This window comes from Perognathus longimembris, chromosome 14 (genome assembly GCF_023159225.1).
Source record: "Perognathus longimembris pacificus isolate PPM17 chromosome 14, ASM2315922v1, whole genome shotgun sequence".
Lineage (NCBI taxonomy): Eukaryota > Metazoa > Chordata > Mammalia > Rodentia > Heteromyidae > Perognathus > Perognathus longimembris.
In genome coordinates, this window is record NC_063174.1 from 25,450,686 (window position 1) to 25,594,864 (window position 144,179).

General features: G+C 39.2%; 1 protein-coding gene across 6 annotated transcripts; it reads left to right on the forward strand.

Annotated features, from left to right (window-relative positions):
- The first annotated feature begins 4,000 nt into the window (after positions 1-4,000).
- On the forward strand, positions 4,001-98,026 carry Ktn1 (kinectin 1). 6 transcript variants are annotated; one of them, XM_048362921.1, is made up of 45 exons: positions 4,011-4,135; positions 4,810-4,967; positions 19,642-20,194; positions 24,481-24,618; positions 26,933-27,100; positions 28,363-28,493; positions 33,258-33,374; positions 36,405-36,545; positions 40,262-40,368; positions 41,754-41,886; positions 42,924-43,011; positions 46,780-46,946; positions 47,551-47,619; positions 49,173-49,210; positions 50,692-50,782; positions 51,130-51,198; positions 51,607-51,644; positions 51,801-51,882; positions 52,322-52,390; positions 56,920-56,954; positions 57,359-57,422; positions 58,102-58,170; positions 58,966-59,003; positions 59,951-60,041; positions 60,225-60,293; positions 61,638-61,675; positions 62,686-62,776; positions 62,851-62,919; positions 63,578-63,615; positions 65,585-65,675; positions 70,820-70,888; positions 71,797-71,834; positions 74,021-74,111; positions 76,786-76,872; positions 80,242-80,331; positions 84,962-85,042; positions 85,525-85,614; positions 85,731-85,823; positions 87,509-87,580; positions 87,926-88,009; positions 88,173-88,256; positions 91,097-91,180; positions 93,193-93,285; positions 94,019-94,143; positions 97,527-98,026. In XM_048362921.1, exons 3-44 carry the CDS (start codon positions 19,672-19,674, stop codon positions 94,121-94,123), a joined length of 4,023 nt encoding a protein of 1,340 aa, XP_048218878.1. In that variant the 5' UTR covers positions 4,011-4,135; positions 4,810-4,967; positions 19,642-19,671; the 3' UTR covers positions 94,124-94,143; positions 97,527-98,026. The 6 variants fall into 6 exon arrangements, with proteins under 6 accessions (XP_048218877.1, XP_048218878.1, XP_048218875.1 ...); XM_048362918.1 differs by having other exon boundaries at positions 4,012-4,135; positions 57,359-57,449; XM_048362920.1 differs by lacking the exon at positions 4,810-4,967 and having other exon boundaries at positions 4,001-4,135; positions 57,359-57,449.
- The last annotated feature ends 46,153 nt before the right edge of the window (positions 98,027-144,179 follow it).

Here is a 144,179-nt window from a genome sequence, read left to right on the forward strand (position 1 = left end):
GAATTAAACGAAAATGATTTAATCTACCAAATAACACTTGCCAAGTAAAGACTAAAGAATTACAAAGTAACTTTCTATTATCTTAAGCAAGTTACTAATAATGTCTACTATCAATTATTAAATAAATATTCATAAGAGGATCCCAAAGTAGGAAAATGGAAAATAAGAACGGTGTGTAAATAAATTAGAGAAAGGAGAAGACCGAAAGGTTGATGTTAAAAAATGCTTTAAGGGCTGGGGATATAGCCTAGTGGCAAGAGTGCCTGCCTCGGATACACGAGGCCCTAGGTTCGATTCCCCAGCACCACATATACAGAAAACGGCCAGAAGCGGTGCTGTGGCTCAAGTGGCAGAGTGCTAGCCTTGAGCGGGAAGAAGCCAGGGACAGTGCTCAGGCCCTGAGTTCAAGGCCCAGGACTGGCCAAAAAAAAAAAAAAAAGCTTTAAATATTTACAAAAAATGTGATTAATCCAAATGATGCAAGAAAAGGCAGAAACTACACTAATTTCTCTCTCTCTCTCTCTGTGTATGAGTGTGTATTTCTGTTTCTGCAACTTAGTGTTTTGGCTTTCCCTCTCAATATTTAGTGATTAAAAACATGGATCATACAGAAACATTGAAAAACAGTGCAACGTACACTTGTATACTTATCACTTAGACTCAACAAGTGCTGATATTTTTCCATATTCTGTATCTATCTACAGCGTCATTTGCAAATTTGAAATTAAGTTACAGTCATTGCAGTTTACTCCTAAATACTTGAATGCACATTTCTTTTTCTCAAAAGCATTTTTCATACACTCAGGAATGTATGAACAGTATAGAAACTCTTTTCTGCTTAAAGATTATTTCTCAAACTTTAGAAAAGCAGAAGAAAATTGTTTTATTAATCTATTACTGGATCTCTGTATTACCATTCTAACGTTACAAAAGTTATTTTATTTTCTGTGGGCTCACCATTCTGTGGGATTAGAAATTCAAGCAAGTTCGAGTGATTCTTATACTCCATGTGGAAGTAACTGGAGCCACTTGGTATTTAATTTATGGTGTGGGTGGCCTGGGGTCCAAGAAGACTTCCTCCATCTACCTGGCATCTTAGTGGAGCCCATTAGTTAGAAGGATGGGCTTAGTTGGCCCCTCCCTCTCCTCTCCCCTTTTCTCTCAGGATCTCTGGCCAGGATTTCTTACATGCTCAGGGCTTTAAGATCAGTAAATGGATTTGCCTGGACCCAGAATTAGGCACAGTATTATTCTGCCACATTCTATGGGTCACCACTACCACAGAAACTTCCCAAATTCAACAAGAGGGGGCATAGATCCCATCTCTTTATCCTAAGATTGGCAAATAATTTGTGGTCATCTTTAATCTGCCATGAAAGCACTTGAATACCATAGGTTTGAAAAGGCTAAACTTCAAAGAGACATACACAGTAAATACCTTTATGTGTCAGGTGCTTCACTACTTTCAGCCCTGAAGCTGAAGTTTCTAAGAACCTTCTGAATTGATTATCTGGGCAAAGGTGGACTTGGAATATTCCCTTCTTGTTCTGTGAGTTGTTTCCAATAGATGCTCATCTCTGTTATCCTTGATACAGTCAAGCAGGAGCTAGAACCTGTTAGTCAGTTGCTACTTACATTTCTACCTGACTTTGGCTCCTAGGGAATCTATCCTAGACAAGACAGGATAAGTTTCTCTCTGTAGCAGAGATGTTTCCCTCTTGTCTTTAAATCGGTTCCAAAACTTACCAAAGAGAATTGCTTCATATTGATACATGCTAAATCAGAAGACAGTGTCCTATGAATTGCAGTTTGGTTAAATGTGTGTGGTATACACACAAATACACACACACACAGAAAGAGAGGGGGGCAGGCTGAAGAGAAGCAGAAGGTAGAAGCTAAGGAGTTGTCTTTAGGCAACAGTTTTGTGTCTTACAGTTTCCAATAAAGTTCAATAAAGTTTAATTTTTTTTGTTGTTACAAGATGTAAGTCAGATGCTGGGGCTATCATTCTTTTTAGCAAGTTGGTGTGGGTTTCAGTGACATTGGAGGGTAGTAACTAGCAGCCCAAGTTAATTATATCTTAGATTAACAATATGCTAATTATGACTAATTATACTACATTATACATCTCAAAATTTAGAGGGTTGGCCTTAATTCTTAATAGGACATGCCATGTGTGTAACATTTCTAGTAAATCTTTGTTTTGATAGGAATAATTAGAAGGCTTATAAAGAAGGAAGCATGTAACCACTTCCTTTTCAAAAGCCAAAGAGAGTTCAATCACTGGGAAAAGCTGAAGTAGTTGAAACATTTACAACTTTGTTTCAAACTAAGCAACACAGAAGTGCTCCCTGACTAGAAGCAGTAGTATACTAGGGGAAGATGTATCCCCAAACTCCACTTTATTGCCTCATTTACAAGTATCTAAATATTATTGTTCTTCAAATGACATTTTGTTTTTTTTTTGGTGCCAGGAAAATGATAGGAATTTTCACTCTAATCTGATAAACCTGTTTCAGTACTAACCGAGGAAATTGCACGGTTATTTGTAGGACACTCAAGAGCTCTTACACTCCCCTACAGAAGGGATCCATTTCCGTTTCCCATTAGGACGGTAATCGGCTTCACTTTGCTACAAGGCTGCATCTCCTGGCAGCCAGACCGAAGACAGACAGGAGCCGCTGAGAGACAGCTGCCCTGCCGACCTCGAGGCCGCCCAGGGCCGAGCACCCGACGGGAATGGCGAGGGGGCAGGGGTGGGACGACTTCTTGGGCTCAAATACAACAGAAAGAATGCAGGTGTGTGTGTGTGTGTGTGTGTGTGTGTGTGTGTGTGTGTGTGTGTGTGTGTTTAGAATATGGTGTCTGGAGACTGGCAGAGTCCTGGGCGGCTGCCACCTGCTCACTTTTCACTCGGGAGGTGCCCCGGGAAGTGGAGACAAAAGTGATCGGAGTGTGTGGGATTCGCACTTTCAAGCAGCCGGCCGCAGAGGAGGGTCTGTCCGGGGAGAAGCCGTCCTGCCCTCCGCGCTCAGGGCGCAGCCGGCAGCGGTGAACCCGCATCTCCTGCACCGTCGTCCACACTCCGCGCGCTCCGGGATCCCTTCGGGCTCCGCGAACATCCGAGGACAGCCCCGAGTGTTTTCTCAACGCCAGGCGTTCCGGGAGAGGGGCGAGGACTAAGTCCGGACACCCAGCACACAGCACTTGCCAGCGGATCCGGAGCACCGCGGCCAGCCCTGGCGAGGGTCAACCGCCGGCGGCGAGCCCGGCCCGGCCCTCCGGCCCTCGTTCACTCCAGCTCAATGAATGATAGCGGCCTAACATCTGCACACCATTTACCTGGGCGGCCACTACATTCCGCCCGCCGTTGGTAGCTAGGATTGCCCGAAGACGTGGGTGGGGGGGGAAGGGGGAGAGGGAGGGAGGGAGGGAGGAGAAGGAGGGAGGGAGGGGGAGAGAGAGAGAGAGACAGGAGAAAGAGAAGAGGAAGGGAGGGAAGAAGGGGGAAAAAGGAGAAAGAGGAGGGAGAGAAAGCAGGCCAGAGGAGAGGAAGGGGAGAGGGAGAGAGAGCGAGCCAGAGAGAGCGGAAGAGAGCGAGCTAGAGAGCGCCGAGCAGGAGCACTCCCGCAGCAGAGGCCGGGAGGACCTGGTTTTGCAGTGATTTCCGTGGAGAACCGCGAATCGGGCAGGGGTGTGGAGGCCTTCGGTAAGGTGAGGAGACCTCACCCACGTGTGGCAGGCCAGGTGGTGGGCAGGGACGCTGGAGATGAACACCAGCTTTTGGGGGGGCGGATGGAGGGAGAGCTAGGCTTCAGGGTGACCAGCGTTCCGCTGAGCCTCCAGGCCCTCAGCTCCCGCCTCCCACAACTCAGGGGCTTCTTCGCCGGCGGAGGGGTCCGTTGCGCGCGGGCGGCGGGACGCGCGCCTGTTCCTTTAAGGGGCGTGCCCCTGGATCCGGCCCGCCCCGACGCCGCGACGTGTGGGAGGCCGCCCCGCCCCGGAGCCTCCCGTTTCCTGCGGGGCGGCGCGGCGGCACCTGAGCGACTGCGGCGGCGGCGCCTCAGAGTGGGCAGCCCGGGCTGTGGTGTGGGCGCCGCCGCGTCTTCCCGGTGTCCTCTCCTGGCTGCGTAGGGTGAGGACCCACAGGCCGCGCTGGGGCCGGCGCCGGCGGCGGGGTCGCGGGGCGGGCGGGAAGGGCCGCTCGGGCGGGGGGCGCGGCTGAGGGGCTCATCACGGTAGGCCTCGGGCGCCCGGCCGGCGCCTGCGGGGTCCCGTCCGGGTCATGGCCTCTCGTAGCGGACAGGCGGGCGGGCGGGGCACCGGTGGGGCCGCGGCCTCGCCGGGCCGCCTAGGCCCGACCCCTGCTCCGCGGTGCCCGGGAGCGTGGCCGGGGGCTGCTCGGGGACGTCTCCCGAGGACGAGGGCGGCCCGGGAGGCCTCGGGGTGACCGAGGGGACTATTTTTAGCCGGGCCCGAGGGCCCCCGGGAGGGAAGGAGGATTACCGCTGCCCGGCGCGGGGACGGAGAGGGTGCGTCCCGGCGGCGCCCGCCCCGGGCCGGAGCTGGGCCACGCTTACGCCATGCTGGAATTTCAGCCTTGCCCCCTCCCCCTCCGCCCCGGGATCCTTCGGGCCACCGGCCCGAGGGGCGCACGCCCTCCTGCGCCCCCTCCCCTGCGCCCTGTGCACGCCTCGGTCGGGGTGGGTGGGGCGGTTGGAGACGGGAACACAGCTTGTAGGGAGAGTTTGGTGGGGGGTGGGAATCCGTGGATGGGGGGAATCAAGCGAAGTTGTCCCTGACTCCCAGGGGTGTGTCCTTCTCGGTGGGTTCTCCGCCCCATCACTTTCCAACAATGCCATTTGGGGCGTCGAGGACCTCGCGGAAATCCCAAGTGGTTTGTGGAGAGCCGACGTGAGGCGAGGTCGAGCCCGCACCCGGCATGGGAAGTGCAGCCCCGCACGTTGGTGAGGGAGCGTGAGTGTGCGGGCGGGGCGGGGCGGGGCGGGGCGGAGCGGAGGCGGCGGGCGGCGTCCTGTATCCTAGTTCGGCGGCTCCGGGTTTAGGTCTGAAGTGAGCTTGAATGTTAGCCGATCCTTCTGGGAAGAGAGAGGAAACTGGATTCATAACTGTGCTGGGTCTTTACCTGAAACGTGTTTTCCCCCTAGCAGGCCTTTTGAATAAACGGTGCTTAAGAAGCTAACTGTTGAAGTTAACTGTTACAAGTTGGGCTATTGGAGATGCGATGTCGAAAGCCTTGAGAAATTATTACTAGACACCTATAGTCGGCTAAAGATAATTCTTCCTGGAACGAGCTAAATACATTGAATTGTGTAGCACTTGACTTGATTTCAGTTTTGCTTAATCTCCTTGCTCCTGTTCTCTGTACCTCACCGATTAGGCAAATGGTAATTGCCAGTTTCCCCAGTTTGGCTAAAAGCCCTTGCCAATGAGAGTTAACCTAAAAAAAAAATCTCAGGAACAGCAACTTGGTCCGATCTGTATTTTGTTCTTGCAATAGACTTTAATATTTGAAGTATTGCTTAATAGAGTTTAAAATATTTTAATTCCCTTCTTTCAGGGATTTAAAATAGTTGGGCCTATTGTTTGTAGGTTCCAACCCCTATCCTGAGTTAGAAATGTCTCTTCTAATTTTGTAACTCTCAGCAGACTGTCTCAATTATCAGGTGCGTTTAGAGAATAAAGTGTTCTAGTTAATTTACTGAGGCACACTGAGACAAATGTAGCATGACCTATTGAAAAATCTGGCTAAATGTTCTGCCCGAATATCTCAAAATTATAAAGGCAATCCAGTATTGAGCCTTTTCAGGGTCAGCATTATGAAAAGCCATTCATTTTTATTTTATTTGCATTGAGATACTTCTGTGTTCTTTAGTATCAGTCTCTTCTCTTTAATGTAGTGTTTTTCTCTAAAAAATGTTTACCCCCAAACCAGTTTATAAACTTGTGAGCTTATAGGTTTTAATTTGCTTCTGTTAGGGAGAGGTGTTTTAAGAATTAGGTGCTAAAAATCAGTTGCATGGTCTTTCTAAAAAGGGCATAAAAGGTGCAGGTTTATTCCAAGGCTTAACTTTTGAAGGGCCCATAGAAAAGATTATGGCTATTTGAAAGTTCTTTTACTTGGTACAATCACACACACTTTTTTTTTTCTTTTGAAGTACTGGGGATTGAACCCAGGGTCTCTTGAATGTTAGGCAAGTTGGTACAGCTCTAACCCTGGAATATTTCATTTGTATGCTTTCTGGAGTTTTCTATTGCAAAGAAAGCTTTAATTAAAAATATTTCCCATAGTTCATGACATAAAAATGTTAATAAGTTTAGTGGGGAATTTGGCTTCTGACCTAACGGTTAATAAGGAAATACAGAGAAAGTGTGCTTTACAAGAATGTGTTTGATATAGGGTGAATAAAGTCTTACAAAACATGTTTGAAATATTTGAGGATAACATCTGACCTGCTTGTTCTGTATACTGGTTGTAATTTTAGTTCCTTGGGAAGTAAAACACAAAGTGTATGAAGAAGCAAGAAGTGACACTGAACAGTTGTGAACAAATGGCCTTGCATTTTTTCTCTTTTGTTTTTATAAACTGAATGTTCTGATATGAAAAATGAAATTCCTATGTAAATCACTGGGAAAGCATTGGTTTAAAGAAGAAAATAAGTTATTTTATTTTCTATAAATAGAAAATTGAACACTAAGAGAAAAATCTTTTAAGTGATAAACTTCTGTATCTAAGGTCCAGAAGAAGAAAAGTAATAAACAATTTTGTGTGTCAGGTATCTGAATGTTGCTTGCATAAATTTTTGTTCTTTGAGATGACAGTATAAACTATTTCTTTTTCCTTTTCAAAAATGCATGTAGACCATGACTTGTTTTCATGTGGAAAGAAAATAAGTACTTTTTTTTTTTTTTGCCAGTCCTGGGGCTTGAACTCAGGGCCTGAGAACTGTCCCTAGCTTCTTTTTGCTCAAGGGTAGCACTCTACCACTTGAGCCACAGTGCTACTTCTGGCTTTTTTCCTATATACGTGGTGCTAAAGAATTGAACCAAGGTTTTCATGTGTGGGAGGCAAGCACTCTACCACTAGGCCATATTCCCAGCCCAAGTACTTATTTTTGTGGTGGCCCTGGGGCTTGAACTTGGCCTGGACACTGTCACTGAGCTTTTTTATTTTTCTTAATAATAATTACTTATTTATTGTCAAAGTGATGTACAGAGGGGTTACAGTTTCATATGTTAGCCCATGGGTACATTTCTTGTACTATTTGTTACATCTTCCCTCATTTCCCCCTCCTTCTTTTCTTCTCCCCGCCCATGAGTTGTTCATTTGGTTTACACCAAATGGTTTTGCAAGTATTGCTTTCAGAGTTGTTTGTCTTTTTATCCTTTGTCTCTCCATTTTGATATTCCCTTTTACTTCCTTAGTTCTAATACCAGTATATACAGTATCCAGGGTTCTCAGATGAGATACAGTGATGATAGCACAGGGACAACCATAGGAAGGGGATACAAGAGGATCATCAGCAAAAGAAGCTACAGTTTCACATGTGAGCTTTTTTGTTGAAGGCTAGCACTCTACCACTTGAGCTACAGCTTCACTTTTGGCTTTCTGGTGGTTAACTGGAGATAAAAAATATTACAGACTTTCTTCCTCAGTCTGGCTTTCAATCATGGTCCTTAGATCTCAGCTTCATGAGTAGTTAGGATTATAGCCCATCAGTGCCTGGCTGGTGCACTTTTATTATGTTTGGGGATTGTCTCCTTTCATGTGTAATATACTTAACTCAAACTATCGTTTCTCCTTAACCTACTACCTCAAGTTCAGTTTAACTTTTTTTATCTGATAGCAACTCTAATATTCTGGCAGAAAAATGTTGGGCATTATCTCTAACTTAATCTTGTTCACATTTGGCCTGCTGAGCTCTTAATATATTTGGAATCAAATCACCTCATACCACCTCTCTTGCTCACCAGCCTGGTCCAAGCCATTGTTATCTCTTACCCAGATTGCTATAGTTTCTCTTATATCTTCTATACTGCCCTCTACAGCCTGATGACCATTTTTTAAAACCCTGCAGTAACTTTGCAATACACACACACACACACACACAAAAGTAGTCCATATATAAATCTGTAAGGCCTTACTGGATTTGGGTGCTCTGTCTCTCATACCTAAATTTAGCTACTTTCTCCACCACCCTTTTCTTTTTGTTCTTCCAGTCTCCCTAGGTTTTTTTCCCTACTTGGATTTTAAGATACTTGCATTGCCACCTCCTTGTGTCCTTTGCTTGTCAAATGCCACTTTTACAAAAGGGCTGTCAATTTTTACTGAAACTGACTTCTAATGCCTGTATCCTGTGCTGTTTGCTTCATAGCACGGGTCACCTGTTTTTCAGACTATATAATTTCTTTGTTAATTGTTATTGTCTCTTTCCCTGCCCCCTAAACATACTATAATATAACCTTTATGAGAACAGGACTTTTTGTCTTTTAAAAAAAATCTTGTTTTGTGCCTGGCCTTGGACTTGAACTTAGGGCTGGGGTGCTGTCACTGACCTTTTCTTCTTTTTTTTTTTTTTGGCCAGTCCTGGGCCTTGGACTCAGGGCCTGAGCACTGTCCCTGGCTTCTTCCCGCTCAAGGCTAGCACTCTGCCACTTGAGCCACAGCGTCGCTTCTGGCCGTTTTCTGTATATGTGGTGCTGGGGAATCGAACCTAGGGCCTCGTGTATCCGAGGCAGGCACTCTTGCCACTAGGCTATATCCCCAGCCCTTCTTTTTTCTCAAGGCTTGAGCTCTACCACTTGAACCATAGCTCCACCTTTAGTGGTTAATTTGAGATGAGAGTCTCATAGACTTTCCCTGGCTAGCCTGGAACCAAGATCCTCAGATCTCAGTCTTCTGAGTAGCTAGGATTACAGAATTGAGCCACCAGTACCCACCTGAAAAAAATGGTTTATTGATATGATCTAAAAGTTTAGGGCCTTGTGTAGCTCAATACAGGTGCTTGGCAAGGACTTATAAATAAATGGATTAAATCATTATCCTCAATTTCCTTTGGTGGCTACCACGTTCTTTGACACATACAGTTTCCATGCTTCTTTCCTAGGAACCATCAGAGAGCAGAAACAAGTGGTAGGAACCTTTTGGGAACCCTTTGTTGGAGGGAATTAACACTAGGGTGTGTTGTAGAACCTCTTGCCCAAGCTGTATAATTAAGATGATAGTTAATTAACTCAAAAAGTTAGGTTAAAACAATGACGTACAATCTATGTACACCTTATATATACTTAAAGCTTTTGTTTTATTTGGGTATCTTATTTGGACCAGTTAGTCTTTTTATAGTCAAGGTGTTTTGATGTTTCCTTTTATGAATCATATCCTAAAGACCTTTGTCTGTGACTTCTGGTATTGGTTTCTTTAAAGTGGAATAAAAATATAAGACACGGGGAAACTCCCAAGTACAAAGTTCTATATATTTTCAATCTTTTGTTAGACCTCCCAAAGGATTTAACTTGGTCTTTTCATGAAATCTTCTGACTTTATTCTCATATTTAGTCATTTTAAGAAGGTAGGGAAGTTTGAGTTTATACAAGAATCATTTAGCTTTCAGTAAACACCAATTCATGTATTTTTATGAAGGGGGAAAATGTCAGTTAATTCATTGAGCAGTCAGGATGTCTCTCTCTCTCTCTCTCTCTCTCTCTCTATATATATATATATATATATTTTTTTTTTTTTTGCCAGGCCTGGAACTTGAACTCAGGGCCTGGACACTATCCCTGAACTTCTTTTTGCTCAAGGCTAGTGCTCTAGCACTTGAACCACAGCGCCACATCTGGCTCTTTCTGTTTATGTGGTGCTGAGGAATTGAACCCAGGGCTTCATGCATGCTAGGCAAGCATTCTACCACTAAGCCACGTTCCCAGCCCAGGACATCTATTTTGAATAAGCTTCATGGATACCTAGGATTTTAGCAGCCTACTATTACTAGGGAAAATGTCATATATTCACATTTCTTTATTTCAGTCTCTGAATAAATTTTAGTTGCCTGAACTTAAATCGGTTTCAGTAAGTACATTGTTACCAAGAGACATGATACTACATTACACTCACTGGAAAATGTGGGACAATTACAAGTCCTTACACATGAATCATTTAAATTGTCAAGGAAATAGTCTGGTCTGGTGTAATTAGCTGGAAGTCAGTAGTTAGGAGACCTATAGATCTTAGATATTAAGGTTTTATGTAAATTCTTTATCTTCCAGATCTTTAATGACATAACTTTACGTGGTACTTTGGAGAGATATGTGAGGGAGTCTGAGGAGCTTGGGTTTGAATGTGGCTTTCCTAGTTAGTTCCATTTGTGTGAGCTTATCTATCTTAATCTGCCTGAGGCTCATTAGGTAAGGACTTACCATATTAGTAGTTACTACCTAAGTGATAGCTAACTTTAGAGTGCTTACTTGCTGTCAGCCTCTGTAAACATTTTATGTACAGTATCATATTTAGTCCTCTCAACAATCTAATGAGGTAGGTTCTGTTGTTAGAAAATAGGAAGACAGGTTGAACAGTCTTACTAAAGATACAAGGAAAGGAAGAGCCTGAGCTGTAATACAAGCATTTTGATTTTAGAGCTCATTTTTATCCATTGAGCTGTTTTGTAAAAAAATACTGTGAGAGTGGGAGGTGAACCTTGGCCTTGTGCAGTAGTCTAATGTGTGTGTAAGAAAGCTAAATTAAGGTTGTAAAGATTTTTTTTCTTCTCAGAGTGAGAGGATTAACTTTTAGTGACTTAAATTTGAAGAGTAAAAGCTTTCCAAGTGGAAGAAGCCTTAAAGCTACTTAAAATCTGCTATAGAATGTTTTAGTTATATAAAAGCAATGTGGTTCTTTTAGTTTCCAAGTATCTTTTTTATTGTCAGTTTGTGTTTATGTGCATTGCCACAACCCTCTGCCACATGGGACAAGGCAATAACAGAGACTGGACTGTGGAATTGATGGGTACCAGAGGACCTGTAGCCTTCTGCGGGCTCCAGGTGCCCAAGAACCTTTTCACAAGGTATTTACTGAGTAGGGTATGGGGCGCATGTGCAGAAAGTGAGGCAACAATATTCTTGAGGGCAAAAGCATCAATCGTGATACAACCTTAATCAAGTGATAAATGACTTTCTTTGGAAGTAGAGGTATGCAGTAAATGACTTAAAATTTGCATAGACTTTGTCTATCCCCAAGCTCCTAGAAAGTTTGAGGTTGAATTAGCCTACACCCAGGATAGAAATCTGAATTTCTATCAGGCCAGGACTGATTGACTTTGTTGGGAAACTCTCATTGTTCTTAGGATATGTTGGGAGAAAGCCTTTCAAACTCCCAATCCTTTTGGGTCAGGTTTTTGGGGCCCTCACAGTGCATTAGGAATTACTTGTGGTTTTGTAGATATTTCTCAGCTATTATCTTAGAGAAGGCAACTTAATCACACTACCTAAAAAGAAACCTTTTCTATTTTTTGTTCTAGCCTTACATTTTTAATTGCATTACTAATCACTATCTGGCATCATAATACATGTTAGCTTATATACTTACTGCCTGTCTCATCTACATGAATATAATACTATGAGTTGAGAACTTGTGTCTTATCACTGAACTGTGACAAACACCCTACTTGATTTGAATGTGTGGCCTGAAGTTTGAGTCTTTCACTTGTTCTTCCTGCTGTCCTTCTTTCCATTAGCTTGGGTAATTAAGTAGAATTTGGGATACAATGAAAAGGTAAACTCTTTGGTGAAATGACTGGAATAGATGGTTTAAAATATTAATTTTATATCTATATCTTATTGATTATCAGTGTATGTATTGTGTGGAATCTGTACATAGTGATAGCATGTGTTTTGATTTAGTTACCTTTGAAATAAACATGAACAAACTGAACTATAAACTAAAAGTTCTCTAGGGTTCCAGATACTGTTGTTGAGCACTAAGATGTTTCCTTAAATTTTTAATATCCAAACACAGGTTAAATTCATTTATGCTCTATTGACCTGTATTTCTCTAGGTTACTGGGAAATCATGTTTGAAATGTGTTTTATAATACTTTACATGTTTTTCATACCCTAATTGTCTGAGTTTGGCTGAAAGTTCAAATTTCTATATTGTAAATTTCTCATTTGTAATTTTTTAGTGTTTATAAATAGTGTATCATATTTGTAGTTCATGCTCCATTTATTGATGAATGGGGAATTATTTCATAATTTCCAGTTTTACTTAGATTTTTTTTGGGCCAGTCCTGGCTGGGGCTTGAACTCAAGGCCTGGGCACTGTCCCTGAACTTCATTTGCTCAAGGCTAGCACTGTACCACTTGAGTCACAGTGCCAGTTCCAGCCTTTTCTGGTTATGTGGTACTGAGGAGTCAAACCCAGGGCTTCCTGTATGCTAGGCAAGCACTCTATCACTTAGCCACATTCCTAGCCCATGACTTAGATGTTTATAATAAGTTTAAGTGGAATCTTTGTAAAGAGGAGTTAGTGCCTTTGCTTTTTTGTTTTTTTCTTCTTGTCCCTTAGATTGAATTTTTATTTACTTAGCCACTTTTAGGGCTTAAACAGTGCCATGTAGTCTCACTGGGCTTGCTTACTCATGATTGATATTTGAGCCACACCTCCATACAGGCAGGCTCTTTTTGCTAATTAATTGGAAATGGAGGCTGACTTAAATCTGTGATCTTCCAGATCTCAGCCTCCTGAGTAGCAGTTACAGACATAAACCATTGGCATTCTGTGCATTTTTATTTATTCTTCTTTTTTTTTTTGCCAGTCCTGGGCCTTGGACTCAGGGCCTGAGCACTGACTTCTTTTGGCTCAAGGCTAGCACTCTGCCACTTGAGTCATAGCGCCACTTCTGGCTGTTTTCTATATATGTGGTGCTGGGGAATCGAACCCAGGGCTTCATGTATACGAGGCAAGCACTCTTGCCACTAGGCCATATTCCCAGCCCTTTTTATTTATTCTTAATTTAATATTTTATTATCATTGTACAAAATAATGAAATTTTTTTTTGGTAGAATTGGTGCTTGAATTCAGGATCTTGTGCCTTTTACTATCTGGGCCATGCCTTTTTTTGGTTTTGTTTTCTGTGCTGTGCCTCAGACTCTCACTTGGCTTTTTTGCTCAGGTTGGTGCTATACCACTTGAGACACACCTCCGCTTCTGTTTCTTTGCTGGTTAATTGGAGATAAGAATCTATTAGATTTGTCTTCCCGACCTGGCTTTGAACTGAGATTCTCAGATTTCAGCCGCCTGAGTAGCCAGGGTTACAGGCATGCGCTATTAGCACCTACCTCCTTTTATTTTTTAATTACTAAATTAAAAAAAATTATTATAAAGGTGAAGTACAAAGGTGTTAGCTTTGATTTCATAAGTCAGGTAATGAGTATAGTTCTTTTTGGACAATATCACCCCTTCTTTTTCTCTCTTCTGTTTTTTTTTCTTCCGGTCCCTGCCCTCAAGTTATACGGTTCATTTTCAGTATAGTGTTTACTGAGCACTGCTACCTTTGTTCAGTCTTTGTCCCTCCATTTCTGTGCTCCCTTACCTCTCCAAAGACAGGTAAGTGAACAAACAAGACAAAAAGAAAAAAACTTGTTTGTGTCCATTTCTTGGAGTTCATTTTGATAAATATTTATATGATCAGAAGCACATTACACCTTTGTGTTCCTCCCTTAAGAATATCCTTTGGTCTCACTGTGTGTGAATTTCTAGAGTCCTGTATAATTTATCATGTCCTAGTATATTTTCGATCTTGCTTCTGCATATGAGAGAAAACATGCAACTTGACTCTCTTGAGCTTGGCTTACCTTACTTAACACGATTTGTTTTAGGTCCTTCTGTTTTCTGGCAGATATTATTCTTTTTAATCATTGCATGAAATTACATTGTGTATAAGTACCACATTTTTTTGATCCACTCATCTGTTGTAGGGCATCTGGGCTGTTTCTATAACCACTTCTTTTTTTTTTTAGCTTTATGACTGGACACAGTTCCACTTCTGGCATTTTGGTAGTTAAGTGGACATAAGAGTCTCATGGACTTTTCTGCACAAGCTGGCTTGGAACTGTGAACCTCAGAACTCTGGCCTCCTGAGTAGTTTGCTTTACAGGTGTGGGCCATTGATACCTCAGCTCCATCCCCCTCCCTTTTTAAAAAGAGAGTATCTTGATCTTGGTTGTGTTTAGGCAATCACTAATGTATTAAAAAAAAAGTCAGCTAGTTGCCTGTAGCTCATACCCATAATCCTAGCTAAGTAGGAGATTGAGAGATGAGGATTGCAGTTCGAGACAAATTTGCAAGACTCTTATCTCTAATTAGCAAAACATTGGAATTTGCAATGTGGTTCAAATAATAGAGCATCATTTATGAGCATAAAATCTAGGCAAGAATGAGAGCCCGAGTTCAAGCCCTATTATTGGTGCACATACACACTCACACTCGAGCCATTGTTTGTAAAGTAATTTTTGAGAGCAGTTTTGTTCAAAAGCAATTAGATGAGGAATTCTGTAGAACTTAATCAAGTATGTATCTGGATAAGCTATTGGAATCTGCTGTGTCACCTAGATGAGGATAGAGTTGCTTAGGATAAGAAAGAAAAAAATGGTCTCAGTTGTATGAAACATTAATTGACTTAAAAAAACATTAATTGACTTGCCTTTTGTTCTTATCCTGTGTTCAACACATTTACAAACTGGCAAGCTCATATTTAAGTAACTGATTAAATATTGGTAAGATCAGGCTAAGAACAGAGACTTTTGATACATGATTAAGATACTTTCTACATGGTTAATTGGCAACTCTGGGATATGGCATCTATGCCCTGAATTCAAGCTCCTGGCCAGCATGAAAAACTCCAACAAGACAAACAGAAAACAAAGCAAACCCTTCTAATAAAGAAACATTGAAATGACTTTTTGATAGTAACTGATTATAGTGGAGAGTTTTTGATTCACCTTCATGTTTTAGTTAGTGGAATTCACCAATATTGTTTGGCTCCTTTTAGCTACTCTAGGAACTTGCCAACTTCCCCCCCCCCCTTTTTTTTTTTTTTTTTTTTTTTTACAATTTAAGCATTTTCTAATAGTGAAGAAAGCAGAAGCCTTTAAAGAAACTTGATGTATAGGATCATGACAGTTGTGTACAGTCTGTTCAAGGCAATATTGAACAGGCCGTTGTATAAAGATTATTTCTAAGGACAATCGTGAGTAGCAATGCCAGAGGAGCCTCTACTTGTGTGGCCATATTTTAGGTCTTTATACTGACCAGCTTTCAGGTTCTTGAGCCATATTTCTGTTGTCTGTAAGGTAGATCTTTGCAGTCACAACTTTGAAACTGCTGTATAGGATGTTCCAGATAAGTTAAGCCAGTTTTAAGGTTGTAGAAATTCAGGTAATGAAATTTCAAAGAATTTTTTTTTTATTAGTCTTAACTCTGTGAAGTATAATCTTAATAAGATAATTTCTCTCCTAATTTGAGTGCTGGTGGCCGATACTTGTCATCATAGCTCCCAGGAGGCTGACACCTAGAGGATCATGGGTCAAAGCCAGCCTAGGCAGAAAAGTCTATAAGACTCTATCTCTAGTTAACCAGCAAAATGCTGGACTGGTGGGTAGGGCACCAGCTGTGAATAAGAAAGCCCAGCCTGGAGCAAGAGGCTTGAGCTCAAATTTGAGTACTGGATTTATAATGTATTATTTTAGTTTCCTTTTATTTTTGCTGGTACTAAGGCTTAAACTCAGAACATTGTACTTTCATTTGGCTTTCTTTTCATGGCTGGCACTCTACCATTTCAGCCCTACCTGTAGTCAAACAGTTTTGCTGGTTAATTGGATATATTGTATTGGACTGTTATGCTCAACTTCAATGCTCTAGCTAAAATTCATAAGGGATGATAACTTTTTTCAGATTTTGAAGCAAGTTTTCTGTTTGCTGGTAATTTGAGAACAAGTATCAGTTATTAGGATTACCTTGTGTTAGTATGATTAGGACATATTTGGTAATAATTAGGATGGAGAGAATCACAGGGCAAGGTTACAGGGAAATAACATATATATATATATATATATATTTTTATCAGAACTAGGAAGAACTTGTCTAGCATCTTTCCAAAGAAATAAAAAGGACTTGTGGGAGGTGTTCATCCTTGGTTTTGAGGAATAGGCTGGCTGACCATTCAGAGCTGGATCCAATCTCTGAGGGTATGGTTAGATTAGATGGCCCTTTCTAACTCAGAAAGTAATGATAGGTTACAATGTATTTTAGGGGAAGAAAAGCTTTTTGTTGTGTAGCTGATTTACACTTTTGGTAGGAATTTTATGTTAATGTAATTTTATGTTAATTTTAGTATTAATGTTGCAAGTTTTGAAGACTTACATTGTTTAGTCTTTAGGAACATTTTATGTATTGAAGTATATTCGCTATTTATTTACAAGGAGTTATTAAAAACTTGTGGGTGTTAGCTCAGTGGTGTAGTGCTTGTCAAGCATGTTTTGAAGGCCCTATGTTCTACTCCCAGCACTACAAATGGAAAATAAAAAGTAATATCTTGAATTAAAGCATCAAACTTTTAATAGCCTAATTATGTAATCATAAATTAGGTTCCTTTACAGATTAAAATTTTAACCAGATTATCTCCTTTGGAAATAATCTGTAAATCAGTAATGACTTTTTTTGAGAAGATGAGCTAGTTTGGGTTTAGTGGGGAAACAAAAGTATGAAAGATACTAATGTAATTTTCAGCTACTATAAACTGTGCAGTTTGGTTTTAGTTTCTTAGAGGAGCTATTTAAAGTGATTTTTCTAGTCTCTTGTTAAAGGAAAAAAGTAAATTTGGTTAAATAAATAGAAACTTTACTGGTTTATGCCTGGAATCTTAGCTACTCAGAAGGTTGGGATGTGAAATTGGTTCAAAGCCAGCCTGGACAGAATAGCCTTGAGAGATTCTATCTACAATTAACCATCAAAAAGACTGGACTGGAAGGGTAGGGTGGCTCAAGTGATAGAGCACCAGCTATAAGGTATAAACTTGCATGTGCGTGTGTGCACACACATTTCAAGTGATTCTATGCTAATAGAGAAATTTAATTTTAGTTTCAGATTCTGATAGTTTAGAGTGAATATTGATGAAGTAATTTAAGAAGTGTTTAATAAGATATGAGTCGTAGAGGTAACTAAGAAGTTGATTTGCTAGATTATTTTGTCTTTTGGTTACTTTTAATCTTTTTCTTTTTATGTTAAAGATATTTTTATTATGCACGCTGGGTCAGTATACTTTGGAATTGTGACTGGAGCAGGAATTTAGATGAAATTTGTATTTTTGATGGCTATTTCTCAAAATGATTAATGCTTTATCTGTTATTACAGATATTATTTTCTTTTTTTTTTTGTTTTGTTTTTTTTTGGCCAGTCCTGGGGTTTGGACTCAGGGCCTGAGCACTGTCCCTGGCTTCTTTTTGCTCAAGGCTAGCACTATGCCACTTGAGCCACAGCACCACTTCTGGCCATTTTCTATATATGTGGTGCCGGGGAATCGAACCCAGGGCTTCATGTATACGAGTCAAGCACTCTTGCCAGTAGGCCATATCCCCAGCTCCACAGATATTATTTTCTTACTCATTTGTACAATTAGACTTTTTATTTACTTACTTTTCTCATATTGTCTTAAATGCAAAATCATGAGCTCTCCCATGTCTTTTCTTATTTTTTTGTTTATTTGTTCATGGCTGGTACTCTGCCACTTGAGTAATGTCTCAAATCCTGTTATTTAAAATTTGTACTATAGCTATAATGCACTGTTTTAAAACATTTATAAAAATAATTTTTTTTGTCTTGGTACTGGGGCTTGAACTCAGGGCATAGGCACTGTACCTTAACTTTTGTCACTCAAGGTTGGCACTGTACCACTTGAGTCACAGTTCTTCTGGATTTTTGGTGGTAACCTGAAGATAAGAGCCTATGGACTTGCCTGCTTGGGCTTAGCTTCTGAACCTCAGTCCTCAGATGTTAGGCTCCTTAGTTAAGATTGTAAGGTGTGAACCATTGGTGCCCAGCTCTATATTTATAAACTTTAAAACATCCCATTAGTAAGGGATCTGCCTGTTTTGTCAAATACTTTGTGCTTTTTTCTTATGTATATAACTTTAATATAAATCTGGATGTTCTTATTTGGTATGAGTGGTCCAGCCTTTTTCCTACTGATTTGAAATAAATTATAAATTATAAATTTTTGTATCTAATTGTATTTGGGCTTTTGAGTTCTATTGTCTGTTCTTTTATCTTTTGTTTATTTTCATACCCCATGTTCAATTATCTTAGCCTACTTGATTTTAGAAAGTGATTTCATCATTTATAGTATCCTCCAAACTAGAAATGTGGATGTGGTCTTAAGACTCCTCACTCAGTTTCACATAATTACCTTACCTTAGTTGTTCCATTCAAGTATTTCTGCTTGTATTGACTTGATATACTCTTCTTAGATCTAGTGTACTATTGAAGTAATTTTTTTTTTTTTTTTGCCAGTCCCCTTGGACTCAGGGCCTGGGCACTGTCCCTGGCTTCTTTTTGCTCAAGGCTAGCACTCTGCCACTTGAGCCACAGCACCACTTCTGGTCATTTTCTATATATGTGGTGCTGGGGAATCGAACCCAGGGCTTTATGTATGTGAGGCAAGCACTCTTGCCACTAGGCCATATTCCCAGCCCCTATTGAAGTAATTTTAATTGGTATTCTTGAACTTATTTTTTTTGGAGTCAGGATCGCACACTGTAGCTCAGGCTGACTTTAATTTTATGCTATCCTAGTTGTCAACATTTGCTTTTAATTTCCTAAGCTATTTGTGTTTTAGTAAGCTATTTCCTATGTCTTGATGTGTTTTCCTTCAGTAGTTTCAGAAGTTCATGTGAAACTAGAAACTATTCTCAGGTTTTCTTGTATATTAAAAATACAAAAATCAACTGGCTTTATCCTAAGCATGTCCTAAGGTTTAAGTGTATCTGTTTTATGCATCCTTTGCTACAGCGTATCTGAGGTCCATTTTTCTGTAGCTTATACATGTTGATAATACTATATGTAGAATTTAACACCAGAATCATTTTTTTTTGTTGCTTTGAGTTAATTTTATCAGAAACTAGCCCTGAGGTGAGGAATATATCTATATTCAAGGCAGATCTAGCTAGGTGTTCTGATCATACCTTTTTTTTTCTTTTTCTTATAACAATTGAGTTAATCTGAAAATGGGGCTGATGTGCTATTGGAAGGAAAAGCTGCTTTCTTTTCAACATTTAAATAGGGCTGTGATGGCCACTTTTCCATATACATTGTTTTGTTTTATGCAGTAAGTGGTACCTTGAACAATCCACTTCAATTTTTCCCCCTAAACTAAAAGTTTAGGACTTTTAGTGACTGTCCAGTGTGCTGGTGGTAATATTTAATACCTATTTATTTTCACATATTGTAAGTAGTGTATAACAGTACCATACAATAAAAGGAAAAAGGTACTTGATAGAATGGGGGTTTTATAAGGTTTAACTTTTATAAGATTTGACTGAATTTTTTTTTTCTCTCTCCTGCTTCCCATTTAGGTTTTATAGGTTCCTATTAACAAAATCACCATGGAGTTTTATGAATCAACATATTTTATTGCCCTTATTCCTTCAGTAGTTATTACAGTAATTTTCCTCTTCTTCTGGCTTTTCATGAAAGAAACATTATATGATGAAGTTCTTGCAAAACAGAAAAGAGAACAAAAGCTTATTCCTACAAAAACTGATAAAAAGAAGGCAGAGAAGAAAAAAAATAAAAAGAAAGAAATTCAGAATGGGACCCTCCATGAATCTGATTCTGAGAATGTACCTCGAGACTTTAAATTATCTGATGCTTTGACTGTAGATGATGAACAAGTTGTACCTGTTCCATTGAATGTGGTTGAAACTTCAAGTGGTGTTAGGGAAAGAAAGAAGAAGGAAAAGAAACAAAAACCTTTGCTTGAAGAGCAGGTCATCAAAGATATTGATGCATCAAAGATTCCTGGCAAAAAAATAGAAACTGTCCCAGTTATAAAACAGCCTAACCTGCCCTCTGAAGCATCTGCCTCAAAGAAGAAACCAGGGCAGAAGAAGTCTAAAAATGGAATTGGTAATCTATTTAACTTATTGCATGATTGTATTAAGTCTGAAAACTCAAGTTACTATGTGTTTACTTTTATCAATATTAATTGTTGATGAAATTGGTAATGGTCAAAAAACAGTATTTTGAACATCTTAGAAATACAGAAAAAGCTGTGCGCTCATGATTGTAATGCTAGTTACTCAAGAGGCTGAGATCTGAGGATTGCACTTCAAAGCCAGCCGGGGCAGGAAAGTCCATGAAACACTCCCAATTAACCAGCAAAAAGTCAGAAGTGGAGGTATGGCTCAAGTGATAGAATGCCAAAGCCATGCCAGAGTAGAGCACAATGCCCTGAGTTCCAGCCTCCAGTAATGGCACCAAAATAAATAAAACACACACACATATATGTACATATACACATATATATGTATACATATACATGCTGTGATAAGAATTAAAGATGAAAAGATAAGGCATATTCCTTGATTTGTTTTGCAAACATGTATTGGGACATTTGTATTATGTGAGGCTTATACTAGCTACTAGGGCTACAGAGATGAATCGTGCATTTCAAGGTAGTTACATGTTAGCTGGAGACACAGACACAACTAGATCATTAAAATATAAAAACTTTGTTGGGTGTTAGTAGCTTACACCTGTAATTCTAGCTCCTCAAGTGGCTGAGATCTAAGGGTCACCATTTGAAGCTAGGCCAGGCAGGAAAGTCTGTGAGACCTATCTCCAGTAAACTGCCAAAAAACCTAGAAAGAGCTGTGGCTCAAGTGGTAGAGGGCTAGCTTTGAACAAAAGAGGCTCAGGGACAGTGCCCAGGCCCTGAGTTTGAGCCCCAGGATTGGCACACAACACACAAAAACACATAGAAATTTTTATTGTGATATTTCAGGTATGTCTAAACGAGTGTAAGAATTCTAAAGTAGGCCACTTAGAGTATAAAGTTTTGGGAATTCTCAAATTTGAGTAAGTGCAAGCTAGTCTTTTTTGGCTGTCAGGAAGGGCTGTGATAGGTACCCAAGGGAGGTATAGGTTTAGTCAGGTCTATATCCACAAATTCTGTATTGTCAGATTTAATCATCAGTTTAAAATATTCGAATAAGAATTGTGTCTTTTATTGAGCATGTACGGGATTTTTTTGTTCTTTGAATAATATAGGAACCATTTTTGTAGTATGTACATTGTATTAGGTATTTTATAATACCTAAAATGTATGGGAAGAAGTGCACTGGTTATATGTAAATCTTATACTCTTGTGTAAGGGACCTTAGCATCTGTAGATTTTGGTATTGCAGGAAAGTTCTAGAACCAGTTTGCAAATGGATATCAAAAGGATAACTGTATAGCAGAAGGGACCTTAAAATTGGCAAGTGATGTGTGGAACTGAGAACAGTTCACTTTGTATGAAAGAGCTTAAAAGTTATTTGTTTATCTTAAAGGTGTTGTTATTATAACTATGACCAAGAATGATTATAGAGGAATAAGAAAAAAGTGAGGAAGGAAGATACTTAACTAAGCCACCCACAAAATGTAATGTATGTAGACGTATAGAAGAAATTTAGAAGTCAAAGTGGCTATTACTTGTAGGAATTGCCTAGGGTAAGGGTTAGGGGGAAGAATAAAAGGCTTTACATTCAAAGAGGAGGCAGTGCCTGAGCAGGAGGTCTTTAACATTAAATCACTTCAAGCATATGGTGACTTCATTCCACACTGACTGAAGTGTAAGGTTTATGTAGAATGTGTTTTTATTGCCAGCCTAAAAGATCCCAGTAGCTAGATCTTGGTGTTTTTATGTACCATTTCAGGAGATGGGAGTTCTTAGGTTAACTGTTAGTGAAGATTTTCAGGCCAGGTTAGTGACATGGTCAGATTAATAGTTTAGAGATCTTTGGCAGAACTTTTGACAACAGATTTTATGTGGCAGTATTTGATGTAGTATTTAGGAGGAGATGGTATAGTTTACAAAATCAAGAATGACATGACCACGCTCATTATAATAGGAATAGGCAGTTAAAGGTGAAAACAGGATCAAAGCTATCTTCTAACTTGTCAGCATTGGCAAACTGCAATCTGTTTATTTGTTGCCTATTTCTGTTTTATGGCCTGTGAGCCAAGAATAGATTTTACATTTTAAATAGTTGGAAGGAAATGTATAAAAAGACAGATCATGCTTAGAGAAACATAGAAATTATGAATCAAGTCCGACTGTCCATAAAGGTTTTATTTTTGGCACAGCCACTTTTTTATTTATATATATCTTAGCTTTCCCTGTGCAGTGGCAGATTTGAGTAGTTGTGATAAAAATCTGTAGTGGCTTACAAAGCCTGAAGAATTTTCTATCTGGGTCTTGACAGTTTTCAAATGTCTGGTTGAAATGTGGTTGTTAGTAGAGAATGGGCAGATTAGAGTGATTAGAGAGGAAAATGCTTTGTGTTTATGTTCCAGGTGCTTGTATGGCACACTTAGGTAGACAGCAGCTGAGGATGTGGTCTGTGAGTGTGGAGGAGTAAAGTTTTAATGTGGGTACACAATAATTCAGAAGCTTTAAATATGAAGGTAATAATTGAAGTTCATAGGTATAGGTAAGGCCATCTGAAAGATCTATTTAAATTGAAGATATAACTGAGGAATAGCATTGAAGCAGTTTACAAGGAGAACTGTAAGAAATACTGTGAGTGTAACAAAATTCTGGGAGTTGATAGGAAACAATTTTTTTTTTCTTTTTCTTGTGGCACTGGGGTTTTAACTCAGAGTAGTATTGTGCTTTCTGTGTAAGGGCTGTACTACTTGATCCAGCCTCCAGCTCTGTGGCCCCCTGCCCCCTTTGTTTGTAGTATTTATTTTATTTTATTTTTTACCAGTCCTGGGGCTTGGACTCAGGGCCTGAGCACTGTCCTGGCTTTTGTTTGCTCATGGCTAGCACTCTACTACTTGAGGCACAGTGCCACTTCCGGCTTTTTCTGTTTTTATGGTGCTGAGGAATCGAACCCAGGGCTTCATGCATGCAAGGCAAGCTATTCTACTGCTAAGCTACATTCCCAGCCCCTGAAGTAATTTTTGTCAGAGTTTTCCATTTTTGCCTGAGTCCTGCCTTGGACTATAATCCTCCTTCTTGAGTAGCTGGGATGACAAGCAAAGCCCCACCTCATCCAGCCTTATTCAGCTGGTGGGCCCTTTTAACCTTTTGTTCTGTTTTTATCTCCTGAGCAGGTAAGGGAGTGTGTGTGTGTGTGTGTGTATGTGTGTGTTGTAAAATGCATATAGCATGAAACTTAACATTTTCACAATTTAAGCTCTGTGGTATTTATAAGTACATTTACAATTTGTACCCTCTGCAAATTCTGGTCTTCTCCAGCTGAATCCCTAGAACTGTTAAACACTAATTTCCTTGTCCCCTAGCTCCAGGAAACCACCATTCTGCTTTTAGTCTTTATGAATCCAAGTACCTTTGGAACTTCATATAAGTAGAATTATATAATATTTGGTCTTTTGTACAAGCTTATTTCACTAAGGACAATGGAGAGGAATTTTAAGAAAGAGATAAAGACTAACACAATGAAATGCCGAATAATAGTGAAATAAGGATTGGATATTATTTATAGTATTGGAGCATTTGGGACACTGGAGACCGATTTAATTCTTTTATGGAGTAGGAGATATAAAAATTAGGTTTCAAGGGGCTGGGAATATGGCCTAGAGGAAAGAGTGCTTGCCTTGTATACATGAAGCCCTGGGTTTGATTCCTCAGCACCACATATATAGAAAATGGCCAGAAGTGGCACCGTGGCTCAAGTGGCAGAGTGCTAGCCTTGAGCAAAAAAAAAAAAAAAAAAGCCAGGGACAGTGCTCAGGCCCAGACTTCAAGGCCCAGGACTGGCCAAAAAAACCAAAACAAAACAAAAAACATACAAAAAATTTAAGTTTCAAAATTAGGTGAAAAGTGATTAATAGAAAAGGGTATATAGAAACTTTTGTCTATAAAAAGAAATGGATATAAGAGGCTGGGAATTAAAGTGGTAGGGAGGGTTTTATATTTTTTTAAAATGGTAGAGACCTGACTATATTATAGGCTGAGTAGTATCAGTAATGGCTCTGGAATGGGATACAAAAGAAGAGCCAAGTACATTGAAGAGCGTGTATAGCAGACTAAGAAAGCTGTAATGAAAAGCTTGTTAGCATTAAATATCAAACATTAAGGTGGTAAAGCATTCGTAAGAAGTATTGATTAATAATCACAACCCCTTCTGATGTATTTATTTTTTGCTATGATGACTTTTTTGTGTTGTTTATGTTTAATAAAGATGACCCGGAGAAAAAGGTAGACACGCTCGTGGCACCTTCAAAAAAACAAGAAGTACTACCCTTCCATCAAGAGATTAAGCAAGAAGGTGGATCAGGAAAGAAGAAAGTTTCATCAAAGAAGCAGAAGACAGAAAATGGTGAAATATGTATATCTATATATAATAAAGGCTAATTGTAGAGAATTAGGAGAGGATCCTTGGAGACCTCGTGTGATTATGAATTCCCAGTTTTAGTGTGTGTTATAATTGAAATTCTAATATGAGTCAAATTCTCCTTAGCATTATGGCTTTGTCTTGTTTTAACAGATAAGGCTGAATGAGAATAAATTATGGTAAGAAATTTATTTGAAATTTATATATTATAAATATTCTCCTTAATTTTTTAGGAAAAACAGCATATAAACTTGAGGGAAGAAAAATGGTTCTGAAATACTTAAATTTTTTTTCTCCATTTAACTTTTTATCATACTTATTAATAGATTAAGTGTACATGTTAACAAGCTTCACTATATTTCCGTACATGCAAATTATCCTGCATTCATTATATTTGTAATCCTTTTGTCCCCTAGGTATCCTTTTGTGCCTTTTCTTCTCTGCTCCCTTAGTTGCTTTCCTTTTCTCTTAAAGTCCCTCTTCTACTTTGTATTTTTTTTTTCCTTTTGGTTTATCATATATGAGAAAACACATGTAATACTTATTCTTTATAATGTCACTTAAGATTATACTTGGAGACATTACGTAGGTCTAGCATTATCCTTCATCCTTTATTATTTCCTATATAAAATGTGCATGTTGGTATGGCAAACAGCCTGTTAAAAGGGACAAAGCATTGTTACAATTTCAGAATTTTTACAGAGAAAGCTTGATTATAAACTTCCTGGTGGTTAAACAATGATTTCCAAATAGTATTGGGTGGTGATATCAACTAGTGCTTGGAAATAGTCAACATGGAAAGGGAAAAGGTGAAGTTTTATTTGCATTAATAAAATTATTACAGATCAGATAGGAAAGAAATATAGCCGAATGTATTTGATAATACTAAGTTTAAAGAAAGAGGGGATTACAGTGGGTACAAATGCTTATATCTATCTGTCTCTTTATTTTTTAATTTTTTTTTTTTTGCCAGTCCTGGGCCTTGGACTCAGGGCCTGAGCACTGTCCCTGGCTTCTTCCCGCTCAAGGCTAGCACTCTGCCACTTGAGCCACAGCGCCACTTCTGGCCGTTTTCTGTATATGTGGTGCTGGGGAATCGAACCTAGGGCCTCGTGTATCCGAGGCAGGCACTCTTGCCACTAGGCTATATCCCCAGCCCTATCTGTCTCTTTATTTATCTAATAGATAGATAGGACTATAGAGAAATTTCCATCTGTGTGTGGAAAATTGTGTATGTAAACAACAGATGTCAGGCTTTGTGTTCAAGTTTGTATTAGAGTTCTTTGCAGTAAAATGAGGATCAAAATTAGGCTTCTCCATTAATTTTACTCTGGAAGTTTTGATAAGTATAGAAAAATATGTGATGGAAATGAGCGGTCAGGAGGCTGAGGCAGGAGAATCATGAGTTTGAAGACAGCCTAGGCTCATGGCTGTGTCTCAAAAACAAGCAAATGGGACCAAGTGTGATGATAATACATTTATAATCCCAGATATTTAGCAAGCAGAGATTAGGAGGATGCAGTTGTACGTCAGCCTGGTGAAAAAGTTAATCTACACTGAAGGCATATGTAGGTAGACTATAGTAGAAGGCTGGCCTTAGGCAAAAAGCATGAGACCCTATTAAAAAAAAAATCTCTAAAGCCAAAAGGGAATGAATGGTTCAAGTGCTTTTCTAAGTAAGCAAGAGGCCTAGTGCTACTAACAAACAAAACCAAAACCAAAACAAAGAAAAACCCAAACCCAAAGACAACCCCAGAAACATTAAGAACTACCTAAAGGAAATGTAAAGTTTGCAGATACTATTAAATGATGTACACTACTCATTTTTTAAGTGGATCAAATGGTTTATTAGAAAATAAGGATATTGTATTGATACTTTTGAATTAGGTGAGTGTTTTGACTTTTTTTTTTATTGGTTGCAGTACCATAACTTGAACTCAGGCTCTTAAATTCTCAGCTTGCTTGCTCATGATTGGCATTCTACCACTTGAACCACATTGCAGCCTGGCCTTTTGCTAGTGAATTGGAGATGAAATCTCACAGACATTTGTCTCCTGGCTGGCCTCAATCCTTGATCCTTTAAGTCTCAGCTTCCTGAATAGTTAGATTACAGGTGTGAACCACCTGCACTTGGCTTTTTTGACCTTTGACATAAGAATTTGAAGCTAAATTGAACAAATAACTAGAGAGTTAAAAATAACTGCACTTACCATTAAATTTTAAGCATGCTTGCATGTTTAATTACTTTGGTTTTTATAAAACCTCTAGTAATTGTGATTCTGTTGAACCTAAATTGCAGTCTTGGTAGATGAACCCCTTATTCATGCAACTACTTACATTCCTTTGATGGATAATGCTAACTCAAATCTTGTGGATAAAAGAGAAGTTACTGATCTGATTAAACCTGACCAAGTGGAAGGGGTCCAGAAATCTGGGGCTAAAAAACTGAAGATTGAAACTGACAAAGGTAATATATACAATGTCATAATCTGTTAAATTATAAAATAACATTTTTGAGTCTTCGTGGTGTTCAGAATGTTTTCTAATTTTATCAGTGAAGTGGAAAAGACCTAATAGAATGCTTATAGAATCTTGCCAAAAGACTTACTGGTAGTATTATAGTCTACCCTTCTCAATTTGTAGGCCTGGATGGACCTTGGAATTTGATTTGCTTTAGAATTTGTAGACTTGGACATTGGAATTTGATTTGCTACAACTGTTTTTGTCTTCTGGTGATCTTTTACCTCCTGCCATTATCTCCTGTGTGATATATTCCACTCCTCCCCTTTTATTTTGGGCCAGTCATGGGGCTTGAACAACTCAGGGTCTGGGCACTGTCCCTGAGCTTTTTTTTTTTGCTCAAGACTAGTGCTCTACCACTTTGAGCCACAGTACCACTTCCAGTTTTCTGGTGGTTAATTGGAAATAAAAAGTCTCACAGATTTTCCTGCCTGGGCTGGCTTTGAACCATGATCTTCAGATATTAGCCTCCTGAGTAGCTAGGATTACAGGAGTGAGCTACCATTGCCCAGCTTTTACCCTTCCACTTTCAAAATAGACAATTTTAAAGAGCAGTGTTAGGTTTATAGAAAAATTGAGTGGAAAGTAAAAAGAGTTGCCATGTCTCTCCTTAGTGTCATGCATACACACAACTGCCTTTTAAAATTTATGTAGCTGAAATGTTAAAAGCAGTAGGCTCCTTTGGGTTGGATAGGTTGTAGTTCTGTCAAGAAAGTGAAGTTAGTTCCTAATATAGAGAGCCCTGGGAGAATAGAAGTGGATGAATTCTGAGTATATTTCATGAATACACTTTTAATGTCAGAATTGCTTGTAAATATTTGATCTTCGTAGACTTGTTTCATTCTTTAAATTACCTTAGAGCTTATTTATTCAGCTGTGGGATTTAGTTTATGTCTGTGGGATTTAGATTATCTCTTGGGATTATTAAACTTAAATGAGGATATTGTAAATACATTTGATACATATAGCAGCACATACTGGCATTTTAGCATTCTGCAATTTGTGCAAACTTTTACTTGGTATAATTATTCCATAGTACAGATGATATACACATTTTTTTCTTCCTCTTTACTAGAGCATTCATTGTTATTTGACCTGAAGTATAAGTCTATTTTTTCTTGGTTAACTTTCTGGGCCAGGAATTCTTGATTTTTATTTGTGCGGGTTATTTCTTATGCCTCTAAATACTGCTTTTTTTTTTTAATTAAGAAAATGCTGAAGTAAAATTTAAAGATTTTCTTCTGTCCTTGAAGACAATGATGTTTTCCGAAGATGAGGCTCTTTGTGTTGTAGACTTGCTGAAAGAGAAGTCAGGTGTGATACAAGATGCTTTAAAGAAGGTAAGCTTATTTGTTGATTTTGGTGAACAATTTAGAAGTCCATCAAATAAGACTTCAGCCAGAGGAACCTTGTTATTGTCTATTCCTGTCTTTAAAATCCTGTACCATAGTTGTGCCTAAAAGTTCTGGAGTGCTTTCAGAAATTGTATAGTTATACTAATCTTTGTGCTTTAACTTAGCTAAACATCTTTTGAGTCATGTAATTTGTTTTGTTTGTTTTGCCAGTCCTGGGGCTTGAACTCAGGGCTTGAGCACTGTCGATGGGTTCTTTTTGCTCAAGGCTAGCACTCTATCACTTGAACCACAGCGCCACTTCTGACTTTTTCTATATATGTGGTTCTGAGGCCTCAAATCCAGGGCTTCAAGTATGGGAGGCAAGCACTTTACCACTAGGCCATATTTTCAGCCCCTCATGTAATGTTTTGACAAGAACCAATTGCTTAAAAATGAATATGATTTTTATGGCCTTGAAGTAATTTGGCACTTGGCTAAACTGTATTGTGCTTTGACTAGACTTATTAAAGTCAAGGTTAAGTAATTTCTGTATAGCAGTAGAATACTTTTATGATTAAAGATAGCACATTCAGAAATACTGAGATCTTTGTTTAGTGTGTGTATTTGTTTAAAATGTCTATATTTTTCCCTTCAAAAGTAAGTGATTTACACCGCAGAGTCATTGCTGTGGTAGATTAAAAAATACTTAAGCTCTTAAACAAGAATACCTCATGGATTTTACATTGTTCTTATGGGTTGGGTTCACTGTACTATCATGTGTACTTTGCCATGGTGGAAAGGGTACTTATGTAAGTTAATATAACATGGTGCTGGTATTTAATATTAGATGGTTAATGAAACTCTAACTTATTCTAAAGCTTGGTGTGTGTACACACATATGCACACCCAACCTGCATCCTTATCTGCTTTAAGTAGAGTAAAGCACCAATGTAGGGCTTGCTTGTAATTTCAGCTGTTAAGGAGGCTGAGATCCAGAGGATTGGGGTTTGAAGTCAGTCTGGGCAGAATTGTCTGATAAACTTATCTCCAAAATAACCAGCAGAATTCCAGGCTAGAGCTGTGAGTCAGGGGTAGTTTATTAGCCAAGTAAGTGCAAGGCCTGAATTTCAAACTCTGGCACTAGACCCCAAAACTTTTAGAGTGGTTTAATATTTTTTTAATGAAAACCATTCTACTGTGAGTTATCACCTTTTCACTTATTAAACTTCTCTCAACAGTAAGAATATTTCTTTGGTTGGTTAATCAACAAGTGTTTATTATTTATTGGATTTTCCTACTGTATAAATATGAAGGGATTCCATTTCTTTGAAGTTGAGCTATAATTTTCCTGTAATACTGACCCAGTTACTCTATCAGTTTTCTCTTGGATGTAACATGTCTTTTTGGTCATTAGTTTCAAGCTAGTATGTACTACTAAAAGCTTTTCTATGTCTTTGAACTAACTGAAATAATTCTTATTAAGCACTTGTCTCTTCTCTCCCTTTCTTAGATTTCCTGTCTTAGTCCTTTAAATAATATGAACAACACAATAACAAAAAAAGATTTTAGGGGCTGGGAATATGGCCTAGTGGTAAAGTGCTCGTCTCGTATACATGAAGCCCTGGGTTCGATTCCTTAGCACCACATATATAGAAAAAGCCAGAAGTGGCGCTATGGCTCAAATCGTCGAGTGCTAGACTTGAGCAAAAAGAAGCCAGGGACAGTGCTCTGGCCCTGAGTTCAAGCCCCAGGAATGGCAACAAAAACAAAACAAAAAAGTTTTTACTTTTATCTATTATCTGCCCTTGAGAAGGACCCTAGCTAGCCCTTCTTTTTTAAAGCAGTGTATGCTTTTTTGTTTGCTGCCTGTAAGTAGATAATTTCTAGGCTGCTGTTACTTTTACTTTGAGATTTACTAGCTTACGTTTAACCTCATTATGAGGTCTTACTCTCTGAAGTTTTTCTTGTGATTTCTCTTCTTTGCTCTTGTTTTCAAGAAGTAACTATATTCAATCATCTTTTTTTCTGGTAATTTTTTTTTATTTACCAATTGTGTTTTTCCTACAACTTTCCTTTTAAAAATAGAGTATGTAGATACAGTGTTATATTATGCTTTTTTATGATCCGTCCGTCCATCTGGCCTGTCTGCCTTCCTATTCTGCCTATTCTGCCTATCCTGCCTATCCTGTCTATCCATCCTGGTCCTGGGGCTTGAATTCAGAGCCTGGGTTCTATCTCTGAGATTTTTTGCTCAAGGCTAGTGTTCTGCCACTTGTGTTAAACCTTTACTTCTAGCTTTTTAGTGGTTAATTGGAAATAATTTTATGGACTTTTCCTGTCAGGCTGGCTTTGAGCTGTGGTCCTCAAATTTCCACCTCCTGCATACTAGGATTATAGGCATCATGAGCAACTAAGTGCCTTGCTGACTTCACTTTTTCATTTTATTTTACTTGAAATTTATTTCACAAATACTTTTCTCCTAGGAAGGGTATTCCCCTAGATCACCTCTATACTTCAAGGTGATAATGGTGAAGGACCAAGACAGGCTGATGTTCTTCTAAAATAGTCCTTTGGCTCCTGTATCATTGGGTTCTTAGTAGAGAAAGTCTCTTTTCATTCATTCTGCTTCACTGTTAGTTAGTGCTCTCTTTGAGCAAAAGTTGTGTGGTTTTCCTTTCTTCTTCCTTCATTTCTCCTCTTTGAGACTTCCAAGAAACTTACTCCTTGAGATATTTGCATTTGTTCCTTGTGTCAAATGAGGAATTATTGGTTTTATCTTCTGTGAAATGTTTGTTAACTTTAGAGAACTACCTACCCTTGGCACCTCTGCAGCAATAGGTATGCTCTGACAGGATTGTTAAGCACCTGGGAAGTTTGGTCTTCACTTCTTTGGCAGTCTTTTTAGTATTGTGTTGTGATTATAAGTAAATGATTGTTTCATTGGAGGTAGGTTATGTTTTGGTTTCATATTCTTTCTTTTAGTCTTTCAGAAGAAAAAGAAGGGAAATTATAATTTTGATGTTATGCTTAAAACTAGAAGTCCTATAATTCTTTGTTAAAATGTGTTTCTTGATATGTAATTCTTTTTTTTTTTTTTTTTTTTTGGCCAGTCCTGGGCCTTGGACTCAGGGCCTGAGCACTGTCCCTGGCTTCTTCCCACTCAAGGCTAGCACTCTGCCACTTGAGCCACAGCGCCGCTTCTGGCCGTTTTCTGCATATGTGGTGCTGGGGAATCGAACCTAGGGCCTCGTGTATCCGAGGCAGGCACTCTTGCCACTAGGCTATATCCCCAGCCTGATATGTAATTCTTGATTGATTGGTAATTTTACATGAATGGTGTGATGATTTTCCTAAATTTTGCAGTTCAGGCAGTCTTTACTTTGTATGCTATACATAGACCTCTACATAGACCCAAGAATACTTGGTATTAGATTATTTCTTTTTTTTAAATTTTTTATTAAATTTTATTGACAAGGTGATGTACAGAGGAGAGTACCGCTACATAATAAGGTAGTGAGTACATTTCTTTTAATATTTGTTACACCCTCCCTCATTTTTCTTTCCCTTCCCTAGTTCAGGTAAGCATATATACAATATCCAGTGTATCACAATCATATACAGTAACCACATGGTGTACACCACAGGAAACTCACCTAGTATGTAAAACCTAACGACAACGATAAATCCTCCTGTTTCTCTCTCTTGGAGTTTGTTTTGCTTAGCCTCATCTTATATAACCATATGTACATAGCTGTTGAGCTCTTAAGCTCTTGTGAACCTCTGATAGGTCTGTCCTAGACCTTTTTATGCTTATTCAGTAACTGTTTGGTTTTAGAGACATAATGTAAAGTTACTAGCTAAAAACATGTGGAAATACTATTTGAAAAGAAGTTTGTTGTTTTACAGACATGATCTCTACTGTTCTCTCCCCCTGCATCCCAACTACATATCAGGGAGACCATGTGCCTTTGTTCTCTGTGCTCTAAGCTTATCTCACTCAACATTATTTGTTCAAGATCTGACCATTTCCCTGCGAATGCCATTATTTTATCATTTCTAATCACTATGTAGTATTCCATTGTGTACATGTACCACATTTTTTCGATCCATTCATCTGTAGTGGGGCTTCTGGGTTGTTTCTGTATTTTGGCTTTTGTGAATTGGGCATCGATAAACATGGATGTACAGGTGTCTTTATGGTATCCTGGATCCTGTTGTTCAGGATAGACATACCCAGCTGGGTCTTAGGGTATGTCTATGCTGAGTTTTTTGAGGAACCTCCATACTGTTCTCCAGAGTGGTTGTACTAGTTTACACTCCCACTAACAGTGGAGAAGGGTTCTTCTTTCTCTGCATCCCCTCCAGCATTTGTTGTTGCCTGAGTTCAGAGTATAGGCCATTCTAACTGGAGTGAGGGGGTATCTCAGAGTTGTTTCTATTTGCATTTCTTTTACTGCCAGGGATGTTGAACATTTCCTCATGTGTTTCTTTGCCATTTTTATTTCTTCTCCTGTGAAGTCTCTCTTTAGTTCCTTTGCCCATTTAATAGTTGGTTTACTGGGTTTGGAGGGGGTTAGTTTCTTGAGTTCTCTGTAGGTGATGGATATTAGGCCTTTGTCTGTTGCTGTGATGGTGAAGATCTTTTCCCATATGGTTGGCTGTCTTTCTAGTTTAGTGGCTATCTCTTTGGCTCTGCAGTGGATTATTTCATTTATAATTTTCATTAACTGTGTCAACTAATACTGACTCTGTATTGATGTCTCACTATAGTCAAATAAAGGAGAATTGACTGCACTTCTGCATCAGCTTCAGGAAAAGGAGAAATTGCTTGCTGCTCTGAAGGAAGATGCTACTGTGACAAAGGATCGCTGTAAGCAGTTAACCCAGGTGAAGACATTTTTAGGGTCGAGGGATATGCTTTCTAAATCAAAACAATGAAAGGATAAACATTGCCCCTATTTTCTGATTTCATTGTTTGTGTAATAGATTCATACCAAAAAGGTAATTGTTTTTCAGAGTTTTTGTAGTAAAGCTTCTCATTCATGATGCCATAACCTATATTATAGTTGAATTGTTAATTTAAAATAACAGTACTTATTAAATATCTTAATTTCATGCTATCAGAAGCATTGTAATGACAGGCATGGGAGTTTATTTTAAAATAGATCTGACCTATATCTATTCTCTGTAGAAGAAGTAGTCTGAGGTAGTCTTGTTTAAATTCAATTTATGAGGTAAATGAAAAGCATTCATAGAGGTTACTTACTTATGAACAGTATATTTATAATTTTTTTTTGGTGAGTTTTTTGGTGTTTTGGTTTTTTTTTTTTTTTGCCAGTCCTGGACCTTGGACTCAGGGCTGAGCACTGTCCCTGGCTTCTTTTTGCTCAAGGCTAGCACTCTACCACTTGAGCCACAGCGCCACTTCTAGCTTTTTCTATATATGTGGTGCTGAGGAATCAAACCCAGGGTTTCATGTATATGAGGCGGGCACTCTACCACTAGGCCATATTCCCAGCCCCTATATTTATAATTTTTAATCAGCTTCTTCAAAGCCATTAATTTTTGTTCAGAAGGGGAGGAAACAAACAAACAAAAAACAACCAAAAATTATGTAGAGGGACTGGGAATATGGCATAGTGGTAGAGTGCTTGCTTCATCTACATGAAGCCCTGGGTTTGATTCCTCAGTACCACATACATAGAAAAAAACCAGAAGTGGCGCTGTGGCTCAAGTGGTAGAGTGCTAACCTTGAGCAAAAAGAAGCCAGGGATAGTGTTCAGGCCCTGTGTTCCAGCCCCAGGTCTGACGCCCCCCCCCCAAAAAAAATCATTATGTTGAATAAGAGAAAATAATTCAAACTGTATAAAAAAATAACATGGTTTTCTTTTTCTTTCTCAAGTGCTTGTTTCTCCGTTTAAGAATTAAGTACAGGGGTAAATGAGTTTATGATTCATCCACCTTGTTGATATCTAGAGAATGAATAGGTCTTACTTAAATATAAATCCTGTATGTAATTTTCAAGTAAATGAGAAATCAGTGGAAGTACCCTGTTAGATATTATAAACCTGCTTCCTTACTGTTATTTAGTTTTATGTGATTGTTTGTTGACTGTGTTTAAAAATAAGTTAACTACTTTTTTATAAGTTGTACTTAAGATGTCTGTATTTCTTACATGGTGTATCAGTGTAACAACTTGCAAATACAAATAAAAATTTAAGTATATAAACTAACTTAGAATCAATGATAAATGACAGAGTTGTTTTGTCAAATTGTTTCTAAGAGCAGGGACATGGACTAATCATATCTACAGATGACTAAAATTGGTTGGCTTTGATATACTGTGATAATATTTAGGAGTAACTTGAAAAAGAAAGTGAAATTACCCTTTTAGTATTTGAATTGGGAAGATGAAAGATTTGACTTCTGAATTTTATTTTATTCCAAACCTTTGTTTAGTACAGATATAATCTCTAATCTTCCTTGTTTTTTTTTCCCCAGTCCTGGGGCTTGAACTCAGGGTCTGGGCCCTGTCCTTGAACTCTTTTTGCTCAAGGCTAGCACCCTACCACTTGAGCCACAGGGCCACTTCTGGCTTTTTCTGTGCATGTGGTACGGAGAAACTGAATCCAGGGCTTCCTGCATGTTAGGCAAGCACTCTACCACTAGGCCAAACTCCTGGCCCCTCTAATCTCTTTTAAGGGAAGAGATTATACTTTTTCCCTCTGTTTTAAAGACCTTTCCCCCCTCTACCAGGCCTTTTTTTTTTTTTTTTTTTTTGCCAGTCCTGGGCCTTGGACTCAGGGCCTGAGCACAACTGTCCCTGGCTTCTTTTTGCTCAAGGGTAGCACTCTGCCACTTGAGCCACAGCGCCACTTCTGGCCATTTTCTATATACGTGGTGCTGGGGAATCGAACCCAGGGCTTCATGTATACGAGGCAAGTGCTCTTGCCACTAGGCCATATTCCCAGCCCCCAGGCCATTTTTTTAACTGTATTTTTTTTGTCTTTTCTCTCTTGGTACTGGGGATCGAACCCAGGATGTTGCTAGGCCATTTTTAGTATCCTAAAAAGAACAGGTCCTTAGGAATAACTTTTAAATTAAAATAGGTTTTTAATAATAAAGTTAGAGTATAGGATTAATTCTAGGTTCACGGTGTTTTAATTTTTTTTAATTAAATTTTATTGAGAAGTTGATTGCAGAGGGGGTACAGTTACATAATAAGGTAGTGAGTACATTTCTTGTCATACTTGTTACACCCTTCCTCATTTTTCTTTCCCTTCCCTAGTTCAGATAAGCATATATACAATATCCAGTGTACCAAAATCATATATAGTAATCACATGGAATACACCAAAGGAAATTTACCTGGAACATTAAATGTAACGACAACAATAGAATCCTCCTCTTTTGGAGTTCTTTTTGCTTATCCTCATCTTATATAATCATGTGTACAAAGCTGTTGAGCTATTGTGATCCTCTGGTAGGTCTATCGTAGACCTTTTTATGTTTGTTTAGTAGTTGTTTGGTTTTAGATACATAATGTAAAGTCGCTGACTAAAAACATGTAGAAATACCATTTGAAAAGAAGTTTATTTTGTAGACCTGGTCTCTACTGTTCCCCCCTCCCCAACAGTGTTTTAATTTTTAAATCATTTTCCTAAAGCACTTTGTGAAAAAATGCTTATAAAAGAAGTTGGTCTGAAATTAGGTAAGAGGCAAACTTAGATTTTTTTGCCTTTTTTTCTTCTGAAAACTTTGATTTGTTTTTTGAACATCTTTTCAGCATTCATGATAATTTTACTCATGTGAAAAGTGTGTTTTAAATATTATTACTGGCTAATAGTACAAGTAAGTTCTTCACAGTTTTTTTTTATGCTCTCTCTCCCCCTACTTCTCATTGGTTTACTCTTTTAGGAGCTGATGACAGAGAAAGAAAGAAGCAATGTGGTTATGGCAAGGATGAAAGATCGGATTGGAACATTAGAAAAGGAACATAATGTATTTCAAAACAAAATGCACGTCAGTTATCAAGAGACTCAACAGATGCAAATAAAGGTATATTTTCGTTCTTTGGAAATGTGATAAAATGAATGCATCTAGTTAATTAACAGACTTTAAAGTGTCTTGTTATATGCAAGGCATTGTGCTGGACCATTGACGTAGGTTAGTCAAATTCACTCATTTTTAGGTAAATTTTCTGGTTGGGGATGAGGTAGGGAGACTGGAAGTAGACAAGGAAATACCCTATGGAAATAGATCCAGTATTATGTACTATGGAGCAGTGGAGATAGGAGGAAGGAACAAAGTGAGGTGTGTTGTATAGACTGTTGAAATTTTTGAATCAGGCATTGTAAAGTGTGAATGAGAAAAGGGTATGAGTATAAGTGCTACTTGGTACGATTCTTTAGTTCCATACCTAGAGATAATGGCTAATATGTCTCTTCTAGAACCCAGGATTATGTTTCTACTCTGTGCAAAATAGCATAATGAGAGTTCTGGGAATTGGGAGCCAGGATAGGAATGAAGAACAGAAAAAGATCTACAGAAGCAAGTGGAGTCCTATCTAAGAGGACCTTGCCTGAGACTTGGCAGATAATAAATGAGTTTAAGCAAGCCAGAAGTATTTATTATTATATTTAATTTTCACTCTGGCAACAATGTGTAGAATCAAACAAGGGGTAGTTGGAAGGTTTTTGGAGGAATTCAAGTCAGAGAAAACAAGGAGGCCAGGTGCCAGTGGCTCACACGTATAATCCTAGCCCTGAGTTCAAGTTCCCTGACTGAACAAAAAAGAAAAAGAAAACAAGGAACTGAAATCAATGTTGATAATGAAAGGATGAGTTTGAGTAATAATAATAAGAGTTGAGTAGATGGGGCTTGGTGTTAAGAATGGAGGGGATAAATTGGAGGAGAGAGGTGATGATAATGTATAGTGATTCTGAATGTTGAGTCAAGTTATCTTTTGTGTCTTTTTTTAGTTTGTACTCTTTAACCTGTCTTCTGTTAACATTTCTGGAGAGTCAGTTCTTGCTGTCTTTTCCATGTGTCATGAGTTTTCATAATTCTAATTAGATCTAGACTAATGAATTCTGCCTTTCTTTCTTTCTCCTCCTGCTCTGCCTGGTTCCATGTTTTGAAGAACATGGATTCAGTCTCCTTGCCAAATGAGCTTATAATACTACCTGCCCTTAGTTGAACTCTCTGGGGCCCAGTGACTCTTTCAAATTGTTACTCTCATTTGCTGGCTAATTACTTCAATTTGGAAGGTCTGTCATTACCTTAGACTTAATATGTCTAAAGTTAAATTCTTGCCTATTGATCAACATTATTTTCCTTATGCTTGAATTTAAAAAAATTTTTTTCTCAGTCTGAAAATTGGTCTGAGTCTTGAAGATACTTTTGCAATTAGTTAAGTATCTTTATTTCATAGTAGGATAATTATAGCCCTGTATTAATAGTTTGCTCTTTTCCATTATAACCAGTTGATACTAGATAATTTCTTATTTTTTATTGCTTTGATTATATTGTCAGTTTACCAGAATTTCCTTACTGCTATCAGAGTTTAAAATACTTTTCATGGAAATATTACTGATAACAAAAAAGTAGTGAGTGAAACTGTTGTCAGGTTGTTACTCTGTCCATGGCTTCTAGCTTTCATTTGGCCCACTCTTTAGTCCTGCCATTCCCCAGCCATTGAATATATTCTTTCTTGTCAATCAAGTTATTAGGTAACTGATTTTCATAGCTCTAAAGTGATCTTTTAATTCCTGTTTATGTTTATTTGAAATTTAACCAAGTACTTGTAGCAACATTCTTTTTTTTTTTTTAAGGTGAAGATACTGAAATGATTCATCATTCTTTTACTTGATTACTTATGAAGGTCAGGACATAGATTCCATATACATTCTCTGAAAAAGAGAAATAAGGACTAGGAATGTATCTAGTGGTGGAGTGCTTACCTAGCATGCATAAACCCCTGGGTTTTATTCTTCAGTACCACATAAATAGAAAAGCCAGAAGTGGTGCTGTGGCTCAAGTTGTAGAGTGCTAGCGTTGAGCAAAAGAAGCTTAGGGATAGTGCCTAGTGCTTGAGTTCAAGCCCCAAGACTGGCCAAAAAAAAAGGAAAAATAAGTATCTCAGTTTCAGCTAATTGAAGTACTAATAAAGTTATTAACACTTCATTTCTCTAAAATATTTGCCTACTAAAGTAAGATGTCTTTGTCAATATAAGATAATGCTGTAATTCTGAAATTTAAAATGAGAGGTTAGAAGAAAGAGTGACAGTTACAGGGGCTAGAGAGAGGGTTGAATGACGATTATTGGTTAATGGACATAAATTACAGTTTTAAAAAAATTAGACAAATGGTAGTAGATTGTACAATAGTAAGGATATGTTTAAAGCCACTGAACTCTTTATGTTTGTTATGATGTCAGGGATGTAGCTCAGTAGTAAAATCCTTATCTAGGATGTTCAAGGGTCTGAGTTGGATGTTCAGCAGTACTTCATAAAAAAGAGTAATATGCAGGGCCCCAGTGGCTCATCCTCATCAATCTGAGGATTGAGGTTCGAAACCAGCCTGGGCAGAAATGTCTGTGAGACTTTTATCTCCAGTTCAATCACAGAAAAAGCCAGAAGTGATGCTGTGCCTCAAATGGTAGAGTGCTAGTCTTGGGCAAAAAAATGAGCACAGACAGGGACAGCATCCAGATCTCAGAGCTTGCCTTAAGACCAGTCCCCCCCTAAAAAAAAAAAAAAGATTAATACGTTACTACATTTTACTACATTTTATATTACCATGTAGCATGTGTATAATTACTAACAGGGCATTTCTCTGGTAGATTTTTGTATCATGTAATTATTCAATTTGTTACTTAATATAAGTGAATTTGAGTATATTACGAGTTCTTAAATTTTATATAACTGAACACTTTCATTGAAAAATACTTCTCATATCAAATGTACAGGCAGGCTTAATCCTCTGCTGAGTAGGAAAGACCTAAATTTTTAGTTCTGAGAAGAAATTTTCTTTTTTTTTTTTTTTGGCCAGTCTTGGGGCCTGAACTCTAGCACTGGGTAATTACTGTTCCTGACCTTTTTTTGCTCACAGCTAGCACCTGACCACTTGAGCCACAGTGCCACTTCAAGGCTTTTCTGTTTATGTGGTACTGAGGAGTCAAATCCAGAGCTTTATGCTAGGCAAGCACTTTACCACTAAACCACATTCCTAGCCCTGAAATTAGGGCTAACTTGCTTTTTATTCTGATGCAGGTTCTATTTACATTTCAGTAAAAAGTAAAGTTCTTTAAATGTGTTTATATGTACTCGAAAAAATGGTTCGGATTTTATTCTACATTTTTTTTTAACATTCTCATGATAATAAAATTTCTTCTAAATAGGCAGCTTTTGGGCTAGGTAAAATGGCACATACTCCTTTTCCCAGCTCCTCATCCAACTGGTATAGATCTCTGTTGGAGGGTGTGGGAGTGGTGGGGAAGGTAAGAGGCTGGATGTAGGAGAGGATTAATGAGACCATATGGGGGGAGGCATGCACAACTGTATTTGTAGCTACTCAGGAGGTGGAAATCATTGCCTGAGGCCATCCTTGCAAAAAAAAAAAAAAAGTGCAACCTTACCTGAAAAATGGACTAAAAGCAGAAAGACTAGGGGCATGATAAAAGAGGCACTGAGTTCAGTACTCAGTACTGGGTGTTGGGGGGGGAAAGTAGCTTTGTCAGTTTTTCTTTTCTAAATCTTCTTTGTGTAAAACAGTTTCAACAAGTTCGAGAGCAGATGGAAGCAGAGATAGCTCACTTGAAGCAGGAAAATGGTATATTGAGAGATGCAGTCAGCAACACTACAAACCAGCTGGAAAGCAAGTATGTTTCTAAATGTTGTGTTTTAAGTTAAATGTACTTTTTTATTATAAAGGTGATATACAGAAGGGTTACGGTTACATAAGTCAGGAAATGAGTACATTTCTTTTTAGAGTACTGTCATCAAAATAATGTTTGATAGTAATTGGTTAGACTTCTGTTTTTTACATTCGCTTCTAAAATTGTCACTTTGTGAACAATTCTCTTTCACGTTGTGACAGACTTTAGCTTCATATAAACTACATATCTCTCTGTATTATGAATCTGTATCTTTTTATGAATGTTGTATACAAAATTACTTCTACTAGTGGAGCACTCTGAGAATTGATCAGATTGAATTTAAAGTTTTAAACCACATATCCCTACTACAATATTCTCTAACTTCATTATTCTGAATAGCACTTGGCATTGCTAATTAAAAAAGCTATTATTTTAAAAGATTTTGATCCAGTGGCTCTCAGGTGATGCTCATACCTGTAATATAGATGTTTCTAGACACATACCTGTGATATAGATGTTTCTAGAACCACTTGAGAAAAATTATATTTAAAGCTGAGTGCCAGTGGCCCATGCCAATAATCCTAGCTTACTCAGGATGCTAAGGATGAAGATCTTGGTTTGAACCTAGTCCAGGTGGGAAAGTCCATGAAATTCTTACCTCCACTTAGTCACCCAAAAAGCTGGAAGTAAGTTGTGGTTCAAGAGGTAAAGTGATAGCTTTCAGGTCCTGAGTTCAAGCCCTAGAACTGGCACACACACACACACACACACACACACACACACACACACACACACACACACACCTGTGTAAGTAGTTGTATAAGGGATTTCGAGTCAACATTTCAGTTTATGAGTATTATTATACTCATTAGTGTCATTTCTTTCATCTTCCTCACTGCTTCCTTTGTTCTCCCTAATCTCTCCCAGCTCCACCAAGAAATAATATTCTATAGAAGCTCATAGTATAGTTGCATGGAGAAATAAGCACTCTAACTTACTTAGTATTTTTTTTAACAACACAGGAGTTTATTTTATTAGAATTAAAAACATTCTCTGGCAACCAGATTAGTCCAGTTGCAATGAATTGGTTGAATTTAATAAGTTTCTAGGAGAGAAGTTTAAAGATGACACTGTCTAATCATGCTTATGAGTTTGTGTTCATCTATTTCTCTTGATACTTTATATTGATTTCTAGAAATTATGTAATTATCACTAATATTATTTAAGAATTTCACCCACCCAAACTTGACTATTAGTAGTCAATTGCATTCCTTTTCATTTTGCCATCAGAATTACCAGTTCAACAAAACCAATGTAAAATATGCTGTATTTATTCATTATGTATATGTGTAATGATGAAAGGTTCCTAACCCAGTTACTATTTTCAGGCAGTCTGCAGAACTAAATAAGCTACGCCAGGATTATGCTAGATTGGTAAATGAGCTGACTGAGAAAACAGGAAAGCTACAGCAAGAGGAAGTTCTAAAGAAGAATGCTGAACAAGCAGTCACCCAGTTGAAGGTAATACATTTCCATTTTTATTACTTTGAAAGTAACAGAGATATTTTTCTAAGTGACCTAAATGTATGTTTAAATTTGAGAAACACAATTTGAGGTTGAATGAGACACATAGTTTAAGTGCTCTGGCTATACAGAAGTGTCTTGATGAAAGGATTGAATACAAACCTGAGTTTGAAACTAAAGACTGAAGATAGTTGAATGGCTAGCATAAGTGAGTAGTGGAATTTAATTTCACATTTGAGGGTATGTAAGGCCTACATGTATAAAGAAAATATGTGGCTAAAATTACCTTTTAACATCCCTTTATTATTTGTAACTTGAATATCTCAAATATTTTTCTTTTCACATTGGGTTAGTTTTCCCTTTAATTGAAAGCAAGAACAAGTACTGCTGCAGTGGCTTGTGTTTGAGCTACAATAAACAAAAATATCACATACTTATTTTCAGACACTAGAATGGTACTTGATAGAATAAGATGTTCATACTTTGAAGAGATGCATGGAATTTCTCAAGCTTACTGAAGGAGGAGCAGATTTGTTTTTCCTGTATTTACTCTAGAGTTTTTTTTTTGTTGTTGTTGTTGTTTTGTTTTTTGGCCAGTCCTGGGGCTTGGACTCAGGGCCTGAGCACTGTCCCTGGCTTCTTTTTGCTCAAGGCTAGCTCTCTGCCACTTGAGCCACAGCGCCACTTCTGGCCGTTTTCTGTTTATGTGGTGCTGGGGAATCGAACTCAGGGCCTCATGTATACGAGACAAGCACTCTTGCCACTAGGCCATATCCCCAGCCCCTACTCTAGAGTTTTATGCAGTGCCGGTTCTAGGGCTTGAACTCAGGGCTTGAGGCATACTGTGTGATCTTTATTGCTCAAGGCAACTTGAGCCACAGCTCCACTTCTGGCTGGCAGATTACAAACATGTTTTATTAAAACGTAGAAGATAAATTGTTGTAAATGATACAAGTAGAAGATGCTTTTGTTTGTTTTGAAAAGTTGAAATCTTGTGTTGGTGCTGATTTATTCTTTCTCATTTTAAATATCAGGTTCAATTACAAGAAGCTGAGAGGAGATGGGATGAAGTTCAAAGCTACATTAGGAAGCGAACAGCAGAACATGAGGCATCACAGCAAGGTAAGGGACAAGGCATTAATATAAGATATGCATGCAATTTTTTATCCATCTCTGAGGAAGAGTATATTTGGCATTTCAGTTTCTTTTAGCTCAATAAAAATAGCTTTTGCCCTTTCAAATTGTCTTTATTTCCTTGACTCTTTTTTTGTGCTTTTAAAGTATAAATAATCTGCTAGTTTTGCCTAAAACATCAACTTGTTGGCAAAATTTCAGAACATAGTATGGTAATAGAAGCCTACATGTAGATATTTTTTTCCTGTAGTTTTCTCCTTTGGTTTCTTTGATGGCAACTTTTTCCAAGAAAAGATTCATAAGTTGGGCACTGCAATCCTAGCTATTCAGAAGGCTTAGATCTTGATCACAGTTCAGAGCCAGCCTGGGCAGGAAAGTCCACAAGACCCTTATCTTCAATTAACCAGTAGAAAACTGGAAGAAGTGCTATGGCTCAATGTGGTAGAGTGCTGGTCTTGAGCAAAAAAGCTCAGGGGCAGTGCCCAGGTCTTGAATTAGGAGAATGGCAGTGAGAAAATTAACACAAGGAGCTTTATTGAACTATCTATTTAGTAAAGATTAACTTCTATTTACTATTCATAGTTTGAAGGATCCATCTTGGAAATAATGGAACTTTTGTTCTATGTGTTATGTCTGCACTATTCTCTTTCTCCCATAAAAGAGGGAATTAATTAGTATATAGTTCCAAATAATCAAATAGATGGAATTTTTGGCTCACTTGACTTTTGGTTTTGTCTTCTGAATTATCTCTCTAGAATAACTGTCTTGTTTGACAGTTAAGTGTACAGAAGCTATGTAAAAGCCCATTACGTTTTTCTTTTTTCTGTAGTCCTGGGGCTTGAACTCAGGGCCTAGGCACTGTTCTTAAGCTTTTTTTGCTTAAGGCTAGTGCCTTGCCACTTGAGCCATACCTTCACTTGCAGCTTTTGTTGGTTAATTGGAGATAAGGGTCTCATCTCACAGGCTTCCTGCTCAGGCTGGCTTTGAACAGTGATCTTAAGGTCTCAGCCTTCTGAGTAGCTAGGTTACAGATGTGAGCCACCTGTACCCTGCTTTATTTCTTTTTTTTAGGCTAATAGTTAATATTTTATGTGTCATCATTGAAGCATAGAAATGATGTAACTGTAGACATTAAAATCTCTTGCTATATGTAATCACTTTGAATTTTTCTCCTTTGGTTTTAGTGTTTTACGTCCTTATTTCTAAGCAAGCACAATATCAGTACTTACACTGGTCTCTAAATTGATGTCTGATTTTTCTATCAGAGAAAATGAAGATTTATCTCCCATGTAATTTCTCCTACCTGCCTGTTTGTCATTGTCCTGAATAGTTATTGCATATTTTCCCCCTTTATTGTCAAAGTGAAGTACAGAAGGGTTACAGTTTCATATGTAAGGCAGTGAGTACCTTTCTTGTTCAGCTTCCTCCTCCCTCATTTCCCCCCTTCCCACTCATTTCCCTTCCCCACCATGAGTTATACAGTTGGTTTACACCAAATGGTTTTGTAAGTATATGCATATTTTTATTATATCAATATTGATTATACATTATGTATAATAGGATGATAAGCCATACTATTTCTAGAACTGATTCTTTCCTTAACAGCTGTTTATTTTCTAGAGCTACTTATTACTTTATTGTCTACTTAATCTTTTGTTTAAACCTCTACCTATGATTAAACTTTACTTAACCCTCATGCTCAACCTAACTCACCCATCTCTCATCCCATCTCTCATCCTTACGTTCTTCAGTACATTAACTCTTAGAGATTCTTAGAACTATTTTTCTGGCGATATCCCTTGTTCAGTCTTCAGTTTGCTTGTTCTCACATTTGGTACTTTAGGTTGGCTCCATAGCTGTCTTATTGAGATGGCTTTGTTTTTGTACTCTTTTTCTGGATCTTTTGTTACTATTGTCTTTGTTGCTTTTCCCACTCATTTAGTAAAGTACCTTTTTTTTTTGCCCGAGAGTATGCTGAGAAATATATTTGTAGAGGTCTTACATAAGTGAAAACATCTTTATTCTCCCTTCAAGATGTAACTGGTATATTTACTGGAGGCATTATTTCAATTTTTACCCAACGCAATATGAAATTACGTTGTTCTGAGTTCTGTGTTCTGAGTTCTATCCCAAATATGGCCACTATATATTTAAGTTTTAAGTTCAGTTGTGTTGCTTTTGTCTTTCTTCAAACATAGACATAGAGTTGCACACATGTAAGCATTTCTCCTTGTATTATCTTTTTATCCGTGGTCGTGGTGGTGGTCTCTTCTACTCTGCTTTTTAACTTGTTGATGGTATGGGCCAGGGAGACAGCTCTCCTAATACCTGGTATCTCCTGTCATTAGCCTTTCTTAGTTTTACAGCTTTTTTGTTTGTTTGTTATTTTACTCTTCAAAGTTAGTGATTGTTTTAACGGTTACTTTGTCTTCTTTTATTGTGAAATGAAGTTAAGATAGTGTATATATTTCTCATTTTCCTAGTTCTTTTATAGTTTTCTATTTGCGAAACAGAAAAGTTATCCATCATTTTAAATGAGGACTTTTGCCAGCCTTTGGACAATAGATTTCTTCAGGATTTTTCTTGTAGCAAAATACAGGGTATTTTAAGGTATCAGAGTTTAGAGAATTTAGAGGCACTCACTAAAATAGTTTTATTAAAGTAACATTGGGAGAAAAAGTATGACCAAGAAATGATACAATAGGTTAAAAAAATCTGTGTACCATTCAGTTTTAATATATAATGTATGCCCACCTTTGAGTATAGTTCTGGATATACATAAAAGTGATCTCTGTTCTTCACACTAAAGCCACCAGCACAACAATGTTCATCGCAGCACAATTTGTCATAGCTAGAATTTGGAACCAACCCGGATGCCCCTCAGTAGACGAATGGATCAGGAAAATGTGGTACATATACACAATGGAATTTTATGCCTCTATCAGAAAGAATGACATTGCCCCATTTGTAAGGAAATGGAAGGACTTGGAAAAAATTATACTAAGTAAAGTGAGCCAAACCCAAAGAAACACGGACTCCCTCACAGGGAATAATTAGCACAGGTTTAGGCTAGTCACAGCAGAGGATCACAAGAGCCCAATAGCTCTACCCTTACGAACACAAAAGATGATGCTAAGTGAAACGAACTCCATGTTATGGAAACGACTGTTATATCACTGTTGTAATTACTTTCAAATGCGATATGAAACTGTAGCTTCTGTTATTGATGATCCTCTTGTATGCCCTTCCTGTGGTTGTACCTTCACTATCTGTGTATCTTATCTGATTACATTGGAAACCGTGTATACAGGTATTAGAACTAGGAAACTGTAAGGGAATACCAAAATCGAGAGACACAGACAAACGATTACAAAAGCAATACTTGCAAAACTGTTTAGTGTAAATCGACTGAACAACTCATGGGGGGAAAGGGAAAAGGGGAGGGGGGAGGGGGGAATGAGGGAGGAGGTAACAAACAGTACAAGAAATGTATCCAGTGCCTAAAGTATGAAACTGTAACCGCTCTGTATATCAGTTTGACAATTTAAAAAAAAGGAAAAAAAGTGATCTCTGGTCTTGAGAAGCTTATTCTAGAAAAATACATGAATACAATATGACAGGTACTCAGAAGCAAAATTAATCTGTTGAGGGAGCTTTCAAGAACGGAAGTGAATGGATGTAATGAAGTTTTCTAGAGGAGACAATACCTAGAAAAGGAATGAAGGGACCTTTGTAAGATGTAATATTTTGTTACAGATTTGCAGAGTAAATTTGTGGCCAAAGAAAATGAAGTGCAGAGTCTGCATAGTAAACTTACAGATACATTGGTATCAAAACAACAGTTGGAGCAAAGACTAATGCAACTAATGGAATCAGAGCAAAAAAGAGTGAACAAAGAAGAGTCTTTACAAATCCAAGTTCAGGTATCATTTTTAGTTTTGTGAAAGTAAAGATTAAATGTTACGTATCTAGAAGCAAGACTAAGACATACTTTATCCTAAATCTGGATTGGTAGTAAATAATTACAGCTTAATCTTACCCAGTATGTTGTTTTTAAAGATGTAGTTATCTACAATTTCAAACTCTTGTAACAATAATGTACCTTATAAAGTAACTAAGAATAGAATGCTTAACCATTGTCTTTTTTTGGCTTGAACTCAGGGCCTAATACTTGCTCTGCTGTTGGGCCACACCTTCATACCTTTTATTGCCCCAGTTATTTTTGAGATAGGGTCTTGCTTTCTGCCTGGATACATGCTGAGACAACAGCCTGCCTACTTATGCTTCTGGAAAAAGGCCCTGGGAACTTTTTTGTCCTGACTGGCTTTAAACCATGATTCTCCTGATCTGAGCTTTCAAAGTAACTAGGTTTACAAGTGTAAACCATGGATACCCAACTTAATCATTGTTTTAAATTAAAAAAAAATCTAGAGATGCCTTAATAAGCTGGTAAGTCATTTTGTTTGTAGTCATTGGGGTATTTATTAATAGTATACTCTTTTCCTTCTCTTTGACTATTTATGAAAGGATATTTTGGAGCAGAATGAAGCCTTGAAAGCTCAAATTCAGCAATTCCATTCCCAGATAGCAGCTCAGGTAATGACTTTTTAAAATTGCTTGTTGTTAGTGATGGATTCCCAACCATTTAATCAATCTTAATTAATGGGCACTGGACTAATCATTGGGAGACTATAGTTATTGAGTCAACAGAAGATGATACTGAGTTATAATCCTTGAGTGTTAAGTATAGTGCAATGGGAAAATTCAAAGAAACTCCACTTTAATTAACTGGAAAGGAGAGGGGTATTGTAGAGTTCTTACCAAATGAGAAAATTGGGTCCCGAAAGCCTTTTCTGAAACAAGCAGAATTGGTCAAGTATTATGTAGAACAATGGCTTATGTATGAAAGGTGTTCATAAAATACTAATATTGGAAAAAACAACCTCAAATACTACAGTGGTAGTAAATGAGTTAACCATAGTTTTCAGAATATATTTGCAAAAGAATCTGTTGCAAATTAGTGGTAAGGGCTCCAGAGTTTTAAAGATGGTATTAAGACTTGTTCTACAACATTCATTGTTCTATGATATTATTTATTGATAGAGTTTAGAATATAAATGATGTAACATTACGGAAAAAAGAATAAGAACTTCCAAGTACTTGATTCCATAGTATACAAACCGTAAATTTTAAATTCCAGTCTTTTTTTCTTTTTTTCTTTTTTTTGGCCAGTCCTGGGGTTTGGACTCAGGGCCTGAGCACTGTCCCTGGCTTCTTCTTGCTCAAGGCTAGCACTCTGCCACTTGAGCCACAGCGCCACTTCTGGCCATTTTCTGTATATGTGGTGCTGGGGAATCGAACCTAGGGCCTCATGTATACGAGGCAAGCACTCTTGCCACTAGGCCATATCCCCAGCCCCACAAACTGTAAATTTTAGTTAGACTTTAAAATTATAAAAGTTGTTTATAGCAAAAATATTAGATTGAAAGGTTTTTTTCTGTGTCAAAGTGTTTTTAATATTAAAATATTAACTTACTTTTAGGATTCAGACAAGTTCAAACTCAAAAACTTAGAACATGTAAACATATTTTTCGAATTGCTTTCTTTATAGAGATGGTTGCCTAAAATGAGTTGGAAAACTATTTTGGACAGGGGCAAGTTGTATATGCATGTAAATTATGAACTCAAGTTGGATTAAAATATTCAGTTATCTGAGAGGTAGCTGTAGAAAAATATTAGAGAATGCTATATATAGCTTTTAAAAAAGAAATGGAAAGATGAGTCTGAGTATCATCAAACTACTTAATTATCTTAATTATGAAGTGGATCTTAAGGGAAAGAAGCACAGGGATGCAAGATGGCTATTGTGGCTACTTTTTTCTATGTATGTGTTGCTTATTAGCTATTCCAGGCCTGGCAGTTTGTTCTAAATGTCTTGTGATATGTAATTCCCTAATACTGGTTGTTGGAGATTGAACTTGCTTTCAGAATGATAACTATTCTGTATTAAACATTCATCACTGGCTAGGCACTTTCTTAACAACTTTATATGCATTAATTTCTCTTAGTTTTTAAAGCTCTATTGTGATGATTATTATACAGCATTAAACCTTTTCTCATTCTTTTATGTTAATGTTTTTATTTCTCAGACCTCCGCTTCAGTTCTAGCAGAAGAATTACATAAAGTGTAAGCCTGCCTTTTCACACTTCTCTTACAATTGTTTAGTCACCACTAACAGATACTTGTTATACAACACTCATGATTAACTTTGTACTTTAACCTGTTTGGGAAATACTCTGAATTAGATTTGGAGAAACTTGGTTTTGTTCTGTTGGGTTTTTTTTTTTGGCCAGTCCTGGGCCTTGAACTCCGGGCCTGAGCACTGTCCCTGGCTTCTCAAGGCTAGCACTCTGCCACTTGAGCCACAGCGCCACTTCTGGTCATTTTCTCTATATGTGGTGCTGAGGAATCGAACCCAGGGCTTCATGTATACGAGGCAAACACTCTTACCAGTAGGCCATATTCCCAGCCCAAAACTTACTTTGTAAAATTCCTCTCCTGTAGTATGTTGGGTCTGTAAATATTATGTTTTCTGTTTTGATATTTTTCTCATAAAGATTGGGGAAAATTTGCTTTTTTGGAGTGTTGGCAATTATGTGGAAGAGTAATTGTGTATTGAGAGTAGTAGAAACCAATTAGTTTCTGTATCTGGCAGGAGGTATATCTATTCTTGCTTATAACTATGTGGTAGTAATGTACTTAAAATTGTGTGTTCTTTGTGCTAATATAATTTTACATATATTTGAATCATTTGAGGTGAGGAGATCAAAATCTTGTTTGATATTGCTAGACTTGTTTTTTTTTTTGGGGGGGGGGAGGGCCAGTCCTGGGGCTTGGACTCTGGGCCTGAGCACTGTCCCTGGCTTCTTTTTGCTCAAGGCTAGCACTCTGCCACTTGAGCCACAGCGCCACTTCTGGCCATTTTCTGTATATGTGGTGCTGGGGAATCGAACCCAGGGCCTCAGGGCCTCATATATATGAGGCAGGCACTCTTGCCACTAGGCCATATCCCCCAGCCCCCAGCCCTGATATTGCTAGACTTGTGAGCTTATGCTAATTCATTTCTTTGACCTTGAGTTTTTGTTTTTTTTCTGTTCATTGTTTTGTGCTTCATTTGGATATTTTCTCCTGACTTATCTTCCATATCACAATTACCTCCTCAGTTACCTCTAATGTCTTATTTTTTTTTTTTTTAAATTTTTATTTTTTGGCCAGTCCTGGGGCTTGGACTCAGGGCCTGAGAACTGTCCCTGGCTTCTTTTTGCTCAAGGCTAGCACTTTGCCACTTGAGCTACAGTGCCACTTCTGGCCATTTTCTGTATATGTGGTGCTGGGGAATCGAACCCAGGGCTTTATGTATACGAGGCGAGCACTCTTGCCACTAGGCCATATTCCCAGCCTCCTGACCTTGAGTTTTAAAATGGGGTATATACTTAAGGGGTTAGGTAATGCTTGTGATAGTTATTAATAACGTGAAATGGAACTATAGAAATAGTGTAATTATATTAGAACTACGTAAGTAAGGATGACTTTTAAGGCTTTTAATCTTTTGATTTATGATATGACATTAATGTTTAATGAAAGCATCAATGTGTTTCCTCTTAAAGGATTGCAGAAAAGGACAAGCAGATAAAACAGACTGAAGATTCCTTAGCAAATGAACACGATCACTTAACAAGTAAAGAGGAGGAACTTAAGGTACAGTAATTCTTGTAAATAGCTACTATAGAACTCAAAATTGAATTACTCTGATCTCTAACCATTATGAGTTTATATGAAGAATAAAAAATACTCTGGACTCATTTGAAAAGTATATCTCTTCTGAATTATAAAGTCTCCTTTAGTGCTAAGGAAAAAAATTCAAAGGTCTTTAATCACGTGTTATTATTTACAGTAATTTAGGAAATTGATGTTTCTCTTTCTGACTTGGGAAGTTTGTAATTTGAGATGTTTGCTTAATTCTTAGGTAGAACAAGATGTTTTGTAAATTTTCAAGTCAATTATATTAAAATGTTCCAATTCAGTATTCTTTTTTCTTACTCTAGGATATACAAAATATGAATTTTTTATTAAAAGCTGAAGTGCAGAAATTACAGGTCCTGACAAATGAACAGGTAGATTTTTACTACTTTAGAGCATTTGCCTCAGACTTTTAATTTGTTTGTTCTTATTTTGATTGATGTTGTGAGGCCCAATTTTATTTGTATAATTGATAACTACAATGGTTATTTGTGTTTTTCTGTGGGATATGTTTTTGAAAGCATTTTCTTTATAACTTATATAGATGTTTGATTCAATGAGTTAATTGTGAGGTACATTGAATCTTCTTGAAAGGGTTGTAAGTTTCTGTCTTTTTTGAATTTTTAAAATTTTACTATCATTAAGTAGTTGTACAAAGGAGTTGCCATTTTACAAAGCAGTTTATGAATACAATGCATCTTGATCAGTGTTACCCCTTTCAATATCCTCACCATCCCTTTCAACCTTACTGAAATAAAGTTCTTATTTTATTCTAAACACAGGCTGCAGCTGCACATGAGTTGGAGAAGATTCAAAAAAGGTGACTAATCTATGGTATATAGAGGCACTCATATATTGATGTTCAGGTGTAATTGTTGTAGAAAGTACTGTCTTTTAACTGATAGTTGTATACATAGTATCCATGTAAATTTCTGAGTGTCTAAAGTAGTTTTAATTGGTAATTTTTTTCTCATAGTATTCATGTTAAGGATGATAAAATAAGATTGCTTGAAGAACAGCTACAATGTGAAATTTCAAACAAAATGGAAGAATTTAAGGTGTGTGATTGAACTTGTCTACTCAGCGTTTTTAGACAACAATATATTAATTTTCAGTTGTACTAAATCTAGAAATACTGTTGTCAGATGTTTCCATGGCATAGGGGGTCTTTGATAAATAGTAAATTTTATCATAGATTTCTTGCCTAGATGCTACCTTATCTGTTCTTTATTAGGCTTTCGCAATTTATTTTGCTCCAGCCATTTTTGACAGATTTTTCATTGGCAACTTTTTTTTTTGGTCTTCATTATTGAATACCTTTTGCCAGGACAGGGCCACATTCCAGTGTCCAGTACAATCTAAATGTTTGTGTCAATGTGTTATTGACTTGTCACTCTATAAGTATTTATCTATAATATGGGTTTGGTTGTTCATATAACCAAGTGATTGCATTACTCTCTCTTTTTCCTTAATAAAAACTGATTTTTTCCTCCTTAGATTCTAAATGACCAAAACAAAACACTAAAATTAGAAGTACAGAAGCTACAGACTCTTCTTTCTGAGCAGGTAAAGCTTTTCATGAATTACAAAGTAGAAATATCTAATATGTACTAATACCTGGTATGCTCTGTCTCTTGGTCTCTGTCTCTTTTTTTGAGGTATGAACTCAGTGACTTATTAAGTAGGTTCTACTGCTGTGCCTTGCCTTCAGCCATTTTTTGCACTGGTTATTTTGAGATAAGGGCTTATTGTTCAATTTTTGCCTGGACCATGACCTTCCTGTTTTGTGCTTATAGTGAAGCTAGGGTAACAGGTGCATGCCACTATGCCCAGCTTATTCTGTTGAGAAAGGATACTTGTGAAGTTTTTTTTTCCTTTTTTTTACATTTTAAAAAATTTTTATTGTCAAACTGATATACAGAGCGGTTACAGTTTAATACATTAGGCACTGGATACATTTCTTGTACTGTTTGTTACCTCCTCCCTCATTCCCCCCTACCTACATGCCGCCGCCCCCCCCCCTCCCCGTGATGAAGTATTTTTTTTCTAGGCTGATTAATCACAGTTCTTCAGTCTCAGACTCCCATGTAGCCAGGATGATAGGAATGTTACCATCATGCCCAGGTGTTGTTTGCTAAGTTGCCTCATGAACTTTTGTTTTGTTTTGTTTTTGTTGCCAGTCCTGGGCTGGGACTTAGGGCCTGAGCACTGTCCCTGGCTTCTTTTTGCTCAAGGCTAGCACTCTGCCACTTGAGCCACAGCACCACTTCTGGCTTTTTTCCTATATATGTGGTGCTGAGGAATCGACCCCAGGGCTTCATGTATATGAGGCGAGCACTTTGAACTTTTTGGCAAGGCAGTCTTGAAGCTCTATTCTACTTCAGCCTCCCAAGTAGCTAGAATTGAAGGTATATGTCTCTATCACTGGCCTGCTCCTCTTAATTGGCGACCACTTTAATAATTGAAAAGTATTCCTTAAGCTTAAATATGTCTTCCTTTTTCTTTTCTCTCTCTCTCCCTCCCCCCTCCCCCTTCCTGTTGCCCCTTTTCCTCCTCTCCCCTCTCCCCCTCCCCCTGCCCTTTCCCATTCCCCTTTGCCAATCCTGGGCCTTGGATTCAGGGCTTTGGTGCTTCCCTGAATTTTTTGCTCAAATCTTGTGCTTTACCAACTTGAGCCACAGCTCCCACTTCCAGGTTTTTTTTTTTTTTTTGTTGTTGTTTGTTTGTTTCAATTTAATTGGAGAGAAGACTCTCATGAACTTTTCTGCCTGGGCTTGGTTCAAACCACAAACCACCTTTTGAGTAGCTAGGATTATAGACATGAGCCATCAACACCCAGCATAAATGTATTTTAATTGCTTTTTTTTGTTTTTTTGCCAGGTATGGGGTTTCAACTCAGGGCCTGGGCACTGTCCCTGAGCTTTTGCTCAAGGCTAGCACTCTACCACTTGAGCCACAGTGCCACCTCTGGCTTTTTCTGTGTATGTGGTACTGAGGAATTGAACTCAGGGCTTCATGCTTGTTAGGCAAGCACTCTACCACTAAACCAAATTCGTCTTGTGCTTATCAGGCTTCTAAATGAAGAAAACTGCATAAGCAGTCTTAAATTTTTGGAGCCTCAACATTTTCATTCAGGCATCCAGTATACTTTTTGGTTTTTGGGGGGAGGGGTTTGGTCAATTGTGGAGCTTGAATTTAGGGCCTGGATACTGTCCCTGAACTCTTTTGCTCAAGGATAGGGATCTGCCAGTTTGAGCCACAGTGCACAGTTTGGAGATGAGAGTTGTGTTGGTAGCTTTGGTGTGGCCTTGTTTGTGGTCATTTGAAGAAATGCCTAGGAGTGGGATTGCTGAGTCATGGGGGAGCTCTTGTGTTTAGCCTTTTGAGGAACCTCTACACTGCTTTCCAGAGTGGTTGAACAAGTTTACATTTCCACAAGCAGTGTAGTAGCATTTCCTTTTGGCCATATCCCTGCCAGATCTGTTATTATGTTTTCTTAATGACCACTCTAACTGGAGTGAGGAAGAATCTCAATGTTGTTTCCATTTGCTTTTTTTTTTTTTTTTTAAATGAACAGAGACCCTGAGACTTTTATCTCCAATAAACTATTCAGAAGAATCCAGAAGTCACACTGTGGCTCAATTGGTAGTTAGCCTTGAGCAAAAAGAAGCTCGGGGATAGCTCCTGGAAGGGGTGGGGTGGGGTGGGGTGAACAAAACAAAAGAACACCAAAAACTAAGAAAATTCCCAAAGCATTACGTTCTAGTTTTAAAAAACTATTCTAGATACTCTTAAAGTAAGATGACACATTGGAAAGGGTGTATGTTTCTACAAATAGTAACTTTTTGAAATGTACTTTAAGTATAGAACTGATACAAGTAGCTTTGCTGCTTGAAGTAGTTTGTTAACATCTGTTTACTTTTTAAGAAGTAATTTACTTATTCCCCTTCTCCTTTTTTTTTTTTTTTTTTGGCCACTCCTGGGCCTTGGACTCAGGGCCTGAGCACTGTCCCTGGCTTCCTTTTGCTCAAGGCTAGCACTCTGCCACTTGAGCCACAGCGCCACTTCTGGCCGTTTTCTGTATATGTGGTGCTGGGGAATTGAACCCAGGGCCTCATGTATACGAGGCAAGCTCTCTTGCCACTAGGCCATATCCCCAGCCCCAGCCCCCCCTTCTCCTTTTGTAAGCAAAAAGTAACAGGAGAAAATGTTGAAGGGCCACTTAGTTTAAGTGAAATGTGAGTTTTATTCTTAAATCTTAATTTTTGTAGAGTATGGCATATGAATAGATAGCAGCAACAACTAAGCCTGATTTTGAACAATGGCCATGAATATCCCAAACAGCTAAGTGCAGTCCAGGCTGAGGGAACACGATATTAAAAATCATGACAGTTTTTGGCAAAAGCGGATATATTTAGTACATATTGAGATAGTGCAAAAGTACATAGTACCATAGTACTTTGGGGGAATAGAGAAGGACTCAGCCAGGGTCTAATTCTGAAGCACTTTGTAAGGATCATGAGCCTACTCTAACAATGAAGGCAACTGAAAGAATGAGTATAGTGTTAATGTTTTAGAAAGATCACTCTGGTAACATAGTGAGGTGTTTGAATTTAGGAGGGGGAGAATCCGGTAGACTTAATGTGTCAGATTAATAATGAAAGTGTAGATAATTTAGGCTTAGTAATATTGTTTTTATGAGATAGCATTTATCTTCATGAACGGTTTGTAAGCATACTACATAAATTGTCTTTCCAGTATAAACTTGGTTCAGTGAACCTTAGACATCTATCTCCTGTCTCCTTTTGGATGGCCAGACATGGAACGAGATATTCTTCCTGTACCCTTCATAATGCAGTCTTTTTGAACTACAGGCATTGTTATATTTGAGATGTTGATAACCAAGGAGCTTTAGGCCCTAATGATGAAGGGCTAACATTAGAAATATGTAAAAAATTCATGATTTGAATTTAGCAATGGAAAAAATAGTTTTACTTGTGAAAATTGGTGGTACTGAAAGAGGTAAAAATTAGGAAAACAGCAAGATTAGGGAGAACTATGGGAGAAGTAGTGTGTGTAAGAGAATGTTCTAGGAGAAACATCCCAAACTCATTTGGTAAGTCTGCTTAGCTGCTGAGAGTTCTGTGCCTGCTAGAGAAGAAGCCCTGTTTACAGACGTTCCAATGGGGACATGTGTGTATGAGGGAATGCTAGGAAAAAGGTCAAAGGAGAAAGGTCAACTTACATATCATGTTTTAATTCTTTATAAGCAGATGGGGTTGTGTTGCTAAAAGCAGTTTGTAAACATTTTTTTTTGTTTCCCTGACTGGGAAACGAATATAAACATTTTCTAAAACAATATATTTTGGTCTTGATGGATTACAAATTATGTACATATTAAAAGAGCTAGTGGCTCAGGCCTGCTGTAATACTAGCTACTCAGGTGGTGGAGATTGCAATTGGGAGGATGGAGGGGAGGTTTCAGGACAGCCCAGGCATAAATGGGAGGTGCTACCTTAATGAGTATCTAGACTCTGACTCACAACTGTCATCCTAGCTAAGGGGAAGCATAAATAGGCAGGTAGATCATGGTTCAAGTTTGTTCAGTCATACCAGGAAGACCTTATTTTAAGAATTCATAGGCAAAAGGGCTCTGGAGGAAGAAGTGGTGGGGAGTCGAGCATCTGCCTACCAAGTTCAGTGCCCTAAATTCAACCCCTTGGTTCCACCAAAAAAAAAGTATTGAGCTATAAACAGAATTTGTGTATTGTATATTTGCCTATATACATTCTTAGTATGAGAAAAAAATAAGTTTTGAAAAGAAAAAAAAATCCTTTTCAGACTTTAAAGATATAAGAGGCATATAGGGGGATTGAAGAAAATTGTCTCTCAAAGTTAACCTTTGATAATGGTAAGAAATTATTCGTAAGTTACTAATTCATTGTGCCAGTTAGTCTTCAAATAAGAGTAATTGCCTGAATTCTGGAAATATTTAGAATCTTAAACACTATGCAGACTTTATTTCTAAACTAGTTTTAATTCATGTGGATTTAGTAGAATTAAAATTTTTTTGGTGTTTTAATTTTTACTTTTAGCCTAAAAAAGATGTTGTGGAACAAATGGAGAAATGGTAAGTTTTAACTTTTTCTTTTTATATTTTGATGACTTATGTCTGCTGGTTTGAAATGATAACATTACTAAAACTATATTAATGTACGTTCTTAAATTCTTTCTACTTTGTGGTTAGAATAGAGTATGCTGTACTGTTAGATAGATGAGATTAATTATTGTTGATGGGTGTCCTGTGTAGCAGTTGATTGGCTTGTTAAGGCTAGTATGTAGTACCTCAGCACATTTTAGTAAGAAGGAAGTATCTTGAGATCATGACTAAAGAAACATTTCTTGAATTAAAAATTGTGTAAGAAATGATAGAGGGTGTTGATCTATGTAAAATATTTTGGAATATTATTTACTTTGATGTTCCAAATTTGGTGTTCTTGTTATTTACCGACTGTTCTAAATTCGTAATTTCAGCATTCAAGAGAAAGATGAGAAGTTAAAGACTGTAGAAGAATTACTTGAAACTGGACTTATTCAGGTGGCCACTAAAGAGGAGGAACTGAATGTAAAACATTTTGTAGATTTGTTTTCTTTGTTCTTATTTCATGAATATCGAGGGGTTTGGTTCTAATTATATGAGATTTCCTCCCATCTCTTACTAGTTATATGGGTTTATAAAATGTACTTTTTCATTAAATTTAAGATTTCCTTAGAAATACAAATAGATAAAGTTGATTTAGCACTGACTGCCTTAAGGAGGTAGATAACTGTTGTTGTAGTTGATAATAAATGTTTCCTTGCACCCATGTCCAAATTATAATTAAATGATTACTAGCAGACAAGTCCATGGAACAGTATTGGAGGTTAGAGAAAGAAAAGTGCAATTCTGTTTTATGATTCTCTTTAGATTTAACTAACTGGGTAGGAATGAAGTTTCTGGGAAAAGTTTAAAATTATATTTGAATTTAGAAAGAGTCGTGGCTCAATTGTTGTACTATGTATTTGGAAATATAAGTAGAAATACATAGGTGGTCATTAACTTAGAATACTAGTTGGCTAGCTGTAGAAGTTATAAAACTGTAGACGTATGAAATGCAAATGACTTGAGGCCTTCCAAAGAGTAGAGGAATCAGTTAAAAAAAGGAGAAGCTAGTGTGTTTTGAAACCAAATTTTTTAGAAAGTAAAATTATGTTGTGTTTACATGTTTTTGAAAAAGGCTCTAAGAACAGAAAATTCAACCCTGACAGAAGAAGTTCAAGCCTTAAAGGCTAAGCAAAATGATCAGGTAATGTAGACTATAGATTCTCCAACCGTTTTCTTTCAAACAATGGGCAAAGTTGCTATATAAGGGAAAATTTACCCTCCTCCAAGGGAAAATTTATCAATTACAGCTTTTTGCTTTTTGTTATTTGTTTTTTGCCAGTCCTGGGCCTTGGTCTCAGGGCCTGAGCACTGGTCCCTGGCTTCCTTTTGCTCACAGTGCCACTTCTGGCCATTTTCTGTATATGGGATGCTGAGGAATCAAACCCAGGGCTTTATGCATGCTAGGCAAGCACTTTACTGCTAAGCCACATTCCCAGCCCTCAATTACAATTTTTATCATAGTCTGTTGTTTATCTCTTTTTCCTCCAAGAGAAAAATCTATCAATTATAGTTTTTATCAATTAATTAGTGACTTGGTTAGTAATCAAGCTGCAGTTTATTAACCCCTGACTATATGCCAGGCATTGTATAGACCACAATAAATAGAATTTTTCTTTTGCTATGTCTATAAAAGTTTTTGAGCATACAAATGGTAATTAAGACTTTAAGGCAGTTGCCTAGTTGTATTTTCTCATTATCTCAATAAATTTACTAATTAAGTAATTTAAATATTTAATGCTTCTCCAGGCTATGTTTTTAAATAACATTAAAAGTGTATACTTTTAATTGTTACTAGTTTTATCATAATGATATTTTAAACATCTAAAGAATTTTTGGGTTTTCTCATTTGGATTTTGTTGTAGAGGCAAATTTAGATATTTGTATACTTTTTCTGACCGAGTTTGAACAAAATTACTAAAATACTTTTGTATTTCAGGTTTCTTTTGCATCTGTAGTTGAAGAACTTAAGAAAGTGTAAGTGATAACATAATAAGCTAGTCTTTTTCTTTTAGTGTCTTTCTTAAAATACTCATGAATCTAGTTTTTATGTTTAATATACATTTAAGTTTAACTTTCATTGTAGAATTGTTCATTAATGGCTTAAGGAAATTAGTCATGTTGTCCCAAATATGATGTAACTTAAAAAAAAAATCAGTTTCCGGGGCTGGGAATATGGCCTAGTGGCAAGAGTGCTTGCCTCATATACATGAAGCCCTGGGTACGATTCCCCAGCCCCACATATATAGAAAACGGCCAGAAGTGACGCTGTGGCTCAAGTGGCAGAGTGCTAGCCTTGAGCAAAAAGAAGCCAGGGACAGTGCACAGGCCCTGAGTCCAAGGCCCAGGACTGGCCAAAAAAAAAAAAAAAAAAAAAAAAAAAATCAGTTTCCATAATTGATTCCATTTACTTTACATGATATCAGATTGTTACTTTTTTTGTATGTTGTAGGAATAACTGTTAAAGAACTCATGATTTTGTATATAGAAATCAATCTTGGCATGTATTTTTTTGTTGAGGTAATGCTAAAATTTGATGACATAGTTAATGTATAAGTTATGCCATAGCTTTCAAAGGCCAGGAATCTTATTATTAATGAAATGTTATTTTCTCTTATGTTCTTCATGGTTCACATCTTCCATTTCTCATGTGCTTATAAAGCATATCACCAGCCTTATGTATGCCTCCTAAATTTTTAACCATCTGGCAGTTAACTGAAGAATTAGGAGGAGCTTTTTAAAATGTTTACCCTCTTTTGCCTGCAAATATCAGTTGATATTTTATATTTTATTTAAGATGAGTTGATTTAGAGAACTTGTTCATGTTTTTTTTTTTTTTTAACCACCAAAAAAACCTCCCAAAAACTTATTTGGTAGATCTTGGTAATTTCTGTGCAAACTAATATATCACTTGTTTATTTAAGGATCCATGAGAAGGATGGAAAGATCAAGACAGTGGAAGAGCTTCTAGAAGTTGAACTTCTCAAAGTTGCTAATAAAGAGAAAACTATTCAGGTATGTATATGTCCATATATACATAGAAAGAAAGAGAACGGGAGAGAACAGTATGTTTGACTTTTTTGTTTATCAAGTTTAGTTAATATCATTTAATTTTATGTGTTTGTCTGTGCATTGCATTTTTTTTGGTCAACTTCTGTGTTTCCATTGTCCAATCTCGTCTATTTTGTCATTGTCAAGGATTTGAAACAGGAAATAGAGGCTCTAAAAGAAGAAGTAGGAAATGTCCAGCTTGAAAAGGCTCAACAGGTAAAAATCCCAGAGCCGTAGCATGACAGATTTATTAGTGGATGTATTATTTATGAGCTATTTGTTTTTCTTTTTACTAAAAATTTTTTTTAATAGTGTGCTTTAAGTATATTGGGTTTAGATGCTTTATTTTTTTGCCCAAGTTGACCAAGAGTCCTTAATATTTTAATCTATTACCTTTGAAAACTTTAAACAAAGGCTCCATTCTAGAAAGTTTTCTGTATTAATGCTGTGGTTTGCCATCTTAAACATACTGGTAAACTCTTGTTTTTAAGCCCCTCATTATAAAAACAGATAAAGAAACTGCATGGGCCAGAATGTTTTGTCCTATAATATGTGTTGTTAAGCCTTTGCCTGTAGAACAAAACACCAAGTTTCTATAGAGGATTCCAGAGGTAGACATAATTACTAGAAATAGATGCATTTTATTACAATTAATTTGATAAATCTTCATTGAGAAAAATAATGAGATTGCATGGAAAAGAGAATTCATTCACTCAGCAGATACTATCATCCAGAAATATTTATGGAATTTCTTCTACTTGTCATAGCCTTGTGCTAATGATTGAAGATAATGTGTTGAGTGGTTGAGAGTTCAGGAGAGGCTCTTGCTGAAGCACTGACACTGTATCCAAGCTCTAAATGGACTATGGGAAGAGAATGGGACCTAAAAGATACTTTTAGATTGTATGACCTTTTAAAACATCACAATTGACAGTACCACTGAGTAGTGGGTATTTCTTATTCTTTTCTTTTTTTTTTTTTTTTTTTTTTGGCCAGTCCTGGGCCTTGGACTCAGGGCCTGAGCACTGTCCCTGGCTTCTCTTTGGTCAAGGCTAGCACTCTGCCACTTGAGCCACAGTGCCACTTCTGGCCATTTTCTGTATATGTGATGCTGGGGAATTGAACCCAGGGCTTCATGTATACGAGGCAAGCTCTTTTGCCACTAGGCCATATCCCCAGTCCCACTAGTGGGTATTTCTTAAAAGATGATATTGTAGGGACGGGGGAGGTATGAGGACAGTTAGATAATATGCTTAATCGTTACAACTATAGAAATAACACATTATGAAGACTTATTAATTATAATCATCTTTCTTGTTGTTCCCCTTCACTGTTAAAGTTTTAGTTTGATGCTAAAACACAAAGCACAAACACAAGTAAAACACAGTATGTGTTTGAAAACAGAACATATGTCATTTTGGCATGAAAATGACATCTTTGTAATTTGACATCTTTGGCATCTTTGTAATTTGAAGTGTGCATATTGTAAGTATTTATAGTATAAAACTTAATAAGGTAAATTAAAGGATTATAACATTTTTCCTGCTCTTTTAATTTCAGTTATCTATCGCTTCTCAAGTTCAGGAGCTTCAGAACTTGTAAGTCCCATTTTTTCTAATTACCCTATTTTCCACAAATAAAACCTAATGAAAAGCATAGCTTCTTTTTGCTTCATCTCAGTGTTTTAGAAAATGCCAAATAAGTTTAAAAGGACAAAATTCTTTAAATTTTTTCATTATACTTCAACCTTTTAGTTTTCTGGTGGAATTGAAGTTTCCTTTTTCTTTGACTATAATTTGAATATGGCCTTAAGCTGAGTTGTTGCCTTTGTTTTAATGACCATGTAGAACTGGCTATTTCATACTCAAACCAGTTTTATTTTATTTATTTATTTATTTATTTATTTTTGGCCAGTCCTGGGGCTTGGACTCTGGGCCTGAGCACTGTCCCTGGCTTCTTTTTGCTCAAGGCTAACACTCTGCCACTTGAGCCACAGCGCCACTTCTGGCCGTTTTCTGTATATGTGGTGCTGGGGAATCAAACCCAGGGCCTCATGTATATGAGGCAGGCACTCTTGCCACTAGGCCATATCCCCAGCCCTCAAACCAGTTTTAATGGGATGTCCAACTTTGCTGATAATTGTTTAACATAGCTGAATCATTCAATATCTGGATAATCCATGTTAGAATTTTTTTGTTTTGTTTTTTATTTACTGGTTCCAGGGCTTAAACACAGTGCCTCACATTCTCAGGCTCTACCACCTGAGTCATGCTCCAGCCTAGCCTTCTGTTAGTTAATTGGGGTGGAGTCTCAAGGTGTTTTTAACTGGGGCTGACTGGGGCTGGGGTCATCCAGATCTCTGTATCCTGAGTCTATAGGATTATAGCATGCCTGTAATGCCACTGGCTCCTGGCAAAGCAGTTTTAAAATCATCATAAATTCCCTAATTTGATTATTTCTCCAAAAATCTCTTTCACTTTAATTTTTAGTTTATTTTAATCAGTTTGGACTCAGAACTACCTGAAACATACTTTTTCAGGCTTGAGTGTTTTTGTTTTTTATGGTCACCCAACATTTTCATTTATAGTATTTACCAATTTATTTTCAGATTAAAAGGAAAGGAGGAACAGATGAATACCATGAAGACTATTCTAGAAGAGAAGGAGAAAGACCTGGCTAGTAGAGGGAAATGGCTACAGGTGAGAAGTTAAAAACAAAAGTATAAAACATCTTTTAAACTAATTGAATACCAATTTATACTTCTATTTTTAAGGATCTTCAAGAAGAAAATGAATCTTTAAAGGCTCATATTCAGGAAGCAGCACAAAATAACTTGCAAGAGGTATAGTATAAAAATATCTCCAACATGCTACATAAGGAATGTCAAGCGTTTATATAATGTCCTGGAAAGTATAGAAGTTAATATATTCTCCATTTGTTTGCCAGAAAAACCATATTGTATCGTAATTTTGTTATTGTTGTTAAAATAAGTTTTTATTTCTGTCAAGATTTGTCTGATTCGTAAAATGTAAGCTTACAAGCATTTCCTTTTTCTTCTTTCAAATGCACCCCAAGCACTTTGTTTAGTTGGTGTACTAATCTGTAAGCCTTTATGAAATAAATATTAAAATTAAAATTTTTGTTTTTGTGTGTTAAAAGTGTCTTAATGTGGGGCTGGGAATATGGCCTAGTGGCAAGAGAGCTTGCCTCGTATACATGAAGCCCTGGGTTCGATTCCCCAGCACCACATATATAGAAAACGGCCAGAAGTGGTGCTGTGGCTCAAGTGGTAGAGTGCTAGCCTTGAGCAAAAGGAAGCCAGGGACAGTGCTCAGGCCCTGAGTCCAAGGCCCAGGACTGGCAAAAAAGAAAAAAAGTGTCCTAATGTAAACTTTACCACATAATTACATTTTTACCTTATTGGTGAGTGATTCTGCATTTATATTATATTACCTGATTTATTTTGATGTTAGTATTATAAATGTGAATCTGTTTTTTAGGCATGTTCTGCATCACGATTTGAAGAACTTGAAGTTGTGTAAGTATATTTTTAGTCAGTATTTTGAAGAACTTCTCATTATTTTCCAGATTGTGCTGAAAGCCTGTGATTCCTCCTATAAATCATGTTAAATGTTTAATGTCAAGTGTTACAGTTCAGAAGCAAATAAGACAAGTCTCTGTAGCAATAATTCAGAGGCTTTTTAAATGGTTTGGGATATCTGAAGCTTTCTCAAATATACTTTCTGTAAACATAGATTTTTTAAGTTCTGTTTTCTAAAATGGTATGTAACTATTATAAAAAGTGATTGATTTCAAATTAACCAGAAGGTCTTAGCCATAATACTGATAATGGATCTCTAATCCCTTATTAAAGGGGAAAATAGGACTTGCTATGTTAGTTATTATGTGCTGAATAATAAACTGACTCAGCATAAGAGATGTCATTCTTTCAAGTATTCATTTAATCCTAAAAAGCATCTGTGTTCTGTAAACAAAGTCAGTCATTACTGGTGAAGAAGGGAATCTAGACCTTAACTTTCTGAGTAAGATATTAAAGTATTTATTAGATCACTTATTGTACTGAAAGCAAGGCAGATGACTCCTGGGTCCAAGATTGTACATTTATAAAACTAAGTGTTGGGTCGGGAATGTGGCTTAGCTGTAGAGTACATGCCTAGCATGCATGAAGGGCCTGGGTTCGATTCATCAGCATCACAAAAACAGAAAAAGCCAGAAGTTGGGCTGTGGCTCAAGAGGTAGAGTGCTACCCTTGAGCAAAAAGAAGCCAGGTACAGGGGCTGGGAATATGGCCTAGTGGCAAGAGTGCTCGCCTCGTATATGTGAAGCCCTGGGTTCGATTCCCCAGCACCACATGTACAGAAAACGACCAGAAGTGGTGCTGTGGCTCAAGTGGCAGAGTGCTATAGCACCTTGAGCAAAAAGAAGCCAGCAACAGTGCTCAGGCGGCCCTGAGTCCAAGGCCCAGGACTGGCCAAAAAAACAAAACAAAGCCAGGTACAGTGCTCAGGCCCTGAGTCCCAAGCCCCCCAAAAAACAAAACCCTCACGAAAATCTGTGTTTTTCCTTTGGGTATCATATAACTCTCAAAGTTCTTTTATCTGCTAATAGCCTATAAACAAAATTGTGGTCCCAATATAATAGATACATACATTAGTAAATTATATATAATAGTGGGCTTATTTCCACTTTACGTTTTTCATGACCTTTTTATAAATTACAGCAGTTTAGGTTTACAGAAACAGTAGAGATACAGAGAGTTCCTGTTACTTTCTGCATTTCCTCTATTAGTAAAGTATTAGTAACTAAATTAGAGTTTACTTTGTAGGATTTAGCCAGTATTAATGACAGTATTTCCATCATTATATTACTCAGAATAGTTTCATTGTCCTAAAAATCTCTCTTATCTACATTTTTATACTATTGTCCCTTAAGTTATTCTCCTGGGCCTCTTCAATTCCTAGCAACTCAACTACTGGTCACATTTGTTTATACTGGTTAACTGTTGAGATAATTTTGCCTTTTCTAAAATGTCATATTGAAAGTATACAGTATATAACCTTTTCAGATAAGTTTCTTTTATTTAACACTATACTGAGTCGTCCCCTTCCCTCCCCTCTCCTCTCCCCTCCCCTCCCCTCCCCTCCCCTCCCCTCCCCCCTCTCCTCCCCTCCCCCCTCTCCTCCCTTCCCCCTCTCCTCCCTTCCCCCCTCCCCTCCCCTCCCCTCCTTTCTCTCTTCCCCTTCCTCCCTCCCTCCCTCCCTCCCTCCCTCCCTCCCTCCCTCCCTCCCTCCCTCCCTCCTTCCCTCCCTCCCTCCCTCCCTCCCTCCCTTCCTTCCTTGTTACTGATCTCAGGACCTTGTGGTAGGCAATACTCTTGTTGCTAAATTATAGAAATGGCTGATAGGCATTGTGCTAGCTTTTTCTTAGGGGTGATATTACAGTCTTGTTTTTGTATACTAGTAAAACAAGGTCTTTAAAAAAATTAGGTTGAAAGAAAAGGAAAATGAAATGAAGAGAGCAGAAGCTATGTTAAATGAGAAGGAGAGTGATCTTTCTACTAAAACAAAGCTGTTGCAGGTAAGTATGATTACTTAAACTTAATTTTTGGGTGAATTTATTGTCTGTGTACTTTGGTATTTTTATTAAGATTTTTTTATTAGTATTCATAAGTTATGTGAGTGGGCTTTGTTTTTTAAAAAAGATTTTACTATCTTTAAGTAGTTGTTCAAAGGAGTTGGCTATTCACCAAAAGAGTTCATAAATATTGTACAGTGCATCTTGGTCAGTAGCACACCTTTCAACATTCTCACCTCTCCCAACCCACCTCTTCCCTTACTTATCTTAATTTTAACTTATGTATTGAATTTATTTTGCTATTTAACAAAGCAGTTTATATGTACAATTCATCTTGATCTGTGTCATCACTTCAATATCTTCATCTTGCTTCAGCTTGCCTTTTTCCTTCTGTGGTATATACAATGAGTTCTTGCCTGCATTTTGTCCGCTTTCCCCCTTCATTCCTCTGCCCCTCTTCCATTGGCTCCAGCAACTGGGCTTCCAAGGAACTTCACCTCCTTAAAACAATTTGAACGAACAGGTTTCTTTGTTTTCTTTCAAGTGTGCTGCTGTTGCTGTTATTATTATTATTGCAGTACTGGGGTTTGAATTCAGGGCCTTGAATTTACTAGGCAACCACTTTTAAAATTTTAGTAAAGCAAGATTAGAGTAGGGAGAAATTGAGAAAAAACATTTCTTGCCCCCCATGTAGGAGATGGAATTTAAAGACTCAAGCATTTTGCCATTTGAGCCATGCTTTCAGCCTGTTTTATTTTTGTTTGTTTTGTGTGTGTGTTCTTTTTTCTTTTTTTTTGGCCAGTCCTGGGGCTTGAACTCTGTGACTGAGCTTCTTTTGCTTAAGGCTAGCTCTGTACCACCTGAGCCATAGCACTACTTTCTGGCCGTTTCTGTGTTTTTGGTGCTGAGGAATGGAAGCCATGGCTTCATGCATCCTGGGCAAGCACTCTACCGCTAAGCCACATTCCCAGTCCCCAGCCTGCTTTTATATATAATTTGTGTGTGTTTGTATGTATGCATGGGTGTGTGTGCTTCCTGGTCTTGGGCTTGAACTCAGGGCCTGGGTACTGTCCCTGAGCTTTTTGCTCAAGTCTAAGGCACTACCACTTGTGCCACAGATCTATTTCTGGCTTTTTGGTGCTCTATCTATCTATCTATCTATCTATCTATCTATCTATCTATCTATCTATCTATTGCACTGCCACTTGTGCCACAGATCTATTTCTGGCTTTTTGGTGCTTAGAGAAGTCTCACAGACTTTCGTGCTTGGACTGGCTTTGAATCATATGTGATCCTCAGATCTGAGTCTCCTGAATATCTAAGATAATAGTTATAAGTCTGGCCTGTTTTTATTTTTTTTTATTTTATCTATCTATCTATCTATCTATCTATCTATCTATCTATCTATCTATCTATCTATCTATCTATCTATCTATCTATCTAATCTATCTGTCTGTCTATCTATCTATCTATCTATCTATCTATCTATCTATCTATCTATCTATCTATCTATCTATCTATCTATTGCCAGTCCTGGGGCTTGGACTCAGGGCCTGAGCACTGTCCCTGGCTTCTTTTTGCTCAAGGCTAGCACTCTGCCACTTGAGCCACAGCGCCACTTCTGGCCGTATTCTGTATATGTGGTGCTGGGGAATTGAACCCAGGGCCTCATGTATACGAGGCAAGCAGTCTTGCCACTAGGCCATATCCCCAGCCCCATATATGTTGTTTTTATTATTATTATTATTATTATTAATCCATTCATTTAATTTGGTTGTGGGGTTTGAACTCTGGGCTTGGGCACTATCCCTGAGTTCTTCAGTTAAAGGCTAGGATTCTACCACTTGAACCACAGCACCACTTCCAGTTTTTTGGTGGTTAATTAGAGGTAAGGATTTCATGAACTTTCCTGTCCAGGTTGGCTCTGAACTGCGTGCGATCTTCAGATCTCAGCCTCCTGAGTAGCTAGGTTTACAAGTGTGAGTCACCACCACCCATCTTTATATGTAGTTTTTGTTGGTCATGGTGCTTGAACTCTGGGCATGGGTGCTTTACCTGAGATCTTCAGCTCAAGCCTAGGACTCTACCACTTGAGCCACAGTGCCACTTCCAGTTTTCTGGTGATAAATTGGAGATAAGAGAGTCTCCCAGACTTTCCTGCTAGGGTGGCTTTGAACCATGATCCTCAGATCTCAGTCTCCTGAGTAGCTAGTTTTACAGGTATGAGTCACTAGTACCCAGATTTATATGTAGTTTTAAAAGTAGATTTAATTGCTTTAAGAGAAATAAGAGTACAGATTGATTGTTTCATCAAGTTATCAAAGATAACTATTGTCTATGTTGGTTATATCTTCTGAAAAAGCACCTATTATTCATATTTTTAGAACTATATAAGTATACCTCTACCTTTAACCTTCTTTGTTGTTTTTATTTCTAATTTTAATTTTTGCTATGCTAGTGATTGAACTCAGGGTCTTGCACGGTAAGTGGTATGTCCTTAACCACTGAATTAAAATGTTATTTATTTATTTGTTTGTTTGTTTATTTATTTATTTTTGCCAATCCTTGGGCTTGAACTCAGCCTGAGCGCTGACTGTCCCTGAGCTTTTTTTTTTTTTTCTCTCTCTCAAGAGTGGTGCTCTACCACTTGAGCCATAGTGCCATTTTGGGTTTTTTCTGTGTATGTGGTAATGACGAATTGAAGTCAGGGCTTCATGCATGCAAGGCAAGCACTCTACCACTAAGCCAGATTCACAGCCCTGAATTTCTTTTTCTTGCTTGATGGTACTAGTGTTTGGAATCATGGACTCATGCTTCTTGGTCAGGCATTCCACTTAAGCTATGTATGTAATTATCTTTTCAGTAAACCAAACAAATGTTTCTGTTATTGATCTGTGTCCTTTGAAACTTTTATTTTGTTTTTCTTAAAATAATGTCTTGGTATGTAGCCCACAGTTGTCTTTAACTTGGTATATAGCCTAGGCTCTCTCTCCTGGAACTCCATATCTTCCTGTCTCTGCCTTGCCCATGTTGAGATTATAAGTATAACCAGCTGCCTTTAACTCCTGATACCTTCAAAATGTTCTATGGTTTTATTATTGTTTATATAATTGATCCCAGTTGATAGGTACCTGCAGTATTTAACTTCTGTTTTTTAAGTTATAAATAATGCTACACTGATCATCCATACATACACTGTTTTGTTGGTAAATCTGAGTTACAAATTCCTGGAAGTAAAATTCTGGGTCAAAAATTTATTCAGGCTTTGTTTGGCTTTTAGAAATAATTCAACTAGAAAGCCATTGTCTCCTCACCTACATTTAGTTGGAGATTTAAAGTGGGAGCAGATTTGCAGATGCTTTCAGTGTCTTAAACTTGTCTTGGTCCCGCTTGGTACTCCAAGGGTTATCATATTTCCTCTGTCTGCCAATTACACTCAGTTTTAGTTTTGTTAAATAATGCTAAATTGTTATCCAAAAATGTGTTTTAATAATTTACAATATTGCTAGTGAAGAATTGTGTTTGCCTTTTCCAATGCTGAAAAATGATGAAAACATTCAGTATTGTACTTGAAAAGTATACTGTAAATTATATTTATTGTGAGAAAAGTTAACCATTCTTCAAAAGTTGAAGCCATTCATGTATGAAATGGTTTTTAATTTTACCTATATTTTCTTCTTCCAGGATGTGTTTTTTTTCTTAGCAGTTTATAAGATTTTTTTTTATATATAATAAGTAAAGTTTTTGTTATATGAGGGAATTTGTTTTTCCCACTTATTTTGAGTTTTTTTTTTTTTTTTTTTTTTTTTTGTGATAGTCTGACTATGTAGCTCAGGCTTTGAATGACACTCCTGCTTCAGCCTCGTGAGTTCTAAGGTTACCTGTCTCTTTTGGAGGTTAGAAACTTTATCCCCCCTCTCTACTGGGGCTTGAACTCAGAGCCTGATGGGCTTGGTTGTTTTTTCTTTACTCACAGCTATTGCTCTATCCATTCCAGATATTTTGATTAACTGCAGATAAAAATAAGTCTCCCGGATTTGTCTGCCTGTACTGGCTTTGAACCAAGATCCTCAGAACTCAGGGTTTTGAGTAGCTAAAATTATAATAAGTATGGGCCACCAGGAAGATTAGTTTAAATCTCTCTCTCTCTTTTTTTTTTGTATTGGTTCTTGTACTTGATACTGTTTTTGAGATTTATTTCCCCAAAGTTAGCGTTCTACAACTTGAGTCAGAGCTCTACTTGCAAGTTATTGCTGGTTAATTAGAGGTAAGAGGTAAGTTTTCCTGCCTGGACTAGCTCTTAACGCCATCCTCAGATCTCAGCCTCCTGAGTAACTGAGATTGTAGGCATGAGCCATTGGCACCCAGCTGGTTTAAAACTTTTTTATACTCAAATATGTTACTTTTAAGTCTTAGGGAAGAATGGAATCTCTCACTTGTAATTAAGTATTCTATTTCCTTTTCTAAATTTTCTTTTATGAATTTACAACTTCTATTTTATTTAGATTTTGAAATATATATCCATAATTTATTTCAGATTGTTGTATAGAATAGCTTTCTACTAATTCTTTAAAAGGTTAGCTACATCTCTAAATGATCTATTATTAGATTGGGATTAGGCCTCAAGCCATGAGGCTCTGAGTTTGAAGCCCTCCCCCCCCCCAAAAAAAAATTCTACCTATTATTAGTAAAGCAGTTTTTCCCAGGAGAAATTTAGCAATTTCTGGAGACTTCTTTGGAAGGGAAAGAAATGCTGGTTCAATTACTAGATGGAGGCCATGGAAATTGCTAACTATCCCACAATGCCTAGGATAGCACCCTTTAAAACAAAAACATATCCAATCTTACAATATCACTAGGGTTGAGTTAGAGAGATTGTGCCCTGCTCAGTTCATATATACTCCTAGAATAAATTTCTATCAGTACTTGGTTCTATTTCTTAAAACTATTTTGTTCTACTGAGACATACAACTCCTAAGCTGCTATTAAATATACATGGTAATTACATAAAATATTTTAATACATTGCTTATTACATTCTTTTAAAATAGTTATGGTTTTGCAAATTTTATAGATTGTATATATTTCAAGAACTTATAAAGGAAATAAAAATTTCTAGGTATTCATGTTTAATTTTTGTTTAAATAGGAGATACAAGATGAAAATCAACTGCTTAAATCTCAAATTGAACAGATCAAGCAGCAGAACTACCAGCAGGTTGGTACTATTAGTTATCCTGACTTTGATTTGTATAGCAAAATAATGTCTATAAATATCCTTGCCATTTTTAAATTTTCATTGAGAATGAAATGTTCTCTTACTGCTTTCCTATAAAAGAAAGCAATTTGCTGTGCAATATCTAAGATAAAATACAAATTAAGAAAATATACTGTGTGTATTTTAGCTCTAAATCTTCTAGAATGCTTCTTCTAGCAGGTCAATTTAAAATATGTGGATCTTCTCCTTAAATAAACATCAGTAACTGGAGGGAAACTAAGAAATATATAAATTAGAAGCAATAGCATGTTACTACTTAAAAGTGTTTCAAGATGCAATTCCACTTGGTAAAAACAAAATTAAAATAATTTTTAGAAAAATTATTACTCACAGTTTTTGTTAATGGTAAATCAGATAGGCCAGAGTGTATTTTGAAAGTCAAAAAATTAGAGTGCTTGTTGATACGTAGTTTCTGTAGTTAAGGAGTATTGTAGTCCAGGAATAAATACCATATGTGACAGCAGTGTACTTTGTGCATGTTATGTAAAACTAACTTTCCTGTTATGTGTGAGGAAGCTAACTTTTGGATTTCATTTAAATATTTTTGACTTTCCAAAGCTTAAGTTCTTAAAAACAGTGAAATATAAATTAAAGTGCTATTATGTACATAAGAAATAAATTCTTACTGAATGAAGACTTTTTGTAGTCACGGGGAAAATCGGAATTAGCACTTAATTTATTTTATAAATTTGTATAATTTTTTATTAAAACAACATGATTAAAGTCAAGGTTCTAGTATGCAGGGAAACAATATTTTTATCTTTAGTGTTGTCTTAATTTATGTGTGAGAATTTAATTTCATTGTTGTAAGGAATGCTTTGTTTTGAAATGACATTTAATTTTTTTAGGCACCCTCTTTCTCTCCTCCCGAAGAATTACTAAAAGTGTAAGTAATAAGTTTGATTGACAGTTTGGGAAGTGGTAACTTTATATACTAAATCAGTAGTTCTCAGAGAAGCAATTTAATGTAACTGTAAACATCACTAATGTCAATGGCTGTGCTTTGATCTACTATCAGTGAACACAGCTTGGCCTTTGATGTGCCTATTGCATCTTAAATTTCTTTGAATATTCTGTTGTGAGAGATGTTTGGTTTTTTTTGTTTTGTTTTCTTTTTAGGTACTCAGAAAATGCTGAATCAAATTAAGCTGTACTTTAAAGGCTTTATCTTCAAATTGCCTCAGTTATCCTACTATGTCTCCTTTATTCTGGATCTTGTGTAATTGAATGGTTTGGCTTTTGGCTTACTTCTTCTATTTTTAAGAAAATTTAGAAAAAAAATACTGGCTGACAAGAAAAATGTTTCAGGAAAAAAAATTACCTTCAAAGAGAGCGACAATAAAGCTCTAAGTGGCTACCATTTTAGGTCATTTCTAATAAATCATGTTTTAACATGCTAAATGCCGACCACATGAAGTATTTTAATATGTAATGCAGGTAATCTAAATGTTTTCCCATCTTGGCTTGTTTAAAGTAGCTCTTTACTAGAACTATTACTATTTTAAACTGAGTCCTGTGGTTAACTGTGTAAAGTATAATATGCTATCTGCTTCTGAGATAAGTCCAGCTTTGAAACATTTTTGGTAAAGGGCCTCGTAATGAGTATTTTAGGCTTCATGGGCCAAAGGAGCCTTTTTGTTTCCTTCTGTTTTTCTTTTTTATAAAGGTTTCTTTTAAGAACATCAAAACAGATTTGGTATGGCGTTTCACAAATGTAGTACCAGCTACTTGGAATGCTGGGTGATATAAGAGACCTTGTCTCAAAAAAAGTTATCAGTAGCTGTTGGTTCAGATCAGACGATGAGCTAGCCAATCCTATAGCTGTTTGTGGATATGAGGGTGATCTAGCTGTTACCTTACTGTCTTATTGGTCACCAGAGTTGATGAGGTTGATGAGGTTGATGAGGCAGTTGTCACTTTCCCCTCCTTCACTAGTTTATGTGTGTTCCTCTTGAAGCTGCACATTCTGCTGAAGAGAATAATCTTCCCCAACAGAGAAGGACCATTCAGTGGTATATGAACAACTGTGCTCTCCCACTAGGATCTCCAAATAGCTCTCAAGAAATAGCCATCTGATTAATCTCTAGTTGTTAGTTCATTGTATATAATCTTATTCTTAACTTTGTATACAAGCTACTCTCAACATAACAAAATGAATTCAGACTACCAGGATTTCTTAGTTCCTGAGAAATAACTATGTTATTGGTAAAAACATGAATCCTAAGATTGGGTAAAAATGGCAAGAAAACACCAAAGTCACTTTAATATATTTTATTATGTGTGAGGCACTTAAAATCATAACTAATTTTCTTTCCTTTAAGAAAAAGAAAATAGGGGCTGGGACTGTGTCTTAGTGGTAAAGTGCTTTCCTAGCATGCATGAAGCCTGGCTTTGATTCCTCAGTACCACATAAACAGAAAAACCAGAAGTGTTGATGTGGCTCAGGTAGTAGAGTGCTAGCCTTCTGCAAAAGAAGTTCAGGGACAGTACCCAGGCCCTGAGTTCAAGCCCCAGGACTGGCAAAAAAAAAAAGAAAGAAAGAAAGAAGAAAATATCTGTCTGTCTGTCTGTCTGTCTGTCTGTCTGTCTACCTTCCTACCTACCTATCTACCTACTTGCCTGCCATTGCCTCCTATCAATTTCACTTGGAAAATAGCTACTGTAGGAATCCCAGTTTAAAAAAAAATAATAAAGCAGCAGCTATAAACCATAGGAGCTATAGTGCTAGCTGTTATAGCTGTAATTATTCATTTTTAACAACCACTTCATGAATTTGTTCATATGGATTGAGATTATTCTTTAGCACAAACTCAAATAATTTATTTTCTCAAATTAAGAATTCATAGGCTAAGGTTCCCATGATATCCTATAGCTAAGCTCCCAAGTTAATACATTTTTCAAAACCTCATTTACTTCCTGTTTTTATTGTCATCTTACTGTTTTTATTTTGTAATAACAAATACTTATATGTAGGTATTTAAATTGTATTGCTGTTTACCCAATGTCTAAGTTGTGTAGTGGTTTATCTAAAAATGTTGATTACCTAAAATACATGTCTGCATTCTGGTTTAGGATCTCAGAAAGAGAAAAAGAAATAATTGGTCTCCAGAATGAGTTAGATGCTTTGAAGAATGCTGTTGAACACCAGAGAAAGAAAAACAATGTAAGTAAATCTTTATCAGAATGAAGCTTTGCTCAAGTGTTGAAAGATGAGATGATTCGTGAATCTATTTGTAATTCAGGTGTTTTAAATCTTTGTAAGAAACTACTATTGATTTATTATGTGTAACCTTAGGGGGAGTATTGTTAACTTTTCTGGGAAAGCAGATTTTTTTTTTTTTTTTTTTTTTTTTTTTTTTGGCCAGTCCTGGGCCTTGGACTCAGGGCCTGAGCACTGTCCCTGGCTTCTTCCCGCTCAAGGCTAGCACTCTGCCACTTGAGCCACAGCGCCGCTTCTGGCCGTTTTCTGTATATGTGGTGCTGGGGAATCGAACCTAGGGCCTCGTGTATCCGAGGCAGGCACTCTTGCCACTAGGCTATATCCCCAGCCCCGGAAAGCAGATTTTTTAATTGATGAGAATACCAAATTTTATGCTTTGGAATATCATCTTAATGGTATTCATTATAATTTGAAATATCATTTTAATATGGAATGTCATTATATACTTTGGAATATCATACTATAGTTGTAATTATTGTGTCTTTAATATTTTTCTTTTAGATTAAAATGTAATTGACTTTGTTGAACTCATTTGGAATAATAATTCTTCAAACTTAGCCTTTTAAAATTAGAGGGCTTTCTTATTTAATAAGATTAGCCTTTTTGTAGATTAAAAATAATGCCAGTGTTCCAAGTTAACATGCTCACTAGTCAAATTATCAAGCCTTCTGAAATTTCCTTATTAAAACTGAGAAGTGCAGATTTTAATAATTAAGTCTACTAGAGACCTTAGAATGTTTACACTAACATTTATACTTAAATAGGAACATTCTTTAGTACTTTTGTTGAACAGATAAATAGTGAATATAGGTAAATGCTATTAATTCACTTTACCAGAAGATGATAACCTATAGGTAGAAACTAACCATTCTTGCTAGAGAGGAAATATTTGGACACAAAGTGGTTACTAAGTCTTAAGCAAGACTAAAAATGTTATTGAAATTTAAAGGAATATTGATATTAAATAGATTTGTGGTTTATAATATAAGCTAAATTTTTCTATGTACTAAATTGTTAACAATTTGGAATTTTCCTGAGTTTGTCAAAATTAAGTATGTGAATTGACCTTTATGTGTTGTGTAACATCATTAACAGTACTGCTTAATCAAAAACTTGAGGTGAAACTTGCCAGTATACTATTAACACCTGTATTTTGTTGCTGGGATTTTTTTTTTTTTTTATTTTGGCCAGTCCTAGGCGGTGAACTCAGGGCCTGAGCACTGTCCCTGCCTTCTTTTTTGCTCAAGGCTAGCACTCTACCACTTGAGCCACAGCGCCACTTCCAGCTTTTTCTATAAGTGTGTTGTTGAGGAATTGAACCCAGGGATTCATATAAATGAGGCGAGCACTTTACCACTAGGCCATATTCCCAGCTCTATTGTTGGGATTCTAGAGAAGAAATAAATGATATGCTAGCAGCAATAGCAACAGCAGCAGCAGTAGTAGCACTACTGATGGCCTTGAAGCATGTGGAAAGAGCCAGGACACTGGAGGCCAGCAGGGTGCAGTGTCAGTCCATTCTAGTTCTGCCTCTTATTTGCTGTTTGCATTTGGCCAAATTACTTAATCTTCATCTGTGGTTTCCTCATCTATAAAATGAGTAAATAACTCATAAATTATAGGGATTAATGAGGATTTATGAATGCCACGTTACACTATTTGGCACCTAAGTTTTTTTTGGCCAGTCCTGGGACTTGAACTCAGGGCCTGAGCACTGTCCCTGGCTTCTTTTTTGCTCAAGACTAGCACTCTACCACTTGAGCCACAGCGCCACTTCCAGCTTTTTCTGTATGTGTTTTGCTGAGGAATTGAACCCAGGATTCGAACCCAGGCTTCATGTATACGAGGCGAGCACTTTACCACTAGGCTATATTCCCAGCCATCACCTAAGTATTTAATAAAGTTGATTTTTGGCTTTGTTTAGATTCCTACTTATGACATAAGACAAATATAGTAAACTGTTTTCGTGTGCATTTGCTAATGAAGTGCTGTTAAAATCTAGGTCTTTCAGAGCTGTTTTCACTGATCTTTGCTTTTTGTAAAGATAATTTGTTTCATGGTTTCCCAACTTTCTGGTTTGCTTCAGCTAGCTTATATAGTTTGTGTTAGGTTGTTTTGTAGTATACACACCATGCTGAGAAAGAACATAATGTTACTATATGATTCCTAGATAGATTGGAAATATGTTAATTTTGTTAAAACAGAGTTAGAGGAAAAGAATATTGTAGTGTACTATCTCCTGAAAGATGTTGGGCCTTGTTTTAAAATTACATGGAAGTTTTTTGTAGTACTTGTATGTTGTTCTGTCCTTAATTCTCTAATGTGTGGTGTACCTGTAGTCTTGATTTGTGTTGTTACTTTGTATGCTTTCTTTTTTGTCACATGTGCATAGTAATATTTCAAGCAGGCGTATTAGGTGTGTATACTAAAACATGAAAAGTAGGCCTCTTTTTTTCATTCAAACTTCTAAACATTTTTTTCTAATATACATATTTTCCCATTGAAGTAATTTTGCAGTAACAAGCATTTAAATGCAGTGCAAAAATACTGATGAAATAAAAAGCAAAAATCTTTCAATAATAGATAAACTGAAACCATTCTTTCTAAAAATGATTAGGACCTTCGGGAGAAAAACTGGGAAGCAATGGAAGCATTGGCATCAACTGAAAAATTGCTGCAGGACAAAGTGAACAAGACTTCCAAGGTTGTAATGCTAACTCCTAGAAGCAATCCACTGAACAGAGAAAATCTGCAGCTTCTCTTAAAATCAGACTAAAGCATTGAATTTTACTCCAATTTAAATATAAAACTCCTTATCACCCACATTTATCATCTCTGTCTTCTATACTTTCTTCATCTATTCTGTGAGGCTTTAATTTTGAGCATGCTGGGGTTTTTTTTGTTGTTGTTATTGGGAATGACCTCATCTTTGGTAAATGGGAGAGTCTCAGAAGACCTATGCTATAAATACAGGCCTTCACCAGAAAGTGTGTGTATTAGAGTAGTTAGAGACTAAGATGAAAACCCCAAAACAAATTTAACTGAATTATCAAACACATTTACAAACCTAGCATGATCTGTGATGCGTAGTGAACTAGGTTTTTTGGGGGACACACCAAGAAGACTTAGGCAAAGTAGAAAATGATAAAAGTTTTAAGCAACACAATAAAATGATTTGTTCTTAGTGTGTTACAGTAGTTCCTTAGAAGAAGGGGAGTTAACTTAGATTTTTAAGCATCTGGGAGGTATGCATGTATCATATTTGGTATAGAATATTAGTAAGAAGGGATATTCTTTAGAAAGAGCATTTCAGTCTTCCTAGAGTATTCCTTTGTCTTCAAAACAATGAAGGACATTCTCGTTGAGCTTCAGTTAAATCTGTCGTATATGAAGAATTATAATGGGAAAATCAACTGTGAGAATTAAGTTAACAATACAAATACTAATGTAGATGACTAAATGAAGGAACCTGTATGATTTACTTCAGCATTATGAAAGTGTTTTGTGTGTCATAGTAATCTGTTGCAATTTTGAATGTAAGTCTTAAGTATATTTGAAAGACTGCTTGGCAGAATAAAGTTTTATAAATTGTGTTACATTTATATTTGTGGTTTTATTTCCTTTAGCGTAGTGGACTTATATTAACTTTAAAACTTACTCATCTGTTTAATTTCCACTAAAACTTAAATGAGTTATCTGGTATATACTAAAGAAGTGTAGGGCAGAGAATAGAAGATTCTAGGTCAGGTAAGGTGTTACTGCTTCATTATGTGGGATTGTGATAGTAATAGTCATTTCTATCAGAAAAGAGGGCTCTAGTATGATTTCTGCTTACTCCTATCTTTGTTTTCTGTTAACAGCTGCCAATTATATCATTAATATGGAAGTGATAATGCCGTCCACCAAAGGCATTCTTGCAAATTATAATTCCTAAAGAAAGCTACAGTTTAGGTGCTTGATGATGTCTTGCATAGCTAATTATCTACAGAGATGGAATTTATAGTGTTTTCTATTGCAACAGAATGTAGACAGTTTTTACATAGGACAAGGAGTAAAGTGATATTGATTGATCCAGTGGCACAAGTTGCGTTGTAAGAAGTAACTAGAAAATTTAAGTGTTTCAGTTGCTAGAGATATAGGTCAGTACACTAAAGTATAACAGACTAGAGTACTTATTGCCTTGAAAGGCTATTTATTTTTATTAATTTTTTTCTCCTTGAACTGAGATAATATACTTTATAGATTTCACTTTGATGAAGATTGTTAAAGGGAAATTATGCCATTCCAATATTAGAGTTTTTTTTCAGGTTTTTAAGTGGAACAGAAATTGCTATCTACAATTCTTGTCAAATGAAAATTTTTCAGCCAAGATTTTTAATAAAGAATAAAAGTAACTTGTCATCTTTGCGGCTTTGAATTATAAGTTAAAGACTTAATTACATTTTTTTCTCTTTGTAAGTTTTTTGAACATATGTCTTCTACAGTGTCTTTTTCATTGCTTTAGCAATGACCAAAGTTGTCTGAAAAAGCAATTACTTTCTTTGGGTGAAAATAATATACCTTATATAGTTTGTGTATATTCATACGGTTTAGCAAACTTTACTGAATTGTTGAAAATACTTCAGTAAAACAGCTATCCTGAAATATTTCCACTAATCCTTAATAAATTAACCGCTTTCTGTGTGTAAGGAATGTGGTAAAATCCCTTGCTCTCTTGTGTTACTTTAGATTTCTCTATGTGATTAAATTTTCTGAAATTGAATTGTGTCCATCTGAAGTCAATAACATTTAAAAAACATCTAAACCATATGGGAAAGATAGGGCAGAGATGTTGCTAGCTTGCTTGCCTTGTCACTTGCTGAAGTCCCTGGACATTGTTTTGAGATAGTTTTGTTGGCTAGTTTAGAGGTGCATTTTAAAAGTTTTCTTTTTTTTTTTTAATTAAAAACCATCTGTAGAGGTAGTTTAAACATAATTGGGTGGTAGGTAGCAGTGACGATGTGATGAAATTATTACCCTAATTTTGACAAACCATGATTTTGAGTGCATAATTGATACCCATTGCAGCTGAATTCATAATCAGCAAATTTAGACTTAAACCATATGCAGGTGTTAGAATTTAATCTTTTTGATGCTTGATGTTACTAAAATAATATGACATCAGTTTTTCCTTTTTGTTTTCCCCCATTTCTACCACCCATCAAATTTTGATGGTACTTTTGTTTAATATAGAGTCATCTAACCTTAAAGATGGAAATATGCAGATTACTATTTTATTCTTATGACATTGTAGACTATTGATGATGCTTTTTTTTTTTTTTTGCTGGCCCTAGGGCTTGAACTCTGGGCCTAGGCACAGTCCCTGAGCCTCTCTGTGCTCAAGGTTAGTGCTCTACCATTTGAGCCACAGCGCCACTTCCAGCTGTTTCTGTTTATGTAGTACTGAGGAATCAAACCCAGGGCTTCGTGCATGCTAGGCAAGCACTCTACCACTAAGTTACATTCCCAGCCCTGATGATGCATTTTTAAACTCAGATTTTTAGTTAACATTCATGAGTTAAGAAGACTTAACGTATATTAGTACAAGAGGAGTTTTCATTGTGATAATTTTACACATTTGATGCTTTTTTTTTTTAGTAGAGATTTACTATCTAGTAAGCCTCAATTATATTGCCCAGATATGTATTTCTTTGTAAGGCATTTGCTATCATTTTACTTGTAGGAAGTGGGGAGAGAGAGAGACAGAAAGAGATAATGTAAATGAATGAATTATTCTTCTAGAGACAAATCACTTAATTTCTAGTGCCAAGGAAAATGTCCATATATATGTCAGATATTGTTTTGGATTGATTAATAGAAAGTATTGTTTTTTAGAATGCTTTAGAGATTCTGCAGATTTTTTTCTGATGGAAATATTTTTAGTACTTTAAAATGGGAAAATTTGTCATTTGTTAGTACTGAAATAATTTTTCATTGACATTTTCTTTCTTTAGAAGCTAAAATAGCATAGCCTTTTCATAACTTTTTCTCAATTCTATAATCTAAGTTTTGTTTGGTATGTCTTCTGCTTTAGGAAAGTCAGCAGCATGTACAGTCTGTTGAATTGGAGGCTAAAGAAGTTCTCAGAAAATTATTTCCAAAAGTATCTGTCCCTTCTAATTTGGTAAGACTTAATTTATTATTATTAACCTGATATTGTTCAAACAGGTTGTGAATGCACAGCATTTGCTCTTACATCTACACTTGGTTTTGCTTGTATATTGATTCCTTAATCTATCCCATTATTAATCTAGGGTTCTTTTGAGTAGTTAGAAATAAAAGAACTTAGTTCAAAGCTCATATACATGAAACTTTTATTCTGTTGGAAAAGATTTCTAAGCTTTTTTAACACTATAGTTGGGCAAAAGTGTTTCTAATAGTGAAACCAATAATTCGCAATGGCTTTTTGTTCAATGTAGAACTTAAATTTAAGTGATTACATCTTAGTTTTAGCAACAATTTATTATGTGTTTGATGCTATGAACCAGGCTTTTTACATTTCAGAACCCAAGATTTATCTATTAACTTCTTCAAGCAAAAGTCTTGAAGATAATAGAGAACAACTTTCTTTACTTAAGGTTGAACATGTTTTAAGTGGCTTTGGTTCATAAAATTAATACAGGAAGTATTTGAGAACAGAGAAGGCCAGTGAATGTTAATGTGATTTTTCTAACATGGTGGGGGTAGATCTTTTTCTATTTGAATAGAATGTTGTATGTATTTTCAAAGGTATTGAGACTAGAATACCGCGTCTAGTTCTCCATTCCAGCAGTTATCACTATGTGCCTTGAATTAATACATGAACAATCTTGTTTTATCTCCCATACCACACTGCTCTAAATTACTTTGAAGGAATTCAAGCCTTAGAACATTTCATCTATAAATATTTTAGTATGTTCCTAAAAATAATAATTCCTTTCTTAAAACATTGCTACATTAAAAATACATTCTAAATTTCATATATTTAGTTAATGCATTCCTCTATTTGCCAATTCATAGTTATCTACTTATGTAGGTATGTATGTATGTATGCATGTATGTATGTATCATCTATCGATGTATCTATTGCTACCTACCTACCCACTCACCCACCTTGGGTACTGAGGCTTGAACTCAGGGCCTGGGTGCTGTCCATTAACTTTTTCATTCAAGACTTACCCACTGCCACTTGAGCCACAGCTCCACATCTGGCTTTGGGGTAGTTAGTTAATTGGAGACAGTCTGTGGACTTACTTGCTTTGAACCACCATCTTCAGATCTCAGCCTCCTGAGTAGCTAAGATTACTTGTGTGAGCCACCTGTACCTGACTCATTGTGATTTATTTTAATCAAGACCCACATAAATTCAACAAGTGACTGATTTAAGACTTTTTTTTGTTTTTGCCAGTCCTGGGGCTTGAACTCAGGGCCTGAGCACTGTCCTGGCCTCTTTTTGCTCAAGGCTAGCACTCTCCCACTTGAGCCACAGCACCACTTCTGGCCTTTTCTATATATGTGATACTGAGGAATTGAACCCAGGACTTCATGTATAGGAGGCAAGCACTCTACCACTAGGCCATATTTCCAGGCCCAAAAATTTTTTTTTAATTCCACTGGTTCCCCTCTGTCTGTCTCTAAAATTTTTAAATCTGGTGGATTCCCACTCAGTTTCCTGTAGTTTAGATTTAGCTGACTATAACCCAGATGGCTGCATGCTCCTCTGTCCTTCACTTATCTCATAAATTGATAGGAGAGGCTAATCTGATTCATACTATTGAGGTAAGATGAGGGAGGACATGACTACTTCATGACCAGTGTTGTCCACCTCCAGTGTGAGGTCTGTAATGTTGCTTTGTCTGTCATTGGCCTGTGGGAGCTTATTTAGGCTGGTTGTTGAGTCCTTTTAACATACAATTACTAACCTTTTGTAATGTGTGTGCTTTATTGTATAACATGATGCTCTTGATTTATTATATTCATTTCCTGCCCAAGTATGGAACTTACCTTTTTCTCTAAGGAGCTCTGGCTTTTATAGGTATGAGTGTTAGAGATAGTGTATGTCAACTTAAGCTTGTTCTATATGTAGTCTGAGTTTAGGTTATTTCTGTCAATGGATTGCATTTACATATAGTCTACTTTTAATTTAAAAAGTACGGAACACAAATTCTCTTCATTGTAACTATTGAGGATACATTCAGGCTTGACCAGTTTTGAAAATTTCCATAGTTGGGGCTGGGGATATGGCCTAGTGGCAAGAGCGCTTGCCTCGTATTCATGAGGCCCTGGGTTCAATTCCCCAGCACCACATATACAGAAAACGGCCAGAGGTGGCGCTGTGGCTCAAGTGGCAGAGTGTTAGCCTTGAGCAAAAAGAAGCCAGGGACAGTGCTCAGGCCCTGAGTCCAAGGCTCAGGACTGGCAAAAAAAAAAAAAAAAATTTCCATAGTTGAACTGATGTATTAACTTGCTTTGAGTAGCCAGGAAAACAGGTTGCTCTAAAAATATTTTATATTTTTCTTTTATGTTGTGATCTGTTTTAGCTTCTACTCCGTATATTATCAATAGGTTTATTTATTTAGCAGCTGTTTATTTATTTCCCCCTGTGCCTGGAGCTTGAACTCAGGACTTGGGTGCTGTCCTTCAGCTCCTTTTTGTTCAAGGCTGATGTTCTACCAGTTGAGCCACAGCACCACTTGCAGCTTTTTCTGTGATTAATTGGGAATAAGAAGCTCACAGACTTTCCTGCATGCACTGGCTTTGAATCATGATCCTCAGATCTCAGTAGCTAGGATTATAGGTATGAGCTACTAGTGCCTGCCTGTTTAACAGAATTTTATGAGCCAATTTAGTTAGCCATTGGTAGTTTCTGTTTTTCAAAAATTGTGCATGATTACCAACAGTAACATATTTCTTTTAATATTACAAATTTCCCCTCACCCCCTCATTTTTGATTCTTCTGCTTCAGCCTCTTGAATGCTGAGGTTACGGGTGTGCATTACTATGCCCAGGCCAAATCCATTTTTTTTTCTTTGTGGGGAGGGGGTGGATAGTGTGCTTGTTAGGCAAGTACTCTATCACTTGAGCCATACTGCTAACCTTTTTTGCATTTAAGTTATTTTTTAGGTAGAGTCTTGCTTGTTTCCTGGGCTAGTCTGCATCTTCTTCTCTGACTTAACACCTACCACTATAACTGAGATAAATAGATGCGCATCACTATACTCAGCTTTTTTGTTGAGATGTGGTCTTCCTGAATTTTGCCCAAGCTGACCTTAACCACAGTCTTGATCTCTACTGCCAAAAACAAATGATAACTGTAATATATACATTGTTTATACCAGTTAACCTAACAGCACACATTTGTTGTATTTAAGCAAATAAATGTGTTTGCCTTATTTTGTGTGAGTTTTTGTTGGTAGTGGTGGTGGTGCTAGTATTATGGCTTGAACTCCTCAGGGCCTGGGCTCTGTCTCTGAACTTTTTTCATTCAAGGCTAGTGCTTTACCACTTGAGCCACAGTTCTACTTCCAGCTTTTTGCTAGTTAATTGGAGCTAAGAGTCTTACAGAGCCCTGGGCTGAATTGGAACCAAGGTCCTGGGGTCTTAGCTTCCTGAGTAGCTGGGGTTTTAGGCTTGAGTCACTTATGCCTGCTTGTTGTATCTTTAAAATATTTTCATCATACTTGTTGAAGAATTAGTGGTAATGTGGTTTGAACTTGCTATATACAGGGGTTTTACCCCTTGAGCCACACCCCCAGCCCTTTTTTGCTTTGGTAAGGGTCACCAGCTTTTTGCTTGGGGCCAGTCTTGGACTGTGTTTCTCTTCTCCCATGTAGCTAAAGTGATGGACATGCCTTGATTCTCAAAATCTCTGCCTTGTGAGTAACTTGGATTACACACATGAGCCACCACACCTAGCTACCCTCCTTAATTGACTGAAGCATTTGGAGCATTTGCAAAGAATTTTGAAATCCGCTGAACAGAATGTCTTCAGTTGGATTTTCACTTTTTTGAATTTGAAATACTTAGTTTTGAGGAACAGTTTTACATTAAAAAGTTTTGAAAAATTATTTCTTCTGGATTTTTAGTCTTTTAAAGTTGGATAATGTAAGTGGTCAAAACCAGGTATGAGCCTAGGGCTCCAACCCTTGAGTTCAGAATTTGGTTGCAAATATTCTTGGTCTAGATAAATAAGACTTTTGATGATGACATGGGTATATTTTTTAATTTTTTTGTACTGTTATTATAATGGTGATATACAGAGGGGTTACAGCTACATAAGTAATTTAATAAGTACATTTCTTTCTGTCACCCCTTCCTTTGCTCTAATATTTCTTTTTCTTCCCCCTCCCCTCCCTTTTGCCAGTCCTAGGGCTTGAACTCAGGTCTTTGACACTGTCCCTAAGCATCTGAGTGCTCAAGACTAGCATTCTACCACTTAAGCCACAGCTTCACTTCTGGCTTTTTCTGAGTAGTTTATTGGAATTAAGAGTCTCATAGACCTTCCTTCCTGGGCTGCCTTTGAACCATGATCCTTAGATCCATCTTAGCCTCCTGAGTAGCTAGGATTACAGTCGTGAGCCACCATTGCCCATCAGTCTAGTATTTAGTTTTAAGGCTGGATTACATTCAGTTTATGAAAGTTATATTCTTCAAATTTTTAAGTGTGGTAGTGTCCATGTCTCATTGTTTAATTTGAGTATTTAATGTTTGATCTATTTGTTTTACACTTTGCTTTTTAAGCAGTTGGGTGATTTTGAGTTTTCCCCTCCCCACAGAGTTACAGTGAATGGTTACATGGATTTGAAAAGAAGGCAAAAGAATGTATAGCTGGAACGCCAGGTTCAGAGGAGTTTAAGGTTAGTTCAAGAAGAAAACTATATTTTAACCAATCTGAATTGTTGAGAGCTTTGGAATGGTAAAGAATATAGTATTACTAGGTTAATGTTCTTTTGAGGAAAATATAGGGAGGTTGTTTCATTTTTTGTAGATTTTAGTGCTAATGCTGTAGGTCTTCTGACATGTGATTTATTTATAAAGCTAATATTTCCCTTCCTGTAAATCTGTGTCTTAATCATTTCTGAAAGTTACTACTTTAACTATCCTCTTTTTAGCCTAAGTTTAAAGTAAAAATCAATTATAAATAGAATCTCACTCGTTTAAGTAGTACTGTCAGTAAACAGTAAATGATCAAAATTGACTTATTACTTGGAGAGGTTGAAATTTAGTGTTTTGTTATAAATAGTTTGAAGTTATAATGCAACATTAAGTGATAAAACAAATTTGAAGCACAAAAATACTGGTAAATTTAGGAAATTTTTCTTTATTTCATTATTTTCAGGTTCTAGAGCACAAATTGAAAGAAGCAGACGAAATGCACACATTGTTACAGCTAGAATGTGAAAAATATAAATCCGTCCTTGCAGAAACAGTAGGAAATGATTTTTAATCCATCTTTATTTTTAAACCAGCAACTTATTCCTTTATGTCCTAAATAGTTTATTTTAGCATTTAAATTCCTCAAAACTACTATACTTTTGTCTGTAGGAAGGAATTTTACAGAAGCTGCAAAGAAGTGTGGAACAAGAAGAAAATAAATGGAAAGTGAAGGTTGACGAATCGCAGAAGACTATTAAGCAGGTATTTTAAGAAGTGCTTAGAACAATGAATAATTTTCTCAAATGTGAGGCTAGAGCAGAATCAGTGTCACCCAGGAATGTGTGAGGTACCCCAAACTTACTGAACATACAGGCAATCTGTGGTTCAGTGATCCTTCTAGGTATTTTGATGCCTATCACATTTGAAAATCACTAGTTTAGAGCCAGTGGTACATGACTATAATCCTAGCATTTCAGAAAGCTGAGATCTGAGGATCAAGGTTGGAGGCCAGCCATACCAGGTAAGTCCTTGAAACCCTTATCTCCAATTAATCAAAAAGCCAGAAGTGGATCTGTGGCTCAAGGAATAGAATACTATCCTTGATCAAAATAGCTCAGATACAGCATCCAGGCCCTGAGTTAAAGACCCAGGACCAACACATACAAAAAAGAAATCACTAGCTTAAAGTATGCAAAAAATGTGATGATGAAGAATTTGTAAAGGACTTTGAAAGTTATAGAACTGCTGTGTGATAATACAAGGTGGAGAATTCTGTATCACAGTTTTAAAATACTGGTATTTGATCCATTATATATATGCAAAAACATTAACATTCACTTTGATTTTTCTTTTAGTTTATGTGGGTGAGGTAGAGTGTCACCTGTTATTGGGATAGGCTGTATGTAACTGATGCACTGTTAGTGTATTTTGGAATACATATAGCTAATGCTTAATTGTTAGTAAAGAGTTAGATATGGTAGCACATGTTGAATCTTAGGTACTTGGGAATCAAAGTGAGAGGATCAAGGTTCAAGACCAGTTGGAACAAAAGTTACACCTTAGCTCAAAAACAAGATAGGTGTTACTTCAGCTACTCAGAAGGCAGAGATGGGCTGATTGCTGTTGGAAAGTACAACACTGAAAACTAAAAGCAAAAGGATTGAGGCATGACTGAAGTTATAAGAGTGCTTGCCTGGTAAGTGCCAACCTCTGGGTTTAGTCTCAAGTACTATGAAAAAGAAAAAGGAAAAAAATAAACTTTTTTTTATTAGTTTGTCAGTCTTAGGGCTTGAGCTTAGGCGCTGTCTTTGAGCTTCTTTTGCTCAAGGCTAGCACTCTACCACTTGAGCCACAGCACCAGCGACACTTTCAGCTTTTTCTGAGTATTTTATTGGAGATAAGAGTCTCGTGGACTTTCCTGCCCAGGCTGGCTTTGAACTGCAATCCTCAGATCTCAGTCTCCTGGGTAGCTAGGATTACAGCTGTGAGCCACCTGACCGGTTTAAAAAAGAAAAGCACAGGGCTGGGAATATGGCCTAATGGCAAGAGTGTTTGCCTGGTATACATGAAGCCCTGGGTTCAATTCTCCAGCATCACATATATTAGAAAATGGCCAGAAGTGGCGCTGTGACTCAAGCGGCAGAGTGCTAGCCTTGAGCAAAAAGAAGCCAGGGACAGTGCTCAGGCCCAGGACTGGCAAAAAAGGAAAAAAAAAAAAAAAGAAAAGCACAACCTTTTATCTAGGCCTACTACAGCATAATACAAATGGAGCAGCTTCTGACCACAGTTGAGATCAAGTTACATGTTAGTCACTTATTTTTAAGTTCTTTAAAAATTTTAAAGATGCAGATCAAAATACCTGAAGTGTTTTAAATGAACTCAAAATTTCTAAGGTAGAAACATCTCTATCTTTGGTTTACTTGATCATACATTGTTTCACATTTCAGATGCAGTCGTCATTCACATCTTCAGAGCAAGAGCTAGAGCGATTAAGAAGAGAAAATAAGGATATTGAAAATGTATGTTATTTGCTTATTTGGTTTGTAACCTGTGAATTTAGTAGTATGGATTGCCTGAAGATCTGTGTTTTGAGATTACATTTATCTAATGTTAGTTACACTTTTGGGCTGGTATGTAGCTCAGTGGCAAAGCACTTGCAGCGTCCTGGATTTGATCCCCAGTACCCACCCCCCCCCCCAAAAAAAAAAAGAAATCAAATGCCATGACATCTGAAAGTTAAACTTTTAATATATCGGATAATGTTGAATTGATATAGTTTTATGTTTAAGTGTCTTAACTCTATTGTAGGAAAACAGTGATAGAAAATCTTTAATATGTTAATATTTCCTTTGTTGTATTGGTAGCTGAGAAGAGAACGAGAACATTTGGAAATGGAACTAGAGAAGGCAGAAATTGAAAGATCTACTTATGTTACAGAAGTCAGAGAGGTACTTAAAACCATTTTTTCATACTTGTTTCTGAGTTCAAATTAAGTTTTTAATGGAGTGTTAAAGTATTGGAATGTGAGTTGTTTTTGGAAGACCTCCCTAGTACCATACAAAAGAGGGGATATCCTAAGGAGATCAACCTTAAACTCTAACTTCATTGCAGCTGAAAGATCTGTTGACTGAATTGCAGAAAAAACTTGATGATTCATATTCTGAAGCAGTAAGACAGAATGAAGAGCTTAATTTGGTAAGAAGCTTGTTCTCCACTGGGTATCCAGTAGGCTTTGAAAACACTTGTGTTGATGTGTGGAAAAGCCATCCAAACTTTTTTCTTTGCTATCTTTAGCTTGGCATTTTCGTAAGTTCAAGATAATACTCCTAAGATGGTCTTTCTTTTCTTGACTCCTAAGATGATTCTTCTTTTCTTAGCTCCTAACAACAGCATGTTTGGCTTTCAACTATTTTTCAGAGTTTTTTGCTTTTTATATGGTCTTAGTTTCTTGAACAATGTTTTCAGTAAATAAAGAAACCAAACAAGATACACCCATTTGTAAAAATTCTCATCAAATTTGTGATAGTTAACTGGGCCTCTTCTGTTCTAATCTGGGAGAAGATTACTGAAGGTTATAGATGTATACTCTACATTTAAGGGCTGTTATCTTATCCAGCTTCTTTTTATGTGTATGTGCCACTCCTGAGCATTTTCTGCTCAAGGCTAGTTAATGTTCTACATCTTGAGACACAGCTCCACTTCTGGCATTTTGATGGGTAAGTGGAGATAGTCTCACAAACTTTGCTGCCTGGTATGGCTTTGAACTTCAGTCCTCAGATCTCAGCCTCTTTGGAAGCTAGGATTACAAACGTGAGCCATGGGTGCCTGACTTCAGCTTTTTAACTGTCTTTATATAACCTATAAATGACAAAAATTTTGTAAATTCTTTTTCAGCATATTATTTAGCATATAATCCCAAAGTATAGACTTAAAGAAACCTAAAGTTTACTAAATGTCTAAAGATGTTTAGTTTTTCCAGTCCTTAGCAGAAATTTATACTGATTGACAGAGTTAAGCTCTCTTGTTCCCATTTCACACAACAATCATATCATTCCTGACTTAAAATTTTTACGGCATGGAATTTGATGTTTTCTAAAGTTTCTGAGCACATTCTGTAATATTCTGAGGAATATTACAATGTTTTCCTTATGCCAAATTTTATCCTACATAGTTTGAAATTGTGTCATTAGTACTGTCACTTTTATCATGGAAATTGTATTAATTTGTGGTGGTTTCATGTTATAGCACTTGCAAGAATCAATTTTTAAAAACACTCAGTCTGTGTATGTACATGTAAACAGTTTTTAAAATAAAATTGATTTACCAGTGCTTCCATTGAGCTTACTCCCATTGCACTGTAAGAGTAGTTTTAGCTTTAAGACTAGTTTTATAACTGTTTGCTACATATTGAGTAGAATGGGGCTGCGATGTGCTGTAGTTCTAAGCTCCTATCCTGTCTTTTGTTTTGTTTTGTTTTCTTGAAATGATTTCGCACCATGTGCCAGGCTGCCCTTGAATTTTCAGTCCTCCCTTTGTTCTGGCATTACAGATATATGCCATCATGCCCAGCTTTTAACAACTAGTGTCCAGCTATAGTTGTTGGAAATTTAGTTAATTTGGGTGCTCATAGGTGGACTGAACAGTTTCACCAAACCCATGAAATTATATTTACATCTCTATTTAGCACAAAATCATGTTGCTCTTGAATTATGGCCCCTTTATTTTTGTCAAAAGACATTGTAGACATTGTGTGCGTGTGTCAGTATCAGTGTGTCAGTGTCAGTACTGGAGCTTAAACTCAGGACTTGTGCTCTTGCTTCTTTTTCCCACTCAGTTTTAGCTCTTTATTACTTGAGCCACACATCTCTACCTGTACTCCATTTTAATTGATATTTCTTTTTCTCCTTTTGTCTTGAATTTGCAGTAATTATTTTTTGGTTTGTTCAGGTTAATTGTTGATACATTTTAAGATGAAATGTTGTTTATCTGTACATTGTGTGTTCTTTAGGTAAAAGATGAATCTTTCTGACTATATCAAACTTAAGTTAGATAAAGAAGTAAAAATTATTTATTTTCCCAGGGCTAGGCAGGTGACTTAGTGGTAGAGTGCTTGCCTAGCATGCATGAAGCCCTCAGTACCACATAAACAGAAAAAGCCGGAAGTGGTGCTGTGGCTCAAGTGGGTAGAGTGCAAGCCTTGAGCAAAAGAAGCTCAGGGACAGTGCCTAGGCTCTGATTTCCCACTCCCCTCCTGCCCCCATGAGTTTCTCTCTCAGATTTTAAATGCTAGTGTCTCATGTTTCCCCTTTTAAGGCTCAAAAAGTGTTTGGAAAACTCACGTTTGTGAGTGAGAGGGGAAAACAAAACCCCATGAATTAGTGCAATATTTACTTTGTGAGCAGCATAATCAATTTCCCTTATATTTTCTTGAAACAGTTGTCAGAAAAAGGCCTTATATATCAGCATTACGTTTTTATAACTGTTTTAATAATTAGTTGGTGGTTTGAGAAGTATATATCAAGCCCTGTCTTATTAGTGTAATGTAGGCCAGTGGTCACACACTGCTCTCTTTAATGAAGTTCTCACAGACTGCTCAACATTTAAAGAGTTCCTTTTACTGGATTTGTAATTGTCTTTTCAATGTCTTAAAATATTATGTAGTTGACACTTTAATTGAGCTGTATAGATTAAGGAAGACTTTTAAAACTACTTGGTAGAATTTGTATTGTTTCTTAATTTGGGATTTTGATAGTATATTATGAATAGTGACTCTAAAAAGTACTGGAGTTTGGTGGCTTTGTTTTTGCAGTTGAAGTTTTCTGCTCTAAGCTCTCATTCATATCTAGCTTTTTTCATGTTTAGCTTATAGATGGGAACTTCCATTTCATAGCTTTTCTGTACATCTGGTACAACATATTGGGTAATTCCACTGTACATAATAACTGTTAGTGATTCTATTCCTTCATATTCACAGTCCTAGAGGTATCAGCATAATCAAAGAAAGATGAAAACGTGCTGTTCCTTTATTTTTACAGCTGAAGACACAGTTAAATGAAACACATTCAAAACTTAGAACTGAACAAAGTGAAAGACAGAGGGTAGCTGGTGATTTACATAAGGTAAGGGACTTCGGTACCCTGACAAACAGTATTCTGAGCCTGTGATATTGTGACTTGTGTCTTAAGCAAATGCCTGTTAATTCTAGCCTTCCTCTTTGATCATGTACATTTGTTTAGGTGCAGTTACTTTTTAGGAACTGTATTTTGACATATTTCTCCATTCTTAGTTCACTTTATCATTTCATCACATTTGTGCAATAATTGTGTAAAATGTTTAAAATTTTTAAATTTAGTTGGAGTTATTTAAATTTGAATATATTCATGTTTGTGAAAATTGGAATTCAACTATGGAGTCATTTATAAAGTACATTTTTGTATTGCTATTTATAGGTAGAATTGAAGTTAAATTTCTGGTGCTTGATAATTTTGTTCCTTTTGTACAAATGCATAAAATAAAATAAAAAATATAAAATACATATGAATGAATTGTTTTTAGGATATTTCCTCTTTGCATTAGTTCAATGGGTTATTTTTAGTTCTGTCGAGTTTATGAAATGTCATTAACAAAACAATTATGTGGCACCAAGACTTATGCACATCTTTTTTTTTTTTTTTGGCCAGTCCTAGGCCATGAACTCAGGGCCTGAGCACTGTCCCTGGCTTCCTTTTTGCCCAAGGCTAGCACTCTGCCACTTGAGCCACAGCGCCACTTCTGGCCATTTTCTGTATATGTGGTGCTGAGGAATCGAACCCAGGGCCTCATGTATACGAGGCAAGCACTCTTGCCACTAGGCCATATTCCCAGCCCTGTGCACATCTTAAAATTTGAAAGTTATTGTAAATGAATGCCCATTACCTAGTAGTCATTTCTAGCATGGTCTGAGAATACCTGTTTTCTTGTACTTCTACCAAATTGGCTAGCATAAAACATTTAACTATTTGCTATCTTAGCTGACTAAAATATTCAATTTTTTAAATCACCTTTTAACATGTGAGAAATATTTTTATTCTATATGTTTATATTTTATGACTGTCATGTACAAAAGTCTAGGGTTCCCAAAGAGCTTCACATTATTTAAGTACAGATTAATGGGGCTGAATATAAAGGGACCACCTGCTGTACCCACTAATCAGAAGGCAGAAGTAGCAGTATGACAGGAGCCTGGCCCTAGGAAAAAAAGATCCTGAGACTGAATCTGAAAAATAACTAGAATCCATAAGAACTGTGGGCATGGATCAAGTGTAAAAAGACCTTTTTTTTTTGTTCAAAACCTGGGTACTACCTCCCATCTCCCAAAGTATAGATATGGGAATTTAAGGTATTTGTTTCAGAACACTAACTTTGATATCTGGTACACTGTTAGAATTTGACTTAGACATTTGATATATCATTCTAATTTTTGACCTCTGGCTCAAAATATAAAGTATGAAGGTTTAGCCTGGCAATGCAGTTTCTCAAAAAGTACTTTAGGCTAAAAAACAAATGCTCAAGGATATAGATAGGTCATGTTATGTAAGGTAGGCATTGTTCACCTGCCTCTACAATAGAACTGTGCAGTTCTCAATTGGATATGAAAGCAAATATTTATTTATTGAACAAATGAATAAAGTACTTCATAAAGCAGCAAGTGTAAAACATAGATATTTAAAGTCCATGTATAAAAATTTCTGCAGTTTTCTCCAAGCACTTACGCATACAGGGATTTAGAGTTGAAATCAATCAGCAAATCCATAAGCTATTTTAGGATTTGTTGGTTTCATGTGGTGTCTCTCAAATAGTCTTACTTGTTTCTTTTTAAGCAATGTTTTGAAATTAAAATGCAAAACCGTTCTTAGTTATGAGCTATACAAGAACAGCTTTGTATTTTCTTAAGTTGGGGAGGTGCTGTACTACATTGGAACTTTAGTCCCAGCTGGCCTCAAATTGCCTATCCTGTGTCTGCTGTCTGAGTAGTGAAATTTACTAGTGAATGACACCCAGCTTTGTGTTTCAACTTGTGGCACTATGAGCATGTTTTCTTACTCATTCCGTATGTATTTATTTATTAGCTATTATGTTGCTTTTCTTATAGGCTCAACAGTCTCTAGATCTTATCCAGTCAAAAATAGAGAAAGCTGCTGGCGACACTACTGTTATTAATAATAGTGATGTTTCACCAGATATGGTATGTGTTTTCTTTACCTCCAGACATTTGTGCTAATTAACCTTATAAAACTCCTTGGAGAATAAGTGGTACAGGATCCAGCTCTGACTAGAAAAAATATGCTTTCATCAGTTAGGTGACACTGTTTTTGTTATAGTTATTTGTGGCGTTTTTTAATGCAGAAATAGCCCATAACTTAAGTGTACTATTTTTATTGATGTTGGACTTGAGATTGGTTTTGTAAGATATTACATTAGTTTTAAGGTATTTCTGTAGAGCTATTATGTTGTAATGCTTAAGAGTGTAGGCTACGTACAGTTCCTCAGTACTCAAAAGATATAGATAGACCATGTTATTTATAGTTGCTAAAATGGCACTGATAGGCATCCTTTACCTGGCTGTACAGTAGAAATAGTATGAAACGCTCAAATGAAATGCCTTAATAGAAGGTAGAGCTCAATATGATAACTGTGACTTGTTACTACTGTTTATACATCTGCTCTCCAATTATTTCTGATATTCATAGAATCTAGTTTTCCCTTTGCAACCAAGTGGCATTTCTTGCGATGTAAGTTTTCTTTGGTGCCAATTAATTTATACCAGTATTTAGCAAACATTCTTCTGTAATTTCTTCTATTAATTTTATGGCATATTTCAAATGTTTGTGTTTGAAACAAATATGTTTTCTGTTTTTGGTTGCATACTCTTTTTTCTTCTGTTTGGAGCATTAAGATTTTTTGAATCACTTTTTCAGGAGTCTTCTGAGAAGGAAACAATGTTTATAAGTCTTAATCAGACTCTGACACAGTTAAGACAATTGCTTCAGGAAGTAAACCAACAGCTCATAAAGGAGGAATAACAACACTTACCAGGTCTTGGGTAAGAACAACTGGAGTATTACTATTTATGCCTAATTGACTTAATGAGGGGCTGAGGGGTATGCATGTAAGGTATCCATGTATTTGCATTCTTTATTTGTAGAACTTTGAAGTAACAGCTTTTACTTTTCTATCTTGCCCATAATTTGAAGGTCTTTCAATGTGGAAGAAGGAAACCCTTTCTTGGCCTACTTTAACTTTTTAAAAATTAGGCTTTCTTATAATTTGACTGCTTGGTTTGTCCATTAATATTATGCCTACAATTACTTTATCATTTTATTCTGTAGATATGTTTTATCATTTTATTCAGTATATATGTTTGTGTGGTATTTCCCCCTCTCTTTAGGACTTTATAATAAACAAAGTAACCATAACATTTTAAACTGATAGAAGATTGCAGACTAAAAATAAAGTTATCACAATTTCTTAAAGAATGCACAGCACTTATTACATGGCTAAGGCAAGGGACTATTAATATTTCTTTAAAGAAAGCTGGATTTTGTGGTGGTTGTTGTTCGTTTTGAGACCAGGTGGTGCTATGCACGTCAGGCTAGTGATCTTCTTGCCTTAGACACCTCAGTGCTGGAATCATAGGTGTGAAACTAGAAACTGTTCTTTGTTTTTTGTAGATAATCTAAGAATTCCTCATGCAGATGTTCAAGGCCAGCACTCTTACCACTTGATCCACCCTTCCCCTTCTAACTTTTTTTTTTGCTGGTTTTGTCTTCCTCAGCTGGTTTGAATCAGAGTTCTAAGATCCCAACCTCTTGAGTAGCTAAAGTAACAGAAGTAAGCCACAATGCCTGGCTAAGAAATCCATTCTTTGATGTTGAAATGAATGTTTGTTTTTGCCAGTCGTGGGGCTTGAACTCAGGGCCTTAGTACTGTCCCTGGCTTCTTTTTGCTCAAGTTAGCTAGCACTCTACCACTTGAGCCACAGTGCCACTTCCAGCTTTTTCTGTTTATGTGGTGTTGAGGAATCAAACCCAGGGCTTTGTGCATGCTACACAAGCACTCTACTGCTAAGCCACATTCCCAGCCCAGGAATGAATGTTTTAAATGAGGTTAAATAAGTCCATTATTGACTAAATCATATTATAAGATTTTATTGTCTATGCTACCTTGTAAAGCCTAGCTTTATTAGCATTTGACACTGACTTATTAAAAAATTTTTTTTAAATGCTGTTGGCATCACTTAGCTGAACCTGCCTGTGTAGCAAATCCCAATACTACCAAAAAAGTAAAGGGGATTTGCTGTATTCTAGGTGGTGAATACAGATTTTATTGTTGTTTTCTAGGTTTTCTAGGTTTTATGTTCTCTGAGCAGATTATACCATACTACCTATGATACAGTATTCAAATATAGACTTAGACTAGTACTTCAGATAATCTTTTTTTGCTAATATTTTGTTTGTTTTGCTTTTTTTTTTTTTTTTTTTTTTGGCTGCTCATCTTGAGGCTTAAACTTAGGGGCCTAGGAGCTGTCCCTGAGCAAAAGTTTGCTCAAAGATAGTGCTCTACCACTTGAGCCATGGCTCTGCTGGTGGCTTTTTTTTTTTTTTTTTTTTTTTTGTATTTTTTTGGGTGGAGAATAAGGGTCTCGTGGATTTTGCTGCCTGTGCTGCCTTCAAACCTCTCTCAGATCTCAGCCTCCTGAGTAGCTGGGGCTACAGGTGTGAGCCACTGGTGACCAGCCCAATATTCAGATTTTGAACTCAGGACCCTCAAGCTTGTTTGGCTGGTGCTTTAGCACTTGAGCCATGCCTCCAGCCCTATTTTTTGTTTGCGCTGTCTTGGAAAATTTTTGTCCAAGCTGGCTTTAATTTATGCTCCCCTGCATCTTCTGAGTAGCTTGGATTACAGATGTGAACCACTCTTTGTTCTAAAGGAATCAAGGTATTCTAGTGAGCCCAAAGGGCAACTCTTAATTGTAACTTGTGAAACCCATGTCTCTGAAGACTGTATTGGTAGCAGTAGAAAGAAAAGCCTCAGGGATAGGTTAAATACCATGGAAAAGTTGATGGAACTTCTTTTTGACATTGCAGGCACACACTGTTGAACTTTCATAAGAGTACCTTTCTAACCTCTCTGAAGGCTTTCTACATAATGTAGTCAGCTGATTATTTAAATTTTTTGTAAGCTTATATTATTTACAGGGGGATTCATTGTTGGCCTCTCTGCAATTTACAATGTGTGCTAGTAAGTCTTACCCTTCCTATCACTGGTCCTATCTCTCCCACTGCCCCAAACAAATTTTCTAACAAGATCTGGCTCATTTATTTATTCAAAAACAAGTATCTTTAAGTAACTGTACAGAGGTGTTTCAGTTCAACATGTCAGTTTATGAGTGCAATGCATCTCGATTAGTGTCATTTCATAATTCTCCCCCATCTCTCCCAACCACACCCATCCCCTCAATTTTTGTAGTTCCATTTCCACATATGTACATTGAATAGTGTGACTGTATTTTCCCACTCTTTCTCTCTCTATTCATCTACCATTTTCCTCTTGACCTCAATCCTCCCACAGCTTCCTGATGCTCATTTTATTAAACTGTAAATTAGTTATTCAGAGGAATTAAGCCACTGGGATCCTCCCCTATCTATATATACTTCAGTACACATTTATGTGTATATGCTTATGATCCTGTTTACATATATATTTATAATTTAGATCTAACGTCCACATATGAGAGAAAACTTAAATTTTCCTTTGTCTCTCCATTGGCTCACATTCATATCTTTTTTTTTTTTGGCCAGTCCTGAGCCTTGGACTCAGGGCCTGAGCACTGTCCCTGGCTTCTTCCCGCTCAAGGCTAGCACTCTGCCACTTGAGCCACAGCGCTGCTTCTGGCCGTTTTCTGTATATGTGGTGCTGGGGAATCGAACCTAGGGCCTCGTGTATCCGAGGCAGGCACTCTTGCCACTAGGCTATATCCCCAGCCCCTCACATTCATATCTTTATGTCTGTCTATCTACCTACCTACACAGGGCTCTGGGCCTGGGCACTGTCCCTGAGCCTCTTTGTGCTCAAGGCTAGCACTCTACCACTTGAGCCACAGTCCAATTTTTCTGAGTATTTTTATTGGAAGTGAGAGTCTTGCTGACTTTTCTGCCAGAGCTGGCTTTAACCACAATCCTCAAATCTCAGTTTCCTGAGTACCTAGGATTATAGATGTGAGCCACCAGCACCCAGCTTTAAAATATATGTTTAAACCCACTTTTTGAATCCTGTAAATGTTTTCTTGTTTTGGTTCACAAAGTATGAATTGTTTTGAGCCTAGTTGAAAGTGCCTTATCTGATTAAGTGGAGTATTTATAAGAAAAATATATGATTGCCTTTCTTGCTTTATTTTAAAATTAATTTCTTTCTGATTTTTTACAGAGTGATGTTATTCGGAAACTATTCTTCATTCAAGGATAACTGAAGGCATTGTATTATATTTTGCCAAATTAAAGCCTTATTTATGTTTTCACCCTTTCTACTTTGTCAGAAACACTGAACAGGTTTTGTCTTTTCTAATCCTTGTTAGACTACTGATTTAAAGAGGAAAAAAAAAACTAAAAAAAAAAAAGCCAACTCTGTAGACACCTTCAGAGTTTAGTTTTATAATAAAACTGTTTGAATAATTAGACCTTTACATTCCTAAAGAAAAATAAACATGTAAACTTTTATCTTATTTTGCTCAATGAAATTGTTGAGAAGATCAAAGTGGTCAAAACAACATAAAACTTAACATTTTAATACTGATATTGTACACTGTTTTACTTAACACTTTGGGTAGTAACTGCCTCTGACATCAAGAAAAACACTTTTGTTGCTACTGAAATCAGTTTTTGTAATGGCAGTCAACAAATAAAGGGATACTTATTATTCAAACTTGACTTCTAATTTTCATTGAGATTTAATGGATTTCATTAGCACTACAGATCAGCACAACTGAACACATTTATTGGTTGCAACCATTGAACAAGGTAAGGAGGTCTTGCATGGAGCTTTGGGCCTTCTCTGATAGTCTGCTGTTTCATTTGTGCCCCAGTGTGCTGTGGATTTCAGAAAGCATAAGACAGGAACTTAGGGGCTGACTTACCACTCCACTTCTGATAGAGAATCTCTATTTTTACTATGACTAGTGTTTTTTAAATTAATATTAATTTTTGAGATTCTTTTCAGATATTGTGTTAAATACTTTACCTTTTTATTTAAAAACTTCTTTAAAATATAGCTGGGCAAGTGATGCTGTGGCTCAACTGGTAGAGCGCTAGCTTTGAGCTGAAGAGCTCAGGGACAGCACCCAGGCCCAGAGTTCAAGCCCCAGGACCTACCAAAAAAAGTAGCTGGGTAGTTAGTACTGGTGCATGCCCGTATCCCAGTTATTCAGGAGAGGGAGATAGGATAATTGTGGTTTGAGGCCAGCTCAGGCAGGAAGTTAGAGAAACCCTATATCAATAAGCTGGGTATAGTGGGGCACATCTGTGGTCCCAGGTTTGGGAAGCTATAAGTAGGAGTACTGTGGTCCAAGGCCAGTCCAGGGCAAAACATGAGACCCCGCAAAAACGACTTAAGAATGTGGCTCAAGGGGTAGAATGCTTATCTAGCAAGCTTAAGACCTTAGCAACCCCGTAGTAACACCCAACGATTAGGCAGGAGATGAGGGGGAAGCATTAAAAATATTTTGAAAGCCTTGCTCTCTTTAGATGTCAATTCCATTGACAGTTATGCCGTGGAGTATCAATAGCTACCTTTTAGAGCCAAGCACAGTGGCTCCTTGGGAAGCCAGGATCCAGAAGGATCAGTGTTAAAAGCCAGCCAGGGCAAAATGTTTGCAAGGCCCCATCTCAGTCAATAAGTTGATTTGGTGCTTGCCTTCATCCAAGCTTCAAGGGATGGTAGTTGGAGGACTGTGGTCTAGGACAGCCTGGGCAAAAAGTGACACCCTATACAAATAGCATTGAAAACAAAACAAAAGAAAGGTGGGGCTCAAGTGATAAAGAGTGCCTGCCTAGTAATCTGTGAAACCTTTGTTTCAAACTCCAGCAACTCCCTACTCCCCTCATAAAAAGAAGGTTCTTCTTAGAGTGCATCACTGTACTGTTTGTTGAACAGAGCAGTCATGCTTCTCCCACAAGATTGTAGCAATGTCTCTTTAAATATCTACTTTGGCCAGTCCTTCACCATCTTGTCACTTTTCTGTGAGATCTTTGCTAACAATATTGTCTCCTGGCTCCTAATTTTGCTTAGTTTTGTCTGTAATACTTATTTTTCTAATATGTACATCCCACGTGGTACCTCCTAAACTTTTCTCCTTATAGCACACACTTAGTACAGTTTCTTTTTTGCCAGTCCTGGGGCTTGAATTCAGGGCATGAGCACTACTGTCCCTAGCTTCTTTTTGCTCAAGGAAAGCACTCTACCACTTGAGCCACAATGCCACTTCTGACCTTTTCTGTTTATGTGGTGCTGAGGAATCGACTTAGTACTGTTTCTAAAGTATGCAGAGATAAACTGAGGGACATTTCTAGCCAAGTGATGCACTGGCTTGTAGATTTAGGCTTTGGCAGCATTGGTTGGCTGCTTGTAGCAAGCCATCTGAACTGTAAGGTAGATAGATTTCTCCATTCTTCTTTCTCTGCCTATGTGAGGGTTAATGTCTCTGCCACCTAAGACAAGTTCTGCCCTCCATCATAACCTCTTGTTGCTTCTCTGCTCTCCCTTCAGAGCTGATCACAGAAGAATTGTGCAATTCTTCGACTTGTGTATGCTTAATTAAAACACATACATACATACATACATACATACATACATACACACACACACACACACACACACACACACACACACACAACATTTAAGGAACTCTAGGATCACAGTTTAGTTTCCTGTTGGTTTGGGATGCTCCTTAAATATTCCAGTCCCACACTCATAGCTTTTGCCTCTGAAGTAGCAGGAAGTTCTGGGAGAGAGAAATTGTAGCATGTAACTGTTGAATTCTACCAACGTAAATATGCCAGTCAGTGATTTTCTTGATATTTCCTCCTCATGCAAGGTAAGCTGGCTGCTGGTGACTTGTGCCTATAATCGTAGTTACTCAGGAGGCTGAAAACTGAGGTTTGAAGCCAGTCTAGGCAGACAAAACCAGAGATTCCTTTTTTTTTTTTTTTTTTTTCCCAGTCCTGGGCCTTGGACTCAGGGCCTGAGCACTGTCCCTGTTCTTTTTGCTCAAGGCTGGCACTCTGCCACTTCAGCGATAGCGCCACTCCTGGCTGTTTTCTGTATACGTGGTGCTGGGGAATCGAACCCAGGGCTTCATGTATACAAGGCAAGCACTCTTGCCACTAGGCCATATCCCCAGCCCCAAAACCAGAGATTCCTATATCCAATAACCAGTGAAATGCCAGAAGTGGAGGTATGACTGAAGGGGTAGAGTGCCAGCCTTGAATGAAAAAGCTAGTAGGCAAGAGCATGAAACCTTAGTACTGGCAAAACCAAAAATGTTAATTTTAGACATTATTCCTCTTTGGTGAATTTCTTACTGACCCCTAAGTCCCCAGTCTAAATATGCATTAATGTACTTCTCCAGCTTTATAATTTTTATGTCACTGAAGGAAGAATTGATTGAAATAAGATGATATGAGCAAAATTTCTTGCTTTTGATACCAGGAACATGTTTGGTGTGAGAACAATGTAAAATCCAGGGGAAAATGTTCTTATGGACTCTTGGCTTTAATGTTAAGGTACAATCTGTAGACAAGGTCTTCTATAGAACAGCGAAGCATATCTAGCCAGAGAAAGCAAAACCGATCTTGATCACTTTCTATTCTGAATAAACCAGTGCCTACTTTATTAAACCCACCCGTCTTAGAGAATACAAAACTTGCTTTTATATGATGAACATATTTGTTAGACAACTGGCTAGATCACTGGTCTTCTGGCAACTCTCAAACAGCTTAGAACTCAAGTAGGACTACTTAAACTCCCTAGAATACACACTTAGAGTGTATCACTCAACTTTCCACCAGATGGCCCTTGTAAAAGTAATTAATAATTATGGCAGAAATAATGGTGACCATAATTACAAAAAACGAGTGTTCTTTCAAGTACCATGCTAAGTGTGTTAAGTATGAACACATTTTTTTTGGGAGTCTTTATTGAGTAATGTGCCTAAGTTGATATTTGGTAGTAACTTATTTTAATTATATATTGCATTGTGCACATACTGTATACTATAATTGGCTTATCTGTGGATGAATATCTGAGTTTGCAGTTTTTTACTATTACAAATAAAGCTGACATATTTGTGTGCAAGGCATGCATAATTCTAAAATACCAAACGTGATATTAAAAGGAGACCATCAGATCACAGATCATCCAGTAAGCAGAGCTGCTCCCACAATTAAGTCACATCTGAAGGATTCTGAGGGAATCATTTGACACTGCTTAGGGGAGAAGTGGAGACCACTGCCTCCTTGCATTGCACATCATCCTGCCTTTGGAAGTCATTCTGTGACTCATGCTCCAGTTCCTTCCTGCCAATCACTCCATCCAGGTCTCGAGCTGAACCAGCTTCCTATTGATACTCTCTGAGACCTTTGTTTTTGTTGCTGTATTACCAATAGCAGTAGTTAGCATTTGTTGAGCTGTCTAGGCTGGCTCCCTTCTTGTGTGTTCTATCTGTACCCTGCATCATCTTTTCAGCAGCCCCATCAAGACAATAAAGCTTTTTCCTACCTCATATGGTTGCTCTCAAAGTACTCAGGTCTGGGGGTCTGGGACATAAACTTACATTATTTGTTAATAAAATGTGGCCTGCCTGTGAGGATAATAAGAAAAACTATCTGTAGTCATGATGTGCAGGCTTGCTTTGGGCCTGCTGGCAATTTCCAAAACGTTTTTTCCAAAGTTATGGAGCACTTGGTGGTGTCCAGGAGGAAACTAAACCCCTGGAGGCCAACCTTTTAACTTTAAATTAAAGAAAGCATATTGATTATTATTGGACATATGTTTTCCTCCTTCCTAAGGTCTCATTAAAATATAGAGGAACTATAAAAAGGCATATACTTAACATTTTCAGGTGAATGTGAGTTGAGAGCCTATCACCCACACACCTGCACTACAAGCAATCTTAAAAGATCATTCCCTCCAGTTGGAAGTTTATGATGGGATGAAAATGAGTATATAGGAAGATGCTGAGAGTTCTGTACATACATATGAAAAGAGTAAGTGAAATTGTTTATGACATAGTGTACTACTGTGTTAATTTCAAGCAGACTGAAGGTCAAGGAGGCGTATTGTAATCTCTTCAAGGGGTAAGGACCTTTTTCCTGCCAAGGACCATCTCGATAGTTATAACATCATCCAAGGGTCATACGCAATTTTCAGTACAGGGAGAGAGCCTTGGGCAGCTGGTGGAAATATATGCGTGTCTCAGCGTTTACCAGATGATTGGCCAGAGCACTAACTGAAAATAAAACCAAGAAACATTGTTAAAAAGACAAAAGAGGGCGACTGGGGATATAGCCTAGTGGCAAGAGCGCTTGCCTCCTATACATGAAGCCCTGGGTTCAATTTCCCAGCACCACATACACAGAAAATGGCCAGAAGTGGCGCTGTGGCTCAAGTGGCAGAGAGCTAGCCTTGAGCAAAAAGAAGCCAGGGACAGTGCTCAGGCCCTGAGTGCCTTGTCCCTCCTGGGAAGCATAGGGGTGGCAGTGACACATTGCAGGGGCTTATTGTGGCTAAGAAACAACTCCACTCATGTAACTGCTAATAACAGAGCCTGGTGTGCAGTTTAAGGTAGGTTACCTCTTTAAATTGCCACCCACTAGTACTGGGGCAGGGCAGCAGAGAGCAGGGAGCTTGTTGAGAGAATGCATAGAAAGGATTCCAAAGGAAGGAGGAGGGAGAGCCAGTTGGCTAGCAGAGAGACTTCAAAGTGCTAAATGTTTGTCTGTCACTATAGAAAGAAAGATTTCCTTTAAAGTAGGATGAAGTAATTTGATGAGCTTGAGAAAGTGAGATTAGAGATCCTAATTTCATTGAGGACTTGTATCACCGATTAATACTTTTGATTAGCATTTTAAACATGTTCCAGGGAACTTAGTTAGGGAAGGAAGAGAAGAGCTGGGATGTTCTTTTTTCTGTGGGTCCTTGAGCTTGAACCCAGGGCCTGACCGCCATCCCTAAGCTTCTTTGTGCTCTAGGCCAGCACTCCACCACTTGAGCCACAGCACCGCTTCCAGCTTTTTCTGAGTTGTTTATTGTAGATAAAAGTTTCAGGTGCTTTTCTGCCCAGGCTAGCTTTGAACCACGATCATTATATCTCAGCCTCCTGAGTAGCTAGAATTACAGGTGTGAGCCATGGTGCTCAGCTGGGCTGCTCATTTTTTAATGTGAAGACATGTAAGGTGTTCTGGGGGCACTGTTAACAGTCTATCCCTAATGGATTTCTACAAGAATTAATGAAGCTGAACAACAAAAATGACAGGAGATTCAGGATAGGGGATCAGTCTTGAGGCAGTGGAGAATGCTGCAGGACCAGCGGGTCGCATGGCGGAGTGGACACAACTTTCAAATACCAGAGCCATTTACCAGGTTACATGGGAGCCTACTGATTCACACCTGTCATCCAAGCACTTGAGAAGCTGATGAGGGGTATCATGAGTTCAAAGCCAGCCTGGACTACATAGTAGCAAGAGCTTGTCTCAAAAATACTACACTTGTGTATATGTATTTTATGTATAGCTATATATGCATATATATTCATATGCTATTGGCTCTCTGCTGATTCCTAATAAATACACTGTGCTACATCATGTGTACGTGGCAGCAAATTGAATTAAAGCAAGAAAATGCCTTCCTTTCACAATGCAGTGAATAAAGACCATATTTTTTCATTTACATGGACTTGAAACAAATACAAGGTATTTCTTGCTTTTGATATTAAGAACCTGATACAAGAGAAAGGACAAGTCAAGGTGACTGGGCTCTGATGAACTTGTATGGACCCTCGGGGTACTAGTGCCAGCTTTCATGACAGGCCTTGTGAATGTCCCTTGACCACACCAGCTGTCTGCTGGGCAGCTCTGCCTGGATGCTCTGCTATGCCCAGCACACGGGCAATGAGGCAAGAGGGAGAGTGTGTGTCGTATCACATAGAAGGAGAACCTGAATGAAATGCAAAGCCAGACAACCGGAGGACATTCTACTAAGGAGAGTTTAGAAATCACTACCTGAGCCCACCCCACTCTAGATTATCTTTTAATAACAGTAGTACATTAAATGATTGCTGTGTCCAGCTACTCTGCAGGGGACCTTAAAGCATCTCATTTAACCATCACACTAAATGAATTCTGCTCTTGATCTCCCCCATTGTAAAACAAAATTTAAAAAAAAAACTGAGGTTCAAAGAGGTTCATTGACTTGCCCAAGATTTTGCAGCTACCAAGTGTCTATAAAGTTCTCACTGCCAGTGTTACTGTGCCACCTATCTCTCAGTTCTCTTTGCTGGGGAGAATGGAGTTATTCTCATCTGGTTCTTTGGCTGACTCCACTGAGTAAAAGAACAACTTCAAATTTCTGAAGGAGTGGTCCTAAACTGCCGATTGTAATACAGATTTGAGGGGCCAGCCTCACTGACCAGGTACACAACGTGCCTAGGAAAATCTGCCTTCACCAAATATGTCCCCACCTGAATGTGTTTGTCTTTTTAGGCATCAATTTTCACTAGTAGTAGCATTTGCTGCTTCTCAGTATCAGCACTGTAATCAGAGCACCTCTACATGTCCAGACCTTGGTTCCAAATCTTTATTCTGCCCCTAAGCTTGTGTAGCCATGGAAAAATGACCTAAACCTTCAGAGTCCTGACTTTTGCATCTGTCTAGCAAGGATTCTTCCTCATGGGGCACTGTGAGGGCTAAACAGTCAACACAGGCCACACATCCAACACAGTGCCTGGCATGTAGAAGATGTTTGGTACATCATGGACTCTATGGTTTCCCTCATAGGGAATAATTAGCACAGGTTTAGGCTAGTCACAACAGCGGATCACAAGAGCCTAATAGCCATGCCCTTATGAACACATAAGATGATGCTAAGTGAAATGAACTCGATGTTATGGAAACTACTGTTATATCACTGTTGTAATCACTTTCAACGTACTATGTGAAACCATAGCTTCTTTTCTTGATGATCCTCTTGTATCCCTTTCCTGTGGTTGTCCTTGCGCTATCACTGTATCTCATCTGAGTACCCATTATACTGTATATACTGGTATTAGAACTAGGGAAGTGAAAGGGAATATCAAAATCTAGAGACAAAGGATAAAAAGACAAATGACTCCCAAAGCAATACTTGCAAAACCAGTTGGTATAAACCAACTGAAGAACTCATGGGGAGAGAGGGAAAGGAGGAGGTGGCGGGGGGGAATGAGGGAGGAGGTAACAAATAATAAAAGAAATGTACCCATGACCTAACGTATGGAACTGTAACCCCTCTGTACATCACTTTGACAATAAATAATTTAAAAAAAAAGATGTTCAGTACGTATTCATCTCCTGAGCCAGAGCTGTCACTTCTTGGTCCTGTTCCTTCACTCACCACCATGCACCTCTTGGAGGCAATTAAAGGTATGTTCAGTATACATTCAGAGAACCTTCAGTGTGAATGAACAGATGTGAGCACTGCAGTGGTGCAAACATGTTGTTAACCACGGCAAAGTAAGGCTAGGGGCCCAAGTCCCTGGATCCCAGCATGGAGTCTGCAGACAGGTCCTGGGATTGCTCTGCTTCTGTTCATTCTTGACCTGGGCTCACAATGCAGGCTGATATGTGAATGGGGTTTGCATCTTGCCCTTCACAGGCTGGAGTAGGATTCTCTAACCTTACTGCAGAGCTGGGTATGGTGGGGTAGGCTTGCTTGTGTGGCTGCTGGCTTACATCTCAGTGGGTAAAATTTGGAAAGGACCTTCCTAAGGCTCTAAAAAAAAGTTGGATCTATGCTTTTGCCACTTGGTGATGGTGAGGGTGGCATTTTCTCAGTAGTAGAGAGGTATCTGGACAGACAAGTGTCTGTGGTTCCTGATTTGCCTTATCTTACAAGAACCCAAAGGGATCTGGCACTCAACTTTCCCAGGAAGCAGAGACAAGCCAACACCTGCTCCAAGGGCTTCCTGGGTGACTCCTGGTATGTCAAAGATGTTTGTTCAAGAACAAGCTGCTCGCTCTTTGTCTTGACATCTGCTGAGTTCAGGTGCTGACACTATTTTTGGAGCTGAGTTTAGGAATGATTTCCCAGCATCCCCAAGCAGATCACATAAACCTATAATGGCTGTGAACCTGTGTGTGTGTGTGTGTGTGTGTGTGTGTGTGTGTGTGTGTGCTTAAATATATGTGCTAAAGCTTGTTCGGTGGTAGATAAATAGCCTGATGTTGAGTCTTAAAGCATTCCCTGCTTGATCTGCCCTTTATCATGTCCCATCACTCTTTGCAGCAGAGGATTTCCCTGAGTACAGTGTGGCTTGAAGGTGCTCTTCTTGGGTGCTTAGCTCTCTGTGTGCCCTGGAACAGGCTGGCTTTCTGACAGGATCTTAGGGTGCATCAGATGGGGAAGAATGAAGCTAAATTGGCAAAGGTAAGGATGGGAAAGTATAAGTTGTATCCTGTGGGTAGAACCTGGATTTTCTGCTGCAGAAGTGAACTGAAAAAAAAAAAAAAAAATGAAGCCGGACCAAGAAGGGAAAAACTTAACTGGAAAATGGGCCTAGAGAAAGAAGATTCAAGTAGTTTTCCTTCCCAGTTAGATACAAGGAAGAATTGTGTCCTGGCTGGTTCAGGAACCATAGGTAGGATTCTAAGTAAGTGAGGGATACACCGACCCCAGCAGCAGCAGCAGCAGCAACCATAGCACCCAGCGCCCAGCACTATATCTGAAGAGTTCTTACTGCCATCAGCACAGTGCTCACGATTACAAGACTCACTCGGTGGTTACTGCATCTCTGTGAAGCAGTGCAGAATCAGCCCCATTTTACATGGATGGAAACAGGCTCAGAGTTGAAGCTCATGGCTGGAAATCACAAAGGGTGCATTATAGCACCCTCCTGGCTCCGACTCCCCTGGATTGTTTTCTTCCTGCTATATTGTGGCTCTGGAACAATGTGAGAGAGACCATCTGATGGTAGGATCCATCGTACCTGGATCTCAGAGTTGCCCCTAAGGGAACCCTGTGGGAAAGTACAGTCATTTGTTTCCCAACTCTGTTCATGGATCCTTCGGCTATTTCACCCATACTGTCAGTAGGGGGAGGCAACAGACAATGTATATGAGCACCTAATCTTGGAGGAAAGTATGTTTTTCTTTAAAGATGATGCTTTGTGATTTAAAGTAGATAAGCAAAGGCCCATATTTGGGACCAGCTGCCATCTCAAGCAAAGGTTGAGCTTGTACTTTTGTTGAAGGGTTCCTACAAATACTCAATAGTGGATGTTAGCCAAATGAATGACACAACATATCCAACATCTTGCCTTTATTCTCTTTTGCCTTTATTCTTGCCTTGAGTCCCTTTGTGTGACTTTTTCCTCATGATCAGTTCTGGTTTTGTAGAAGTGCAGAGGCACTTTCTATTCTAAAATTCTACATCTGCCTTCACTTCCCTCCTTCCGGGTGGAAAGAATGTTGAGTCAGGTGTTCAAGCCCTGGGATACCAACTGTCCATGGCTAGCTGGCCCTGAGGCCTAGCAGAGCCCTGTGAGCCTTTATGTCCGGTAATCACACTGCCCTGTTTAATACCCAGCTAAAGAATGGGCTAATCCAAAATAACACAGATCTTTAATCAGTTGTTTTTGCAATTAGCCACATGGTCCCTTTTCTCTCGCCTCTCAAGTCTTCCCAGAGGTCAGTCCCAAGATTAGTATGCAGATGACAGTTCACTGTGGTGGCTGGCTACTAAACACCGTGGGTGACCCCCCTCTCTTTCCTAGCCAGAGTGGACTTTTCTGTGGCTTCACTGAAAACCAGAGGTACCTGAACTCTCTCTTAGTCTGATAGGATGCGATGACAGAGTATTGTAGACCCAGTGGCTTATAACAATAGAAATGCACTTCTCACAGATCTTGGGGGCAAAAGTCAGAGTGTCAGCAAGGTTGGATCCTGGATTACAAGTTGAAGCAACATATACAGTCTAGTGAGATATAGCTCAACTCTCTCTCTCTCTCTCTCTCTCTCTCTCTCTCTCTCTCTCTCTCACGCGTGGACTTGAACTCAGGGCCTGGGCTCTATCCCTTAGCTCAAGACTAGCACTCTATCACTTTAGCCACAGCTCTACTTTCAACTTTTGGTTGGTTAATTGGAGATAAGACTCTGACAGACTTTCCTGCCTGGGCTTGCTTTGAATCTCAGTCCTAAGATCTCAGCCTCATGTGAGCAACTGGTGCTTCAGCCACTTCTGTTTACATGGCAAAAATACAATGAGAGGGGCTGGGGATATGGCCTAGTGGCAAGAGTGCCTGCTTCATATACATGAGGCCCTGGGTTCGATTCCCCAGCACCACATATACAGAAAATGGCCAGAAGGGGCACTGTGGCTCAGGTGGCAGAGTGCTAGCCTTGAGCAAAAAGAAGCCAGGGACAGTGCTCAGGCCCTGAGTCCAAGGCCCAGGACTGGCCAAAAAAAAAAAAAAAAAAGACAATGAGAGAACTCCTTGGGTTCCTCCACAAAGGCACAAATCCCATTCCATGAGTCTTTAACTTCCATGACCAATTCACCTCCCCAAAGCCACACATCCTACTATATCACATTGGAGGTTAGAACATAAGCATATGAATCTTGGTGGACACCAACATCCATCCAACAGAGCCTACAACAATCACTGTGGCAAGAGAGAAGAGTGGTTCTCTTACTTTGGTGTTACCCTGATGGAGCTGTTGTTTGAGCCTCCAAGAGCACAGAGAGCACCTGCCTCTCCATTGTCTCTCTCTTGTACACAAGTCTTATGTGTAAGTCTTTAGAATGTCTGCTCCTGTTCGTGACAAGGGGCCCATTAGCAGTGCTTGATTTTACCTTCCCTTGAGGTGTATTCTACATTTCCACATCTCTCTGTAAAAGCACTCTTGTCCAGGCATAGCTAACTAATTTTAAAGGCATAGCAGCAGGCTGGAGGAGGGGAGGCCTTAAGTTCTCTCCAGGGCACTTTCCATCCATTAGACTGTTGTCAGGCTTGTCCCCAAGGCTTCTCAATGTGTCTGGACACCCCTCTGGGGACAATGGAAAGCTCTGGCTGAAGAGGAGACTTTAGCTTGAAAAAAATGCTATTTGTCACCTTAAGTATCATTCTCTTGCCTAGACCTTAATAGTTCTTTTCTGATCTTCAATATTTTTCCTTAATTCTAAATCCTACCATATTGTGTCAAAAGTGCATAGGACATAGACCTTATTTGAAGGAGATTTTCCTCCATCAAACTTGGGATGACCCCGGGCTGGGGATATGGCCTAGTGGCAAGAGCACTTGCCTCGTATACTTGAAGCCCTGGGTTCAATTCCCTAGCACCACATATACAGAAAATGGCCAGGAGTGGTGCTGTGACTCAAGTGGCAGAGTGCTAGCCTTGAGCAAAAAGAAGCCAGGGACAGTGCTCAGGCCCTGAGTCCAAGGCCCAGGACTGGCAAAAAAAAACAAAAAAAACTTGGGATGACCTGAGCATCAAAATGAATCACAACTGTTATAGGCAACAGCCATTTAAGGAGATTAGTTTGTATTTATACTAAATAAAAGAGTAAGGCCCCTCTTTGTATAAGAATGCTGATTAACAAATTTGAAAGAGTGACAGAATTAAAAAGTACTATTTTTAACCACTATACTAAGAATTCAAGAGAGAAGAATTTTCAGTAGATGCTGAAGTCATTGGGTAAAGAATGTTTGGGAAGAGAGCATTCAATCCCAAGCATCATCTCAAATATTTTGCATGAATTACAAAGGTAAATAGAGCAATCTGGCAGATTCTACCATAACTAAGTAATTGAACTTACTGTGAGCAGTGAACAAATCAACATCAAAGCCCCTGATGTGACTCATGGTGACACGCCTCCTGCACAGAATTTCTGCCCAAAATGGAGACTCTGAATCTAACCAAGAGGAAATATGAACTCATGCCTATAATCCCAGCTACTTGGGAGACAGATATGGGGAGGATCTCTGTTCAAGGCCAACCTACGCAAAAGTCACTGTGACACCCCCCCCCCCCAATCTCAATCAATGAGCCGAAATGATGGTGTGCACCTGAAATCCCAATTATGTGGAGGAGGAGGTAGGAGCATTATAATCAGAGGCTTAATCCATGTGAAAACACAAGACTCTTATTTTAAAAATAAGGAAAGCAAGAAAGGGCTGGGGGCATGTGGTAGAGCACCTGCCTAGCAAGTGCAAAGCCCTGAGTTCAAACCCTAGGACCATGAAAGAGAGACAGAAGAAGGAAGGAAGGAAGGAAGGAAGGAAGGAAGGAAGGAAGGAAGGAAGGAAGGAAATTAAGGAAGGAAGATAGCAGGAAAGGAAGGAAGGAAGAATGGATCTGGGGACATTCTTGTAAAAAACTGCCCTGAAACCTAGAAATAGTAATATCAAGTCTGGGGGCTACCTCAGATTAAAGAGATGAGCAAGACTAAATACAATCTAAACACAGCTAAGTACAGTGTTAAGCCTGAATTGGATCTTAGGTTTGGGGATGAAATCCAACTCTAAAGCAGCTGAGAAAATTGGAATGTTTACTGTAATAATACTATATCAATGCTAAAAATATTTGTTTAATAAAGGAAAAATTAAAATTACATAGCCGTGGCATTCATTATTTATGTACGAGTGTCTCAGAACACTGTATTGTTCTAAAAGTCTCTATTGTGGGTTGGTAAATACTCCTGTGATCTTCAGTCACTGATTGTCTGATGGTCCCTCAGTTTTATTTTCTTTTCTGTCCGAAAACAGGTGGAAAAATCATCAGGAACTGGCAGAAGGGCTGTGTACAATTGGCGTTTCCCTTTGGGACAGTTGTGGGAGAGCCACGGCCTTTGGCAGGAGCCACTTGTGTTATTTTTGGACAAGAGCTGGTGTAGCAAAAATTGGGGTTGTTATTATTTTTCTTAACTTCTTCTACGTTTTGAAGAGTTACTTATTCAAAAAGCCCGGAATTTCCTTTCTTTGCTCTTTCTACTCTCTAACCAGGCAGAAGCCCGGATCCAGGGAAGAGCCATGAGTTATGTGGATAGCGTAGCAACTTCTGTGCAGTGACGCCTGCGGTGCCTTGCTGAGAGGAAAAAAGTTGCTGTGATCTTTAAATTATGATGATGATTTGAGTTCTAACCATCAGTATTCCTGGAGGAGCCTAAGGTGGATTCCCTAAATGATAGAATTGGAAAGCATGAATAATTATATAAGTACTATCTTTCCTGTCAAATACAAACCTATTATTGACTTTGAAGACAGGTTTTTGGTCTCGCTTTTTTATCTGGAAGAGGCAATACATGGAAATGGACATCGCAAGTGTTTTAGGGAAAAGACCACACTACGAGAACCAAGCCTCAGGTCCACAGGATGGCAGAAACCCCAGATAGGTCTGGAGGACTCTTGGGCTGACAGACTTATGCTTTCTCGCCCAAGGAGGCCATTGCTTCTTTAGGCTCCCTGGAATCAGCCCAGCCCCAAAGAAACAGAATCACAAGTGACAATGGGACAGCCAGAAGGTTCTGGAGCAGCCTTGTGGTACACTGGCCCCCTATCTTACCTCACAGAAAATACCCAAAGGTCCTGTGCCCCTAGAAAGGCAGGGTGAGGCTGAAGGAGTCCCTCGGTAGAGATGGGAAAATGTGTGTAGGAGCATTTGGTTAGATTTCACAAGACGTTCATTACCCAGCAGCAGAATGGGACTCCGCTTCAGAGATTACAACTGATCAATACGAAATGAATATTAGACTGGACAGTTTGAGAGGCTGTGGCAGTCACACAGCCTCCCTATTTCGTTGGCTGTAGCTGGGCACCAAACAAATGAGCCAGCCATGTTCTGCTGCTATCCACAGCAGATAGTCTTGGCTTGTTCTATTTCCCCTTGCATGGTTTTTTTGAACTATGAGATGGGTCCTTTATTTTCACCTGGTTTTCTTGAGGCAGACCAAGAGTGCTGTGCTGAGTTCTCCACCTGTGCAGGCCTCAGGACCCTTCCTCAGATTGCACCAGTATAACCCCAGGACCACTCTGCAGGTAGTCCCAGCAAGGAGCACCCAGAGACCACAGGGTTGCAGCTACAAGCATGCTTTCTCATCTTCCTGTGCCTAGCCCATGTGCTGTGCACAATCTCTCTTTACAGCACAAAAGGCCACACTGGGAGGCCACCAGCTCTAGACAGTCTCTAGCCTCAGCTGTGGGGCCCTTTGGCCCTTTGTTTAGGAGTCACCAAGGGGCGTGATCAGAGGACATAAGGAGGTCACTTGGGAGTGAGGAGCTTTGGGAGCCTCAGGAGAAGCCAATTCAGCTTGTACCCTGTGTCTTTGAGGCTTAAGTCTCTAATATAATCTACCCATTACTCAGGAGATTCATGGTTGCAGGAGACAGAATGCACTATTTGGAGAAAGGAGTAAGGATTGTGGAAGTCATCTCCAACCCTCTTTCATCTCCAGAACGAACGGGGTGCCAATTTGATGGACATTTAGTTATTTGGTTCTGATACTCTGGGCCCATGCTAGCACAGTACAACATGATAGAATTTCATGGTGGAGAAGCTGCTTGTGTTATTTTGGCCAGGAAGCAAACAGAGACACAGGAAAGTGCCAAGTCTCAATATCATCTTCAAGCATGTGTCTCCAACAAGTGAACTGCATTCCACTTGTCTCCCTTCCCAAAGGTTTCACCATGACCCAAGAGTGCCACAGGCTAACATTCAAACTGTTAACGCATGGGTAGTGGGAGCACTCCGATCCACATTTTAGTAAAGAAATACTCATTTATGCCTAGTTTGCATACAACAGGACAAGAGGTGGCATAGCTGCTGTGTGGGGGATCCATTTACCACACATGTGCCACCTCACTCCAGAGTCCTGAAACAACCTAATGCTATATTGCCTTAATATGTGGGAACAGGACGCATAGCTCTGCCTGCATTTTTATCAATCAAAAATCGAGTGAAGAGTTCCTCAATGGCACACATTTGATTTCACATTGTCACTAATAGGTGTGTGTTGTTTCTGTGATGCTGGGAATCGAACCCAGGGCCTTCTGCATGCTAGGCTACCACTCTACAGCTTAGTTGCATTCCTAGCTCCTACAATGTGGAGCTGGAGAGTTGGAAAACCTATTTTGGAGGATCATTTAGAGAGGCAGACAGCTCCATGTCAGGCTCTGTAACCTTCAGTTCCCTCCTCCCTCCCACCCCTGGCTTCAGTGATGGGTTCAGAACTGATGATACATATGTTGAAAACTAGGAGCCAGAGGAAATGGTTTCCTTCAATCAAGTATCAGGTCATCTTATTTTCTGTATCTCAGGTGCCCTAATTCTCTTTAGCCTCGTCTGCCTCTGAGATCCAGGGCTTGCTCTATCTCAGCCTTTGCAGTGATGATTGTTTATGGCAGGACTCTGATGCCTGAGCCTGATGTCCAACGACTCTGCCTCATCCTGGCATTTTAAATGGGCATTGTGTCACAGGATATGGGGGCTGGCTTTCCCAGAGGGCAATGATTCCATTTGATGCTACTCAGAAATTGACTGGAGCTGAGAAAGTAGATTCTCTCTTCATTCTTCTCTTGGATGGACAGATTGTGGCTCATTTTTCTCTATCCTTACCCTGGCCAGAGAAGACCTGTGCATCCAGGTAGTTCTACCCACTGAGAAACTGCAGTTCATTGGTTTCTTTGATCTTGAAGAATGAGTCCACAGACACAGAAAAAGTTGGCAAAGATTGGTTGAAGAAAAGGATAAGTAGAGCCCCTGCTGGACAGGGGTTACAAGATTGGGTGTTGTCTTGGGTGCATTGTGCAAGGGCTAATAAATAAGGTGTCTCTAGGAGAGAGCTGTGTGATTCTCAAGATTATTGGACAACTCAGGGGCCATTATCAGTCCTCAGATCCAGTCAGAGTCTTTGTACAACCCTCATGAGCTCTCCATGTACTGTTTAGCTGGACACCTCTGGGGTTCATATATTCTAGAAGCAATTGGCCATGATACGGTGCCCAGGGGAGTCACGTGGTGATGTGATTGAGGTCTTTGGGGCCTACACGTGGGACTGCTTGAAGCCATGGTGAGGAAGGCAGAACCTCTCTGAGGCCTTTGCCCCGATCATCCAGCCACTCCTTTTCTGCTCTCATTAGGATTTACTAGAAAGCACAGTAAAGCATCAAACTGCTTTATTCCCCATCCTTTTCTGCCCCACTTAATTTTTCCATTTCTTTTCTTTTCTTTTTTGCCAGTCCTAGGGCTTGGACTCAGGGCCTGAGCACTGTCCCTGGCTACTTTTTGCTCAAGGCTAGCACTCTACCTCTTGAGCCACAGTGCCACTTCTGGCCTTTTCTGTTTATGTGGTGCTGAGGAATCGAACCCAGGGCTTTGTGCATGCTAGGCAAGCACTAAGCCACATTCCCAGCCCTAATTTTTCCATTTCTTTCACGGCTCTGTCCCCAAAGTCCTTGCCTTTGTTTTTAAGAAATGTTTCCAAGATATGGATATGTTTTAAAGAAATCCAGACTGGGCATCATCAAACATGGGCTTCAGCATCTAAATGGAAGTTTCTTCTGAACTTTTCCTCTATGTTACTGTTGTATACCATTCAGTTTGAAGGAAGTCTATCAGGCTATACAAGAAGCAGAGCCCAAACTGTGATGTTGGAAGTGTGAGCTCAGCTCCTTGGCCACATCACCACTATTCATTCCCAAGGAAAGTTTGGGGTGAGGAATCCAGAACCAGAGGATCATGTCACTGGCTACCATCTTTGATTTTCTTGTTACTTAGCTGGGCCTCCCTTTATGGCCCATCCTATTTTCATCTGTGTACTGGGAGGTGTGCCCATGTTCCTGCACTGAGCCTACCCAAATTCCTCTGGATGAGCCTATGTCTTTCCTTCCTAATAAGCTATATAGTGACACAGACCCTGGAGACTGCAAATACCCGTTGTGCATTGGTAGTATTAGAAAATTATGGCCATAACTTTCCATTTTAATCAGTCTGGATGAGTTCCCTTGCTCTGATGTGACTGCCAAATTCCTGTGGGATTCTTCACAGATGCATTCCCGACAGCTGAGAATCTTGTCAACAAACAGAGAAATAGAACTGGAACTTTCCTTCTGCTGAATTAAAGACACGCTGAGAATGGGACATTCTGGATTCTGATGACAGTGGGCCCTCCATAGCTGGTTAATGTAGTCATCTAATGGCTATCGAGAAGTCTCACTAAAAAACTATGGAGACTCTAGAGGCCCAAGCTTCAGATTCCTTCAGATTCCTATTGGCTCTTGTGCAACAATGACTAAGACTTTGTGAGCTCACAAATCTCTAAAACCACATCTAAATCTCCAGAGTTTAGAAGTTATCTCTTCAGTTGTTCTGTAGCTGCCATAGTGAAAATACCAAAGCAAAGCCATCAGTAGCAAGGCTACTGAGCCTGCAGCCCAAGATTAACCCTGAAGACCTTCCTTGGTCATATCTGAATGAGAAAGGTGGCTTTATTTAGAAAACAGAGGATTAATCTACGACTTTAGCTGGGTCAGACTGGAGGGGAGAGGTGGAAGCTTTCTGAGGGTCAGGCCAAGCAACTCAATGAAAATACCTCTTAAAATCCTCAGGTAGACACCTCCAAGGCACCAAGAAATATGGAAGAATTGGGTCCTTTAAAATGAAAGTGGAACTTCTCTGTGAGGCACTGCTAAGAGAAAGAGACACTTAAACTCTCCCTGGATGCTCTCCACAGAAGCCCCATTGTTGGTATATGGTTATCTTGAGGCAATGGTTTCAGAAACTGTGGTCACCCAGGCCAGTCTCAAAGAAACTCATGAGGAGACAGCAGCAGGCTTGATGAAAAACAGCCATTTTGGCTTAAATGGAAAGCAGGGAGATAAATGTCCTAGGATATCCAAAGTCAAAGCATTAGTTTCTATGTGGAAGAGCTGCTCTGGCCAAGGAGCCAGAAGCAAGCTGCAAGTTCTGGACCCAGTTGCTCAAGCAATCAGGTCTCTTTCTCCCTCTATTGGTACCTCTGCTTGGCTTGTGTGGTATCTTTGCCATGTCTTATCTCCAGGACACAGAATAGATTTGAGAGCCTCATGGACAGAAAAATCCCCATACAGAGGCTTCTCGAATCAACAGAATCCCTTTAGATTCTGGAGTATGGATGCTTTTGAGAAGTGCTTCCTGCTTCTCCATCCTGGGTACCAATTTCTTTCTTAATGGAGACACATAAGCAAAGCAGAGCTCATCTCTTTCCCGATGCTCAAGTGGCTGTGCATGTTTCAAGGTCAACCAAAGTAAAAACAGATTTGGAGTCAAAGACTTTTCCTAACGGGTTCTTCGGAGCTCATGGACTTGTAAACAGAGATGTGTCCTCAGCGTTGTCTTGGTCATATCTTTGGTGCCAGCTTGTCTGACTTCTGTGTTGTCAGGAGCTGCATCGACTTGACTATAGACCTCTCAGCCTAGGGGCTAGTTTCTCTGTCTTGGTTGCTCAGCAGGACTGTGAGTTGATGGTTCCCACAGGTGTCTGGATGCAGACACCGCCTCTCCCAGATCCCCTTCATTATGCATGTGTCTTTTAATCGCTAGGCCAGATTATCCCTATGGAGAAGGCAAGATAAATTGCCACCATCAAGGTAACAAGACAGCATTCCCCTGGTATCACAATTCTGCTTTCTTTCTAACTTGCTCCTCCTTTCTCCTTTTCATATGTGGCTTGTCTTTGTTCTTTTTGTAGGTTAATTGAAAGCCCATACATATGGGATTTAAAGATTTCCTTTAGGTGTCTATTAAAATAGTAAGTACTAAACCCTCTCTCAATTTCTTGGTCCCTTAATTGTGCCACAGCACCTGCCATGCCTGGTAGAGCCCATTGCTCCAGCTGTGAGTTTCCTCTCATGTTTCCATCCTGGACATTTCCCTAAAATTCGAATCCAAAGTGTCTTTCTTGATGAATAAAAAGACTGTCATTCATATAGACCCAAATATGCAGAATCTGGCATCGCAACCTGTGTTCAAGGACAACGTGGTGGAAACAGTGAAAGAAAGGGGATGTTGACTTTTATTTTCAGTTGGTGATGGTGACTTTGCTGTATACCTGTTTCATAAGTATCAGAACATACTCCCAGGGTTAGGATCTGCCCCTTCTTTGGGTCTTCCTAACAATGAGCTACAGAAATGGTCTCTGAAACTATAGTATTTGGTCTTTCCTTAAGTGTTCAGTTGTGTGGTATGAGGGAGATGTTTAGATGAAGAAGAGAACAGCAGCATATGTGAAGGAATCTGCCATCCATAGTTCATTCCTTCAAACTATTGCTCAGTTGCATCTGCCTCTATTCTTTTTCTTCTGCTACGTAGGATTTCAAAATAATGGCTTTCTGTGAGGGCCAATGGGTTCCAGAGTAACCTGGCCTGGATTCTGATTCTGTCACTTGCTATATGGAAAAACATGAGCAAGACACATGGTAAAAAGCCCAACTCTTATTATTAATAGAGCCTCACTATGTGATTATTATCTCGTTATTCTTTAGCAAATTTGATTGAGTAAATAGAATTATTCCCCTTTTTTCAAAAAAGAAACAACCACTCAATGTTTTAATAATGCCAGGTGTCAGTGGCTTACGCCTGTAACCCTAGCTACTCAGGAGGCTGAGATCTGAGGAAAGTAGTTTGAAAGGCAGGAAAAGCCCATGACACTCTCATCTCCAATTAACCACCAGAAAACCAGGAATGATGCTGTGGCTCAAAGTGGTAGAGTGCTAACCTCGAGTGAAAAAGCTCAGAGACAGTGCCCAGACCTTGAGTTCAAGCCCCACGACTGACAAAAAAGATGTTTTCATGACATGTTCAAGTTCCCATGGCTGGTATGAGGTAGAGAAGGTGTTGCAAGCCACATGTGTCTATGGCCTTGGTGGCTGTCAGCTGTGCTGTGTTCTTCCAGGCTAACACACTTCATTGCTGAAGCAGCTTCTCCCAGGCACTCACTTCCCCTCTGTAATGGTGATGGCTAACTCATCACTGTCATCTTTAGTGGGTGACAATGTCCAGAGTGGCCTGCAGCCTGAGCTGGGCCTGTGATATGGAGCATGACTGTGGTTTTCAGTCATGAAGACATTGGAGATCTTTGTTACTGCAGCATACATAGAACTTGGCAGATCTTAGACCCCAAATCTTTTTTTTTTTTTTTTTTTTTTGCCAGACCTGGGGCTTAAAATCAGGGCCTGAGCACTGTCCCTGACTTTTTTTTTTGGTTTTTTTTTGGCCAGTCCTGGGCCTTGGACTCAGGGCCTGAGCACTGTCCCTGGCTTCTTCCCGCTCAAGGCTAGCACTCCGCCACTTGAGCCACAGCGCCGCTTCTGGCCGTTTTCTGTATATGTGGTGCTGGGGAATCGAACCTAGGGCCTCGTGTGTCCGAGGCAGGCACTCTTGCCACTAGGCTATATCCCCAGCCCTGTCCCTGACTTTTTTGCACAAGGGTAGCACTCTACTACTTGAGCCACAGCGCCACTTCTGGCTTTTTCTATATATGTGGTGCTGAGGAATCGAACCCAGTTCTTCGTGTATACGAGGCAAGCACTCTACCACTAGGCCATATTCCCAGCCCCTAGACCCCAAATCTTAATGCTCTACAGACAGAACAAATGCTTGGTGCATTATAGCTCTCAAATACTTTTTGAAATAGAAAGGAAAATTCAGAATCCAGAAGAGAGATGTATCAGATTACCAATCTCTTCCATTGACATTTTGATAAAAACTAGTAAACAAAACCAACACACAGAAAAACAAAAAATGGTGATTAAGGGATTGTCCTTTCAACCAAACAAGTCATTAGAAGACTCTTAGATTTTGCATATCTTCAAAGGTCTCTTCACTTTCTCTTGGTACCTTAAGTCTGCTAGGAAGAATCTTGGCTAGGAAGTGGTGTGCACCTGTGCAAACACATTAAATTTATTCCGACTGAACCCCTTCCTGTTACCCAATTATCATTAATAAATATTTAAATATCAAGCTAGTCACCCCACAGTGGAGCTCTGAGTATTAGGCCTTTGCAAATCCCAGATGATCATTATTAATTCAATGACTATAGTTGTAAATTGGCTATCTACACACAATGGGAGAGATGACAAGAGCTAGCCTCAATGTAGGCTTACTCCATTGAAAGACATTTTAGATTTCCTTTTGCCTCATTCCAAACAACAACAAAAAAATATGAGATGCAATTTGTCTCAAACTGCATGCTCCTTTAGTCTTTTCCCCTAATATTAAACAGGAACAAGGCAGGTTAGAAGGGCCACGTCTGGAACACATTGTTCTGAATGACGCAGAGGTTGGTAGGGTCATTCTTTGAGCTAATGTGAATTGGCAGGCAAAATGCTTTTCACTGAAACGAGTTATGTGCTCAGGGTTACTTTTTTTTTTCTTTCTCCATCTGAGTTAGAGAAGTCAGAGCAGATAAAAATGAAATGACCCATTATCAAGTAATCAATGAAAAAACTACACTCATGCAATGTTTCTGGATCAATATACAAGTTACCTTTGAGAGAGATGAATTATTCTGTATAGTTCTGAGGAGAACAAAGCCCACTTCCAGCCAGACCCCTCATATGCACTGTGTAAAAGCAAAGAGAGAAGTCATTTCTCCACTAGGGATGGCAAAGAGGCATGCTGTCTGCAGAGCAGCCTTGCCAAAATAGCCCAGGGGGACTATTCTTTGGAACTTGGCTTGGTAAACATTGATCTGGAGGCACAAGCTGATGAAGGTTGAGGAAGTGTGGTGTAGAGAAAATTCTGGAGAAAGTGCATGCTCATACCCCCAGGGTCAGGAGCATAAATCAGACTATCTGAATAGCAAATTTCATAGCACCTATCAGACTTTAAATGACTCTTTTTGACTGTGCAATCCAATTCTCCCATTAAAGTACTAACCAGGCCTGACCCTGCTTAGCTTCCAAGATCAGACAAGATCGGGCGCATTCAGGGTGGTATGGTCGTAGACTGTGCAATCCAATTCTAAGACTTCATTTCACCAATACAATTAGACTTTGTTATATATAAAGATGTCTGTATAAGGATGTCTGTGATGGTTAAAACATACATACACAGAACTTGAAAATGTCTGTCCAAAAAGGGAATGGTTAAGTAAACTAATTTATCAGTACTATTGATTATTATCAATCACTAAAAGAACAACTGGTTGAAGCCTTTAGTCCTAGATGCTTAGATTAGCTTGATCGGATGACTGACTATGGTTCAAGAACAGCCCAGGAAAAACAACTTTAAAGAGATTCCATCTCAACCAATGACTGAGCATAATGGCCTGTGCCTGTAGTCCCAGGCACCGTGGGACTTACATGCTCCTATTGTTCCCAGCACCACGAATGGCAGCATGGCAGCATGAATGGAAGGCTGGCTTGGGATGAAGCGGGACTCTTCCTTGAAAATAATCAATAGAAAAAGAGGTTGGGGGCGTGGCTCAATTGGTAGAATGCCTAGCAAGTGGAAGACCCTGAGTTCAATTCCCAGGGCATGGGGGTAGATATTCATGCACTGATACAAGGCCTTGGAAAATTGCTTATCCAGTTTATAAAATCAAAATAATAACAACATTCAGTGAGTATCTGTTGAGTGATAGACTAAATGCATATAGATATGTGTGTATACAACTTTCTGTTTTTAGAAAGGCTAAGATTTAGAAACATGAACCAAGGGATGTATTATCTAGAGCCAAACCAAGATTCATCATGGGAGCTGAGGAACTAAGGGGGAAGAACACAACACTGTGAGGGTCTGTCTGCTGTCTTCATAATCATCTCACTTAATTATCTGAAGTAGGAACACCATCCCTTTTTACAGATGGGGATAATAAAGTTTAGAGAAATGTCCCCTAGCCCAGATCGCTGTGAACAACAGAACCACACTTTTAATCTAGGTCTTCTCCTACCATCCTAAGACCACATCCTCCTCAAGCCCGAATAGCACAGAGCCTGGCTCCTCTGTGCTTCTTCATCTAATTAAACATTTTCTGGAAAAACTGAACACATGGACAAAGACTGTTCCTTCCTTTTCATCCTCTTTTCGTGTGGGAGTAATTATGACTATATTTTCTTTGATGCATATGATTTATTTTTACATGTGCCCCCCCCCCATACATCAGTACAGGTGAAATGATGCAGCAGTGACAAATAACCCCAATGTCACAGGGAATTATGCTTCATTATGTACACTTTATGGAAGGACTGCCATGCTGGGCTGTGTTCTCTGCATTTTTGAACACTTGAACATTTTGAACATTTTGGGACACTGTGGGTCTCATGGGAGATGAGAAGACAGAGGCAGGAACCACATAGTGGGTCTTAAAGCTTCTATGTTGAAGTAGCCCAAGACACTTTCACTAGTCACAATGAAGTCAGGTGGTCAGACCCAGAGGGTTGGAAAGAGAGTAGCCTTCCAATGGAAGATCTCTGCAGAAGAAGCTGGTAAGTGATGCAACCAATATTTTGAACAAGAATGCCATATACCCTACTGCCTCCCAGTCTATTTTAAATAGGATGATCAAATCCATATTTAAGAATTTCATTTCTAATATGAAAATACAAATGCGATACACTTCCACAAAAGCTCTTTCAAGTCCTTAACTATCTTTCAAGTGTGTAAATACTCCGAGAGAGTGCTTCTCATCTTTCTCTATACTACAGAGTATAGAGAGTGCTCAGTTCCTTGAAGGATTTTAAGAATTCAACCACAGATCCATGCAGATCATTTTTAAAATCTTCAGCTTAAAAAATAATTTCTGTTAAATGTATTGATCATTTCCTCCTCTATCACTTGTTTGAATTGTGACAAATATTCCCCTTCTTCACTTCTTCACTCCATCTAGGCTCTCAGATTTATTAACATAGCACTATATCTCCTATTCTTTGAGGATCATTCCATACATTATTTTTAATGTCTGTATAATATGCTATCATGTGGCTATGCTGGGATTTGTGTACCAGCTGTGAATTTTGCCAGTAGTCTTAATTAGCTGATGAAATCTGATATTTCACTGAATCCTAGTGCCAACTCCTTTCCGTGCAGTTCTGTCAAAAAGGGTTTGTTTTTTGGATTTAAATCTTGGCTCTGCCACTTGCTGTATTGGGACCCTGGGGGAAAAGGAACTCATCTCTCTATCCCTTGGTTTTCTGGAGAGTGAGGATTATGATGGGAATCCACACTAATTCGCATTTCAGCCAGATTCAGTCCAAGAAGCCAATGGAGAGATTGGTGGACTGTGAGGCCTGGAGAGCTGATGAGAAGCAAGGACTGAGTCCCTTTCACAGAACTGACCTGCCATGGCAGAGCTCTCTCTGAAGCTGGCCTCCAGGGAACTGTGGAGCTCAAGGACACACAGGGGAAATGCTGCATTGCCACCGCTTCTGCTTCAATGTCCAGGAAGCTGGAGAACCACAGTCCTGCAGGAAAATATCACCTCCCACTTTGTGCTTGCCAGAATGAGACTTCCAAAAGGAACAGGAAGTGGCCTCTGCCTTTCCAGACCACACAACTACTTTCGACTGGTGAAACTCAACTTACCTGCCAATCTTGGACCCTCAACTACAGGTATGAGCCACTAGTACCTAGCTAGTATTCTACTTTTTTTTAACCTCAGAAAACTTCTTTGATATAATATCTATTAGTATAGATCACATTATGCAAAAGCCAATCCCAGAGGAGCAAATGGCATTCTAAGAAGTGGAGCTGGTGAGAGAGGTGAAGGGTCACCCTCCAATGTCACAGACAAAGACTGTCTGCAGCACTTTGATTTGACTCAGGACCGGGCACAGACAATATCTGGAATGCAAACTTGAGACAGCAATTGCAAGTGATCTAGAAGACAACTCAGCTCGAGTATCTGAGTGGTGGTTTTATTCATAAATACCTTCTGATGAATAGAAAACATTTCCAAATGACACAGAGAAATTCTCCCTGTAAGTTATCCAAATCCTTTTTCCCTCTGAGGTAGGGTTGCTAGATAAAATGCAGGGTGCTGCAATATGTGGCACATACTTACATACCCCCAGTGATATATTGTGTAGCTGAAATCAAAGCCTAATGGGCATCCTTCATATTTTCCTTGCTAGATCCGGCAAGCTTCCTTTTAGGGGAACAATAAAGGAACATCCGTATTTGTTCATATTACTTACTAATCACCTGGGAAAAAAAACCCAACAAAATGATTCTTAGACTTGTATTTTACTTTGCCGTGTATAACAGAGCCAATCCTTTTAAGTGGGTCTGAGAAGATAAACGGATTATGTGCGACTTTCAGGTTCCTGCAGAGAGGGAAAGCTTTTGTGTGAACAGGGAGGCAGAGGAAGTATTTATTTCATCTCCCTGGGCCCACCATATGTAAAAAGGAACCCCCACCTCACTCCCCAGTGAACTTTTACAGCCAGGGTGGCCTGTAACCACAGCAGAAACCACGAGAATGTGAGCAGAAACAGGTGGATCGCGTCCTGAGAAACGCAGCAGCTTGGTCTTCACACAAAGACAGCCCTTGCTCCTGAATACTCCAACCAGGCCATGCTTCCAAAAGGTAAGATTTATAGCCACAAAACATTCCTGGAGCTCAGGCTAGGTGAGTCACATCCTGCATTGCCCACCTGGTTATAGATAACAAAGTGTCATGCACTTAAAAGGTCTCCTGTTCCCCATTCATCTTTGTCTTGCCCCCACAAAGACACTCCACACCTCTCACAATCATCCATCTGTGACTTTGCCAAGAGGATGCTGACCTGAAGACAAAAGGGACAATTAAAAAAAAAAAAGAGCAGGAAATGAAGGAAAAATCTTCCTCCGCTCTTCGTGCTGTGGGTTGTCTAGGCTGTTAGCTTGGCCTTCAGCCACAGCTTGAGTGTGAATTTAATCTGTTTTCTGTAAAACCAAGCATCCAAGTCAGTTTGTCTTTTCACAGCTTTGTTGGTGTTGCATTCTTTTGTGGGAGTTATTTCTCATGGTGTACCTGGGTGACTGCTTCCTCTGAGAACGGCAATGATCTTGCTTTAAAGTATTGATTAATTGCACTTTTGTTCATTGCTTTGCTCATTATACAAACAGGAAAGAAACAAAACCAAACCTCGTACTATGAGGCAGGCTTGGTTGCAAGTCACAGGTGAAGCAGATAAATAAAGCAAGGCCTGGCCTGATGCTTAGGAGCTGACAGGTCAAACCAATATTCATTGTGGTAATTCATTGTGGTAAGTCAACAGCAGTAGCTTAGTATGAGATGCCTTGCAAGGGGGCGTGGCACGGTGATCAGCTCCGCCCACCTATGGGACTTGGGGTGGGGGAAGGGCTGTACAGAGATTTATGAGCTGAATCCTGAGAATAAATAGGCTTTTGCTAAGGGTAGAGAGGGAGGATGGGAATGGCATGCTAACATAAAGGTAATTTGTTGTTCAGTGAGAGGCTGCTACAGGAAGGATGATGCATTGAGATCATTAGAAAGAAAATAGCAAAAATTCTTTAGTTTTATGTAAAAAATCAACTTCCCTAACATTTGGCATGTGACCTGCAGTTGGGTACTTATCATTTATCAAGAAGATGGCCCCCAATTTATGATGGTTTGATTTAGGATGGTGTGTGTGTGTGTGCTGGTACAAGGGTCTTGAACTCAGGCGCTTTCATTCTTGCTTAGCTTTTTCTGCTCAAAGCTGTTGTTCTACCACTTGAATCATTCCTCCCCTTCCAGCTTTTGGCTGGTTAATCGGAGATTAGACTCTCCCTGATTTCTTTGTCTAGGCTGGTTTACATATTTGTAAGTTAGTTCGAGGTTCCATGGATGAAATGAAACATGGATCCTTTGTCTCTCCAGGCCCGACGGACTTCACTTAATGTGATTTTTCCCCCAGGTCTTTCAATAAGGTGCGGGGAGAGTCGAGGTGTGGAGCTGGGGTGGGGGTGGCAGGAGGGCTGGCAGAGGGCAAGGACCCAGACGGTGGCAGGTGCAGGGGAACAGGCCGGACCCCGCTCCCCGGAGCCCACCGCGTGCACCCTGAAGTCCCACTAGGACCCACGTGCTGCCTCAGCCTAGCCAGCCATAGCTTTGATGACAGGCCCCAGAGGCTCAGGTCCAGTCAGCTCTGCTCAGCTCGGCTCGGATAGGTCCCTTTGCCCCAGATTCCATCTGAAGGAAGCACAGTTCTTTCCTATTCCTTTCAGTTGGCTGCTGTCCGCTCGGTGTGCAATGGCAGCCATCACTGTGAATCATGTAGAATTTAGTTTATTTTCCCCATGCATTTTTATTGTTATTATAAAGGTGATGTACAGAGGGGTTACAGTTACATAAGTCAGGTAAAGAGTACATTTCTCTTTGGACAATGTCACCCTTTTCCATGCTCTCTCCCATTTTTCTCTCTTGTCCCCACCCACAAATTCATTTGAACATAGTGTCTAGTAAGTACCACTGATGCATTTGTTCACCTTTTGTCCCTCCCTTTCTATGCATCATAAAGACAGATGAAGGAACACATAAGACAAAATAAGAAAACAAAGATAGCAACAAAAACCCTCTTTTTTCCATTTCCTGGAGTTCATTTCAATAAATATTATTTTATATGATCAGATGTACATAAGTCTCATATAGATTTCACAAGTTTTGGACTGCCATTTTGAAAGAAAAGCCACAATAAAACTGCCCTAAATAAATCTTAAGCCAGTGTATCTAAAGTATGCTTTCAACCTAAAAGGTTATCCGGGCTCTTTTAGTGTATGGTGTTGGGATGGAACCCAGGACCCTGCACATGCTATAGCCCTGGCCCCATGATAAAATCCTTATGTTCTATAACTGTTGGCATGAAACACTGGACCTCCTTGTGATAACCAGCAGGGCCATGAAATCCCACCCCATGCCAGGGTCACTGCCATCGACCCATGGGAGGGGGCGTGGCATTAGGCTGCATTACAACTGTGGGAGGGACGTCCTAGGAAGTCCCGCCCCACACCGGCTTCCCTGCCAGCTTGGCACTTCTAAGTGGGCCCCCACAGTGTGAACGGGGTGGGGCATCAGAGGGCCCAGGCTATTTGTAGGCTCAGCTCAGCTCTGTTCAGCTCAGCTCTGCTCCAGCTCCGCTCAGCTCATCTCCCGCTCCAGCTCCTCTCCAGCTCTGCTTCAGCTCCAGCTCCAGCTCTGCTCCAGCTCCTCTCCAGCTCAGCTCTGCTCCAGCTCCTCTCTAGCTCCAGATCAGCTCCTCTCCAGCTCCAGCTCTGCTCCAGCTCCACTCCAGCTCCAGCTCCACTCCATCTCTGCTCCTCTCCAGCTCCTCTCTAGTTCCAGCTCAGCTCCGCTCCAGCTCCAGCTCTGCTCCAGCTCCAGCTCTGCTCCAGCTCCAGCTGATCTCTGGCTCCTCTCCAGCTCCGCATCCAGTTCCGCTCCAGCTCAGCTCAGGTGCGGGAGAGGAGCCCCGGAGCCTGTGGCCTGTTGGGAAGCCTGAGGCTTGGGGCCTGAGTACAGCAGAGGCCTGCAGGGAGGAGGGATAAAAAGAAGCCCACTCCTCTGGACGTTTGGGGGTTCAGAGGTTGAGGTGGTTGGAGATTAAGGAGTGGAGGTTTGGAAGTCAGTTCTGGGTTCTGGGTAATTAGCCCCAGACAAGGTAGCCACAGGCCAGCTGTTCTGGTTCTGGGTTTCAGGTTGTACGAAGCTCCTTTGTAAATAAAACCCCTTTACACCTTTAGTTGTGCCTCCGTGGATTATTCTTGCTCTTGGGATATAGCACTCCTGTGTCTTGCTTTATACTTACATCTCAATTTGAAGTAGTTAGATTTCAAGTACTCGTGGCCACATGTGGCTCATGACTATTGTGTTGGACAGGCAAAGCCACAGTATTCCAGCCTTGCACTTGGTGCTTGAGGAGACAAGGCAAAAAGATGTGTTGTATAACACACTATATACATAGCATCCCTCCTAAGCAAGGCTCTATGATTATGATTAGTTCTGAAATGTTTTTGTTAACATGACTCTCCTCTTACCAGCCGCTTAAGATGTCAAGTTTGAGGAGAGAACAGAAGCTGACAGCTCCTCATAGCAGGTGAGGAAGATGTCCCCATTCAACAGCCTGCTCAGGTTTCCATGAGAAATCCCATGCTGCCCGGGCTAACTGATGATTGAGCCTTGCTGACTTGGTGATAGTTTGGTCTTAAATTAAATCTGAGCTGCATTTGACTTATCTCCCTGTGCTGTCACTTCTCACCTCCACCAAACCTTTCCTAAGACCACAATAAATGTCACTTCAGAGGTTCAGAACTGTGAAGGATATGTTAATCCAAAAACAAGTGCTTTCAACCAAGACAGCATTTGCTGTGAGCTCTAGGAAGGAGGACAGGATGGGAATCTTGCATAAACAACAAGGCATTAATCAATGTTAACTTGATCCAGGGGCCACAGATATATAGTGCTGCAATGCCTGGGGGCCCACTAGATTACCCCAGACCTTATGCTTTGGAGATAATAGAGATTTGGCTTGTTGGAGGAACTTAAGGGGATTTGGCTGGAAGAAAAATTTGTGGGTAGGCACCTTTATGTATTTGTGGGTTTCTTGGGAAGAGGAATTAGACTCATTGTATATAAGAGTGTACATGGTGGTACATGCCTGTAATCTCAGCTAACTTGCAAGTCCAACCCAGGCAAAGAGAAAAGAACAAAAAACAAAGACAAAAAACTTATCGGGGCCTTCTTTCAATATGCATGATGATATATATCTATAATACAAGGAATTAAGAAGGTAGAGATAGGAGGTCAAAAGAGTCAGACCCTATCTGAAAAACAAAGTACAAAGACTAAGGATGTGGTTCAAGTTGTGGAGTACTTGTCTAGAAGTTCCAGGCTAAAGTATCGCACACTTATACTCACAAACACACACACATACACACACACACATACAAAGACTCAAATAAGTTTGTGGTATCACTAATAAGAGCTAGGTATTAGATTGTAATTCCCTAGGGAAATATTTATTAAGTATCTACTATCAGTCAAGCATTGATACTTATATTATTTCAACTACATATACAATATTCCTGTAAGGAAAGTATTATTATTTCACCTTTTCTTCTTCTTTTTTTGTTCTGGTTCTGGAGCTTGAACACAGGGTCTGGGCACTGTTGCTGAGTTTCTTTTGCTCACGGTTAGTGCTCTACCACATGAGCTACAGAGCTACTTCCAGTTTTCTGGTGGCTAATTGTAGATAAGTGTCTCATGGACTTTCCTGCCCAGGCTGCCTTTGAACTGTGATCCTTAGATCTCAGCCTACTGAGTAGCTGAGGTTACAGGTATGAGCCACTAATGCCCAGCAACTTTACTTTTATATACGATGAAAGAGGTTCCTTACTTTAAGGATGGGTTCCAGACACGGAGGGGCCAGCATTACCTCTATGAATTGGAAAATTGCCAACCACCTTGGCAACCTAATAATCCCAACTTTGTATTTGTCTTTGTTTTGTTATAAAATATCACAAATTTTATTTAGATATTAAGATGATTAAGCCAAAATGACATTAAATAAACCACACTATGGTTTTCAAACTCTTTTTTAAAAACATTTTTATTATAAAGGTGATGTACAGGCATACATCACTGGTACTGGAGCTTGAACTCAGGGCCTGGGTACTCTCCCTGAGCAGTAGCATTTCTTTGAGCCACAGCTCCACTTCTGATATTCTTTTTTTTTTTTTTTTTGGCCAGTCCTGGGCCTTGGACTCAGGGCCTGAGCACTGTCCCTGGCTTCTTCCTGCTCAAGGCTACCACTCTGCCACTTGAGCCACAGCGCCGCTTCTGGCCGTTTTCTGTATATGTGGTGCTGGGGAATCGAACCTAGGGCCTCGTGTATCCGAGGCAGGCACTCTTGCCACTAGGCTATATCCCCAGCCCCACTTCTGATATTCTTTAAAAAAAATTTTTTTAAATAGTCACTATAATAATGTTCATTGGGTACTATGCCAAGCTCTTTGCTTATATTATCTTTGTTTAATCTCCACAAGAGCTTTGCAATATAAATATCATTAATTTCCACAATATACTATGGAGAAACCAAGGTTTATAGTGTGAATTTGCCTACAGTTATATGGCAAGCAGTGAAGGTAAAGTTTGATCCTATCCTTCCCTGGCAAATTCTAGTGCCTCTGCATAGAAAGGAAGCTTTCATGTGGGCTGTCGGCCACAGCTGCATATCACAGCCTGCGGAGAGCACATGTCCATGTTGCTGATGTCTTGAGCTGCCCATTGACTCCTTCCCCTTCCAGGGGCCACTTCCAGACTAGGTGCCACAACCAGCTGTGGCTTTGTGTTGAATTCTGGCCAAGGAGACATTTGGGCAGAGGCACTTTCCAGCTTACTGGGCAGACCTCTCTCATGGTATCCCACACACTGCCCCATTTTTCTCAAGAAGATAGATGGTCTTTTGGGTCTTTTGTGACTAACGCCCTCTCCTCTGGTGACCTACCTGTATCTGGCTGTGACAGAGACTAGACACTGACATCTTGAGAAGTTGTTTCTCATGACAATCAGCCATTCTGTGTAGTAAACGTCCTCAAATTACAAAAACCACTAGTACTTTTCCATCATTCATGTGCATATGATGCATCTGGTCATCTTGTTCATTCATGTTGGCTGATTCCATAGGTCTGGGTAGGTTCCCGTATTTCTGTCTAGCTTCTTGATGGTAAAGATATTCCTGGCACATAGGCCATATTTTGAGTAGCAAGGACACAGGGAATGAGGGAAAGGCAATAGTCAGAGAAAGAATGGAAGAGGGTTCCTCGAGCTTTGTTTGTATTTTTCCTTCTGGGATCTTATTTCACAAGGGAATGGATGTCCATCCTCAAGTACTAGAGGAAAATGGTGAGAATGGGGGCTCTGGCTCTGATTTGTGTTGTTGTCAACCACCCTGACTTCCTTGACACTCACATTCATACCCATGCACACGTGTGTGGATGCACACACACACACACAACTTCACAGTTACAGAAGGCCAGGGGATGGGATTTTGTAGGATCTATTCCATGTTCTATAACTGTCTTTCCAAAGTGGCCTATTGAGATTCAATGCATCATTTCACCTTCAGTGTCACTCCACTTGATGACCTGATTTGATGCCTCTGGACCTCTCTGGAACCTGCAACCCCTGGACAAGGGGATGCATGTGATCTGTGCTGGTGTGATAATCCTGAGACTCAGTCCAGACAAGCATGGCTTTCGAATAGGACTGGGGCTAACCCAATTTGGGAAAATGCCTTGGAACCAAGATAAAGGACCTTTCCCTATTCACAATTCTTGTTCACTGAGGCTCTTCTCCTAGTGTGGGGTCCCTCTGCTTAGGGACCAAATGACAGGGGTCAGATGCAGGAGATGTCAGTTCATGGGTGGTCCCTGCTGAGGGCTCAGCTTTTTTGAGCTGGCTTTGGCCCTAGATGTGAAATCCAATGTAGATGTCATTTGCTTTACATGCTGGATTAGAAACAGAATTTGTGTACCTTGTTCAGCATCACTGAATGTCACAAGCCAGAGAGATGCATGAAAACCATCTATGCAAAGTTGTATAAGGGTTTATTTGTTTGCGTTCTCTCAACTGATAGCATGCACCTTTGGTGGTATCAATATTCATCCCTGATTTCACTAGGTTGTACAATTTGTATGTTCATGCAATATATGCTACCATTTATCTTGCATCCCCGGCCTCTCTGCCTACCCCACCAACAAGTATGTGCAGAATTCAGTTCTCAAGTGGAGCTGGTTTTTCTTTTATATTATTTTCTATTATAATTCCAATAATCTCCTATGTCTTGGGATAGGAGGAGAATCCATTTGGAATCCATTTGAGCATACATAATTCTAGGTGACATAAACAAACTTGTAATAAACTATGAATGGCTAATATTGAAAATCCACTGAGCAATAAACATCATTTGAATCATTTGATAAGTCTTTACTCATTTGTTCCTAGTACAATGCCCCAGTGTAGATACTGCTATTACCCCCACCAGATAGAAGAGGAACCCAAAGCAGAGAGAGAGAGGTTGTCCAGTTCACACAATGATGAGTGGTAGCATCACATTTGAGCCAGGCAGTCCGACTCAGAAGGACATACACACAAGTACTATACCGTCTCTTGGCATAGCAAGCTGAATTTTTCTTCTTTGTTACCAGGAACAAAACACATGGGGAAGACACAATTGGGGCCTGTATTCATATTATGGTAGAGGATAGAACCCGCTGTCCACTGGGGCAGCATCAGTGACTTTATAGCCAGGATGTAAGAAGAAACCAATCCAGTTAAGGGTTAGTACAACAAGATAAAGAGACATGGAAGTTTTTTGTTTGGTTTTAGTTTTGTTTGTAGCTATAGAAATAGCAGATTGTAGAGACTGGAGTGCAGGTGTCTGTCTAATTGGAAGGTGGACAGTCTAGGGGCTTTAATATCCAGTAATCAAGCTTATGGAACCATTTCTTTACAACCTCTTGGTTCTGGTTACTTTTAAAAGGGCTGACATAGTGGGTCTGTTTGAAAACTGACAAGAGAAGAGTTTGGTAGGGGAGGCAGAGAGGCCTGGGGAGCTGTGTTCCTGGGGATGCAGAGGAGTAGCCCTTCTGCCCTGGGGGTACTTCAGGAGATGGGCAGCAGAGAGGCTTTCCCATTTGTCAGACAGCTTCCTGGAGGCTGAGCAGTCTCGACATCAGGAAGCTCAGTGCTTTCCATGTGAACCCTTTCCCTTTCCTTCTAGTCTGCAGCATTTCCTTGAATTGCACCATCCCTCCAAAAGGTTTTTATTTTGTTGTTGTTTCTGCCCAGTATAAATGAGATCTCCAGTAGGGATAATGACTTTTGAAATCTTTTGCCATCCCAGAGTACAAAATGTTCCCAATTTCTCCCCCTTGGGCAGTTTCAATTTCTGTAACAAGTTAACAATAGAGTGCTTCTTCTTGTCAATAGCAGGGTGGCAACTTGGAGAGCAGGTGAGGGAGGCTGCCTGGCTGGGGGTCCAGACTTTGCAGCCTGTAACCAGCCCAGGTGGGAGGGAGCTGGGAGCAGGAGCCAGGCGGGGAGGGAGGGCAGCTTAGGGCAGCTGGGGAGGAACACTGGGCACCTGCCCTTGCTTCCCCACGCAGCCTGCAGGGAGTTGATCTTGGACGGGCCTCCTTTGGTTCTTTGCAGATCTGATCCCAGGTTGCCAAGTTACTTAATGATCCAGAAAGCAATAAACTCACCATAACCCAGCAGGGGGGTGATTTCAGGGTTCTGATCTTACTTGGGATTTAAACACAAAGAGGTTGCCAAGGTAGGCAACTGGGTAGGCAGGGAAATCAGGCATCACTCTTTGTACATACCTGGTACCTAACAAATATTCCTTAAACCAGTGGATAAGAATGTGCCATAAGAAGCCAAACCACAACAGCACATGCCTATAATCCTAGCTACTCAGAAGGCTGAAATCTGAGGATTGTGTTCAAAGCTAGCCTGGGCAGACAAATCCAAAAAGCTCCTGTCTCCAATTAATTAGCAAAAATCTGGAAGAAGATGTGTGGCTCAAGTGGTAGAGTGCTAGCTATGAGCTGAAAAAGGCTGAGTGAGTGTAATGGTAGCTCTTCTTCTTCTCCTTCTCCTTCTCCTTCTCCTCCTTCTCCTTCTTCTCTTTCCCCTTCCCCTTCCCCTTCCCCTTCCCTTTCCCCTTCCCCTCTCCCCCTCCTCTTCCTTCAGGTAGCCCAAAGATGCTTCCCAAACAACAATCCCTGAGGGAGGGAGAACCAGTGATGGATAGAAGGGCCCCAGCGAGTCAGATGATATAGGAAACATTATCTAGAGGTAGTCTCTACTGGAATCTATCGTATGGCCTGCAGAACTTACTTTCCCAAAGTACTTTATTTAGTGTACATTAAAACTGCCTAGTCTTTCTTGGCTTATCAGCACAGGGCATGAAGGTAGGGGAGGCTCCTGCAGCACAGTGGGGGCTCTGAAGGTGCTCCCTGGATCATGTCTGGCTCAAAGCATCATGGTCTGCCTACGCTTCCCCCTCTAACCCTTATGAGTCTGGACTGGGAATGTCCACTGAAAAGTCACCTTTGAGTGGTGGGATTATGCAAATCAGGTGTCTGGCATGGCTGCCAGGATTCCCATTTAGTTTAGTGGTATCTGGCACCTGGGTATCACATATTTGTTCAGCTTTTCAAGTGATTCAATTGTGTAGCTGGGCAGAGATCCCCCAGCATGGCAAATGACCCCGATGGCTTTAGTCTCTGCTCCTTGATGACACTGGGATGGGTAGCAGCTTCCTCCAAAGCTGTGGTGATAAGAAGGGACATTGGCAGGGTGGTCTTAGGGAATCTCTATGTTGTCTCTCCCCACTGAAGTCTGAACCAGGGAAGAATCAGTCTTGCATGTATTGAGGCACTAGGGCACAGCAAGGATGCAAAGCAGTACTCTTCCCCATCTCCTATGGCAACTGTATGTTCTTAAAGAAGGCACCTGAGGGGCCAGAAGTGGCTAAGCTCTCGTCTCACCAGCCTGCTATTTATTTTTTTAAGAATGATGGGGGGCAGGAAATGAGGTGTGGCTAGACAGAGTTTAGGCGCTGAGCAAGCCAGGCTTACCCAGGTCAGCTGAGGGTGACAGGAAAAGGAAAGGTTCCTTTCATTATTTCACTCATTTATCCTTTTAAGTTATCCTTTTAAGCTCTTGTCTTTTTAAAGGCTCCCCTGTAGATTTCAGGCCCTGGACTGGAACAATGCCCCGGGTAGGAGTGATAAGTAGCTTTGAAAAGAATGGTATTGCAAGGAGTCTGCTCTGCTCCTAGGGGGCTTCTGACCAGGGGTCAGAGGTCCCTGAGACCATCTGGCTGATGTCCACAGTTTAACCTCCTTCCCCCATCGCCCCTAGACATTATCAAACAGAAACAGCACAGAGTGGTCTTATAAATAAGCACAAATTTAAATTGTTTTTTCAGTGGTTTTTATTCCCTGAGAATGCAGTGCTTGTAAAATATATGTAACAAACATTCTTTCATGGTTTATCAGAAATAAGGATGTAAATGTCTTCATGTTTTGGGCAATGTTGGGAGCTGAACTCAGGTTCTTGTGATTGCTAGGCAGATGCTCTAACATACCTGGTCCAAAATGCCAGTGTTCCTGTAATGAGATGAGGGCATATCCAACCCTGTACTGGATGCGAATCTCAGGTGACTGTCCATCAAAACCTGGTTCTCTTCTGCTGAGAGCTTGCTTAGCTATGATGGTTATGGGCAGCTGCAGCACACTGGGGTCAGGCAAAGATGCTAAGATGCTAGCTGTGTTCAGGACTCTGTTTCTTTAGCATCCACTCTGTGGGGAGTCCAGAACTGGAGCTCCACTAGTGATATTATCTCAATGAATTCCCTAGCAGTCCTGGGTACTAGGGACAGAGAATGTACCTCAGACAAGTGACAATGTTTGGCCAGGGTCACAGAGCCAGTAAGCACAGCAGTCTCAGTGCCAGTTCCCCCCTCCAGAATCTGGACCACCTAGGCCCAAGGTAATTAAGGGACAAGGTAGTATCTGAGTGTCTGGATTCTTTCACTTATCTTTGAGACAGTTTGTGTCCAATAGGTCTTTAAGCCAGCTAGACTGAGTCCTTACTTTCGTAACTTTCCTTTCTTTCTTACTTTACCTTCCTTCCCTCCCTCCCTCCCTCCCTTCCTCCCTCCCTCCCTCCCTCCCTCCTTTCCTTCCTTCCTTCCTTCCTTCCTTCCTTCCTTCCTTCCTTCCTTCCTTCCTTCCTTCCTTCCTTCCTCCCTCCCTCCCTCCCTCCTTCCCTCCCTCCCTCCCTCCCTTCCTTCCTTCCTTCCCCCCCTCTCTCTTTCTGCCTTGTAGAAGGAACTGCAGATCTATTGCTGTTTACCCCTTTCAGAAGTAACTGTAATCTCAGTCACACAGCAAGGCAGGAACACAGCAGGGCAGGAACACCCTGGAGTTTCTGGAACTACCAGTCCACTGAGGAAGTGGGCAACAGGAGCTTTGCTTTTTTTTTTTTTTTTAATTTTTATACTTGCAGATGTTCCTCATCAGCTGGATGATGCGGCTCCCTCGCCTCTGTTCCATTCCACCTCAGCCACCAGGGGATGGAGCTCAGGGAGCCCCTGGGCTGCCTCTGCCTGGGGTCTGGGAAACCACTTGCTACTTCTGTGGCCGCGGTGACCCTGGCCAGGTCTCCCTGTGCAGGTCTCGCCTCGTACTGGGTAGCTAGGCCACGCAGCACCATGCCTCACTGAACAGAAACATGTGAGAAATGTGCGGTTAAGTGATTTTGTTGTGGGTGAGCCTCACAGATTGTAATTACATGAAGTTAGAAGGCGCTTGGCTAGAGGGTATGTATGTGTAGTACAGCTTGTTGCTTTTGCAGCCACATTGAACAAAACAACACAAGATTAAATCAAGCAAAAGGGAAAAATAGTGGGTGAGGGTCAGGATTTGCATTTGCGACAGAATCCAGCAAGTGTGGATGGGCTGTTGCCACTCTGATCATCTGGAAGGGCTGCTTGGGGAAAATGAGACCAGTAAGACCAAAAAACTGTGCTCAGATGATAAGGCTGTGTCTAGATGAGGTTACAACAGGACTTGCTCTTTGCTTAAAGGTCTCTTGGTACGAGTGGGAATTTGAATTTCCTTGGGAACAGGGAAAGTATAAAATTCATTCTTTAAACCTCAGCTAGGAGCAGGCCCCAGGCAAAGCTGTGATGTCTGTGAAGTCTGCCTCTGGTTCCTCTAAGGCCTTTGTTTCTGCCTCTGTTCTTTTTTTTTTCCCTTCTTCCTTCTATTCTCCCAGCACCACCTGCAATGTCCTTTCCCTATATGAAATTACTTATATCCCTAGGCAACTTCTCCTATTGATGAAATGTGACCTTAAACCAAAGAAAAAGTTGTAATTACATAGTAAAAAAAAGAATACCCCACAGTAAAAATAGTATTTATCCAGCGCCTCTGTGTACCCTGAAACTGTAGTCAACATTGTTATTTCCTCACCCAACAGCCACAGGGCACCACCTCCCCTCTGTCCAATCGGCTCTTCTCCTTTTGTGTTCTCCATATCTGGGTGTTAGTTGGTATTTGCCATGTTGTATACTGAACACCTAGGTGGCCCTCGAACCCACAACAATACTCACCAGCACTCAGTCAATTGGACTAGGAGTCTTTATTTAGCTGTGCATGGTGTCTGTTCACCACCATCCTGATGGTGACAAACATTGCTGGGTCTCAGTAGGGCTGGGCTTTTAAAGACAAAAATCACATGTACCATATGCAGGTGGTCTGGCAAGTTAGGCAGAGCAAGCAGGCTGACATACAGAAGCAGAATTGGCAGTTAGTGATTACAATTCCAGTAAACTCTGGTAAACAAAGCAATCAAAGCAATACAATTCTTGGTTCTGGGGGTGACTGGTCTTAACCTTAAATCTTTCTCTTTCTGAAACTTCCCCAAAACGAAAACATGCAAACTGAGTGGTCTTCCTCATTCCTTTCTTTTGCAAAGGTCAAGAAGCTCTAGGTCAAGCTGCTTTGGGCTCCTGTAATTCGGCTTAGGTTTGCCTTTTTCCAGGCCCCACTACCTTGTCTAAGCCTGCTGTTCCTAGGGACTCAAGAAAGGGGGTTCCCCTACACCTTTCACTTGGTTTCCACAAGCTGCCTCAGTCTAATCCAATCATGTGACTGGATTCCTCTTGTTCGGATTTGCATGAGGTACAACTGTCCTCTGGGACACAAGGCCCTCTGGGAAAGGCTTTCATCAGATGGCCTCAGGGAGGACTTTCCATTCATTGTTACCTGAGAGAATGCTGTGTACAGCACCTGGGTCTTCTGATATCTATCAAGACAGATCCACTGCTGGCGGCAAAATGGAATGACAGAGAGATTTGGGTGCAGTGGTTCATGCCTGTAATACTAGCTATGCAGGAAGCTGAGGTGGGGAGATCCTGGCTTGTGGCTAACCCAAGACCCATGAGACACTCCCACCCCCAATCCTAACCAATAAAAAGCAGCAACAGCTTTATAGTTTGTTCTTGTCATCTTAGTAATTCAGGAATTATAAATGGGAGGATTGTGGTTCAAGCCTGCCCCAGGCAAAAAGCAAGACTGTATTAGCAAAAAGAGGCAGGGGAATAAGCCTAGGGCTCAAACTCCAATATTTCCTATTCTCTATGCCCTGCCCCTCCCCCTCCTCAAGCTGCTTCCACCCAGGTGTCCCACTCCCAGCAGTCAGAGTTCCAGAGCTTTCTACACAGTGGAAACCTGGCTATGCTCTCTCCTCACTGCCCTCACACAGTGGCTTTCCCACTGTGGTGGCAAGAAAATGAAAACCTCCCAAAGAGGGGATTTTTTTCACCAGAACTTTCTGGTCTTCAACTTCTTTTTGATGTTTCTAAAAACCAGCACTGAAGATCTACTCCCATTCAAATGAATAACTAGGTCACAGTACCCTGGGAAGCCCGGAGCCATTGGCTCCATCCTGGAAGGAGATAGATACTCAAGTCTAGGCTTTTCATTATACAAGTGTAACAGCTGTAGCCCAGAGAGGTTAAGTGCTTTGACCCAAGTCACAAAGCAGGAATTGCCTCTCATTGTTCTGATGACACCTGGCTCTTCTTCCTGCTCTTTGTGTTTCAGGGTTAAGGAGAAGTGGGTGGAGGGAGTTGGGCTTCACAAATCTGATTTAAAAAAAAATTCTTTCTGCATTTACAGCCAAGAAATCTATTGCTGTGCATAAGATCTCTTTTATTCATTCAAAATATACTTATTAAGTGCTTACTGGGTGCCAGCTTTGTGCCAAGACATTCTTGCATTGAGTCTGTGAAGCAAACAAGATTTATTTCCATATGAAATTGGTAGAATGGGGCCCTAGATCAGTTGATCTATGCCTCGGTTTCCTCACCTGTAAAATATAGATCATGAAAGCATGCATCCCACTGTGTTCTCAGAAGCAGTTGTTCTGATCCCATATTGCTGTGTGACAAATCACCTCAAATGCAATGGTTTAAATGAGCAACAGCTGGGCGCGGCTTTTGCTCTAATCGTGTCATCTGGGGTTGAAATCATTTGAAGGCTGGACTGGGCTACATCCAAGATGGCTGTCTCTGTCACTCGTATGGCTGCCAGTTGGTCCTGGCTTTTGGACAGCAGCTCATCTGGGGCTGTCACCAGAGCGTCTCAGTCTTTGTCTGCCTGGCCTCTCCATATGGCTTGGTGTTTCACAGCGTAGCATGATGGCCGGCTTCCAAGGGGAAATATTTCCGAGGCATGCGAACCTCAGGTCTGGCTATATAACATCATTCCCAGCAAGTCACAGGGCCAGCTTAGATTCTGGAGCTATAGTGGCAAAGAAGCAGCAGCCATGTTTAAGCTGCTCTAGGAGAAAAATGAAATAAATCTCAAGAGTGCTTGTCATGGGGCCTGGGCTATGATGGACAGTAAGTATTAAGTACCTGTAGTAAGAAATTGTCTTGCCTGCTCTTGGTGTTGTGCACATGAGAGCGTACTATCTCATCAGTGTGTTTCTTTGGAGACTACTGGATGTGTTGGAAGATCCCAGGGAACAACCCTTTCCTCTCCTTGCTCTTTAACCATTTATCTAGTTTCTTAGAGTTGTACAGGCTGGGTACCCTTCCATAAACCCAGAGAGAAAAGAAGTGGGGAGGGCTGGCAAGGTGATTGGCTTAGAGTTTTGTCTCCCCTTGGATTCTCAGCCCAGAGCCTCAAAGAGGGCAATAAAGAGAGGTACTGCCTTTTTACACTGATTTCTAATGAAGGTCCTTGTGAAATGTGTGTCTTTTCTCAGGGCCAGAGGGGGGAGGGGTAGCAGTATGATAATTAGCACTTAAGTTTTACAGCATAGGAAAAGGTGGGTTGTTTTTGGTAGATTGGTTTCAATTGGGTGTGAAGGCTCATCCCATGCTAGAATAAAGTAGTTGAAAAGAAAGATGCTGGGCAGCTAACATGAGTTGAGTGGTAGAGTGTGAAGTCAGTAGGATCTGGTAAGGACTAGGGAAAAATAGAGACTGAAGGTCTCATAAACTATTAATATTTTAAGATATTATATAAATTTAAAATATCATAAAATATTAAAAGATATTAAATAAAATAGCTCTTTGCCTGGGGCCATGGATAGCATTGTTGATAGGTCTTCATATTTTTAAAGAAAAACTTGAAATTTAGATTTCTTGGCACAAAATGTTGGCAACCAATTAAAAAAATTTCAGAGCATTATCTTGGCCCATTAAATAAGCACACTTACACATCAGTGGACAAACTACTCCTGCTCTTCCTGGTAAATATTTCTCCTTACATCAGCCAAGGGCCCTGACAGAGCAAGTGGAAGAGGGCCAGTGAGAGGGAGCTTGTCTACAATGTTCTGGGGCAAAATAGGTTTTGTCAAATCAACATAGATCTTTATCCTTACTTAATCACCAAGGAAGAATGATCTCATCTCATTGTAGCCGCGCTGAGCTTCACCGTGCCTGGGAAATTTCCTATGAGGATGCAAACAGAACTTCGCCTCTTCTCCACAGTTGTTGGAGGCTCACGGTGTTTTTCCTACTTCAAAGAAGATTCTTGAAGGTTTTGTTAGGAATGAACCAGAAATCTTGTCTAGGAGTTCTAGGCCCCAGGCCCAACTTTAAAGGTTCCAACATGTCATGTCCAGCTACTTGACCCAGTATACCAATTAAAGAGTCAAAAAGTGGTAAAGGGCAGAAAGGACATTTATTACATGACACAGCCCTATGAGACGAGACAGTGCAAGCATCTGAGCCTGTCTTCCAGGGACCGATTGGGCTGTAGGTTTAAATAGAGTAAGGAATGGGGTAGGGTAACAGGTCTGGGGTATGTGTGTGATTTGGTAGACAGAGGATGCTAGCAGTTGTGGTCCAGTCAGGATAAGAAAGCCATCGTTGCCTAGTGGGTAACTTTGACTCTTGTCCCAGGATGCTTTTGGTCAGTCCTGCCCTTTCTGGATTCTAAGGTGGCTGCAAGATGATTGCAGAGGAAACAGCTCAGAGCAAAGACAGATACAAAAGGCAGACTGGGATGCCAAGATTACTATGCTGCTTACAGTTAACTTGTGGGCCCAAATAAGGAGTTAGGGATTTTTAACAAAAGCAATCACTAAGTACCTGTTATAAGCTGATAGAGAGGAAAAAGTATCAATTGGAGAGTTAAAAGGCATGAAAAACAATAGAAACTCAAGTGGTGTGTGTGTGTGTGTATGTGTGTGTGTGTGTGTGCATGTGTGTGCATGCACACACCAGTCCTGGCATTTGAACTTAGGGCCTGGGTGCTATCCCTGACCTTTTTTTCCCTCAAGTCTAGCACTCTACCACCTAAGCTATAGCCCCACTTCCCACATTTTTGGTGATTAATTGAAGATAAGAGTCTCACTGATGTTCTTGCCTGGGCTGGCTCCAAATTGTGATTCTTAGACCTCAACCTCATGAGTAGCTAGAATTACAGGTGTGAGCCACTGGTGCCCAGGTCAAAGTTGTTTTTATTTTTACTTACATGAGCAATCTCAAGAGGAAAACCCCACAATTTTCATCTCATAGTCCCTGCAAATAGTCTGCTTGGGAGGCAGTCGGCCAGGGAGGCAACGTCTGACTACTTGGACATGTATCCCACAACACCTTGGGTCCAACAAACAAAGGCCTCCCAACTTACTAACTGACAAAATGCACTACCAGCTGGCTCTTCTGCCAAGAAGTAAGTAGGCATTAAAATAAAAAAAAAATATCTATTTTTCGTTACTTGACACTTCTCTCCCACATGAATCATCATTCATCATGGGTGAACATTTTTCTCTCAAACATTAAAAAATACTTAAAATGAACTTCTTCTTTTCTCTTTATTTTGAATGAAATGGAAACAAGCAAAGAAGCCAACAATGGTGTGGTTTAATGGAGGCAATTGCTATTGAGTTTCAGAAAATGGGTGTTTGCAAGCACACATACACACACGTATACTGAGGAAAGTAAGGATGCTTCAGGGGTTCCACAGTTTCTTCTGTTTACAATTTTTTCTATGATTAGATTCACATTTTGAGCTTTAGGTCCTCACCAGGCATTCGTAGATGAGATCATTCTGGGGTATTATTAGCCATATTTAGTTACATGTAAAGCCTGTCTTGAACTAAAAGTGGATCATGCAGAAATAGGGGACGTTTGTGTGATGCTAGAGAAGGTGGTGGTGGTGGTGCTATTCTGTTACCATGACAACAAGTATTTGCATGAAGAGCAGGCTCCTCAGACCACATTATAGTCATTTAGTTTAGAGGGGACCCCTTTGAAGCCCTTGTAATCTTTTCCTGAGCAGGAAGGTTGACATCTTCTGAGCATAATCATTAACCATATTCTGTAACAGATAATTACCTCTGTAGTTAGCATTTTCTATCCTTGAGTGCTTTGTGAAATTCTGGGAATGCAAGCCTACTCTAGTGTTCCTTTTACCTAATCAGGTAAAATAAAGCAATCGGGTTTATCCTTGCAATACTTGCATCTTTTGCAAAAATGCTGTGTAGATCCTGAAATGGTGTATACCTGTCTTCAGTGGGGAGCTCTGCCCCTGTCTTTGCATGCACACTTGCAGGCAGCTTCCCCAAGGCTATGCTTCTCTTTTCCCAGGCTATGCCTGCTCACCTATTGGACTTCTAGTGGTGGTTTGTGCTTTGGATTTATTGCACTCACTTGCCAAGACACATATTTTCTTTTCAGTCTCTGCTTATAGAAGTTTCCTTGTGGATTTCTTCTATCATCTGACATCATTCCTTGAGACTCCATGGGGGCCATGACTCAGTGAACAACTCATGTTCTGTCTTGACCTTCGATTACCCAAGAAAACTGCTTTTGCACAGGGTAAAAATTCCTGAATGTCCTGAACCCCATTTTATTTTTACGGGTTATGCCACATATCTCAGGGGCGCTTGATGAAATGGATAGTGAAAAGAGTATGTAACTCCTCTGTTTATAGCATTAAAAAAAGAGTGTGGGAGACAAAAGAGTAATGAAAGCAAGAGAAGCCCAAGGTGTAACAGAGATTGGTCTTAACACATCTTTCCAAGGTTATGATTGAAATATTATGCTGTATTTCCCATCATTATATAAACAGAGCACAGAATCATTATAATAGAGTGCTTAAGGGTTTTTAAATGTTACCTGGCTGTAAAACCAGGATTCTACATGTGAAGCAGCTGACTGTGCAAACCTGGTTATCCCTTGCACAGTATGGTGGAGGCATGAAAAGACCACATAAATCACATGTCAACTCCCTGCTCAGTTTATCCTTTGTCAATAAAATTTGGCCCAAATGAGCCTATTAGGGTGCTATGTTTTCTGAACTCTAAATTGAAGCCCATGGAAAATCCATTTTACTTGTGTTGGTGAAGGAATCAATACTTCCAAATTCATGCTACCGAAGGAAGGCATCAAAGCACTACTCCAAAGGAAGAAGGCCAGGAAAGGAGGCAAAAGGAGCATGGAGGTGCCCTGGGGAGAAGCTGCTCCATGCTGAATATATACCTATATATACATTACAACATGTGTATAGATAATGACAATATTGTATAGGTCTAACATGTATATAAAAACATATACGTATGTTTAATACATTCTTATATGAGCATGTGCTTATGAAACATGCACACACATATTTATGAGCCACGCTGGCCTTTCAAATAGCAGCTGTGTCTCTTCAATTCGCTTTTGGCCCCAGCTGCCTGGTTCCTACAGCATTACAGCTTTCTCTACCCTCCCTCCAAAAGCACAAAAAGTGGGGCCAATCTCCTATGTGTGCTATACTCTAGGCAAAGCTCCTGTCATAATGAGGTCCCTTGTGACTTCCATAAACTTCTACCCGAAATGCCCGGTAGAGAAGCAAATCATATATTTCTATTTCTCAATTGAGCATTGTTTTGTTTAATATGCTCATGCCTGATTAATGATGGATATAAAATTGTCACATATATAAAAGGAAAGCATGTAGAAAGGCTCTGGCTGCTGTACACACATCCATATGTAGTAAATGTTAACATTACCATGAGTTAAAGGTCTTTGCAGAGTGAAGGGCTTGAAATTGGGGTGTAGAGACCTCTTCTCATATTTCTAAAGGCATCAGTTAAAGAAATTCTTCACATATAGAATATAATTACTTCAACAGGAAAACGGCTAAAGCACTGGAGTTGGACTGCTGGTTTTTCTACAGAGCTAGTATTTCTAGAACATTCTTTTTCATAACTGGTGAGATGCCATCTTCAGAGATGAATGACAATGTGCCAGATCAGAAAGACAGCATCTGGCTATTTGGCCAATATATTGTTTAGCATTAATTGACTTTTTTTTTTTTTTTTTGATCAAAGCCCTAGTGAGGATGAGCTCATTTTGAGTCTCTGCCTACCACATGTCAGTTTAGGAATATTCTAAAACAGTATGTCATTTGTTATGTTGTGTGAGTTCCAGGCCAACTGATTGAGTTCAATCAATATGGATACGCTTTATTCATTGGTGAAGTTAATGAAGTCACCGTGGCTTGAACCAGTGAGGAGGCAGCTTATGCATTGCATGCAGTGCCTCTGAGATGAACTGGTCTGGCCCTTGATTGCCTTGGCCAAGCAATAGTTCGGTTGTACACACCAATCAGTATGTTGGGGTCCTTAGGGGTCTTTTCATGGCTCTGCACTGATACCCATCAGATAAGCTGATTACATTCGCATTAATCACCAGGCCCCGCACAAGTATTGTCAGTGCCCTTGAATGTTGCCACAAGGATCAATTGCTTTGGCTTGGAAAAATAAATGAATTTTTATCATGGATGGAAGCTATTACCT

Bases quoted from the DNA above. Each gene is read 5' to 3' on its own strand.
- Ktn1 (XM_048362920.1), top strand. From the start codon at position 19,672: ATGGAGTTTTATGAATCAACATATTTTATTGCCCTTATTCCTTCAGTA. The intron at 62,920-63,577 runs GTATAGTATAAA...TCTGTTTTTTAG, and splicing joins CACAAAATAACTTGCAAGAG to GCATGTTCTGCATCACGATT. The intron at 85,043-85,524 runs GTTAGTTCAAGA...CATTATTTTCAG, and splicing joins CAGGTTCAGAGGAGTTTAAG to GTTCTAGAGCACAAATTGAA.